Consider the following 134,854-nt stretch of genomic DNA (forward strand, 5'->3'; position numbering starts at 1 on the left):
AGAGTTCGGCAAAGACCATAATCATACCAATAATTGTGTTCATCGGACTTTATTTGATACATGATCGGCACACGTGAAAATTAAAGAAAACCAAAACTGAGTCCAAAAACACACTGAATCAAAACCCAGTTTTAATTTTTTTGCGATTTTCACATGTTTTCCGATCATGTATCAAATAAAGTCCAATGAACACAATTTTTTGAGAGATTAAGGTCCTCGCCGAACTATACAAAGTGAATGGAGCCGAACATCCAAATGTGATTGGAAAATGGCCAGAAAATGAGAAATGGACCGGAAGGGATACCATGAGGCTTGGTATCCCCAGTATACCTAAAAGTTTCTCCGTGGAATGGAGCCTTGCTTGACTTGCATTTAATGATGAGATAGTAATTGTAGTTCCGTCAACACATGGTAGTTTCTAAAGTTTAGTAAATGGAGGTTTGCTTGGTAGTAAATTATTTGGTGGTCCTGGAGCGCACTATCACATGGTGCCCCAGCACTTTCTCTATTACATATTTACGCAAGATTCATACAATAAGTCTCGAGCCTTACATGAATACGTGGTGAAGAAGGGGAACATGTAACGATGTCTTTGAAGCCGCTCAATAACTTTCCAGTGTTTTGAGGTACCAGGTTTCTAGTGAGATATCAACTTATAATTTTCTACCTAAGATTATCATTTACAGGTGTTTTAAAATTAAAAAAAAAAATTATCCAGTGGGGGCACGGTCCACTGGTCTCAAGCTCCCTCCGCCCTGGCCGAATGTCACCGAATCCTGAATCCTTAAGCCTTCGAAAATCCTTTCGAACTCCACAAAAGAATGTCGCACAAATGTTGAATATGTTGAAGTAGGAAAAAGAAAAGCCACTCAATACAATACACATTGATTCTATTCCACTCCTAAAACAGACACTCTAAAAAATAATACTCCCTCCGTCCCAAATTGTTTGTCCGGTCCGCAAAACGATAACTTAAAAATAATGCAATTTTTTTAAGAAAAAATTTAATTTTTTTTCACAAATTAAAAGAACTCATTGATATCTAGTAAGTTGTTAAAAAACTTTTGAATTTTTCTAGCAAAAATTGTATTATTTTTAAAATTTCGTTTTGCGGAGCGGACAAACATTTTGGGACAGAGGGAGTAAAAATAAAGTAGAACTTGATACAATAGAATCCGATAACGGTGTTTTTTGGCATGAAATTTCCAACATAGAGTGAACTCGGCCTTTGTAGCTAACAATCTCCCCCTTTGGCACTTCCATGACTAAACACAATTACAAGATAACTTATCCCCTAACAGAATGTGCCGCCCACTTCCTGTAAAGCTGCGAAACAAGAACACTAACACGCACAAACTGTTATAACCAATAAACCTCTACCCTTTTTGTCACGGAATGACAAAGGTTGAGGTAGTGTCCAATAGAAGGGGGAAAAATGAGCATTTTAAGCAGGGATAGCCAATATTAAGAGTAGTATAAACAAAACAATTCTGTCACTATGACTAACATCCCAAAAACAGCTAGAACAGACGAGGACATACCAAACACAACTACTAGCAAAATAATAAACCAATAAAGCAAAATAACATAGGGCACGCCGGGACTGAAAAATCACGTAAAATGGACCATAAAGGCAATAAAAAATGTAGCACACCAAAAAGAGGTTGAAGTTTAAGAAGCAAGAGGACATGAATATGAACAAGGATAACAGTAAACGTACAAACATCCTCTTTAATCACACATCATGGATACATTGTGAACCAAGTTAAGTATGGGACAAGACGCTATGACATAGGGGTGTGTGTGCGACACGTCAAAGGCCATCGAGATTATCATATACAAGCCTAGATTTCTCCTGTAACCATAGACTGTCAAAAAGTCTCCCCCTCGTGAAGTCAAACCGCGTAATCAACGATACGAATTGCATCCTAAAAAAATATACTAACTCCCCCTCAACCAATTTACTCCTTAATAGATAGTTTTTATGAACCGTGACTAATATATTCACTTTTACCCCACTGCTGTTTGACGCGAACATTCAGCTTGGACAGAGCCGAATGGATCCGGTTACTCAGTGGACGCTCGAATAAACATTTCATCTCAACCACAACAAATGTATATTTTTCTTTTTGATTCTTTTGCATAGCCTTAGCCGACCCCAATTGATTGGGACATAAGGCTCGCTTTAGTTTGGTATTCTTTTGCATAGCCTGATGTATAAAACACCGTATCCCACATCAAATTGCTAAATGGTCAATCGCCGAGGGAGTACAAAAGACAAATTAGCAAGGGTACATGAGAAGTAACAAGCCTCAATATTCAATCTTTCTAACTTTAACGTGTAGTTGTGGAGATCACATAGTCATGAGCCATGTGACACCTATCTCCCAAATGCATCACACGAGCCAAAATCAAACAAGATGTGCATGCATTAAAAACACCCATATCTCAAGGCATGCACCATGTAAAAAAAATTATTTATTTATTTAGTTTGAAGGATTTGAAAATATTTGAATGTTTTTAAATTTTCATTTGAGCAAACAAAAAAACAATGAAAATTCATAGAAAAATAAAAGCATATGTGACAAAGTAAGAAAAGCACAAATCTAAATAAATCACTTAACCCATAGCCCTAGGTACAATATAATCAATGTGGACCAACCTAGACTATGGACCCAAGACCAAGCCTCAGAAGGCAAGGTCGATTCCTTTAGATGATCCCATGTGACCTTGTCATCTAGAGAGTTGGTAGATAAATCCGCTCGATGTCTCAAGTCCGACTTCCTCACCCAAATAGGTCTTGTTTTAACTTGAACTACTTTACTCAGTTTGGCAGACATAGGTTTTGGTGTCATGCTCCTAGCTGTCATGTTTCTAGTGTTATCATATTTAGTGTACCTAGCCCAAGATTTTTTAATATGTCCACGTTAAGTGTTCTAAAAGGCGGCCGCCTAGGCCGATTAGTCCCCACCTAGGCGCTAGGCGGTGGTCTGACGCCCAGATTAGACAGTTGGTGCCTTGGCACCCCTTTTCTGCCCGACTAGCACCTAGCAATTTTTAGAACACACATTTAGAACAACTTTATTGTGAATGACATTGCCTAGCAAAAAAAAAAAAAATTGTAAACGACATTATTACGGTTGACATGATCACAAGCAATAAGAGAATATCCGTGTAATTGGAGACACTTTGGTCTAATGTCGCCCTTGAAATTACAGTAGTGACATGTAGGAACAAACTTAACCACATTAGCTTTCTTGATATCAATAGGCTTCTTAGCAACGTTTATAATTTTAGATTTAGAGCATCTCCAACTGGCTCTCTACTTGAGACCTTTTGGCTATACTAGCTACCGAAAATTCATTTTGAGTGATCCAAGCGGCTCTTTACTTCACTAGCCTCTTTGCCTTTTATAATTTTCACTAGCTACTTGTAGCTAGAGAAGGGGACTCTCTCCTTTACTTTCTCTCTCATAATATTTTCATTTTTGCCACTCAATTGTATAGGAGATGTTCAAAAAAAAATTAGTGTTTATTTGGATCGAGAGTAGGGTTGGAATACATGGATGAAAAAGTGAATAGGCAAAATAAATATTGTACTTTTTTGTGTACTTTTTGCTAGATAAACTGATAAAGTAAAGAGTAGGGTTGGAGATGCTCTTAGACTTATAAATAAAAGGGTTGGAGATGCTCTTAGAACTTACATCTTTAGTGTTTCACCATATGCACTTTACCTCCAAGATGATTTGACGTTGAAGCTTCATGAAATCCTAGTCGACCTTTGAACATCAAGAATGTAACATCAAGAATGTCGTCTAACTTCTTGGAACCTGCATTTAAATGCTCAAAAATATCATTAGCATTTTTCAGTTCAGTGGATAATTGTTTCATTTTACCTTCATTAACCACGAGTTGCTCTTCAAGCTTTCTAACTTTCTCTTGAAGCTTTACCATATCTTGTTTGAGTTGATCTCTTTTTTGAGTGGCGCATCTCTTTTTTGAGTGGCACAATCTAGTTTTTCTGATAGCTCCCTTGCTGTGGATAAAGCTTGGGTCAAATCAACAACAATTGCGTCATTCTGAGTTGCTTGCTTGATGTTCTGCTTGGTGAGTTTTAGGCTTTCTTGATACAACTTGTCATAAGCCTCCTTTAACTTATCAAAATCCACGATCTCTCTTCAAATCACTATCAGACATCTCACTTTCCTCATGTTTCGCTGTGAAAGCTAAGAAGTTCTTCGGTTCTTCCCATTATTCTCATCCCTGTCACTACCCGACTTGCCACTATCTGAATCATCATCTCATGTCTTCACATTGTAAACTTTTTGTTTCATCCTTTTATTAGCACAATCTTGAGCAAGATGCCCGTAACCATGACACTCGTAGTGCTTAGGCCAGGAGGCCAGAGGGTGGTCCTTTTACTCCTTTTCGCTCTTTCCCATTAGGAGATTCAAATTTTCTTTATTCTTTTTAGTGTTGACGATGTGGTTGAGTTTTGCATAGAACTCGTCAAAGGTCTCATCCTCCTCCATACGAAGCATTTCAAACTGGATTGTGACTCTTTGTTACTTCCCTTGCTTCACCGTTTCTGTCCCTTTGTGTGTTGTAACCAAAATATCTCGTGCCTCCTTTGTTAGTTTAGATGTCGAAATCCAATGAAACTTCTTTGTGTGAACGTACGTGAACAATACATTTAATGCCTGACTATTAGCTGCTCTCTCAATTTTTCAAGCTCCTGAGTAGTTTGCAGTTGTGCACTAAGTTTTGGAATGGCGACTTCATCTATTGTTTCAGTTGGAGGTATGTATTTTACCTCACATGCATTCCAAACATCCTCATCGATGGCCTTTAAAAAGGCCTCCATTTTTGCCTTCCAATGGTCAAAATTTCTTCCATCAAATATCAGAGGACGATTAGAACTCAATTCCGTAGCAAATAAAGGATCCGCTTAAAAACCCAATGATTCCAATAAAAGTGAAGTCGAACTTGATACAATGGAATCTGATAACGGATTGTTTTGGCATGAAATTGACAACATAGAGTAAACTTGGCCTTTGGAGCTAACAATCTACTTAGGGTATAAATCTAATCCTAATACATTTAATTTCCTCTTGATTTGAACAGAGTTCTAGAAGACTTACCATTGATGGCCACATGAGCTTACCTATCAAAGCAGACTACGGCCTTTACGCTCAAATTCTTGAGCGGCCTGTTTCAATTACTATTGCTGTCACCGATGAGTTCGAGGATTATGAGGGTGGAATCTATTGGAGTAGTTTTGCTTCTACCTCTACAGACCACGAGGTTGTGGTTCTTGGATGGGATGCTGAAATGGATGGGACCAGACATTGGATATGTCAAAATTCATGGGGCGAGGGATTTGGCGAAGGAGGTTTTGTGCGGATCGCGAGGACTGGGCATTCATGGTGGGGTTCTCGTTCGATCATGAGTGCTCCATGCTATAAATAGGTAATAATGCATCTCCTTTTGCTATAGATAAACTGTTATAGCTTTTAAAGCACTTAAGTGCGGTTTTAAAATGTTTTTGAACCAGTTGATCCTTTTCTACAATGTGGTGCTGCATTACCATTTTAGAAATCGTATTTTTTGTTCAGATTCATAGGGTATCAGGATACGTATCCGTATTTCCCATACGTCCATGTATTCGGCCGATATAAGACAGTATCAGCTAATGTACTGGAATATCGATATCGTAAGTCCAAAATCCTTACATGCTGGTTTTTCAGCTAATATGCTACTTTATCGAGAACCCTGGTTTTGACTTCATAGGGCAGTCATGTGGGTTGCTGTAGATGACCGAAATCTTGTGGATTCTGTTGCTTATCATCATAGCTGGAGTGAAGCAATGAGGGGACAGTTACTGATAATAGAATGTCCTCACTAGATTTTGAACATTTCTTTTTTCAGTGTCTCGCTGATGGGAGCTTCACTGTCCATAGCATAAAAATGATGTCCTGAAAACAGATATAGTTCGTTCATAGTTCATCGGATTTTGTTCCTTGGCAGCAACATCATATTCTTGAGTTGCCACTTGATTTGGGCCTCCTATTCTGGAGGGACTCTGTTGGTACTGAAATTGCTTGCTGCTGTTGTTTTTAATGCTACTACTGACAATAGTGGTGGTGGTGTTTTGATGTCTACTACATGGATGATTGATCATAGATGTCCAGCTTATACTTCTGCTGCTGCATTTTGCTTTTCTTGACTGTTTGGGTTTGGTGATCTCTGGCCAGACCAGGCCTTGACCTGCACGTGATGTTTGTGCTTCTGAAGTTCTTTGGCTAGGCTTAATCTAGTTTTTATTTTATTTTATTTTGGGCAACTGTTTGCCCTGCCCTGTTAATGGGGCCCTTTCTTCCCGTTCAACTTTTTGTTGGATGTTTGCTTTTTCTTTTGTTTTGGATCTTTCACCTTGCTACATGTATCAATATCATGTTGGGGATGTTTTTCTTTCCTTTTTGCTTTCCTCGATAAAATTCTTTTTCCCGATAAAAAAAACAATTGTGCACTTATAAAAGTGTGATGGTTTATTCTTAGCAGTTCAAGTGATTTTATAAGCAGAACCAATTTTTACGTGAACAACCAATTTATTTGTGGCAATTGAATTTTTCTTTCCTTGGCGAAAGTCAGTATTGTTAGAGTAGTTAGCTTTACACCTTGGAGGAGGAGTTGAACTCATGACCTCCTTTCTCCTCTGGCACTAAGTGCACTCCCGATGCCGTTGGGCCAAGGCTTCTTGGTGTGGCAATTGAATTTGATGGAATTTGATACTCAATCTACGAAACACAAACAGAATTTATTGCTGTTTCCTTATTCCACATTGTGCTTTTGCTTGACAGGCACAAGTTTCACATATTGAAGAAATTACAGTTGATGGTCATGCAATGAGTTCCCGTGCCAAAGAAGCTCAAAGCCAGTTTGACTTTAATCAGTGCTTACATGAATTGGTTTTACATGGAGACTGGATACATGGGCAACAAGTATATCACTTGGATTTCCTCCAAATGTAGTTCTCTGTTATATAGCAAGAACATTGAACTATGTAAGCTTCATTTACTACCCTTGTTTGTTCAAGTTTCTGGTGATTTCAAATTTTAGCACTCTACACTTGGTTTTACATTGTTTTGACTACCCTTGTTTGTTCAAGTTTCTGGTGATTTCAAATTTTAGCACTCTAGACTTGGTTTTACATTGTTTTGTTCGGGAGATACGGCACTGTAGCATCATACTGACATTGACGATGCATTGTGAGTGATATGAGCATGGAACTGGGAAATATTGTGGAAGACAATACGAGGAAAGGAATACCAACTCCCCTTAGAAATGACATCTTCTCTACATTTAAGTCGGAAGTTGATTTGTCGTTGGTTAAGGGGAAAACTTACCCTTTTGGAACAAGTTATATAATTTCGGAACTGGTTCAATACGTGAATAAAACTGTATTCCGGTGCTATCATTTGGATATGATATATCATGGTAAAACCAAGAAGCTGAAAGTTCCAGAGTAGTATATCATTGCTTCTCAACATTTGTTGTCGTTGAGATCTAGGACTTTGAAGGGTTGCTCACTGATTTAGCAGTAAATGACTAATCTGAGAAAGTACTAGTAGCCTCAATAACTTTTTCTAGCTGTAAGTTTAAAGATCTTCTTAATTACTTTGAGTTCACCATTGAAGTTTTTTTTTTTTTTTTTTTAATTTTATTTTGGGCACTTTAACCATAAAAACAAGGGATTTTCGAAATCTATCTAGAAATACAGAAAAAGTTGGATCCAAGTGGACCGATATCATACCCTTTGCACTGCATGTTTTCCAAATGAACCGTGAATGATCATTTGAAGAGAATCACATTCAAATGCCCTTACGTATCCTTGAGTCGAGATATCAAATGAGTATCAGATACCTGCAACGGCCGGTCACCATTTATCTCCCCAGGTTTCGCCACGTCACTTCATTTATTGGTCTAGCAATGCCAGTAAGCCATTTATTTTTACATTCCTTTACACATCCTCTTTCACAAGTAATAGTGGACCCCACCATTCTTAGTTGTGAGATCTTTCATTACTTGTGAAGGTACATCAGTTGTCTTCCCTTTTTTATCTTGTTTCACTTGAATAGTTGACTTGATGCCCCACTGGTACATGTCTCGGTCCAACTTAAGGGGTCATCATTTGGCCCGAAGGCCCGCGGCCGGCCCGGCCCATCGGGCTTTTACCCTGCCCGAGCCCGTGAAACGGGCTGGCCGGCCCGGCCCATAGTTTGTAATGGGCGGGCTCGGGCCTTTAAGTTTTTACTCGGCCCGCCTGTAGGCCCGGCCCGGTAGCCCGCCCGTGGTACCCGTCCAAAAGTCCGCCCACGGGCCCGCCCATTAGCCCCAACTCCCACAGAATCCTTTCTTTTTTCCCTTTCCCAAGGAAATTTAAGCCTGCCCGGTTTTTGGCCCGCTAGCCCGTCAATTGGGCTAGCCCGCGGGCCAGGTTTGGGCTTCAATTTATAGTAGGTAGCCCGGCCCGCCCGGCCCGAAAAAAGAAAAAGCCCAATAGGCCCGGTCCGTGGGCGGGCTTGGGTAGTACATTGGCGGGCTGGGCCGGCCCGGGCAGGCCCGATGATGACCCTTAGTCCAACTCCTAGATTACAATTGGCCTAGGCGCTAGCTAGCCGGACGCCTAGACCCTGCCTAGGCTCTAGGTGGCTGACTAGCTGGCCGCTAGGCACTAGGCGCCCCTCTTCCTCCTGCCTAGCACTTAGGTACCTATTTGCAAACCTGTAACACATGAGATATGTAGCAGAAAATATTTTACATCTAACAGAAGTACAATAGTCTTGTTTAGCTATTCTGTTGGTAGATTTCTGAAGCAATCCTAAGTGGGGATGAGTTTTCTCCAGAAGCATTCGTTCTACTATATGGCTATTACCTTATTTTAGAATAGGTTTTCTAGTTTAGCTTTGTTTGAGTAGATTTATGAACCATTCCTTAGACAAGAAGAGTTCTCCCCAGCGGAAGCAGATCTGCATATATTCATCAGCTCCTAAGAGTGTTGTCATTGCCGAGCAAAAAAAAAAGAGAAAGAGTTATGTCATGCTTTCAGTTGATTTTTAACTAAAAGAAAATGTCAGGGCTACCTTGTTTCACTGAGAGAATGGAGAACAGAATCAGATGCATCAATTTGTTGGTTTTGTGTCATTTTATGAGGCTTTGCAGAGCTGTGTTAAGAATTGAATTTGTCAATAAACAAACCATGATCTCAATGTCTATGCATATGTAGTCTCGAGTACAGCTCCTGCTTTGTATGTTGATTCCCCAAAAGGGGAATTTTGTGCCTGATTAAGTGGCCTTATAGGGCTATGTTTAGGACTATGGATTTTGTAAGCAATTCAAGGAAGAACATATGGGTGAATGAAAATATGCTAAACTTGTTTCATTGGCTCCTTGCCTCTGACAAAATGCATGGAAGGGAAGGGAAGGGAAACTGGGATTCACTTCACATTTGTTTTGATTGTTTGCTATTGAAATTCCATTTGTGAAAAAAGGGGATAATCCTTCTTCTGTTTGCTAACTTCAACGGGCATCTAAATTAGTTGAGGCGCATGTACGCCAACCGTATTTTCCACGTTTTCTTCCGTTTTCTTTGTCAGAATAGTTAATCACTGGCGACTCCCAGTGTGTTGTGATATGGCCCCATGATTTCAATGACTAAGCATAATACATATAGGGCTCCTTGGCCAAACTATGTGGTGGCTTTTTGTCACGGCGTTTTTTGGGTTTGTTTTCTCTTACTCCACTTTTTACTAATTCGGGTCAAATTTTTATAAATTCGTTTTTCTCATTGTCCTGTATGGAATTTTTTCAAAGTTGGGGTATACAGTATTTTGTACTTTTCGATTCTTCTCATTGAGCCAAACGATGTGATGTAAAAATTTGACCCGAATCTAGTAAAAAATAAAAGAACGACTAAAAAGATCGTGCCAAAAAGTCACCAAAATTTTTGGCCAAATGAGCCCTACTGGTTTTGTGTGAAACTGTTCATTTTGAAACCATCATACTAAATCCAAAAAGGTTTGTAAAAAGAGGATATGGGTCAAAATTCCAACTTTGACCGTAAATTGAGTTGAACTCAAATAAGTACTTATATCTTAAACGAAAAATCTATGAGTACCGACCATTGGGGGAGAGAAAACGTACCGACGGCCGCCGGCGGGCCGTCTCCGGCCACCGGACGGCCGATCCGAGCCGTTCAAAAATTCTAAAAAATAAAACCGAGGGGGTCAACGCGGGAATCAAGGGCATCCGAGGTGTTTAGGGTGCTTGATCAAAGCACCCTTTTTTCGTGTATATATGTACACACACATATATACACGAAAAAAGGGTGCTTTGATCAAGCACCCTAAACACCTCGGATGCCCTTGATTCTCGCGTAGACCCCCTCGGTTTTATTTTTTAGAATTTTTGAACGGCTCGGATCGGCCGTCCGGTGGCCGGAGACGGCCCGCCGGCGGCCGTCGGTACGTTTTCCCTCCCCGTGGTCGGTACATATAGCAACACTCTTAAATAAGAACCTTAGCGGAACAGAGCCGAGTCAAGGGCTTCAAAAATCTACTACACCATGGCAAGGATTGAGAAATGAAAATTCTCGATGCCCTCCCATGCAAGACATCATCTGAAACAACCACCAAACTCCTAGGATCGAGGATCGAATCCAGCATGTGACTCAAAAACTATTTTGAACACTACCCAATAAATGTAATCTTCGTTGAAAGTTATTTACTTCCCTGTCATACACTATCCTCTGCTTATTGGGAGTGAATTCTCACACGTTAACCTTCATATCATCTGATTAACAGCAAAATGCCTTCAATTGGTGATGTAAGAGGCATCATTCCTTCTTTACCTTGTTTGGAGTTCCTTGGGTGTTCCCATATTGCTGGCATATGTTCAGACTAATGGTTGGAAGTGGCCTCAGTGAACTTTGTACAGGAAACACTCGACTTAGGATAAGTAACATTACCCTTAAAAGAAAAACAAGTATGTACAAAATATGAAAAAAGTCTCGTCTTGGTGTCACTGGCTTGATTATATGATGATTAGTGGCACTATGATAAGATAGAACCACACCTGACCAGGTTGCATCTTACCTTCTCACATTTCAGTAAATCAATGACATTTCTCAAAGTTTCAGGTTCTGCAGTAGAAGCAGCACTTTTGCCACTTGCAGTGATGTAGCTTTTCCATTTAGAGAGCCATGAAGAGGGCAACAAGTAATATCATTGAAGGGGAGAAAGTGCAATACTTTTCCCTAAAGCTAATCTCTCATGGCTCTGGCATTGATTCACCTTGAACTCCCTGCAGCATGAACAATGAAGTCAAGCAATTGTGAAAAAACATATTAGCTAGACAACTGAAAACCTTCAAATGACCTCTGAGAGTCCTTCTCACACGCCAATTCTGAGAGTTCCACACAGCATTGGGCACATGGTGCAGAGTCTGAAGGAAAAGTTGAACGACCCAAGGGATCATCAGGCTTTACTTTACTGGCAGTGTCATAGAAAAAAAGCCATAGATTTTCAGGAACAAGCACCCGCTTAGCACCAGTAGCTTGCTCAGGCATAAGTTCCCCATGAGGACACATAATTAAAGCTGTTGGTCCTGTATCAGCTTCGCATGGAGACTCCATGCTTTTTCTTCGTATCCATTGTTGCAACCTACAGGTTGGAACTGATCAGTGGCGGTACAAAACCCACCAAACTACACGAGCTGAGTGCAACATTTAACATGGAAAAAGGTGACCGCTTGAACTGTTACATTGAAGTAGTCACTATGAAATTTGCTTCAATACACCACGCTGACACATGCAATGAGAGAGGAGGGAGGGGAAAGAGACGTGAAATTATTTTGCGCCAATCAAGATAAGAAAGAATGAGGAAACCAGACACTTTTCAATTCCCTTACTGATATGGGAAGACACAAAGTAATGATCACTTGGGAAAAATTTGTCCTTGGATTAGACAACTCATGACTAGATACAAAATTCTGACAAGGAGTGATGCAGCAAAGACTAGGCATTGAATCTCAGAGAGAAGGTGGAATAATAATACATTAACATACCAAGTTCTTGAGACACAGTACAACGGTCCATCTAGACACTTCCCTGCAAGTGATGCCTCTGCTAGTTCTTTCATCGATGTTCTTCTATCCCTATAGCTATCAGCACTGACCATGTTGCGTGCCACTTCGAGAAGACAATAAACACAGTAATCATCCTTGGCCAATTTTGGGCCCCCTTCATACTAGATTTACAAGAAAATAGCATCAGAACCATCACCACAACATTAAGTTGCAGAATAAAAGGGTTTAGGGGGGAAAAAACAACTAAAACCATAGGGAATAATTGACAATCTAGAACAAGCAAAATGAACTGATAAAAGGTAAACCTAAAAATACACAATTTTGCCTGTCATGTCAAACTTTGAACACATGATTATCTTGCTCTTACGAAGCTTTGCTCTGGGTTTAATTGGGACCCCCGCAAATGGGTGGTGCCATGGGGGGATTGGTCTCCAAGATTAGTTGAGGTGCACATAAGTTCGACCGGACACTTGAGTTATATGGTGTTTGGGAGCCAATTATCTTTAAATTTTGGATTTGAATAGTTGATTTTAAAAAAGTGTTCGGATGTCATGGGCAGACTCACTCTCTGTCTCATTTTGTTTGCTTTCTACAGTAGACTGTCATTTGACCTCTAAAATTAAACTACTCCTCGAACTAATTTTTTTTCTTGTTTGCACCGTTCAAAAGATCTAGATGAGTAATTTTGAGCGAGAAAAAAATTGAAAACTTTTTCTTGAAAGCTTTTTTTTCCGGAGATTAAAATGGCACGACTTTTTGTATGTGTGAAGCAAGTAAAATGAGTTGGACGGAGTAGAAGAATAGTGTTTGGAAGTTTAAGTTTGAAAATAGATTTTATATGTATTTTGATCATGTTTTTAGTCTTGAAGAAGTGTTTGGATGTATGTCCAGTAATAGAAGTGGTAATAATTAAGATTAAATGGATGAATATTTTTGTACTAGTACAACTCAAAGAATGAAGAACACGAAATGGGCATCTAAAATAGATTCTATATTCGGAATGGAAAGTGTGTGGGTGTGTATTGGGTGTGATATTAGAATTATTGATCAATATTGACCCTTCAATACCAATATTAAAGTGTCACGTAATACATTTCATAAAATTGCTTTCCTTTATAATATAAACTAGCGGATATCTGTGCGTCTTAACTTAAATAAGTTATTGGTTCTGCCCAATTGCTCTACGCGATAATTGCAATCACCACATATCGTCAGTTTCATTTTGATGGAGTTTATATATTTGCCTATTCAATCATAAAAGGCAATAGTTACATAGAGATACATTACCTAGTATCTAAACAGTGAGGGTAGAGAGCTATAGATTCATTAAAAGAATATTTTCTGTGTCTTTTATAATTAATGATCCAATGACTACGAAGTTAACAGAAAGTGATTTAATGGTTGTAAAATTTGCTTTTGTTTATATAAAAAATTGGCCTAGGGTCCATTATACCACGTTTCAAACCCACTAAGTCCATTGATCAAGTTTCAAACCCACTAAGTCCACTAATAGATAATCCCTCCGTCCCTTTTTAAGTGTCCTACTTCGTAACTCCAACTTATTAAAAAGACATCATCATTACACCTTTCACATCAACTTTTTCCTTCACTTTCCCTACTTACCCATCATCATTACACTTTTACTCACTAACTTTTCAAAATAAAATTTACTTTTAGGGACAAAATAGACAATACACCAACTTTTACCCCCCTAACTTTACAAAATGGACACTTATTAAGGGACAGCCTAAAATGGAATACTGGACACAAAAAAAGGGACGGAGGGAATATTTGATAAGGCATAAAGTCCGTTTCATTTAAAAGAGAAATAATCCCTGACTGATTTACCCTTCCATTCAAATCCCTTGTTTTTAGCCCATTATCCCCCCCATTATCCCCTGCCGTTTGAATCCACTTTTTTTACGTTACAATAGAGAGTCAGAGAGAAATAGCGTGAAATCAGGAAGATAGTGTTTGATCTTGAGATCATCTACTATTACTCATTCGTTTATCTCGATTCTTATTCTGGTGTTGGTGATCTTCTGTTCCTTCTCCGGTGTTCGTGAATATTTTCTTTTCCCAGACGATTCATTCCAAGAAATCCAGGCCCTAGTCTCGTCTCCCTCCCTCTCTGGTAACTCTATCTCTCTATTGATTTGTTGCTTTTGATTTCGTTTCTGACATTGATTTTGGTGTATTTGAAGTTGTTATTTTACATATGAGAATTGCAAGTTATAACTGTATAAGAGTCGTATCTGACATTGTACATAACGTTACTGTTGTTATATAACGTTATATAACGTTAATATTCTCCTTTTCAGATTCGCTGTATATAACGTTATTGCATTTATATTACGTTATATTTTGTGTTTGTAACGTTGTATGATTTTTTATATATAACCACGTTTTCAGTTTTTTGAATTGAATGTTATAACTGGATAAGAGTCGTATCTGACATTGTACATAACGTTACTGTTGTTATATAACGTTATATAACAACAGTATTATCCTTTTCAGATTCGCTATATATAATGTTATTGTATTTATATAACGTTATATTTTGTGTTTGTAATGTTGAATGGTTTTTGATATATAACCACGTTTTTCAGTTTTTTGATTTTTTCGTTTTGTTGTGTGTTGTTATGTGCAGTTGTCATGGATTCAACAATCATGTTTCTTTGTAAGTATGGGTTGCAGATTCTTCCGGTGAGGTTATCGGGTGGTGGTAGGTTGAAGGATGTCTTAAGCAGTATTCGTAATAGGTGGGAAAATCTGTCTGTTGGTGGGTTTTCTGTTTCATATGCCTATGAGGATGGATATTATGCTCTTCATAATGAATCTGATTTTGAGAACATGCTTTTCTTGTTTAGTAATTGTGATCGCATAAACGCAAAGGTTGATGAGAATAAACATAGTACCAGGTTATGAGGTGGTTGATGATGAGTTAGAATATGTGGATAGAATGGACCCCGCGGAAAAGTATTGTAAACGTGCTGAGCCTAGGTATTTGACTGAAGCTTGGGCTCATTTGATAGAGGGTGTTGGACAGGAATTTCCCTTAGGTGTGAAGGAGTTCAGGCAGGATCAGGCTAAATTTGCGATTGAGAATGGATTTATGTACCGTTTGGTGAAAAATGACAATATTAGGGTGACAGCTGTTTGTGTTATTGTAGGGTGTGGATGGTACGTGTATGCTATTTTAAATAGAACCAATTGAGTATTTCATATTACAAAGTGTCATAATGAGCATAATTGTGGTTCAACGTACCGAACCAATAAGCATAAGCGTGTGTCATCCCGTTTGGTTGCGAATGAGATAGCTGGGATTGTTGAGAAGAAACCCAAGACTTCACCTATCGACATGATGGATATGTTTACGGACAAGTATGGTCTTGATCTGTGCTATCATAGTGCTTGGTTAGGTGTTGAAAAGGCAAGAGGGGATTATATGGAGATTATGAAGGTTCATTCGATAGGCTTCGGTGGTACGTTGAAGCTGCAAGGGCTATGAATCCGGGGAGCGTTTTGAGGCTTGAATCTGATCCTGTAACCAAGGAGTTTTCGCGACTGTTTGTGTCGTTTGACGCTTGTATCAAGGGATTCAACTACTGTCGGCCTTTTTTGTGTCTTGATGCAACCCATCTGAAAGGTAGATTCAAAGGATCACTCCTTGCCGCAACAGGGAAAGATGCAAATCAATGTATGTTTGTGTTGGTTCTTTATATGTTTACCTTATATATTAGATTTCATTTGTATAGTTTTGAATATGTAACATTGTATGTTTTATTATGCGAAGCTACACATGACAAAAGTTTGCATAGGATGTAATATTTTATCATTCATGTGCAGGTCTATTCCCTGTAGCTTCTGCAATTTGTGATGCTGAAAATGAAGCTAATTGGACTTGGTTTCTTGGCCTTCTAAAGAGTACAATGTCCACTCGTCCTATTACCTTTATTACTGATCGTAATGCAGGTCTTGTCAACAACATTTCTGTTATGTTCCCCGGTTGTCATCATGCATACTGTCTCTATCACATACAGTTCAACTTGAAGGATCACTTTCCGGGACGGTTTAGAAAAGGTTTTCGGAACAGGCTCGTTGAATTGTTCAACAAATGTGCATATGCTTCATCGGTGTCGGTTTACAAAGCTGCTGAGGAAGATTTTTACCAATTTGGTGGAGATAAAGCTAGGACCTTTATTGCGAGTATCCCCAAAGAGCATTGGAGTAACGCGTATTTCAAAGGTCAACGGTATGGTGAGATGAGCTCTAGTGCTCTGGAGTCGTTTAATAATTGGATTCTTAAAGCTCGGGAAATGCCTATATTTTATTTAGTTGATGAGCTTCGTCGCAAAATTATGAGGCAAATGGCTGCAAGGAGAGTAAAGTCGATGAAATGGAATTCAGTGATTTGTCCGAAGATGGATAAGAAGTTAGCTCACTTTATCAAGAAAGGAAGGTCGTGGAGGATCATTATGTCAAAGGGTGGTTTGTACGAGGTACGCTGTCGTATCTGTTGAGGAAAGGACCTGCTCTTGTGGTAATTGGCAATCTACCGGTTTCATGTGTAGGCATGCTGCAACGGTTATTATAAAAGCTTCTGGAGGGGAAGGAAATTTGGTGGACCATATGGATCCGTTATACCTTGTTGATGCGTATCGGCGTATATATGAAGAACCCATATATCCAGTTGTAGAGAGTGACATTCCCGATTTTACGAAAGAAGGTGACCGGGTTATAAACCCTCCACGGAATAGGCGGCCAGCGGGTAGGCCCAAAGTTAAACGCATTCGTTCAAGGGGTGAAGAGTCATATACCAGACCTAATAAATGTGGGAGGTGCCACAAGGCCACAAAGTACAATCGAAGAACATGCAAAGAGCCAAGCGATATATGATGCAAAGAGGTCAAATATGAGAATAAAGGAGAGATTAGGATGGAGAATAGAATAAAGTTGGGGGTTTGTTTTTTTTTCATTTTTTTCATTATTCATGCTTAAATATTGAAATTGTTTCTTTTGGATTATGGATAAATAAAGAGTTTAATATTTGTAGACATGAGTTGTGAACATTTTAAGATATTAAAGTTATATAACATTATATAAAGTTATCCCTTCTCCTTTACAGGTGCACATCAGTTCTGTACAGTTTGATAAAGTTATGTTATATAACGTTATATATCATTTTATATTCTGCTTTCCTGGAACATTATATATATCGTTGATGTACTTATATAACAGCAAAGTATATAACCATATGTATCTTATATACAGAGGGAATAACATATATTTGTTGATTTTTGTTATAGCTATTAAACCAATTAAATTAGATTAATGAAATGGTCCGCGCAGTGGCCTGATTGATCACAATTTATATCCAACATTGATATAACCATATATACTCGCAATCAAAATCCTAACATTAACTGCTGAATAATTTATATAACCATATATACATATGGAACACCATATATTCGTAGAATTTGGTTATAACAATTAAACCAATTAAATTAGTTTATTGAAATTGTCCGCGCAGCGGCCTAATTGGTCCGAATATATATTCAACATTGATATAACCATATGTACTCGCAATCATAACCCTAACGTTACTTGGCCAAACAATTTACATAACCATATATATACGAATAGAAGCATAAACTGGACTGATCAGATATTGATATAACGATATATACTTGCTACCAAAACCTTAACTTAACATAACCAAATCAGTTATATAAGCATATAAACTGGACTGCTCAAACAAAAGCATAAATCATTCAGAAATTTTTCCGAATAATTTGTTTGAACAAGGAATCAAAGTAGTTAACAAACAATGATCGAAAAATCACCTAATTGGTCCGAATATATATCCAGCATTGATATAACCATATGTACTCGCAATCAAAACCCTAACTAAAATTAGCAAAAACAATGATATAACCATATATACGAAGGGTAACATACCTAGTGTATCGATTGCGGCGTATGATCTGACGGCAATATGAGGGCGAATCACGGCGACTAGAACGAATGCGTCACGACGACTAGAACGGGTGAATCACGGCAACTAGAACGGGCGAATATCGGGCGACGAATGGAGAATAAGTTCCGACTAGAACTATGGCGTCGAACGGAGTAGAATAACGTACGACTGAAAAAATGGTGATGAACGGCGACGAAGAAGGCCGTTGGCGATGTATGGTTTTTCTGGAAATGTCTGTATCGTCGTTCTGAGAAGGGGGGGAAAGGGGGGGAAAGGGGGGGAGTGGGGGTTGGTTTTGTAATGGATGTTAGAGTTTTTTTCGGGATATGTTCAATTTTGAAATGGCCGTCTTTGAAATGGATGAAAAAACGGGGCAAATTGTTTTTAAAAAATAGGGGTATATTAGACTAAATAGGGCTATTATATCCTTACTAATAGGTTAGTGGACTTAGGGGGTTTTAGAATTTAGAAATGGACTTAGTGGGTTTGAAAAGTGCTATAATGGACTTATGAAAAATTCTCCCTTGTTTATATGCCACATTTCAATAGAAATCGCTCTGTTTGATAATATAAATATTTATTGATGTTTGAAAAAGGGGTATATTTTGGCAGATAGTTACGCCTTGTTCGGAACTTGAGGAAAAAGAAAAGAAAGAAAAGAAAAATATAATGAAAGTATAAGAAAACTGTATTGTGCCTAGTTTTTTATTTTATTATTTTTTTGTTTTCTTCAAACCAAATAAGTAAAAATTATTTTATTTTTCACGTTCCCTACAAAGGTTTTTTTTTCTCCAACAAAATATGGAGTATGTATTTTAAAATTTTTATTTTGGACCGGGTTAATTACTTATTGCCCCATTTATCTATACACATTTTTCACTTTACCCCCTCCTACTATAGAACACTACAACCTACCCCATTTATCTTTCAGTTCCTAACACATAAGGCCTGCCGTTAGTCTGGGATCCAAAAAATCGTCAGAGGGGTGATCTGTAAAAAAGAAAAAAATTAAGTGCACTTAATTTTTCATAGGTAGTTTATATATTAAAAAATATGGTTAAAAAATTAAGTGTTTTAATTTTTAATCCGTTTGAACCATGCAAAGATCTTATTTCTATGATCATTTTATTCTAAAGAGTCATAATTAATTTTTGACTCTAGAACTCTCTTTAATTAGTCCTAAGAAAGTAATAGAACCAAATATCTCTTAGAATTAACTAACGAGAGCCCTAGAGCAAAAATTAATTGTGATCCTTCAGGATAAAATGATCAGAGAAATAAGATCTTCACACCGATTCAAACGGATTGAAAATTCGAGCACTTAATCTTTTCTTTTTTTTATAGATCATGTGACATGCGCATGCCCCTTCCACGATATTTTGGATCCCAGACTAACGACAGGCCTTATGTGTTAGGAATTAGAAGATAAATGAGGCAGATTGTAGCGTTCTATAGTAGGAGGGGGTAAAGTAGAAAATGTGTATAAACTAAGGGGGCAACAAGTAATTAACCCTTTTGGACCAGACAGATATCTATCGTGGGACTGAGGTAGTACTAGTACTAGGTATATATCGGCGAAAAGCTCCTCTCTCAGCTAGGGCTCCGGCGATCCCAAATGGCGGCTCGTTATCTGCTTATCAAAGCTGGAAAATTGACCCTTTCTTCTTCTCATCCCCTCCTCGCTGTTAAACGTACTTCTTCTCTCTCTACTTCTTCTCTCCTTCGCCCATTGATTCCCGCATCCTCCTCCGCCGACATCCCCTGCTTCTCCCTGGCGGCAGAAACTGTTGCTCGGCCGTCTCTCAGCCCTGATCATGATCCCCGTCGCATGGAATTCCCTGATAGGTCAGATTTCGAGCTCTGGCGAGCTAATGGGTTAGATTTCGAGCACTGGCAAGTTTGTCTCGGGGGGTTTGACAGCGGGATTACCAGAGGTGAGATCGTTGATACCTGCGTCGGAAAAGCGGTTACCAGAGATGACATCATTGATACCTACGTCAAAACCCTTGCTATGGTCGTCGGAAGGTTAAGTTCTTCCCCCCCTTTTTTTTTTGTTGTTATGAGTAAATATCGAAGTATTTATTATTTTTTTTTTTCAGAATTCCAAATCTTTTTTTTTTTGGGTATGAAGTTATATATTCATTCTCCTCTCGAAACACCCACCCACACCCCCCCCCCCCCCCCCCCCCCCCCCCAATTTTGTTGTGATTCAAATATGGGCAAACTGCAAAGTCATGCCATTTACTAGATTTCACTACTTATTAGTGGTGAAATATAGTCATCTGGAACAAACTTGTTGATAGCCTTTGAACGTATATAGTTTAAGCAACAACTTGCCTTGATTTCCTAGTAACCTTTTGTTGGTTTTTATTATGGTTAATTATGTTTCCAGTGAGGAAGAAGCGAGAATGAAAATCTATTCAGTTTGGACAAGAATGTTTTTAGCGTTTGGAGTCCTCGCAAGTGAAGAACTTGCAGACAAAATAAAAGGCATGTCAGGCAATTGCTTCTTGGTTTTTGCCCTTACTCTTCAACATAAAAGTTGTTAGCATTACTCTTCCGTATAAAAGTTCTAAGCATTTGTTGTATGTAATCTTTACAGAATTGCCTAGAGTCATACTTGTGACCCCTGATTCTTACATGTTTCCTGAGACCAAGGACTATGGAGGTATGAAATATTGTACTGTCATATTTGTGTCCTGTATTTGATGTCATTGCGTTGTTTTAACATAGCAAATGTTTGAGGTTTTTCCCGCGCTGATCTCAGTGGCATAACAAGGAATATGCGTCAATGGGGCACTATAAAGAAAAAATTCACTCAATGGCATGGGAGGCGGTGGTAAAAAGGAAGAATATTAATTGAACATGTAACCTTGGCAGAAGGGAATTGCAAAAAAAGATTCATCTAGCTGGCCCCAATAGATTGAGCCATTGAGGCATTAGACTTAGCTTGGTATTGTAAGAAATAATCAGACAGCGATTGTACAACATTGCTTTCGAACGTACCACCACCACCATTTTCATTAACAGTGATCTTATCCCCCGCCTTTTAGTATTTCATTTACTTATCTTTGGTGTTTGAGACCAAACAAATCAAGTAATTTTGAAAAGGTTCTTAAAAGAACATTATCTTATCTAAATGTGCCGTGTATCTTTACACGGCACTTATATTCTGTTTTCGTGGAGACTGGAGGTGTCCTGTATTTATAGTCATTGTGTTGTGTTAGCATAGGAAAATGCTTGATTTTTTTTTCCTTAGCTGATCTTGTGAATTGTATTTGCTTGTTTACTATATCTTGTATTCTTTGCAAATTGTGTGAGTGTGTGACTTTAGTGTTGTATTGATTGTGGTGGCAGGGGAACCTTTCATCAATGGACAGGCCCTACCGTTTGACACTAAATATTATCTCCCGTTTAGTCAACGAAGTCGGCCCCGATACAAGAAATCAAGAAACCTTGAAGTGCCTCCTAATAGCACAAAAGGAATGCAGTCGGAGGGGAACAAAGTGGAACAGGATGAAGCGGAAAGTTGAAGACCATAGGAATTCTTATATTTAATGGTTTGAGAGAGAGATTCTTGGGGAGTGGGAATTGGGCTTTATTTTGTTATGTATTAAAGATAAATGACCATTACTCTTTTTAATTTTTGTTTGTTTGCTTGCTTTGTTTATATGACTTGTGAATATTAATTAATTTGAATTTATCTTACTCATACTTCTAATTTTTAATTCGTAAGTGTCTTCCTTGCATAGAACTGGAACAATGCTAGCTGCACTTATGTGAATGTTGTTTGTTGTATCAGAAATCCTAGCCGTACCGACCAATTTCAAACCGAAACCGTACCGACGGCCGCTCCGGGCTGTCTCCGGCCACCGGACGGCCGATCCGAGCCGTTCAAAAATTCTAAAAAAAAAAACCGAGTGGCCCTACGCGGGAATAAACGGCATCCGATGTGTGTAGGGTGGTTAGATCGAGTATCCTATTTTTCGTGTATACTCGTTTATATATGTATACGCGAAAAATAGGGTACTCGATCTAACCACCCTACATACATCGGATGCCGTTTATTCTCGCGTAAGGCCCCTCGGTTTTTTTTTTTAGAATTTTTGAACGGCTCGGATCGGTCGTCCGGTGGCCGGAGACAGCCCGGAGCGGCCGTCGGTACGGTTTCGGTTTGAAATTGGTCGGTACGGCTAGCACTTCTCTTGTTGTATTGAATTTCTATTCTATTACTGTCTTTTTGTATTTAAGTTGACTTTTTGGTGTAGATTTGAAACGGCCATTACTAGATTCAACAGCGGGGGCAATCTCTGGTTCTATATTATATTGTGTACGGTAACATTTCTGCTGGACATTACTAAGATCCGATTCCAGGTACTTTTTCAAATGCTATCTAGGACAGAATCTCAATTCTTAATTGACTTTTGCCTAAATTACAGTTCACTGGCTTTGATTACACCTTGTCCATTTGCCTAGATTTGTTACACGTCCCACGGTCCCGTGGAGATAATCTAGGATTGCACTTTGAGATCTAATTTATTGATGAAAGAAATATAGCTTAACTTGCAGAAATTGAAGTCGGTAAACCATCCGGAAAAAAAAGAGTATTGAAGTTGGTAAAACAAAGGAGAGGACAAGAAGTCCAACAGAATCACCGGATGGATGGAAAGAAAGACGAAAGAGGGAAGCTAGACGAAGTCTCAATCTAGAAATAAAAGAAGTGGGATTCTGTTAATGAATGCCAAAAGATCGATGACAAATGATGCATTTTATTCCACGCGTCGTCGTCATTTTGAAATATTTTTTTGTCTTATGCTCCAGCCAAATAACCCAAGCGAGTGTTGTGAAAAATTTCAGGACTCTCTCACTTTCATGTTGTACCTAAGAAGCCTAAAATCAATCAAGGTCTTTTGTGCATAATTAGCCGGTGCTACCCTACCAATATTGTAAATCAGGACAACCATCAACCGGCACCATAGGAATGAAGCCAAGGGATAGGAACGCTGTAGGAACAAAATTTCATAGCGCTCTAACTTCTAAGAAGTTTGAAGTCGTGACATGAGCTAATAGCAAGCGCTATGTGCCCCAAATGTTGTGGTTCAGGTTTGAGTCATGGGTATCAGTCTCCCTACATGCAAACCGCAGACACACAAACAAAACAAGAAAAGAAAAGTACATCAAGTAAAAGTTAGGCAAACATCTCTCAGATACCCAATTGTAGGTGGAAGTGAAATGTGTCACAAGTGAATCAAACAATGGACTGGTCCTATCACCATGTGGTTTAGAGTGCGTATTCACATCACAATACAGGCGATGATGCTTCTCATAATCAGCATATCGGCTAAGTGATAAAATGACCATGAAACATGGAAGTATGAGTCTATGATCGATCACTAAAGACCAAGTCATATAAACTACAATATCAAGACCAGTCTTCCATCAATTTCAGGGATAACCGATGAAAACGAATCCTACTTACCAATATTTGGCTAGCATTATGTAGGAAGTTAACTTGGTGTGTCACAAGTAAAATGGTCTTATCTTTGAGAACTCCTCTCACACATTCCTGCAAATAGTGAAAGTTAGAACTCATGCAGCACTAAAACATTAAAGGAGCATTTAGATTTTAGATCTCTTATTCCGTCTCAGGTAAACAATATGTTGGAAAAATCATCAGAGTCCAGCATGATTTAGTGTTGTATTATCCTGCCTTGGGGTCGATATGATCACTCTTATCCCAGAAGGATTTAATCGTCTATGCTTCAGTTCCTATAATCATTATAGTTGTAGCACAAGACAGATATGAGATGTGGACATCTCAACAGTATCACCTAAAGAAAGAGCATTGCGAATGCCCGTAATATCAACTATGACAATGTAGAATTCAGTGTAACCTTGAAGATTTCTGATCCAGTATGAGCATCAACAGCGCTGAATATATCGTCAAGAAGATAGATATCACAGTCCTGTAGCAAGTTGTACCCTCTGCTTCTGGCCTTCACTAAGATTGATTCCGCGTTCTCCAATCTCGGTCTGGTCACCATGCTCCATTATTTCCAAATCCTTCTCCAGACAACAAACTCTAATGACTTCATTTTATCTTTCCTTGTCCATTGGTGAACCAAACAATATGTTTTCTTGGATAGTTGCATTTTGTATCCATGATGTTTGCGCCACATTGGCAGTAGTTCCACAAACTCTGACCCGTAGAGGGAAAAAAAAAGAAAAAGAAAATTCAAGAAAATATTAACAGATCAAGGATAAAGTAGTCAGACTTTTCTCCTTGTATAAATCAAACTATTCTAATAGAGAGAAGAACAGCAAGTCTATCTCCACCTTTTAACCTTTGGACTAAATGTCTTTGTGTTTGGTGCTTCTGCCTACAGCTAATGTGGTAAAAAGTAGTAGTAGCTTAAATAAGCTGAAAAAAAGAGAGCAAATATTCTAAAAGCAGAAGTAGGGATGCTGTTGCCTTCCGCTTAGAGAATATTAACTTTCGGCATTAAGTACACTGCAACAAAATATACTGCTTAAAGTTGCTACTTTGATGGTATACACCATTACATGTATAAACCAATATCAGGAGTAAAAGGGACAAACTAATGCAACCAATTTAGTCGTAGATGACTGAAAACAACATATAACGACTTTCTTCATGTAAAATACCTTAACCACTGTATAAAGTTAACTAGGATTGCAACAAAAAGTTTATGCTGCCATTGAATCTTGATGATGCGAATCTACCAAAAATATGCAAAATTTGGTCTGAGATAATTTCAAGAAGCGGAAGGATTCAAACCTTTCCTGACTTCTTGTGAAGCTCGCCAAGAATTGAAGCCAATAAGGAAGACCCAGACCCAACAGTTCCAACAATTGCAGCAAGCTCCCCTTTCTTGATCTCTAGATTCAAACCTTTCAAAACAGCATCTTCCCCCTCATCATCCCATGAAAAATACCCATCTCTCACCTCCACCGCGACCCTACCATCACAACCATCCTCTCTCTCCACAGCTCTCTCATCCAACTCCCTGCTTATCAAAAACCCCTCCAACCTTTCTAACGAGATCAACGCTTGAGTAACTGATATGAGAGCCTGTGGGAATGTCCGAACGGGGTCCTGTATAGTTCTAAGAACAGTTACTGTTGTGAAAACTCTTCCTGGATCAAGAGTGTCTCCCAAGACAATCGCTACCCCGAAAACAAGAGCTACCATTATAACAGGCATACTCCATAGCACAATCATGGTCCAGGACATTGAGTAGGTAAACTTGCTAAGCCACCCGTATTCCTTTTCGCGACAAGATTGTATTCTTTTGTTAAAATGTTCCTCCAACGCTTGGAATTTGATTACCCTCATATTGCTCAGCATTTCATTAGTGGCCTTGAGCCTATAATCACGACTCGTCATCACAAAGTACTGGAACGTGTTGTTTTTGCGCATTCACATGAGACTAAAGATCATAACTGCGATTATGAGACCAATGCTGCAAACATGGATAGGCCCATGTAGAATAAAGAGGGGCTAAGGCAACACCGAGTTGAAATGGCATTTAGCCATAGTGAATGCAACTGTACCATTAAATCAGAGAGCTGTTGAGCATCGACCGCCATGTAATTCACTATCTGTCCAACCCCATGAGCTTGTCACGATGAGCAAGATAATCTTAGACCCTTCTTGTATAAGGCGGTAATGACAGTGCACCGGATTAGCATTCCTAGTTTTTGTGAGTGGAAATCCAAATGGTGGGAACTAAGGACTTCAACTATTTTTGCAACTAGAAGGATCAAAAACCAGATAGTATCCTTCATAGGGGCTGCTTCCCTTCCCAGATGTGAAATTTACAAATTCATCGATTAGAACCGGACCCATGTACATAACAGACAACCGGACAATGGCAAGAAAACCAATGAAAACAATCTGCTTCCCGAAGCAATGGAGCAAAGTGGTTCAACGTGGATTTTTGAAATTCTCTTCTGGTTTAGGCCAATTTGTTTCGAAAACCTCTGCCATTATTTCAGCATGATGATCGGGTGAAAGTGAAGGAACATCATCCACTTTCAGAGTGGATTTGTATCCCTTACTTAATAAAGGACTCATCCAATGCCAAGTAACTTTAAAGAACGAAGAAGCAGTAGCGTAGCCACTCACACTAGGATTTATCAAAGAAGTCCCATTTACTTGTGGCCTTGAGTTTGTATCTATTTCTGGTTCTCTAACTACAAACCCAGATGATCCTTGAACGGCAATGACAAAAAGGAATGCAGACGTTGGAAGCACAACAAAGAAAACTATATCATCAGTTTTCATGACGCTGTCGAAATTGCCACCAACCGTAATAAAATGAGTGACACCTGAAGCAGTGAGCAAAGATACAAGTACAAAGTTGGCCACCCAATAGATCCTAAGGGACATAGGATGAGTAACAGCTTCAAATTTCTTCTCATGTGCAATAAGGACCAAAATCGCGACATGGGTTATTGCTTGGACTAACCAAAATAGAGCTTCTGTAAGCTGCCATGGAGATTCAGTACCTCGAATAAAAGCTAAAATGCATAGCACCGTGTAACATGTTGCTAATAGAAATGTAAGAACTAGAGAGAGGTTGAACCAGGTGGTGGCTCTGAAATGGGATTTATTGCTTTCAGTAGGGGCTTGTTTATTGAGGAATTGGAAGTGCTTTTGGAAAAGAATCTAGCGTATAGCTTTCGGATCGAAAATACGAAAAGGGTCAACAAAAATATTACATCAATGGCTGAAAAGAGAAGTCTTTGGGGACATGGAGATAGGAAGATGAACCCCAGCCATTGGATTGTAGCTGAAACACTATCCGAGGATTGAATGATTGAGGTTGAACATTCAGGAGAGGTGAGCCAAGAAACAGATGACATAGTTATATATATTTGAAACTGGTTTCTCATGCACTAACTAGCCTCCTGGAAAAGAAGAACGAGAATTAGATATGGATTTAACTAAATCAAACCAAACCGAGCCTTGTGTCCCAATCACTTGGGGTCGGTAGATATGAATTTAACCACAGGCCTGAAATCATCACAGAGGAATATGAACAAACACCATTGCAGCAATCTGTAATTCATATGTGCTAAAACCAAACCAAACCAAATCAAGAAAGGAAGAACAGGTCACAAAATCCAAAACCCATTTCAGATAAGTTGAGGAAAACATGGATTCAATGAGATGAACATGCAGATTGAGCAAATTAATAGAACATCAAATGGGTTGAAAGTTGAAATCAAGGTTTGAAGCAGAGTGTTAGCAGTTTACCATGAAAATCATAATTCAGTGACGTACAAATCAAATTTAAAGAATTACCAAAAAAAAATAAAAATAAACATATAGTACAGCAATAGAGGAAGGAGAGAAGAACTTCTATTTTGATCAGTATTCTACATGGAGTGATCCAAATTCATTGATAATTCATTGATCAGCAACAAAATAGTTGAGAGAGAGAAATATTTGCATACACTAGGTGGTTAGAGTGAGAAGAGATCACTCTCTCCTCTTACTGAACCATGGCCACAAAACTTGATTCAAAGAGAGGGAAGTTTGGACCACGGTGTGCTCTAGAAAGGCTTGACTATTGTTCACTGGCTTCGTATTAACTCCAACTAAAGTCACATAATGCGCTTGCACGAGCGAGTATAAACGAGTTTTTCAATAGCATCCTAACTGCAAAAACGAGAATCGAGAGAGATTGGTGCGAATTCCACTACTAGTGTTGGTCAAGAGAGCGTTGCGGACCGCAACACAGACACCCGAATACAAATACGTCTCGAGTCATTTGAGGGAACCATTTGATATAATGACATGGATCGTGAGCACAATTATATCTGAATCTGTTCGTCCGAAATTTATTTTACTAGGACTAAACATGCAGACATGTCAGATGTTATATGTGTCATCATTGCTATTTTAATACAGCTAGTGTTTTTACTCCCCACCCCATGTTGCCGAAACTAGTCAATGAAGTACAAAACGACAAATCAATTAAAGATTCTTCACAACTGCTGGACTCAGTGGCACAAACCCTGATAACTGGACAATCTGGTTGGAGGTAAAGCCCTAACCACTTACGATGATTCCTTCGTATCCGTCAGTGCAGTGCCTCCCTTTTTCAGCATTCTGTATTACAGTTTGCAATATCTACTAACGTTTTAGTGTAGTTACGTCCAATATTGACCTTTCATAACCAATAATGGTCTTGCCGCTGCTCAAAACGTGGTTTGTAACAAAATAACCGATACTTACGACCAATATTGACTTTTTGTAGCCAACAACGGTCTTTTCCTCTGCTCAAAATGTGGTTTCGTAGCAAAATGTGATATGGGAACCTAGTTTTGATGTGATGGGGTCTTCCAGCATATGTTTACTGAACTCAATTCTCCAGTCTTTTGGATGGTGAATCAGTTTAATGATTATGGTTTATAATCAGCATTCCAATACTTAATGTTGTTCAATATGCATGCCAAGCTATTCTTTGTCCAAGTCTTATTTTCGAAACACTACTGTCCGGTAGGTCGAAATCCCTTAATGCCACCACCGCCTTGTAATTATCAAGCGCGGAGTCATAACAAAGTCTAGCAACAACCCTAGAAATCCCGTAGAACCCGTCCTCGTCATTCCAGCCATAAGAAAGCACTTTGTTGGCATTATTGCAGGATCTAGTTGATGGATTCCGCATGAACAAGTCATCCGCATCTATAGTACTCAAAAGCACCAACCCGTTGCAAGAACCCATGATTTTTGGCATCATCACATACGGGTTTTCGTCTGTCAATGGTTTAGGTAAAATCCAATTCCTTTGCCAATGCTTTATTAGCATCTATCAAGTAAGTGGACGAACAACTGTTTCTTGAAAAATAATCAAAGACCATCATGACCATAACTAGCACTCTTTTCGATGTCAGATTTGAATTTGGGATCAGATATTAAACAACGCCAAGACTTGGAAACGCACCCGAAGTGAAGAAGAGACTTAACTGGTAGTCTCGAGAGTACGTGAACTAAGATGGGTTCCGGAACGCTAGGGAGTTTTTGTGTTTCTGATTTTGCTGCTGCTTTTTTTTGTTCTGTTTCGATTTCTGGTTCCTGTTTTCTTTTTGGCGACATATCTTCCTTGTGATTGGCAATGACAAAGTAGATGATGCTACGGTGTCTCCGGTCATTTTGGAGACACCGTAATTTTTGGCATAATTTTACCATTATGAACATAATTAAAACTCATTACAAGCACAACAGAACTCAAACAAAGTATAGTCAAGGAATATCTAAAAAACCAACCAAGGTATAACCAAACCCAACCAAGGCATAACAAACAAGTTATATCTTGCTATGGTCCTGTTATGCTTGTATTAGGTTTTGGTTATGTTCATAATGATTTTGTTATGCCAAAAGTTACGGTGTTTCCAAAATGACTGCGGACACCGAAGTCATCCTCAACAAAGTAAGTTCGGATATGGTTTTGGATGCTATGGTGTCTACCCTCTATTTGAAGACACTGTAATTTTGGCATAACCGGATCATTACAAGCATAACAAAAATCAGTGATATGTATAACCAAGACCTTACATAGCATCCCAAACCATATGGTCCGGTTATACATATCACTGGTTTTGGTTATGCTTGTAATGGTCCGGTTATGCCAAAATTACGGTGTCCCCGGTCATTTTGGGGACACCGTAACTTTTAGCATAACAAAATCATTATGAGTATAACCAAAACCAATTACAAGCATAATAAAAACATAACAAGGCATAACTTGTTTGTTATGTCTTGGTTGGGTTTTGTTATGCCTTGGTTGGTTTTTTGGATATTCTTTGGTTATGTCTTGTTTGGATTTTGTTATGCTTGTAATAAGTTTTAGTTATGCTCATAATGATGAAGTTATACGAAAAATTACGGTGTCCCAAAATGACCGGAGATACCGTAGCATCATTTTTTTCCCTATGGTTTTTCGTGAATAAGAAAAGAAATTTGGTTGCTAAGTTACACATAAGGAACATGCAAAAAAACTGCGATTGTTATCGATTTTTATTTCTCTTTAACAATTTAAGGGGTCAAGGCTAAGTTACATAATCCTTCAGTAGCACCTAGCGCTCTCGATCCTCTCATTGCACTCCTACTCTTAATCATCGCTTTCGCGAATTCTAATAGTTATGCATGTTTTTGGAAGTTGCTTTTATGCTTGCACACCGAGTCACCGACTGTCGCTCACCCTCAAGAAGCAAATTATGTGACTAATCCCGTTTCACTAAGGGAAATAAATAATAAGTGCTTATTTTTTTGAATTAAAGATGAAGACGATTAAATCGTGAAAGAGCCCTTCGATATTATTATAGACTCTATTCTGTGGAATTTTTCAAGCATTGTAATTTTACAAAAATCAAGTTGACCAGAATCAATAACCACATGACCGAATAATTCTTACCTTTTCAAAAACTAAATGTACTGAAGGTGTACACTAGACTGTGTGGAACCCAACTTGAAGCTTCACACAAATAATCCGAGTCAAAATCCAAATATAAGTGTGAATAAATTCAATATTACGAGTCAAAATCCCAATATAAGTGAATAAATTTGATATTCCGTAGGCATGGTACGAATTTGAAAGTGGAACAATCTTTTGGTTTGGATCAGATCTGGGAATGCTCATTCCTCTAACTCCAAATCACTCTATTTCATTTTGGTTAGTCTGGTTACATCATATGGGCCACATTTTGTCACTTCACTGCAAGAGTTTTTTCTCAAAAATTTCGTGTATTCTTTGGTGTATCTGGCTGGCACGAAACAAGGCTGTTTTTTAGTCTATTTTTCCATCCCTCTCTCAAGTTCTCACTCATGCAAACCACCTCACTCAATCCATCAACCAAGCCTTTGCATCTCTTAAACCTTCCATATTTTTATCTCCACTCACCATCTTTAGAGAACTTTCTCCTAGAACTTCTAATCCTTCACATTCTGAAAATGCATACTTTTCATGTTACTCCATGTTTATGCAATTGTGATGATCCGGTTTTGGATATTTTTTGTGCCTATGCTTATAATATGTAGTGTAACAAATTTGGCATGGGTATAACCTTTAAGGTTCAGTCCAGGGCTGTGGGCTCTATTTTCAGAAGTTCTTCCTCTCCAAAAGATTACGCCTCTATTCTCCCTTTAATTGAGGCTGTGAGTTGGGCTTTAAATAGAAATATTTTGCATATTTACATTCATACTAATGATTCTTCACTTTTTTACTATCTGAGAAGCATTAAGGAGTTTCCAGCCATTGCAGCTCCATTGTTTTTTTATTTCTACTTTCTTGTGCAGTCTGTTCATTTATGCAGCTTATCCCTATGTGACCATAGCAGATTACATCAAACATATATTTTTGGCAAAGTTTGCGGCATTTTCCAGGATCCATTCAGAAGTGGACACTTTCTATCCTTTTGATACTGAATGAGATATCAATCGTTCTTTTGCTTTGGAAGATTTTACCTTTGGATATGCTTGATGTATTCTTTTTATTTTTTGTTTCTTTTAGCCTTGTGCTTTGGGTTGTAATGAACCATAGAATGTAATGACTCTTTTATCTATAAAGCTCTTCTTTATTGTCAAAAAAAAAAAACAAAGATTTTCAAAATTCAAAAATAAAAACGGACACAAATCTCCACCACAATTTCAAACACAACTGCGGCATCCTTCGATTCACATACACAACTCTCAATCATAATTTCGGTGTCTAAGTTAAAAGATGGGGATCATTTTCATCTGGGGCTTTATAAGATATATATACATGACATAAGAATCATGAAAGTATTCATAAAAAGAAAGGGATGGCTCGGATTCACTATTAATGTAAATTCAAGCTGATTATGAATCTGAGCTGTCCATTCTCTTTCATGTTTTCTTTTTTATGTATCCTAGCATTTTTCTTTTTTCTTTGTGAAAGTCTAGGTACACCGCATGAAAATGCGGTGACCGTCCACTGCGCACCTATTGGGGCCCACTCCAAGCCCCAAAAATATACAAAAGAATATTTATAAATTTTAAAATAATATTTCATGAGACCCCGTAAAAAATTAGCTCTAATGAGTATCGGTAGATATGTTTTTTGGAATTCGTAGGGACGAAACTGTTTAGTTTTATAGTTTCGTCCCTACAAATTCAAAAAATATATCTACTGATATCCGTTGGAACCGACAGAATCCCATGAAATTTTATTTTAAAATTCATAAATATTTTTATGTATTTATTTTATACGTGCGGTGAACGGTTACCGCGAATCCATGCGGAGACTTAGTGCTGCTCTTTTTCTTTTCATCTCCGCCTCTCCCACGTGCTACACTCTTCTAAGAGTGCAATTTTATTTACACTCCTTAAAAGATGGTGAACATTATCCTCTCTCTCATTGGTTCAAATGGCATGGATCCTACCATAAAGTGATGTCATATTTACCATGCAATACACTTTTTGGTAAGCATGACATCATTTTCTGGTAGATACCACATTATTTTAACCAATAGGAAAAAAGATAATGTTCACGTGGAAGGTAAACAAAACTCAACTGCTCTCTAACCCCTGCACCATTTAAACAACCCAAAACAAAATATCACAAACCCGGGTGATCAAAAAAAAAATCACAAGCCCTAATCAACCAATCACTCAACAACCATGGAGGAAGATTCCGATTACTCCCGACAACCTTCCCTTCCCGACGCAATTCTCCTCGACATCCTCTCCCGCCTCCCCGTCAAATCCCTCCACCGCTTCAAATCTGTCTCCACCCAATTCCGCCACTGGATCTCCGCCGACCCCCACTTCCTTAAACTCCACGCCCTCCACTCCGCCGACACGCGCCACCGCCGCAGGCGCCGCGTGGCCGTCCTCGTGTCCCGCAAGCCCCCCGCCTCCGTCGCCCTCCGCTCCGTCGACGCCGACACCCTCTCCGACCCCTCCGTCGTCGAGCTCTGCAACGACTTCAAGTACTCGTACCCGTCCGCGAGGATATGGAATTCCTGCAACGGGTTGGTGTTGATTTCCATTTCGGACAAGACTTTCTTTGTCTGGAACCCGTCTACTAGAGAAAAAGAACACGTGCGTTCTATTCCCACCTTCTCTCTTCGCGCGTCTACTAGGTACTGTCTTTTAGGGCTTGGTTTTGATAAGATTACCGATGCGTATAAGGTGATCGCGGCTTACCAGACAGATGACACTGGTGATAGCTGTTTCATGTCGTGCTCATCATTGGATGGCACGAGGGTTAGTAGTAATAAACAGAGGGTACGGAGGATTGGTGATTTTCCTTATAGGATTTGTAAGGATATGCCGGGGAGTAATGTGGGTGGAGATCTTTTCTGGATGGTGGTTGGAAAGACGGGTGATCCAGCGATTATTGGTTTCGATTTTGGAGCAGAGGAGTTTGTTGAGATGACCCAACTGCGTTGGGAACCGGGTGTTTTGAAGTACGGGTTGGGGGTTTTGGGGGGATCGCTTTGCGTGGCTTGCCATGGAGAAGGCAGTGTTGAGGTGTTGGGGTTGAAGAAGGGTGGCGCGGTGGAGTCGTGGGAGAAGTTGTTTGTGGTTCCTTACAACGCGGGGGATCTGCAGTTTAAGACGTTGACACCGTTGTGTTTCACGGGAGATGGTGAGGTGATGATGGAGATCGATAGGAAGAGATTAGTGGTGTATAATATTGAAGAGAAAACGTGTAGGTTGTTGTCCTATCTTCCTCACGAGGACAAAGAAGAACTTCGGGAGATAACGCGAAGTGGGCAGGGTTTGAGGTTGAATGGAAGTGGGTTCAAAGTAGTGGTGTATGTTGAGAGTCTAGTCTCACCGAGTAGTTCCTCTAAGTCAATCCAGAATCTTTTGTCAACGGGTAAGTGAGCATCTTGTGTTATTTCTCCTCTCTTTTAGTCATTTGTCGATTCATATGCTAGTTTTTTCGGTATAAGTGATGGATTTTTCTAGTTCTACTTCCATGGGTTGATGAAGACTAGAAAAATCCATCACTTATAAGTAGCAAATATTTTTCAAATAAGTAGCAAATATTCTGGTATTGTTCTGATCGCGATACGTTTTTTTGAATATGTCAGTACGTGAATGGCCAAATAGGGAGCTTGTGAGTTAAGTTTGCTACGGTAGTAATCTCAAGGATGTCATCTGTCCTACTAATAATTAGAGCGACTAAGACAAATTAATCCTGGGTAATGTAGTGTTTTTTGTATCCTTACAGCCCATGGAAATAGATTGATGGGCAAAAAGTCTATAATTTAGTATTTGTAGGCACATAATGTGATCTCAGGCTTCCATCCACAAGTAATTGGCAATTTGGCATAACTTTTTTATGCAACATGATGATAACAAAAGTATTTCTATGGGTATATTTTGTGTAAAAAAGCATGCGATACATGAAGGAACTGCATTCTGTTTCCAGATACGTAAATTAGCTCTCTTTTGCCCTGTTATATCTAGTTTTCGCAAGACTTGGACTCTTGGTTACGAATCGTCCCCCTTGTGAAGGAGTAGATTTCTGACTCATAGTATCATGGTGAGTCCTGAAATTTCCAAATGATCCCTGGGCACTGATATCTTGTAGGGTTTAATGTATCCTTACAGCCCATAGAAATTGTTTTGATGAACAAAAGACTGAAATTTGGGTTCTATGTTTGGCACATAATCTGATCTTAGGCTTCCTATAGTTATAGCAACACAGTGGCAGCAAAAATATTTCTATGGGTATATCTATGTATACAAGTATGGAATACTAGGAGGAACAGAGTCAGTTTCTTGATTTGTTCGCTAGCTCTTTTTCCCTGTTATATGTGATTTATGCGAGTCTGTGACTCGGTTATGAGATCGTCGAACCTATGAAGGAGAAGATTTCCAAAACGTAGTATCATGGTGAGTCCACGAATTTTCAATTAGACAGACTGATCATGTATGGTGTTGCAAAGTTTTTTGGAACAAAGTTGTATTGGATGTCTTGTATGAAAGGCAAGGGGGTAGCACTTTTCTTTGTTTCAGAGACTTCATTACGATGTCCTGATCCGGAGAAAAAGATTCCCCTCTAATTGTCCTCCTGTATCCACAAGTACTATGGACTAAATGATTTGAATTTTGTTAGGTGCCTGGAAGGGCTTTGATTAGGGAAGTTTTACTACCGGTTGTGATGTGTGTATTCTGTTTTTCTCCATTTGTTTGTCAATTATGCTTACTAGCGTTATATGAGAATGATGGTCCTTTTCCTTGTTAGGGAAGGGTATCAGAGCTAATTCATTTGTTCTACTGTTATCAAGCACATTGTGGATCACCAAACCCATCCAATCTGTCAAAATTAATCTTGGGTTGGTGCCAGCTTGTTCTTCTCCAGTATAAAAAATACCATCCAAAAGAGCTAACAATATAATCTGTGTCTTTCATGGGGCTTGCTGATCAGATTCTTGAGCAACTTGCATCTTTTAGACAATTTATGCTTTCTCTACATGGCTTGGTTCTTGTATTGCCTTCAGATTTTCCTTTGTGTATTGTTGCGTGATAAATATGCAATGCAACTTTCGTCTTTTTTGCTTATCCGGTTTCAAGTGTAAGCGATTGTTTTAGGGTAAAGTTTGAACTCATTCTTATGTGGTTGTAATCTTGTAGTCCAGCAGAAACTTAGATTGGGGTGAATTCATCGGCAAAGGAATGCCAATCGAGAATTGGTGGCCATCCATGGATGACATAAGTATGGATTTACACCATAAGTTGGAGAGGGCAAAGAAATGGGAGATTTTGAAGGCGGCAAAAAGAAGAGAGGAAGATCATCTAGATTAGGCTAACATAGACGCAGTATTTTCTTTTCTAATTTCTAATGCCCGCAATTCTGGTCTATTGGTATCTTCGAATTGCTCTTGTGAGTGAAGATGTTGAATCTTTCTGGTAATAGTGGTTGGCTATTCAGGTTGTTTATAGCCCTAAATTCTGATAGATGGCAGATTAGCCATGTTGTTCCCTTCTTTTTTTCCCGCACGATAAGCCAGGTTGAAGGAAATGGTAATTGGTTAATAAAACAGGTATGGCTACAAATATGATTCCCATGTTTCTTTCTATATTGTCTAATATAATTGATCTCTAGATGTTTTAACTGCTATCTGTTTGTTCAGTACTGTTGTTTTTAGAAGACAAGGCAAGATTTGATGTCATGTGAATGGTCATATTGCTCTCTACAAGATTCCGGATCAGTCAGTCCGATAGCCCCTATACGAGTTATCAAAAAAACCAACAAACAGGCGTTGTCTATATGGCGACATTTTCCCACCATTTTTTTTCCAGTAATTGATGTGCAAAAGCTATCTCGTGAACTTCTCGAGTTCTCAAATACTTCAAATAATCTTGACATTAGGTAGGCTGGGGAGTGGAGAGGTTGCACAAAATGTGGCCCTATGAAAGTCTATTAAAAAATAAGAACCTTGGCAAAACGGGATTTTGAAGGGAGTTGAATCGCAAAAATTGTCAGTCAAATTGTTTAGTTCAAGTTAAGGAGATGTTTTCCTCCCTTGCACATTTGTTGAGTTCATGCTGGGAAAAAGAATGTGCCGCCTTCATCTGAATTGTTGTAACATAGGAGAGGTGGTGCATTTACAACGTTTATTCGTTCCGATTTTGTTATGCTGTTTCTAGTGATTGCCTCCTTGAAAATTACGTGGCGAAAAGCTCCCTTACTATCATATTTTTTTCTTAGCGGTATAATATGGGTTCTACATTTGGAGTAACCTAAATTGTATTGTGATATTCTAAACCATTAGGATGTTAGTGGACGATGGGATTGATTCTATAAAATTAGTTGAAATGCGTGCAAATTAGACCATACACCTGATTCATAGTATTAACTATCGGGATGTTCTTACATTAGTATTCAGTCAGTACATTATCGATTATGGAAAATTGAGTAGGGAGTGTTGAAAATTCGGTGAAATAGAAAACACATGACGCAAAGCTTTTTACATGGTTCCTAAATGAGAATAAATTATCTCCACCTGAGGAGGAGGAGAAGTCCCCTTTTCCTCCAAACTAATCCCCCGGCGCCACATCATTAATAGTGCCAAACCAAACATGGGTTAACTCTTCTACTCTTCTGGTAAAAACTTAACCCTTGAAAGGTTTCAAAAATTACCCACATGCCACAACACCCCATTATATCTCACTGATTAAAAAGTGAAATGTGCGACTAAACAAATACTCCCTCCGTCCATAAAAAATTTGTATTGTACTCCCTTCGTTTCCAAAAAGATGCTTTTGTTTTGCAAACTAAGCCTCTAAAAAGATGCGTTTGTTTCGCTAAATAATTCAATTTTTTTTTACAAATCAATAGATATTAATGAGTTCTTTCACATTGTAAAAAAAAAAAATTAATTCCGAAAAAATCGCATGTTTTTAAAGGTTTAAGTTTGTGGGCTGGACATTTATTTATGAACGGACGGAGTATTTGTTTAGTCGTTCCACTTTTTAATCAGTAAGATATTATGGGGTGTTGTGGCATATGGGTAATTTTTTAAACCTTGGTTAAGTTTTTACCGGAGGAGTAAGAGCATCTCCAACCCATACTCCATTTCTTCATTTTGGAGGAAAAACATTCTCCAACCCATCCTCTAAAACTCTCCTCCATTTGGGAGGATGAACTTTGATTCTCTAAATATAGAGGATGAAGGAAAAAATAGAGGATCTCCTCCAAATATGTGTTGGAGTTGAGAAATAGAGTGTTAGGTTGGAATTGAGACAAATAGTACAATCCTCTAAATCTACTTTTCAAATAAAATAGATTAATTTGATCATTTCAAATAGAGATTTAGAGGGTGTTGGATTGGAGATGCTCTAAAAGAGTTAACCCATGTTTAGACACCACACGTGATTTTAATTTGGTTTGACACTGATGATGACATGGCGCCAGGGATTGGTTTGGAGGAAAAGGGGGCTTCTCCTCCTCAGACGGAGATAATTTATTGAGAAAAAATTCTTACCACCTTAGGTGGAAACCATGGGATTTCTACCACGCATTGCGAGCCTTACTGTGCATTTTTTCAGTAATTTGAACCGTTCATCTTGCAGGGCCTGCATAGTAGTATATTCACACACAAAAAATCATATTTATTGGATATTAATAGGTATATTAAAAATTAAATCTTCGTTTATAAAATAGATGGCTATGGATAATTGAACTTTAAACTTATCTACCGTCGATTTTTTAAACCAAATTTCAATTTTTTATATACCTATCCATGTCCGATAAAACTGATTTTTTGTAAAGATGTATTACTTTGCAAACCCTATAAGATAAATGGTTCAAATTACTATAATATACGACCAGCCCACAATTGATGGTGGTGGAAAACTTGGGGTATATACCTTTTTGCCCCTTGAATGTTGGGTTCCGTTTCCATCCCCGCCACTCGGCAAAACGCTGAAATCGGAGGAGTACCGAACAAGGGTGGTGCAGCTGGCTCCAAAACACACACACTCTCTCTCTCTCTCTCAAAAGCTAGTACAATATAATCTCTGTCTTTCATGGGGTTGGTGATAAGATACTTGAGCAACTTGCATCGGTCTTAGCTCTAGAATTTTTGGTCATATGTAAAGTCTTGTTGCTTTATTTTGTGGCTTTTTTCTGGGCAAATAGGAGGTTGTTAGGTTGTGCCTCGATCTCTCTTTTGTAATGTTGAATCTCTCTCACGGTTTTTTAGTTGGCTTGCTTTATAAAATGGTTTAATTACCCAAAAAAAAACCCTTGCATCAGTCTTAGACTATTTATGCTTTCTTTACACTGCTTGCTTCTTTTATTGCCTTCCAAAATTTTCTCTGATGAGTTAGCCCACTGCAGCGTTGTCTCATCTGTTTTTCCGGTTTTAAGTGTAAGCGATGTTTTAGTCTGAAGTTAGAACTTATTCATGACTTGGTTGTGATCTTGTAGTCCAGAAGCAGTTTAGATTGGGGTGAATTCATCGGCAAAAAGGAATCCCAATCCAGATTTGTTGGCCATCCATGGATGACAGCAATATACGTCCATAGCATCTGTTGGATTCTGCAAAGAAATGGGAGATTTCTTATGCAGCAAGAAGAAGAGAGGAGGATCGTCTAGATTAGCCGAACTTAGACTCAGTATTTTCTTTTCTAATTTCTAATGCCCGTAATTCCGGTCTATTGGCATCTTCGAATTGCTCTTGAACCTACTTATCGTGTTAGTGAAAAATGTGAATCCTTGTCGTAATAGTGGTTGGTGGACCGATTTGGGTTGTTTCTAGCCCTTGATTCTGATATACAGCAGATTAGCCATGTTGTTCCCAGTATTCTTTTCCTGCAGGAAATGGTAAATTGCTATGAACGGTTAATTTTGCTACAAAATGCGACGCCGATGTTACTTTGATTCCCATATTTCTTTGTTCTTTTTGAATGGTCATCTCCAACATTGACTTTAAATTTGAGGATATCAAATTCTTTTTTAAAACTTACGTGACAATTTGACATGTTAGAGTTTGACATCTTCAATGTACCCACTCCCAGTCAACATGTCAAATTTATTATTTTAAGAAGTTTTTGAATAAAGTAATTGAAGAAATTTTTGACATCACATGTCAAATTTGACATGACAGAGGAGATGCCAAATGACACATAAGCATTGACATTTAGGTTGGAATTACTTCACATGTCAATTCTTTCACTTGGCATGCCATTTGACATCCTTGGTTGGAGATGATGGGGGGGATGGTGTTGTGCGGGTGGTGCGTAACACGGTGCTATGCATCATTTGAGCCATCCGTTCGGCGATCCAACAGTCCAGATCTCATCTCGGTACTATCATATTTTTTCTTAGTGGTATAATATGGGTTTCACATTTGGAATAACATAAATTGTATTATATTCTAAACTATTGGGATGTTAGTAGATGGTGAGATTGATTCAATAGAATTAGTCGAAGTGCGTACAAATTAGTTCAAACACCTAATTCATAGTTTTAACCATCAGGATGTTCTTGCATTAGTATTCTACATTGCCATAAAAGTATCGATTATGGAAAATTAAAGTCGGTAGTTTTGAAAAATGGTTAAAGCAACAAACACACAACGCATGAAGAACAATCAAGAAAAGAAACAGAAAATGCATGACACAAAGATTTTTACATGATTCCTAAATTCTGTAGTTACGTACATTCACACAGCTCGCGGTATCTTTTACCAATATCAAATAAAGAATGAAATACGTACAAGTTACATAAATTGCATATAACAAGTATTTGTGATGAGTATAAATTCTTTGCACCTAAGGAGAAACCACCACCGATTGTGGGTCATAACTGCGTTCATTACAGTAATATGAATTTTTCAGTTTGTGGATCCCACCGATAGGTACATCAAAAATTATATTATGGTTTATAAATAGACAGTCATAGACACTTTAGCTAAACTTATTGACAGTCCATTTTAAATTAAACTCATTTATGTTATAGAGTTTACATCATCCGTTATGTAATCCCCTATTCTCGATTCAGAGACGCTCGCCCCTGATTTCCTGCGACCTGACCGGTTAGGTAGAATCCCAAGTTAAGGTTGTGAATATCGTTCATAGGCCACTAAGTACCATCTTTTCATAAAACCGGCACCTTTCCCCTCTAATTTTGTTTTGGTTCGAATATTAGCCTGTATCGTTGGCCATAAATAATTCTTTTGTACTAGATAACTAGTACTCCAATTATACTCCCTCCGTCCCAAAATGATTGTTCGTTCCGCAAAACGGAGTGATAAAAATAATGCAATTTTTTCAAGAAAAAATTCAAACTTTTTTCACAAATTAAAAATACTCATTGATATCTAGTAAGTTGTTAAAAATTTTTTGATTTTTTCTTGCAAAAATTGTATTATTTTTAACATCTCGTTTTGCGGATCGAACAAACATTTTGGGACGGAGTAAGTACTATTTTTAGTATATTTTGTGAATGTTCCAGTAGGAGTAGAACGCACTGAATATTCAACGAAGAGCAAATGAGAAATCGAACAGTTGGGGGTATGTCGAAAAAAGTGAGGTGCCATTAGAATTTTAAACCGACTCTGGTCGAATGGACAACAAACCCAGGTACTCTGCATGCATTTTACTCTCTCTCTCTCTCTCTCTCTCTCTCTCTCTCTCCTCACTGACTGGAAATGGGACGGGATTTGCCCCATATTCCCCCTGAGCTCATCTTCAACATACTCTCAAGGCTATCCGTCAAGTCTCTGTGCTGTTTCAAATCGGTTTCCAAGCCATGGCACGCTCTTATCACCGACCGCCAATTCGTCAAATCTCACCTCAATCGCCAATCTACCAAAGACAACAAAACCCAGAAGCTAATACTGGCCTGTCAATATTCTCGCAATGTCTACTCCCTTGATTTCCAGGCACCTGACCCCGCCATAACCGAGCTCCAATTACCCTATAAGCCTATCGTTACAATTCTGGGTTCACTTAATGGTATCTTACTTATACGCACTGGTAGAACCTTACGGCTGTGGAACCCATCAATTAGAATGTTCCAGAAATTTACCCCACCTGATTTCCCAAGTGGGTCTACAATCTATGGGCTTAGTTATGATTCTGCTAGTGATGATTTCAAGGTGGTTATGGCTATCAGGCCTTCAAGAAAAAATGCCAAGACAGTTGTTCATGTATTTTCTGCTAGACTTAGTTCATGGAATAGGATTGGAGACTTTGGTTACCAGATCCATGGTCGGACGTCGGGTACTGTTTTGAATGGGGCACCACATTCGGTTGTAGAACGACTGGGTGCGGAGATGGGTGCTGTGATTGTTTATTTTGATGCTACTGAGGAGAAATTCAAGGAGGTTCCCTCACCTGATTGTGAAGGTGCGAATATACTTGTTAGTTCGTGCGGTGTTGGTTTGGGGGTTTTGGGTGGATCGCTTTGTGTGGTTAAGAGGCATTACGAGGGTCATGCTTCTTGTCATGCCGATGTTTGGGTGATGAAGGAATATGGGGTGAAGGAATCTTGGTCCAAGTTGTTTGTTGTACCAATTGAATCAGGAGAGTTCTCTTCCTACCGCTGTATGCCGTTGTATTATGCAAATGATGGAGAGGTTGTAATGGTGTTGGATTCGGAGAAGTTAGTCAGCTACAATCCGGAAGAAAATAGTTATCAGACAATTTCGATTGCTGAGGTTCGCCTTGATCAGTTTGATGTGGCTTTATATGTGGAGAGTCTTGCTTCACCTCATGGTGGGAATGAGATGAAAGGGCAACCCTAATCATGTGGAAATGGAAGTGAAGGTAATTCAAATGGTTCGATCTGATGTTTTCCTTGTTCTTTCTCTTTGCATATGTGTTTTTGGTACTTTTTTTATGTGTCTAAGTCCAGTACTTTATATTCAATTAACAATAAATCTCGTGGTTATTACATTTGAGTACTGAAGAAAAATTAGATTCATTGTCTAAATTTGATATTGATTTGGAGTAGAGGTGTTTGTTGAAAACTTGAAATGATACAACCAACTTTCCTAATGGGGTATTTCAAAATAAGGTTTGGGGGTTTTGAGTGGATCCTTCCACATTGTTTGTCATGTAGTATACATTGTTGAGGTGTTGGGATTGGAAAGATGTGGCATGATAGAATTGTGAGCTAGATTGTCCGTCGTCCCTTATGACGCAGGGAGTCTGCAGTTTAGGACATGAACGTGTTCGTGTTTTACAAATGATGATGGAGATAGATAGGAAGAGACTAGTGTATAATCTTCAAGGAAAAACCTATAGAAATGAAAGAAAGGAAAGGAAAAGAAAAAGGGAGGAAAATGAGAGGAAAATAGGAGGGAAAATTTACTATTCACTGAACTTAAAACTTTTATTTTCTTCTCTCTTTCTCTTCCAACCGAACAATGAAAGAGAAATTTTTTTAATTTTCTTTTCTTTTCTTTTGCCTTTCCATAAGTTCCAAACAGAGCCGTAGGTTTCTATCCCATCTTCCTCAGGATGTAAGAAAGTTCGTGGGAGACACTGCAAAGTAGGAAGGGTTTTAAGTTCAACGAAAATTGGATTATGTGGTGGCGTACGTGTACGTTAGAGTCTAGCCTCCCCTAATATTGCCTCAAAAAGGTGCAGGTTAATCATGATGGATTTGCTCGTTTTACATGGAGGATAGACAATGAGTTTTTGAGCTTGAAAATTATAAGCAAACATTTTTGTGCTATTCTGATATTGGAATGTCCATTGGACTTTGAGTATAAGTGGATAACCAATTAGTCAGCTTTTGTCTTAAGTTCTGTCAGTCAGCGATATCTCATCTTTCCTATAACTTATAGCATCATCAGGACGAATGAGTTCATTGTAGTATCTTGTACAGCTCAGCGTATGTTTACAGCCCATATAACTTGGACGAATTGAAAAAGGAGTTAATTAAGGTTCTAAACTTCATATAATCTGGTCTCAGGCTGCCTATTGACAAGCAATGTAAATTTTGTAGATCTTTTCATGCAATATCATTGTAAAACAGTATCTCTTAGCTTATATTCTATCTGCACTAGTACAGAACACTTGGAAGAAACACATAAATATTGGTGTTCAGTTTCTCGTTTTGTTCATTTAGCTCTCTTTCTTCCTGTTTTATTCATTTTTTGTGAATCTACGACACTTGGTTGTGAGATTCCTTCTCTACAAAGTCAAATATTTCTAATATCTAGTATCAGGGGTGAGTCCAGCATTTTTCAAGCAGACAGACTGATGAAATAACACAAGTCCATGTCTAGTGTTGCAAAGAGAGTATCCCTTTTTTGGAAAAAATTCTGTATCAGCTATTGCATCTTTGTATTATTGTTGATGGGGAATCACATTTCCTTACTGCAATTCAACATCATTTATAATGTTCTGTTCCAGAAAGACACTACCTATTAATTATTCTCGTGTATCAACAACTACTGGACTAATCCAAGTGAAGTTTGGTAGTTTCATGTATGGGCAATGTGGTTCGGTACTAGGGTATGGGTTATTTTGTCTCTTAATTTGTGGTTTCAGTTACCAATATTGATGTTATGGAGAATGATGATCCTTGTCTATGTTAGTGAAGGGAATCCGAGTGCAATTCATTTGCTTTTCTGTGATCAAGCACAATGTAGGTTGCCAAACCCTTCTAATCTATCAAAATAATCTTGGGTTGGTTGCTGCTAATTTCTCCTCCATCATAGGAAGAATTCATACAAAACATTCTCTGATTGCTCTGTCATTGATCGCTCTAATGATTTCAAGTGCTCCTTTCACGAGGCTATGGTATTCCTGTAATGAGTTGGTTTTTATTAGCATTTTGGACGAGACTATCTTTGTTTGGAACCCATCTACTGGAACCCATAACTTGCGCGTTGTATTTCTAATTTCCCTTACCGCCGATCAGTACTTTCTTTCAGGGCTTGGTTTTGATAGAATGTCCGATGAGTACAAGGCGAGTGGGGCATACCAGAAATTTAGCAGCGGCGATGACTGTTTGATGCTTTGCTCGTCATTGTTAGGCACAAGCAATAATAGACAGATGATAACAAAAATTGATTTCTCTTATCAAGTTGTGGAAGGATAAACCAAGGACTGATGTGGATGGAGATCTGTAAATGATGGTTAATCGCCAGTCGAACGTTGTTCCTGTGATTGTTTAATTCGATTTTGCAGCAGAGATGATTGTTGAAAAGACACAACCAAGTCATTATTGGGAATCTGGTATTTTGCCGTACTGTTTGGAGGTTTGAGTGGATCCCTTTGTGTTTTTTCCCATATAGAAGACAATTTTGAGGTTTTGGGGTTGAAGAAGCGTGGTGTGATAGAATCGTGGTCTAGATTGTTTGTCATTCCTTATGACACAAGGTGTGTGCAGTTTAAGAGGTTGACGCCTTTGTGTTCTGCAAAGGATGGTGAAGTGATGATGGAGATAGATAGAAATAGATTTGTGGAGTGAAGAAAAAAACACATGGGTTGCTGTCCCATCTTCCTCAGGAGGACAAAGAAGATTGTCGGGAGACACCGCAAAGTAAGCGGGGTTTAAAGTTGAATGGAAGTGGGTTCAAAGTGGTGGTCTATGTTGAGAGTCTAGCCTCCCCTAATAGCGCCTCTAAGTCAATCGTGAATCCTTGGTCAACGGGTAAGTGAGAGCATGTTATGTCATCTCCCCCTTCTTTTTCTGTCATTTGCCGATGCATATGCTAGGTTTTTGGGGCTTAATTGATGCATTTGGTTGGTTTTACTTCCATGTATTGACTCACACTTATTTTGAGATAAAAATAGAAGCAGAATCTTTGGTGTTATTCTGATTCTCAAAATGTTAATTTGATTTGGATAATAAGTGAATAACCAATTTGGCAGCTTATATGTTAAGCAGAGCATCAAGACAAGTGAGTGCTGGCCTTATATTTTGTAGAGTTTATTGTATCCTTACAGCCCACAGAAAGTGGATTGATGGACAAAAGACTTTAATTTGGGTTCTATGTTGGCACATAATCTGGTCTCAGCCTTCCTATTCTCCATAGCTACATAGTGGAATCAAAAATATTTTATGGCTCTATCTAGGTATACAAAGAAAAGGCTTATCCCCAAGAGATACTCTCCTAGAGGATAAACCTTTGGGAGAGTATCCCTTGGTTTTGCTGCACACAGTGGCCCCACATACCGTGCAGTGGTTAAATCCAGAGTATGCAGCTGCCAGGAATCGAACCTTAGTTCCCAGCCTTGGTATGTTTCAACCTCAACTGAGCAGCCCCATCCTTGACCAACTGCACTACACCCCTGGGGGCAGTCTATCTAGGTATACAAGTATACAATATTTGGAGGAAACACAGTCAGTTTCAAGATATGTACATTGGCTCTCTCTTTCCTTGTTATGTTTGATTTATGCAAGTCTGTGACACTTGGTTATGGTAATCGTATCCCTTATGACGAGAAGATTTCCTATACATAGTATCGTGGTGAGTCCAGAACTGTTCGGTTAGATGGACTGATAAGATAACAGCTCCCATGTTTGGTGTGGCAAAGCATTTACTTCCTCTTTTGGTTGCAAGTGGAAAAAAGGTTGTTGGTACAAACATTGTACTCGACTTGTTGAATTAAAGGCGAGGGTATCATGTTTCTTCATTTCAGAAATGAGACTTTATTTTGGATGGTCCGATTGGAAATATTGTATTCCTTGCCAACTACCCTATTGTATCCACAAGTACCATGGAATAGGTGATTTGAAGTTTGGTAGTTGCCTGGCAGGGCTATGATTAGAGAAGTTTTACTACAAGTTGCGATGTGTGTGTGTTGTTTTCTCTGTTTGTTTTTCCATTTCTTTGTCATGTGTTCTAGCATTATCCAGCACATTGTTAATCATCAAACCCATCCAATCTATCAAAGTTAATCTTGGCTGGTGCCTGCTTGCTCTCCTCCAGTATATATAGACCACCCCAAAAAAGCTAGTACAATATAATCTTTCATTGGGCTCGGTGATAAGATACTTCAGCGACTTGCATCGGTCTTAGACTATTTATGCTTTCTTTACACTGCTTGCTTCTTTTATTGCCTTCCAAAATTTTCTCTGATGAGTTGTGTTCCATTGTTCATTGTCGCATGGTAAATGCCCACTGCAGCGTTGTCTAATCTGCTTTTCCGGTTTTAAGTGTAAGCGATGTTTTAGCCATAAGTTAGAACTTACTCTGACTTGGTTGTGATCTTGTAGTCCAGAAGCAGTTTAGATAGGGGTGAATTCATCGGCAAAAAGGAATCCCAATCCAGATTTGTTGGCCATCCATGGATGACAGCAATATACGTTCATGGCATCTGTTGGATTCTGCAAAGAAATGGGAGATTTCTAAGGCTTCAAGAAGAAGAGAGGAAGATCATCTAGATTAGGCGAACTTAGACGCAGTATTTTCCCGTAATTCTGGTCTATTGGCATCTTCGAATTGCTCTTGAACCTACTTATCGCGTTAGTGAAAAATGGGAATCTTTGTCGTAATAGTGGTTGCCAGACCGATTCAGGTCGTTTCTAGCCCTTAATTCTGATATATTACAGCAGATTAGCCATGTTGTTCCCAGTATTCTTTTCCTGCAGGAAATAATAAATTGCTATGAACGGTTAATTTTGCTACAAAATGCGACGCCGATGTTTCTTTGCATGAGGTCTGATAGAATTGTTCTCTATAAACGGTTCATTTGATTCCCATCTTTCTTTGTTCTTTCTACATGGTCTAGGCGCATCTCCAACATTTACTTCAAATCTGAGGATGTCAAATTTTTTTAAAGCTTACGTGATAATTTGACGTGTTAGAGTTGGACAACTTCAATGTACCCACTCCCAATGAACATGTCAAATTTATTAATCTAGGAAGTTTTCGAATAAAGTAATTGAAGAAATTTTTTGATATCACATGTCAAATTTGACATGGGAGAGGGGATGTCAAATGACACGTTAGCAATTGACATTTGGGTTGGAATTACTTTACATGTCAATTCTTTCACTTGGCATGCCATGTCAGATTTGACATCTTTGGTTGGAGATGTTGTGAGATGGTGCTGTGCGGGAGCCGTCCGTTAGACAATCCAACGGTCTAGATCTTATCTCGGCACCGAGTAGCATTTGAGCTGTTCATTGCCGAGATGAAATCTGAACCGTTTGATCGTTGAACGCATTTTACTGCTCTCAAGATGTTCTTTACTGTTGTTCAAGGCAAGGCAAGCTAATGTTGTATAAATGGTCATGCCAAGTGATCTGAGACTCCGGATCAGTTGCCAAGTAATAAAAAAAACACACGGGCTAGATTGTTTGTCGTTCCTTATGACACGGGGAGTGTGCAGTTTAAGAGGTTGACACCTTTGTGTTCTACGAAGGATGATAGTGATGATGGAGATAGATAGAAATAGATTTGTGGTGTGAAGAAAAACACACATGGGTTGCTGTCCCATCTTCCTCAGGACGAAGAAGATTGTTGGGACTCGGGAGACACCGCGAAGTAAGCAGGGTTTAAGGTTGAATGGAAGTGGGTTCAAAGTGCTGGTGTTTGCCTAGAGTCTAGCCTCTAAGTCAATGTGAATCTTTGGTCAACAGGTAAGTGAGAGCATGTTGTGTCATTTCCCCCTTCTTTCTCATTCATTTGTTGATGCATATGCTAGGTTTTTTGGGCTTGAGTGATGGATTTTGCTGGTTTTACTTGCATTGACTCACACTTATTTTGAGATAAAAATTAGAAGCAAAATCTTTGGTGTTATTCTGATCCTCAAAATGTTAATTTGATTTTGATAATAAGTGAATGGACAATTAGGCAGCTTATATGTTTAGCGTTCAACTTAGCTAAGTGAGTAGCCTGTCATCTTTCCTACTAGTGAGCCCTGGCATTATATCTTGTAGGGTTTATTGTATCCTTACAGCCCACATAAATTGGATTGATGGACAAAAGACTTTAATTTGAATTTTATGTTTGGCACATAATCTGGTCTCAGCCTTCCTATTTTCCGAGCTACATAGTGGAATCAAAAATATTTTACGGCTCTATCTAGGTATACAAGTACACAATACTTGGAGGAAACACAGTTGGTTTCAAGATATGTACATTGGCCCTCTCTTTCCCTGTTATGTTTGATTTATGCAAGTTTGTGACACTTGGTTACGGTGATCGTATCCCTTATGAAGGAGAAGTTACGGTGATCGTATGCCTTATGAAGGAGAAGATTTCTGACACAGTGTATCACAGTGAGTCCAGAAATGTTCGATTAGATGGACTCATAAGATAACAGCTTCCATGTTTGGTGTGGCAATGCATTTACTTCCTCTTTTGGTTGCAAGCAGAAAAAAGGTTTTTGGTACAAACATTGCACTCGGCTTGTGTTGGATTAAAGGCGAGGGCTTTCACGTTTCTTCATTTCAGAAATGAGACATTATTTACGGTGGTCTGATTGGAAAAATTGTATTCCCTACCAATTACAGGCTTGTATCCACAAGTACTTACGTGATTTGAATTTAGGTAGTTGCCTGAAAGGGCTATGATCAGAGAAATTTTACTACGGGTTGCGATGTGTGTTGTTTTTATCCCTTTGTTTTTCAGTTACGCTTACTTGTATTATAGGAGAAAGATGGTCCTTGTCTTTGTCAGGGAAGGGTATCAAAGTGCTACTTCATGTGTTCTAGTGTTATCCAGCGCATTGCGATTCGTCAAACCCATACCACCCAAAACGAACTACATTATAATCTCTTTCTTTGATGGGGCTTGGTGATCAGATTCTTGACCAACTTGCATCTGTTTTAGACTATTTATGCTTTCTTGACACTGCTTGGTTCTTTTATTGCCTTCAAATTTTCCTCTGATGGGTTGATTTCCTTCGTGTATTGTTGCATGATAGATATGCAATGCAACTTTTGTCTTCTCTGCTTTTCCGGTTTTGAGTTTAGCCTAAAGTTTGAACTCGTTCTTATGTGGTTGTGATCTTGTAGTCCAGCGGCAACTTAGATTGGGGTGAATCCATTGGCAAAGGAATCCCAATCAAAAATTGGTGGGCATGGATGACAACACCAGTTGGAGAGTATTTCTGCAGAGAAATGGGAGATTTCGATGGCAACAGAAAGAAGTTAGGAAGATCATCTAGAGTAGGCTAACTTAGACACGTATTTTCTTTTCTAACTTCTCATGCCTGTAATTTTGGTCTGTTGGTATCTTCGAATTGCTCTCAAATCTACTTATCCTGCTAGTAAAGATGTTGAATCTTTCTAGTAACAGTGATTGCGTAGTCAGGTTGGTTCTAGGCCCAAACTATGATAGACAGCCGATTAGCCTTGTTGGTCCCCATATTTTGTTCTGCTCTATAAGCAGGGTTGAAGGAAATGGTAATTGGCTAGTAAAACAGGTAATTTGGCTGCAAATGTGGTTCCGATGGTTCTTTCAACTTGGTCTTATGTAATTGATCTCTTGATGGTTTAACTGCTATCCATATGTTCAGAACTGTTGTTTTTAGAAGGCAAGGCAAGTTTTATATGGTGAGCTTTATGAGACTCCAGATCAGTCGGTCCATTAGGCTCGATGCCAAGTTATAAAAAACACACGGGCGTCCCTCATTTGTTTTTTTTCTTTTTGTTTTTTTGTTTTTTTGGGTGAAAATTGTCACTGGTTTGTAAGGTTCAAGTAAAAGAGATGTTTCCCTCCATTGCACATTTGTTGAGTTCATCTTGATAAAAAAGAATATGCCTTCTTCATTTGAATTGTTTATCTCCGAATCCATACGAGAATTGAATTCGGTCCGTGACTCTGACACATAACGAAAATTTTAGATGGTGAGATTTGATTTTTTTTTTTATTGCTCTCAGTCTTATGCCTCCTTGAAAAATATGTGGCAAAAGGCTCCCTTATTTCGTGTTAAATGTGTGTTTTTTTTAGTGGTATAACGTGGGTTTCACACCTGGAACAACCTGTTTTTTCAGTTTCTTTTTTTAGAGAAGAAACTACTTAATTTACATACTGATCTCATAAACTACTGGCATGTTAGTGGCATAACATGGGTTTCACACCTGTTAGTGAATGGTGAGATTTGGGTTTTATTACTTTCTCTCTGATAAGAAGAAAAAAAAGATATGCTAAACAACCTATATCTTGCATTCTTCATCAGTATTCTATGAAAATTGGTTGGAGTGCATATAAACTGGTTCGTGCATCTGATTTATATGAACTGTCAGATGTTCTTGTATTAGCATTAATTTGGTCAGTACTTGTTTTTTTTGGCCGAAGTTAGTATTGTTATACTCCTATTAACACCTTGATGAAAAATTGAATCTCTAACTTTCTTTCTCCTGGCACTTGAGTGCACATCCTGATACCCTTTTGACCAAAGACCTGTTGGCAATCTAGTCAGTATCTTGCCGGCCATTAAAATGTCGAATATGAAAAAAGTATGTGGTGTTGAGAGATCAATTAAACTGACAAACATGTACACCATGCATGGAGAATAATCAAGAATAATAAAAAATAAAAAATGCAGAGATCTTTGCATAGTTTTCAACTGTGTAGTCGAATACATACACGACTCATGTTGGGATAAATTTTCCGATTCCACCCGCAACGAAAAGCGTAACGAAATTAAACGCGCACAAAAAGAGAATACATAATATTTACATGGATCGGTCCAAATGCCTACTTTACGGGGAGGGAGAGAGAGAGAGAGAGAGAGAGAGAGAGAGAGAGAGAGAGAGAGAGAGAGAGATATTCCACTATGAAAAATAGAAAATTTACGATGTATGGTGAAAAATCCTCCTCGAGCTCCCAACACCATGACTCACACAATATTTTTCACTTACCCTCACATCTCTATTTTTTCCTCATATCTACTCTTCTTCTCACGTCATGACCGGTGTCACTGGTAGCCCTCAAAGGGTCTCTTTAACTCACATGGCACGCAAGTTGAGTGGAGTAGTGCAGTTGGTATCTACCTTATACTTCTATGCACATGGACAGAATTCGATTTCCTTAAGTACTCATTCCCTTTCTAAGTCCCATAAAATAGAATAGATTAAAATTAATTAATGAAAAAAAAAAAAAAAAAAAACCACACACGGCACACCCTAGCACCGGCACTAGCACAAGATTCAAGAAACTCTTCCACTGCCAAGAACTCTCTAGATCTAAGCTCAAAAAATGCTTTATGGGACTTGGAAAATTGCACCACTCAAAAGCCAATTAATACCTCGACCGAACCATCCACACTTCGTATGCAAATTTTAAAGTCATTAAAAATCCACAACTAAAGCCATTAACCAGCATTTTCTTTTCTTCTTTTTTTCTTTTTCCAACAGCTTTTTCTATTTTCCCACATAGCAAAAAACCAACAACTCACACCAATTTCTACTTGTAATTAATGAAGAATGAAGTACAAGTTACGTCGATCGGGTATAACAAGCATTTATAACTAGGGAACGATGTAATTGAAGACACGTGAAAACTAAAACATGCATTAATAATTGTATATATTTAGCATAATTATGTAAGTGTCCTAGTATATTTAGCATACACACTTATTTATATATACATATATATATTCAAAAATAAAATGTAAAATTACTTCTATGCTTCAACTTTCGTTGTCAGGTTTATTTATGATTATAGATTTATAAATTGTTTTTTTATTCGAAACTTTTATCTATTGATTCTCTTTATTTTTAAGCATCGTGGATAAATATCTTAAAAGAAAGTAGTTAATAAAATACTCTCGATCATCCTAAGACTTATAAATTTTGGTAAACACTCCAAAAATTGTGTGTAAGATTGTGTGCTCAGTTTTTGAATCTTTTTGTGACAAAGTATGCATTATACTCTAAGTAGTACTTTTAATAGTCAGTAGTTAATGTTTTGATTTAGCATTACATTATTGTGGTTGATTAGGGAAAAAAAATTCACGATTATAATTAATAAGACGCCTACACTAGGCTAAATTTCTTCATTTATCCATACTAGATCAAAACTTACACGATCGATTATCCTAATATCTCAATCTACGTTTTAGGAGCACTTCTCCTTAATCCTCCACGACTTTACCGGACAAGTAGAACTCCAAGTTGTTAGCGAAGCCCAAATCAAATCCAATAAAGCTTTACAAATCGAATCGGTTGCGGTATGTGGACCGCCCACTTTCTTTTCATACACACTTTTATAGAAAAGTTTCATGTATCTATCAATCCTGAAAAAAAAAGAAGGTGCCATCACCCAGTTTTAAACATGCTCTACAGAAAGGACACGAACACACAGACACAGACAAACACACGCCCTCTACAGTTTTCCCTCCTCTCTCTCTCTCTCTCTCTGACTGGAAATGGAACGGGTTTTGCCCCATCTTCCTCACGAACTCATCTTCAACGTACTCTCAAGGCTACCCGTCAAGTCTCTATGCCGTTTCAAAAGGGTTTCCAAGCCATGGCTCGCTCTAATCACCGACCCCCACTTCATCAAATCTCACCTCAATCATCAATCCACGAAAGACAACAAAACCCAGAAGCTAATACTCGCCCTGGAGTCCTCTCGGACTCGTTTCTCTCCCCGTGTCTACTCCGTTGATTACCAAGCACCGGACCCCACTGTATTCGAGCTCGAACTACCCAATAGCCGGCCTGTGGTTAAAATTCTGGGTTCACTTAATGGTATCTTACTCATACGCACTGGTAAATACTTGCGCCTATGGAACCCATCAATTAAAATGTTCCGGAAAATTTCACCACCTATGGAAGCAGAAGGGGATGAGATGTATGGGCTTGGTTATGACTCTGTTAGTGATGATTTCAAGGTTGTGACGGTTTTCCCTTCTGGTTATGCCGGTGGCGCCCCTGGTGTTGTTCATGTGTTTAGTTCTAAGCTAAGTTCATGGAAGAGTATTGGGTTTTTCGATTACTGTATCAGGCATGATCGCTCGGGGATTGTTGTGAATGGGGCGCCTCATTGGATTGTACATCGCTTGGGTTCGGGGATGGGTTATGTGATTGTTTATTTTGATGCTACAGAGGAGAAATTCAAGGAAGTGCCCTCACCTGATTGTGAAGGTGAGGATATGCTTGATGGCAAGAGGGTTCATCATTTGGGGGTTTTGGGTGGATGGCTTTGTATGGTGAAGTACCATCGAAAGAATCGTGCCGGTGTTTGGGTGATGAAGGAATACGGCGTGAAGGAATCTTGGACCAAGTTGTTTGTTCTACCAAATGAACCGGGGAAGTTTATGCCGTTGTGTTATGCAAGTGATGGAGAGGTTGTAATGGTGTTGGATTCGGAGAAGTTAGTCTCTTACGATCTGAAAGAATGTAGTTATAAGACGATTGATATTGCTCTATATAAACCATATCACATGACGTTTGATGTGGCTTTGTATATGGAGAGTCTTTATGCACCTCATGGTGGGATGGGACACCCTAATCAGATGTGGAAATTGGAAAAGGAAGTGAGGTAATTCAAATGGTTCAATCTGACATTTTCCTTATTCTTTCTCTTTGCATATGTAGTTTGAAACTTTTGTATGTGTCTATGTGAGGTACTTTAGTATTTATATCCAATTAACAATAAATCTCGAAGTTAGAACATTTCATTACTCAGGGAAGAATAGGTTGGTTGTTTATTATAAATGTTATTTAGATTTTGGAGAAGAGGTGTTTGTCAAAATGACTCAACCAGCTTACAACTCTGAGTCGGGTATTTCAAACTTTGGGTTTTGAGTGGATCCCTTCGCGTTGTTTGTGATATAGAATACAATACAATGTTGGTTTTGAAAGGTACGGCGCGATAGAATCATGAGCTAGATTGTTCACGGTTCCTTATGACGAGGGGAGCCTGCAGTTTAAGTCCTTGACGCCTTTGATAATTAAGTGATGACGGAGATACACAGGAATAGATTAGTGGCGTAAAATCTTACAGGGAAAACCGCGTGGATAGTTGTCCCATCTTCCTCAGGAGGTCAAAGAAACTTGGTGGAGATAGTGCAAAGTAGGCAGTGTTTGACATTGAATGACAAAGGGTTTACTGTTGTGGTGTATGTTGAGAGTCTAGTGTTCCCTAACAGTGACTCTATGGGTACAGGCAATCGTGAATCTTTCATCTAGGGGTAAGTGAGAGCATTTCTCTTTTCTCTTGCAGTCTTTTGCTGATTTATATGCTAGATTTGTGGGCTTAAGTGATGGATGTGCTAATTTCACCTACATGGATTGACTATGACTTACTTAAGCAAGAAAAGTTATAATCTAACATTTAGTGCTTGTTTGATATGAAAATGAGCATTTGAGTTTGAGCATAAGTGAATGACCAATTCATCAGGTTATGTGTTATCTTGACTAAGTCACTGATATTTCCTCTTCCTATTAACTTATAGTCATGACAAGTGACATCGTTGCAGTATCTTTTAGTGCCCGTTTTGTCATATAAGTTCAACTAATTGGCAAAAGGAGTTAAAATTAGGCTCTATAATCTGGTCTCCGGCTTCCTATTTACAAGTAACTGGAAATCAGGTATGTCCTTTAATGCAAAAGTTGTAAAACTACATCTCTATTCTTGTATCTATCTGCAGTGCACAAGTACAGAGCACTCGGAGGAAACACATGAATACTGGTGTTCAGTCTCTTGATTCGTTCATCTAGCTCTCTTTTTTCATGTTTTATTCAATGTCTGCGAGTCTAGGACACTTGGTTGTGAGATTGTCTCCTCTATGAAGATGACGATTTACAATACATATATAGTATCAGGGGTGAGTCCCGCATTTTGTTCAAGCAGACAGACCGATTTTGTTGCGTAGAGTGTATCCTCTTTTTAGACAAATTTTGTATTGGGCTATTGCATGTTTGAATTATAGATGAGGGGTAATCACATTTCACATTTGTATTCAGTCATCAGTTATAAGTTCTGATCCAGAAAGACAGATTCCCTACTAATTGTCCTCCTGTTTCAACAACTCATGGAGTCATGGACTAATAGGAGTGAAGTTTGGTAGTTTCATTGCATGTATGGGGGGGCTATGATAAGAGATGTTTTAGCTCAGGTAACATTGTTGCACGTGGGTATTTGTCTCTTTGTTTTTCAAGTACCATTTTTAATGTCATAGGAGAACTATGATCCTTGTCTGTGTCAGGGAAGGATACCATAGAGCTACTTCCTTTGGTTTTCCGTGATCAACCATGACGTAGTTGTCAAACCCTTCAAATCTGTCACATGTAACCTTGGGCCGGTGCTGCTAATTTCCCTTCCGTTGTAGAAAGAAAGCCCCCCCAAAAGTAGTACAATATATTCTATGTTTCTCACGGAACTCGGTGATAAGAATCTTGAGTAACATTCATCCTTTTTAGATGATTTATGTTGTGCTAACACTGCTTGGTATTTTCTCTTCAGCTTGATATTATTCCTTCATTTAGTGTTGTATGAAGTATGAAATATAATTCCGGTCTCTCTCTCTCTCTCTCTCTCTCTCTCTCTCTCTCTCTCTCTCTCTCTCTCTCTCCTTTAATTTGTTTTTTGCGTTTTAACTTTCAGGGATTGTTTTCGCCTTTTGTTTGATCTCATTTTTATATGCTTTTGATATTTTGCTCCAGCATCAACTTAAATTTGGGTGAATCATCCACACGAAGGAATCCCAAACCATAATTCATGATCACAGCAATGGGTGATGACAATCTGGTTTCATTTCCTCACTTGGACGATTTCTGTAAAAAGATACGGAGTAAGAGATTTTGGCTTGGCGGTAACTAGAAGAGTGGGAGGGGTAGATCATATAGAATAGGCTAACTTGGACATGTGCTACTTTTGTTTTGTAACATTTCTGCCCATAATTCTGGTCTGTTGGTATCTTTGAAGTACTCTTGTATCTTGATGAATTGTGCCCTTAATGGAGTGTTGAATTGTTCTGGTCTATTATGATCCTGTATATTTCTTCGGAACTGTATGCAAAGCTTAAGGGAAATGGTAAATAGCAATAAACAGGAAATTTTGCTACAAATGTTTGAGCAAAATTAAATTAGTGTGTCGTGAGATTCTGAAATAGACATTTCCTTCTTTGCAATGATCAGTAAACGATGAGCAAACGCGGTCTAATAGGACACGTTTTATAGTCATTTGGAATTTGGAAGGAGAGAGTACGTGAAACGAGGTGTAAGAAAACTGGACAGATCCCCTATGAGGATTTCTCTATAAGGAGATCGCGTGAGGCTTCTGTTGTGGAGCTGCCATCTCATTAAATGAAGAGATTCAAATCCACACGGTTGGCAGGCTCTTTTAAATCCAGACGAGGTCGTTTAGAAGTAAAGCCAGACGATGTCGTTTAGGAGTAGAATTCCCAACAGAGTGATGGCCATCGTTACCTGCTTGTCTGAGACCAAGCAAAAAGGATGAGCAGTTTCTTGGAAAAACTGTTTTTGGAAGTAACGACACATCACAAAGACAAGAATTCAGCACAAAATTATGGTGCAATATATCACAAAGACAAGAATTCAGCACAAAATTATGGTGCAATATATCAGCAATCCGATCCCTAGCTCGCATCGAGGCAACAGACCTCACTTCATTTTCAGGCAAAGTCTCATCATTGGTGGATCCATTGCTTTCATTCCTCATCTCGATCACAAATGTTGTGTGCAACAGACAAGAAGCTGTCAAGCACCAAGAACCACAGGCAAGTCTTGGAGTTCCACCTCCGTTTATCTTTTGCAAGCAGCGCCACCTCTTGTTCAGCGCCAAACGCCAAATGCAACGGCGACCCCTTGGAAACGGGTATGGCTAAGGGTCATCATTTAGCCCGGAGGCCCGCGACCCGCCCCACTCATCGGGCTTTTACCCTGCCCAAGCCAGTGAAATGGGCGGGCTAGCCCAGCCTGTAGTTTGTAATGGGCGGGCTTGGGCACACGGGCTTGGTGGGCCCGAAATCCCACAAAATCCTTTTTTTTTTTTTTTCCCTTGGTTTAGTTTTTGCCCAAGGAAATTTAAGCCCGCCCGTCAATTGGGCCTGGGCTTCAATTTATGGTAGGTAGCCTAGCCCGCCCGGCCCGAAAAAGAAAAAGCCCGGTCGGCCTGGCCCGTGGGCGGGCTTGGGTAGTGACTTAGCGGGCCGGCCGGCCCAGCCCAATGATGACCCTTAGGTATGGCTAATCAGAGTATCGTGTCCATTTTTTTGTAATGATCGGGTTCAGTTTGTTGCATAAGAAGTCGAACGTGGATTTGCTCAGTAAATTATGAGAGAAGCTCATTCCAAGTCTACAACAAATTCAGTCTTGACAAAACGATTTTGTCTCAATATTTCCTCGGCATACGTTACCTTTTCCACTGTGTAGAGTAAATCTGCTGTTTAGCGCAACTCATTAGAAGAAAAATTGTAGAGGTAAAAAGTGGATATAGTATTATAGTTACATGTGCAATACCTTAATTTGTTCCAGAAGGAAGAAGTGATCTCAATGCTTGAAAGCTCTCATTAACTTTCTCTCTCCTTATTCTCTCAATGCTTGCACTCGTCGTTGAATTCTCATCAAATTCAAGCTTCTAAAGTGAAGAATCTCTGAATTCTTTACAAACAGAAACAAAACTTCAAGAACAAGAGAGAAAAATGTAAGAGGAGAGAGAGAGAAGAGAATCTTTCATTTCATTTTGAATTGTGTCTTACAACTGATCAGACCTTCAGCATTTATAGATCTTGATTAATAGCTAATTACATTCACTAAACCACCACTAAACACAACAAACTCTAACTAATTTTCCACTAACACGCTGACGTGGAAAGCGGAACTTGAGTGGGAACCACGTGAGCTGATACATCAGTAGTGAAGCTGAGCCTTGGCTCAGAAGCTGAGGTAGAGTCTATGATGGAGTCAATTGAGCTTGAAGTAGCAGCAGCTGAGCTGAGTTCAGAACCCTTTACACCCCCCTGCAAGCTCATGGGAGGATCACCTACCATGAGATTGGACTTGTGAACTTGAAATCTAGAAACAGAGAGGGGCTTTGTAAAGATATCTGCTATTTGAGCCTCAGAACAAACATGAGACAAATTAATATGTTTATGGAGCACTTGTTCACGGATAAAATGGTAATCAATCTCTATGTGCTTTGTCCTGGCATGAAACACAGGATTAGAAGCCAATGCCATAGCAGATTTGTTGTCACAAAACAAGACAGGAGGAGAAGACAAAGGTATATGCAGTTCAGAAAACAACTGAATCAACCAAATCAGATCATTAGCGGTTTGTGCCATGGCCCTATACTTGGCTTTAGTGGATGATCGAGCTACGGTGTGCTATTTCTTGGCACACCAAGACACAAGATTAGATCCCATGAACACACCAAAACCAGTAGTGGACCTCCTGTCAATAGGATCTCCTGCCCAGTCAGCATCAGCATAGGCTGTAAGAGATAAAGGACCGGAAACAAAGTGCAGGCCCTGATTCACTGTACCTTTTATGTACCTTAGGATCCTTTCGACAGCTATAAAATCACTCAACTTTGGGGAATGCATATGCTGACAAGCAACATTCACAGAATAAGAAATTTCTGGTCTAGTTAAGGTCAAGTACTGTAAAGACCCCACAAGAGTTCGATATAAATGGACATCAACAAATAGAGAATCAGGATTAGGCAAACCAGGTTTGACAGAAGTAGGTGAATCACTAGGCTTGCAGTCAACCATCCCAGCTTTATGTAAGAGCTCAGTTGCATATTTGGCTTGAGATACAAACAAACCAGAAGAAGTAGAATGCACTTCAAGACCCAGAAAGTAATTGAGAGAACCTAAGTCTTTCATGACAAACTTTTTGCTGAGAAGACTTATGAGACCAATGATGTAATTGGAATCACTACCTGTAATTACTATATCATCCACATAAACTAACACAATAGTAATGTGACTGCCTTGAAACAAGATGAAAAGAGAAGTATCTGCCTTACTGGAACAGAAGCCTAGCTCAACTAGGTAGCTGGAAAACATAGCATACCAAGCCCGTGGAGCTTGTCTCAGTCCATAAAGAGCCTTAGAGAGCTTACACACATAATTAGAATGTACGTGATTGCTAGTTTCTTGATATTTGGCTTTCTAACTCCAGCTGATCCAAATCTCTTGAATGAACTTGGCTTTTGGCTTGTGCCAGCTAGCTTCTATGATCTATCGTTGTTGTTTCTTTGGTTTGGACTGAAGGAAATTTAAAAGTGGGGATTTGGGTGAAGGATTGTTTGGCTAAGTAGTCGGATTATAAGGGCTTGTGCTTCTTCTGTGATCCGAACATCTAGCCTTTGATTTGGGGAGAGACTCTCCTCTTGGTGATCATTTGCATCTTCTTTCGTAGTCAAAAGTTGTACTTTTTCTTCCAAATGTTTAGCTCTCTTATCAAGCTCATCAACTTGTGCTTTCAAAGAAACTAAGTAGTCCGTTGTGCTAGCAAGCAGAGACACCTTATCTTTCTAGACAAATCCACAACAAAAATTCCATCAGTGTTTTGTGTTTCCATAAAAGATGACGGCTTAAAAAGAAAATTTAGACATATAATGATATGAGTCAAAATGTGATAGCAGTTTTAGTATGGTATAGAGCACAAAATTCCATATCATTCTGTATAATACCTTTGTTCCCGGAGGAAGAAGTGATTTCAATGCCTGAAAGCTGTCGAAAAGTTTCTGTGCCCTTGTTCTCTCAGATATCATGTGGTGCAATCGAGTTCTTGACATGGCTCGGCTTCCTTGCTTTTGTCCTTGGATTCTGGTCAAACTCAAGAATCTAAAGAATGTGATTGCTCGTTTCTGGGCATTCGGCTTTCTAGCTCCAGCTGTAATGTTCATGATTGAAGGGCCCAAAGCAGGTTTAAATCTCTTGAATGCACTTGGCTTTTGGCTTGTGCCGGCTCCTGTCATTATTGCTTCTTTGGTTTCAAGTGAAGGAAATTGAGAAGTACTGGGGATTTGGGTAAATGCTTGTTTGGCTTGGTACAGAGGACTGAGTAACGAGGTTGAAGATGATGAAGGCCGGGGTTGGTCCGTCAGACGTGGGAGCTCTATTGGTGGTGCTAATTGTTGAGAGAAATCGTCCGGGAACATGTTCCTCGCCTCCATTTTGAAGTTAACCTGTGAAATCGAAGTTACATACAGAATGATCAGTCTCACATGTGACATGATAAACCACATATGCATGGACCAGGGGCGGCTCTACGTGGTTTCTAGAGGGTTTAGTCTCTTCGCATTTTTTTTCCTATGGTAATAATTTCAATTTTTTTTTTATCTTAATGATAATGAAGTTTTCTTCTGCCGAATAAAAAAATGGTGAAATTACACGAACACCCCCTCATTTATTCGGTTTAGACACGGACACCTCCTAACCTTTAAAAACGTTCATGCACACCCCCTCATCTTCTACCGTTACCCAAGGAGCACCCTTCCGTTTGAGTACCGTTTGTTGCAAGGCACATGTCAATACTTTTGCCAAATTTTAGACAAAAATGCCCTTTAACGGCAAGATATACCCAGTTGTCTTTCATACCTCATTCCTCATTCTCACTTTATATCAGAGATTCTCTCTCTCTCTCTCTCTCTCTCTCTCTCTCTCTCTCTCTCTCTCTCTCTCTCTCTCTCTCTCTCTCTCTCTCTCTCTCTCTCTCTCCTACGGCAGCCATGGAAGGTGGCAAGTGGCAACAATAGCTATAGTAGCCACCATAGCCACACCAACAACAGATCTAATAGCTGCAGTTAGAGCTACAACTCCAACCAAACCCAAAATTGGGTTGATTCCTACTGCCGTTGTGGAGAAAAAGCCCCCTTGAGGACTTCAAATACAAAATGGATGACAAGCAAATGCAAAACAACAAGAGCCCCAATTTTTAAAGGTTATCGAAATCACCACTGTACAACACCTTTCAAAAAAACCCTACTATTCCTAAACAAAAACCCTAATGTATTCATATATCATATAATATGAACATATACATCTACATTTGCGCCATTTAATAAGAAAATCTATGATTTTTTTACATATAAAACATACCTTCCAAAGTAGGGTTTGCCACGATCTACAGCTTTTCTACAGTGTACACGATCCGATATTCTTCGAAACTTAGGTTTTCTTCACAATCTAGGGTTAGCCATGATCTACAATGCAAGTTGAAGAGGGAGAGGAAGAGAGACAGAGGCGCCATGATCGAGTAGGGTGGAGAGAATTTTCTGATCAAGTGAATTGTGGCGTATGCTTGTTGCTCCATTTCATAACAAAGGGTATATTTGACATTTTGTACATTCCATTAACGGCGTTGAGGTTTTTTTTTTCCTTTCAGTAGATGAGGGGGTGTGTATGGGCGTTTTTAAAGGTTAAGGGGTGTTCATGTCCAAACCAGATAGATGAGGGGGTGACCGTGTAATTTCACCAAGGGTATATTTGACATTTTGTTCATTCTGTTAACGGCGTTAAGGTTTGTTTTCCTTTTCAGTAGATGAGGGGGTATGTATGGGCATTTTTAAAGGTTAGGGGGTGTTCGTGTCCAAACCAGATGGATGAGGGGGTGTCCGTGTAATTTCACCTAAAAAAAATTACGTACCTTATGGCCTGTATGCATGGTGAAATGGAAAGATGACAAACAGAAACATGATTCATTACGTACGGAGAAAAATTATGTGTCCCCCATTTATATTTATATATGTCTCCGCAGGGTTAAAGTAGTTTTTAGCTGGTTTTTGCTTGTTCTTTTTGTACGAGAAGAAGTCCAAAATAAAATTAGTTAAGTGAACAAAATTAGCAAAACAGAAGAGCCAATGAAAAGTGCTATAATATACCATACCTCAATTCTCAATCTCAACCTCACAATATCGATAGGATTAATTGAATCTACCACTGGGGCATCTACTTCCACGGACAATAAGCTCGCGTTTTCAACTTGTCTCATAAACTCCAGTATTCTCGTCACCGAATCCATCACATTGCATTCTCCTCTCAAAACCACTTGCAGCCCGATCACTCGGGCTTGTGATGTTGATTCTGCTTCGTGTGTGATCCGGACATCTAGCCTTTGATCTGGGAAGAGACTGATCACTTCTTGATGATCATGATCATCTGCTGCTTCTTTTTTTGTAGCCAGAAGTTGTACTTTCTCTTCCAAATCTCTACTTGTTTTAGTAAGCTCTTCAACTTGTGCTTTTAAAGAAGCTAAGTAGTCCGTTGTGGTAGCAAGCACAGATGCCTCATCTTTCTAGACAAATCGAAAACAAAAATTTCATTAGTGTTTGTGTTTCGATATAAAATAGAACATGACTACTCAGAAAGAAAGTTTATTCATACTGTGATATGAGCCAAATGCGATAACATTTTAGTATGATATTGAGCACAAAATGCCACAATATTATTTGGTATATTATCTCGGTTGAGTACTATACACATGGATTGTGGAAGGATCTTGCAAGGATGGACCCAAGAATCTAGCTTAGTGGGGCACCTTACTAATCATAATTGTGAAAATTATTATTTTTAGTCCACAACAATAAGATCATGCTTAATTTAGATAATCAATAAAATTCACAATGCATATTTTTTATGAAAAGATCCGAAAATGAGCACACAATCTTAGACAAAACTTTCAGAGTATGTTTTACATTAATGTCATCGACAGGCTTTTAAAATGATTGAAATGGTTTTATTATTGACTTTATTTTAAAATATTTTTCCACGACGGTTAAAATAAAGAGAACCAAGAAATAAGACACCAACTAGACAAACAATTTATGAACAAATAAATATAAATCAACTAAACAACGAAAATTGGAGCTTAAACTCAATTCTACAACATTTTTATTTGTGAGGTATATATAAGTTGTGTATGCTAAATGTACTGGTTTCACAGTACGGGTAGGGGTTGCGGTAAGAGGATGAGGGATTGGGAGAGGCTGCCCGTGCTTGGCAGCGGGGTCAAGCCGCCATCAGGTCATTCATCTCATTTCAGATCTGTGTGCATTCATATCCAATCTCAGCCATTCGTGTCGAATGAACCGCCGGATGCCGCTCAGCACCCACTTGGCACTGGTGCTTGGCAAGGAGGAGGAGAGGGTTGCTGGGTATGGAGGGGAGGAAGAGATGTAGACCCCTGCTTTTTGCCCTCCTTCTCTCTCCAGTAGACGAAATGAACACCCACTTGGCACGGGTGCTTGGTAAGGAGGAGAGGGTTGCTGGGTGTGGAGGGGAGGAAGAGTTGTAGGCCCCTGTTTTTTGCCCTCTTTCTCTCTCCAGCAGACCCAAAATACCCCTCGAACATGCTCGCGTCACGTGGACTGCACAGTGCACATGTGCAACAGAGGTTTGACATTGGAACTCATCAAGAACTAGGAGTACAAGGTTAGCATTGTTCAAATTCGAAGTATCAAGACTATAGTGGAATTCGCTTCGAACCCGAAGGGATATTTGAAAATTTTACCCTTAAAGACGAAACAATTTTTTCTCAATATTTCGTCGGCATAGACTATCTTGTTGCATTAATTCCATGAAAAAATTTGTAGTGATGACAACAAATTTTAGCGCAAGTCTTAAAAATAAAAATTTGCAGAAGTGGGAAGTGGATATAGTTATACTATGTGCAGAGAAAAACTTATTATTTACGGAGCCTCCGTAAATAAGATTTATGACGCTCAATCTAGCGCATTCAAAAGTGTTTTGGACGATTCGGATTAAAAACAAACTGTTACCGGTCAAAATTTAAAAACGTATCTCAATCATTGATTGCCGGAACAGACGGTTGTAATTGCGTACAGCCGTGAATGAGTTGGAATAAGTTTCTCTCCTATGTGTGATACCTTTGTTCCCAGAGGAAGAAGTGATTGCAGTGCTTGAAAGCTCTTAATAAGCTTCTCTCTCCTGTTTCTCCAAGATATCATGTGGTGCAACTGAGTGCTTGACATGGGTCGGCTTCGTTGCGCTCGTTCTTGATTCGTCACCAAATTCAAGTTTCTAAAGAACGTGATCGCTCTTTCCTGGTTGTTTGGCTTTCTAACCAAATTCATGGTTGAAGGGGGGCCTAAAGCCGAGCTGCTAAATCTCTTGAATGAACTCCGGCTGTAATGTTCGTGGTATAGAGGATCAACTACTGGTGAGGTTGATAAGGACCCCAATGCATGCTCAAAGCGAGGCGGCTCGAGTTCGTTGAGGAAGAAGTCGAACGTGGATTCGCTCATTTTGGAAGCGTCGCGATGGATCCCCGGGGACGCGGGGTTGAATTGGTTTGACCCGACGGAAGCGTTAGATTCCGACCCGTTTGGACTCGGAGGCCATTTGGCTAGTGTTTGGTCGTCCTCCTGATCCCAACAATCGGGAAGATATCCGGGCTCGTTCATTTCGTCAAACGAGACGAAGGAGGAGAGGATGTCTTTGAACGGCGACGCTTCGGAGCCTTCGGTGTCGTCGCCGCGATCAATCTTTGGGCGCTTGTTGAGGGTTGCTTCGGTGTCGTCGCCGCGATCAATCTTTGGGCGCTTGTTGAGGGTTGTGGTGTTTTTGTCGTGGCAGTCTGGGTCTTGGAATAAGGTGAAGAAATTGGGGAAGGAGGTGGTCTCGCGGTTGAGATTTGGACAAGAGGAGGCTTTCATTTTTGGGTTGTTTTTTGGAAATGTTTTTGATCGGAAGATGGAGTTTTAAATTGGAGTGTGAAACTAGGTGCAAAATGAAATGGAGTACGAGAGAGAGAAAAGTTTCGTCAATTAAGAATTGGGACTTGATAAGATACACGACATAGAAAACATGAAATGGAGAGTAAAGTTTTGTTGATTAGGGGTTGAGACTTGATAAGATACATGACATAAAAAACGTGAAACGGGGAGAGAGAGAGAGAGAGAGTAAAGTTTCGTTGATTAGGGGTCTAAGCAAGAGGACAACCTTTGATCTTGTGGAACTGGAAATTGGCAGGAAAGTAGTGAAAACAGAGGGTAAAGAAAGTCAATAATGCTACCCACCCAGAAAAAGTTTGCTCTTTTTTCTTTTCTTTTTTCGGGTTCGGGCCACCACAACCCTTATTAATTTTTCTCTGTCATCTCTTTGAGGCAGGGGAAAGGAAACACCCGAGTCAATTCGCGTACCGGGCAGCTTTGGCTTGAATTTCGCAAGGAGTGAGCAACTTCCGGCGGAATGTCCAGGAAATTAAAGCTGGCAGAGGCGGGACAGAGCAACGTCAAAGGTCCTCGCGGGCTTCTCCGCTGAGTCGTAAGAGCCCAGCCAAATTCGTTCGCGGGAGTTGGGTAGACGGATCTCGGAAACGATTTCCCCCACTTCCTCTTCCTCACGCCCTTTACCACAACTAGTCGCTTTCTCTCGCCTCCCTGCGTAGGCATGTTGTCGAGTGCATATAGGTCAAAGTCAAAATTTCATGAACTAACCAATCAAGTGCTGCCAAGTGGTCAAGGTCAACAATTATGTTGATGAATCAATCAAAAAGTGTCACGGAAATGATAGACAATTTTTTGAGAGGTCAAACGCTCTTAAAAAGTCAAAAAAAAAAAAAACAAAGAAATCAAATTAGGACGGAGGGAGTATTATTATTATTATTATATTTGATCGGATTTGATAAAATAATAACTGTGTTATTTTGACATTCGTAATGTTTTTAATATGTAATTAGATTTCAATTAGTTTTATTATACAAAATCTTTAAAATCATAAATGATAAAATGTAAGATATAAGTATATTTTTGAAAGACACAAATTTTGACAATTGGACAAACAAATTAGAACGGAGGGAGTATCTCTTTATATATAAATATCTTTCGTAAACTTATGTTCTTCATTTGTATATAAATAAACAACATACGTTTTTTATAACCATTTTGCATGCTCCTTCTCTATATGCTTTTGATCATTTAGTCCAACAGCAACTTCAAATCGGGTATTTCGAAATATGGGTTGGAGGTTTTGAGCAGTGGCATAGCCAGGAATATACATCACTGGGGGCATTATAAGAACAAAATCTCTGACGATAGCCATCTTCCGACGACATCCCACTGACTAATGACTTGATGGTTGTTGGTGATGCAGCGTGATTTTTGTGTTGGTTGTTACATCATGTTACAAAGGAGAGTTTTCAAGTTTTAGAGTACTATTTTGTTCACCCATACACTTAAACACTACGAGAACATGTGTGTATTACTCACTGTTCATACTGGGTGAAAATTACTCACTCTTCAATAAATTCACCGAATCTTTAGTTTGATATGATTGCAGACATTGATTTTGTTGAGCTTATTTGTGTAACAATTCAAACAAGTCATTTGTATTTTAACAAGTATTTAATCTAATAACATGTGCCTTGCTTTAAATATTGGGTGAACTCAAACTACCAATTTCAAAAAAAGAAAAAAGAAAAAAGGGTGCAGTGGGGGCGGGTGCCCCTAGTGGCCATAGAGTGGCTCCGCCACCGGTTTTGAGTGGGTCCCTTTGCGTTGTTCACCGTGGAGGATACATACAATAATGAGGTGTTAGGATTGAAAGGGTTTGGCATGATAGAATTGTGCGCTAGATTGTTAGTCGTTCCTTATGACGTTGGGAGTCCGCGCACCGTGACGCTTTTATGTTTTACTAAGAATGGTGAAATGATGAAGGGGATAGACAGGAAAAGACTAGTGGTGTATAAAATATAATCTTGAAGGAACAACCCATAGGTTCATGTCCCATCTTCATTAGGAGGTCAAAGAACTTGGTGGGGGACACCGTGAAGTAGGCAGGGATTAAAGTTGAATGAAAATGGGTTTAGAGTGGCAGTGAATGTATAAATCTTTCATCTTGGGGTAAGTGAGAGCATCTTATTTCATTTTTCCTTTCTCTTTCATTCTTTTGCTAATTTGTATGCTAAGTTTGTTTGCTTAACCGAGAATTTGCTAGTTTTACCGTCATGGATTGCCAATGACTTATTTGTTCTAGAAAATAAGCGAACATTTTAGTGCTATTATGATATGAAAGGACCATTAATTTGAGTTTAAGTGAATGATAAATTCGTCAGCTTATGTGTTAACTTAACTAGTAAGTCACCAATATTTCATCTTTGCTATAATATATAGAGTCAAGACGAATGAGTTGGTTGCAATATCTTGTAGTGCTCATCCCATCCTTGCAGCCTAATTGGCAAAATGAGTTAATTTAGGTTCTATAGCTCTCAAATAATCTGGTCTCAGTGGCATATTGACAAGTTACTGGAAATTTGGTATATCCTTTCATGCAATGTGGTTATATAACTGTATCTCCATGCTTATATCTACATGCACAAGTATATAACCCTTGGAGGAAACTCATAAATATTGGTCTTCAGTTTCTCAATTTGTTCATTTGGTCTTCTTTTTTTTCTTGTTTTATTCAATTTCTATGCGTCTGTGATGCTTGGTCGTGGGATTGTCTCCTCTACAAATACATACATTTCTAATACCTAGTATCATGGTTGAGTACAACATTTTTTTCATGTAGAAAGAAGATGAAATATCACGCATCCATGTTTAGTTTTGCAAAGAGTTTATCCTGTCTATTTCGACAAATTTTGTATTGGGTTATTGCATGTTTGGATTAAAGATGAGGGTGTAGCACATTTCTTCATTAGAATTCCAAATATCATTTGTAATGTTCTGATCCAGAAAGACAGATTCCTTGATCCCTAATAATTATCCTCGTGTATTAACAACTACTATGGAGTCATAGACTAATACGTGTGAAGTTTGGAGGTTGCATTGGATGTATGGGCTACGATGAGGGTAGTATTAGCCCAGGTTGCGACGTGGTTGGGGGTGTGTTATTTGTCACTTCATTTGTTTTTCAGTTACCACTATCAATGTTATAGGAGAACAATGATCATTGTTTATTTAAGTGAAGGGTACCAGACTGCCATTCATTTTTCTTTCACTTGGTGACCAGAATCTTGAGCAACTTTCATAAGTTTTAGACGATTTATGCTTTCTTCATTTATTATTGCATGAAATATATGCAATGTAACTTCGTTCTCTGTCTTTTTTCATTTTTCATTTTTTAGGTTTCAACTGCCAATGGTTGTTTTAACCTTAAGTTTGATCTCATTCTTTATATGCCTGTGATATTGCAGTCCCACAACTTAGATTGGGGTCAATCATGGGCAAGAAGAAATCCCAAACTAAAATTGGTGACCATTCAGCAATGGATGAGAACAATTTGGTTTCACTTCATCACTTGGACTTCATATTCTCCGCAAAGAGGTGGGTGATTTTGAGGGCAGTTACTAGAAGAGAGGAGAGGAAGATCATGTAGAATAGGCAAACTTGTACCACATGATACTTGTTTCCTACTTTTCTGGCCATGGTTTTGGTCTTTTGGTATCTGTGAAGTGTGAACTACTCTTGAATCTGGATTATTGTTTTGTCAATGGCATATAACGAGTCACACAAACGTTTGTGTTTAGCCATGTTGATCTGGACTGTGATCAGAATCAAGGAGCATTGGACAAGGTTTTTCAATTGATTTATGCTTAATTTTTCATCTTTTGTGATAAATCCATCATGGATTTTTTTTTTTTATAACTTTTTTGCTAGTTTATCATAATTTGCGTTTAACTTTTGACCAATTCCAAATATGTACGATAGATTGCAGCCTATGGTGATGGAATGATGTTTCAACTCCTCTAAGATAAATTTTAATAAATTTAATATATATATTTTTTGAATTATATTTTGGGGTATAATTTTTTGTCAATCTTATTGTTTTAGAATTTGCATTTCGTTTGAAAGTTTGTTTCGGGTTTTAGTGAAGAGAAAATTTGAGAGAGAAGATTATGAATTAACTTGAAGGAAAATGATTTTTGCACTTTCCTTTTATCCATTATGCACTACCCTTCTATTCACATGAGGATCATCTTTTCCTCCTTATTGACATGAAGGTAAAGATTACCTTTCATGAGTGGAAAGCTTAATCTCATGAAGAGCTTAATTAGAATGTATGGGCAATTTGGTAATTTACATAAATAAAGACCAAAGAAAGCGCATGTGAATAAAATAGGAGTGCAAAAATTATTTTTTCTTATTTAAAAGATAAGTCTCCCTAAAATGAGTAGGACTAGAGCTCCTTTATAAACGCTAGGGCTCAGCTTGGCCAAAAAAATAAGCCGGATTATTGGCTCTTTTTGGATTATTTGGCTTGTTGGGTACAGAGTGGTTTGGCTAAAAAAAAACTAGTCATGTGACGAATTCTTTTAAGCCCGAATGGGTAGGATTGTTGCACTTCGATGAGGCAATAATCTCCCTTAGGAATACTCCATCCGCCTCATAATGTTTGTCCGATCCGCTAAACGAAAACGTAAAAATAATATAATTTTTACAAGTAAAATTCAAATTTTCCCAACAATTTATTAGATATCAATAAGTTTTTTTAATTTGTGAAAAGAATTTAAAATTTTTTCTCAAAAGAAATGTATTATTTTTGAGTCTTCGTTTTGAGAACCGAACAAATTGGTAATAGGGTCTTTTTTTTTGCCAAACCAGGCCTCGATATACTAGTGTCATGTATGACTACTATTTATACTGTTTTTTTCCTCGTTGAAGGTTTCCTGTAGAATTAAGAACCCTTCGCAAAGTCTTTCCAACTCTCTCTCTCTCTCTCTCTCCGCGAAGAAAAACGACCGTGAACTCGTGAAGTGCAGAGGGGACTCCCACCCTGTTTCTGCGCACACGCCTCCTCACAACGCCACCCCAAAGAAAACCCAGAAAACACTCTCCACTGACTAGCAAATGGAACGATGGGATTTGCCCAATCTTCCACACGAGATCGTCTACGACATCCTCTCAAGGCTACCCGTCAAGCCTCTGTGCCGCTTCAAATCGGTTTCCAAGCCATGGCTCGCTCTAATCACCGACCCCCAATTCATCAAATCTCACCTCCATCAATCCATGAAAAGCAACTCGAACCAGAAGCTGATGATCATCCCTCCTCGATGCTCCCACACTTTTGAATCTTTCTATGCCCTAGACTACCAAGCACCCGATCATTCCGTAGCCGACCTCAAAATGCTCTGTAAGAATTCTCGTGTTGTTGACATTCGGGGCTCATTCAATGGAGTCTTACTCTTAGATCTTCTTGATGGTTTATGTTTATGGAACCCATCAGTTAGAATGTATCAGAAATTTTCACGACCTAAGGGTACCTGCGCTTTTAGAAAGTATGCGCTTGGTTATGACTCTATTAATGATGATTTCAAGGTTGTTGCGGCTGTTTGCCTCATAAATCATGCCCTTACCAATGTTCATGTGTTTAGTTCTAAACTAAGCTCATGGAAGAGCATTGGAGACTTTGGTTACTCTAGTTATCTTCAAGGGCCGGGGAGTGTTCTGAATGGGGCACCGCATTGGTTTCTGTGTGGCAACACCGATATGTATTCCAATATTGTTTGCTTTGATGTTATGGAAGAGAAATTGAAGGAGGTGCCCAAGCCTATATGTGAAGTTAATAATTTTGTTAGTTTGGGGGCTTTGGGTGGATGGCTATGTGTTGTTGACAACCGTCTTGAGAGTCATTCCGATGTTTGGGTGATGAAGGAATACGGCGTGAAAGAATCTTGGACCAAGTTGTTTGTTGTACCCAATGTGCCACTAAATGTGGCAGGAGAGTTCTTTTTCCACTACTTTGACCTGCTGTGTTTCACCAAGGATGGAGAGGTTGTAATGAGGTTGAAGTTAGAGACAGAGGAGTTAGTGAAGTTTGTGATCTACAATCCAAAAAAGAAAACTTACAAGAGGATGATTGGGATGCCTCAAGATTGGAAGCGGTTTGATGTTGCTGTATATGTGGAGAGTCTTGTTTCACCTCATGGCTGCAACAGCACTAGAAGGCACTGCTAATCAAAATGGAAATGGAAGAAAAAGTGGTAATACAAATTATCAAACCATTATTTTTCTTATTCTTTCATTTTGCATATGTATTTTGGAACTTGTGTATAAATACTCTTTTGTTGGTGCATGCTCGTTCTCCTCAGTGTAGACATAATATCTTTTTTTTTTTTCCCCTTGTGGAGCTTGGTGTTCAGAATCTTGAGCAAGCTGCTTCTGTTTTGGAGAACTTATGCTTTCTTCACACTGCTTGGTCTTTGAGAGCCTTCAATTTTTTTAATTGTGCTGTGTTTTATTCTTCATTTAGTGTTGTGGCCTGCAGGAAATTATGGAACATGTTTTGGCCTTTATTTTTAGGTTTTAATTATAACCGAGTATTTTAGCCTTAAGTTTACAATTACTTTGTATTTTTATTTCAGTCCAGTGGACCACTAATCCCGAGACTAGTAACCTTTGTTGATGACTACGATCAACAAAGGTAGCTTTGTTAGTAATATTGATGAAAAAAGGCTATAACTGTACTAACTTTGTTTTCGGCGGATGAATATGTCACCTTTGATCGTGTTTTCAATGAAGAAAGTTCTTATTGTCATTTATGATGGAATTTTTCATTGTGCAAAGTTCTTATTGTCATTTACGATGGAATTTTTCATTCTGCCCCGCTAATAACGGCTAAGATACCTGCTACTTCATTTGGTTTTTTGTAGTCAATATAGCACAATGTAGGTTGCTCCCTTTCAATAGATAAAATGTATTCTTGTGTTGGTGCCGTGACTGTTAATTTCTTCTCCAGTATAGAAAGAATGCCCCAACAAATGTACAGTATATTCTAGTTTCTCAGGGAACTTGGTGATCAGAATCTTGAGAAACTTTCATCTGATTTGGACGATTTACGCTTTCTTCCAACTGCTTGGTATTTTCGTTTCTTTAATTTCTCCTCAGCTGGGTTTTGTTCCTTCACTTAGTACTGCATTGAAATATGCAATATAATTTCGGACACTCTCATTCTTATATACTTGTAATTTTGCAGTCCCGCAGCAACTTAGATTGGGTTGAATCATTGGCACGAAGGAATCCCGGACCAAAATTAGCGACCATTCAGCAATGGATGATAGCAATTTGGCTTCACTTCATCACTTGGACTTAATATTCTCCACAAAGAGGTGGGCAAAGAGAGGAAGATCATGCAGAATAGGCAAACTTGGACGCATGATGTGCGATTTCTAACTTTTCTGGCCATAGTCTTGGTCTTGTGGTATATCTTTGAACTACTATTGTGGTATATCTTTGAACTACTATTGAATCCGGATTATTGTTTCGTTAATGGCATACAATGAATCGGACAGCCACTTCTCTTTAGACAAATGACTGGTTGGCACGTGATCCGATAATGATTATGGCGCCCGGGTGTCTTCCTGTATGATCTAATCTATGTGCTCTCTATGTGTTCTTCTTGGTTGTTCTTAGAAGGAAAGGTTAATTACTGTGTCATGAGACTCTGAAATCGGCATTGTCCTTCTTCGCTTTCGTTAGTTGATGTTTCTAATTTGTGATCTCTCTGAAGTTCACGAAAGGTTTTTCTAGTTTCTAGATTCGGTAGGAGTTGAATGAAGAAGAAGAAGCAACAACAAATGCAAAGGTAAGAACTCAACCAAGTTCTCGAATTACATGAGAATGTGACCATGAATGGGAAATGATGATCAATGGGGGGTCAGGTTACCAACTGATTATGGGAGTAGCTCTCGTTTTCTTCTGAACTTTTGTGATAAATTTACCATACGTTCGGCTTGAGCTCGGCTACTCAAGTTCTCATTCGGCTCAAGTTCTAGGTCAAGTGTTTTGCTAAAAACTTGACAAACGAATTTGAACATTCTAAAATTAGGTTTGGTTCGACTCTGCTCATTTACACTCCTATTCATGAGTGAAGAGCTTAGCTAAAATGTAAGGGCAATTTTGTGCTTTTTACATTAACAAAGACAGGAAAGTGCACGTTAATAAAAAAAGTGCAAAATCATCTTTCTTATCTAAGAGAGAACAAAAAAATAATACTATAGACTACTAAGGGGCATTCTTTTGGCCTTAACTTAAAATGAGAATTTTGTTCTTATTTGAATTTTTTTTAACATTTGTTAGTTTTGCGCCAAATTTTTGTCGGCTATTGATTTGTTTCGACGATAGTCAGAAAAATAAAATTTCTTTATTTTTACCCAAGTATGGAAAAATAACTATTTTTAGCGCAAAAAGTCACTTTTTTCTTGTTTAGTTTAAGAGGAATTTAGAAGGAAAATAACAAAAGAAAGAATAATTTTCCTTCACACTTTCATGTTCTTTTATTTTTTTTTCCCTTTTCCTTTTCTAAGTTCCAAACAGGCCCTAAAGGTTTCCTCAAGATCGGAAAAGGATCGGGATCCTCTCCGGTCCTATAAAGGGACCGATCATTCCTGTTCAGCCCATTTTCAGGTATTAATGTGTTTTCAAAACGCATTTATTTATAAAATATGAGTTTTTATCCAGAACTGCAATATTTTTTAAACCTGTTTTTAGAGATAAATGCATTTCAAAAAAGGTTAAGCGGTACCCGATAAATATAAATTTGGTGTGTCTAATGTTCTAGACGAGATCTAAAATATAAATATTCCCGATCATCAAATTGGACCCGGGAACAGGCTGAACGCTTGGACAGGGCCGTCCAGTTAAAGGGACGGGAAAGGATCAATCCTTCTGAACCCGTTCCCCGCCCTCTCTCTCTCTCTCTTTCTCCGACTCTGATACTTGCTAGTTGCTTGCCTCCCTCTCTCCTACCTCACAACGCTGCCCGGAGAAAACCCTAGAAAACACTCTCTCTACTCTACTAGAAAAATGGAACTGGGTTTGCCCAATCTTCCCTTTGAGATCGTCTACGACATACTCTCAAGGCTACCCGTCAAGTCTCTGTGCCGCTTCAAGTCGGTTTCCAAGCCATGGCTCGCTCTCATCATCGACCCCAACTTCATCAAATCTCACCTCCATCAATCCGTGAAAAACAACACGAACCAAAAGCTAATCATCCTTCCTAAGTGGGGATCTTGCTATTCCATGGACTATCAAGCACCCGATCACACTAACAAGATTTAGAGAGAGAAGCTAAACTTGTGTTTTATTTCTTTAATTCTCAGTACAAAATGAATTACATCAGATCTACACTTATATACAACTTGAGAAAGAATCTTTTTGACTAACAACCTAACTAATTCTGCACGACCTCCACTAACTGCACGACCTTAACTAACTAATTGAGTGGGATTAATTGAGTGGGATAGGGCTGTGGAGCTGAGGCTGAGTTCTGGCTTGAACTAACTTCATTTGGCTTAACGGCTTCAATAGCTGATGCAGCTGCTGTACTTAACACACCCCCGCAAACGGAGGCAGGAAGAATTGATAGCCTCAGTTTGGAAGCAAGCCATTGAAAACGAGATATGGTCAAAGGTTTGGTAAACACATCTGCAATTTGTAGAGTGGAAGGAATATACTTTACCACTAATTGTTTCTGAAGAACTTTCTCACAGACAAAATGAAAGTCAACTTCCACATGTTTCGTACAAGCATGAAACACAGGGTTTGAAGCAAGAGAAATAGCTGAGTTATTATCACACCAGAGAATAGGAATAGATTCAGGAACAGAAACATGTAAATCATGAAGAAGATGCATTAACCAGATCATTTCAGCAGTAGTATTAGCCAGAGCTTTGTACTCTGCCTCTGTAGAAGATCGTGCCACAGTAGCTTGTTTCTTGGCTGACCAAGAGACAAGATTAGAGCCCAGATATACACAGTATCCACCGGTGGACCTTCTATCAACAGCACTGCCTGCCCAATCCGCATCAGAATATGCTGAAAGTTGGAATGAACTCTTGGTAAAAGCCAGTCCAAGATGTAATGTGCCTTTGATGTACTGTAGGATACGTTTGACAGAAGTAAAATGACTAGTCAAAGGATTATGCATATTCTGACAAACAGCATTCACTGCATAAGAGATCTCTGGTCGTGTGAGAGTAAGATATTGTAAGGACCCCACAAGTGTTCTATAGAATTCTGGATAAGGAAATGGTGAGTCAGTTGTATCACTACAACTGGTAAGAGAAGAAGGAGAGGCACAAGGTCTGCAATCTGTCATTCCTGCCTTCTTGAGAAGATCCAGAGCATATTTGGTCTGAGATAACATCAAACCTTCAGGAATGGAGACAACTTCTATACCCAGAAAATAATGCAGAGGACCAAGATCTTTGAGGGCAAACGTGGTACCCAAACCAGTATTGATAGTATCCACTAGGTGAGGGTTATTACCAGTGATCAAGATATCATCAACATAGACCAAGACATAGACCAAATCTGTTCCTTGAGAGAGAATGAACAAAGATGAATCAGCACGACTATTATGAAAGCCCTGATTAATAAGACTTTTAGATAACATATCATACCACGCTCGAGGGGCCTGTTTAAGAGCGTACAAAGCTTTGTGTAACTTGCAAACATGATGAGGAAACTGAGAGTTAACATAGCCTTGGGGTTGTTTGAGATACACTTGTTCCTGTATAGTACCATGAAGGAAAGCATTTGAAACATCCAGTTGCTTGACAGACCAATCATGAGAAACAGCCAACGATAAAACAAGACGAATGGTTTGTTGCTTGACAACAGGACTGAAAGTCTCAGTGTAATCTATACCTTTAGTTTGCTGAAAGCCTTGAGCAACTAACCGAGCTTTGTACCTAGCGATATCGCCATCAGAATTTCTTTTGATTCTAAATATCCACTTACTACCAATAACAGGAGCATTTGGAGGTAGAGGAACTAAAGATCATGTTCCTTGTTGAAGAAGAGCAGAATATTCCTCTGACATGGCAGTTTGCCACTCAGAAAAGTTAACAGCCTCTTTGAAAGAAGAAGGCTCAGTAGTAGGAACTGAGCTAACTAGTAAAGTAAATGGTTTCTTAGGAACAACAATACCATTTTTGGACCTAGTTAACATAGGATGAGGAGGGAGAGAAGGAGGAGGAAGGGACACTGAGGAAGAGGAAGGAGGAGATGTAGAAACTATAGGGACAGAAGAAGAAATGTGAGCAGGCGAAGTACACAGAGAGGGCTGAGAAAGATCAGGAACAGGAATGAAGGAAGAGGGTATAACTGGACAAGGAATAACAGGAGAAGAAGAGTGAAACTTAAAAGAAGAAATAGGAGAAGAAACTGACTGTGAAGGAGGTGGAGCTGAGGAAGAACTGAGCTGAGGATAAGGGAAATCAGTTTCAAGAAATTTAACATGTCTTGAAATGTAAACCCTGTTAGTGCTAAGGTCTAAACACCTATAGCCTTTCGTAGAAGCACAGTAGCCTAGAAAAATGCATGGTGTTGACCTAGACTCCAATTTGTTGGAAGTAAATGGTCGTAACCAAGGAAAACAACAACAACCAAAAGGCTTGAGAAGATGGTAATCAGGAACTTTGTTATAAAGAACATGAAAAGGAACTTGAAAATGAATAGAGGAGTTTGGTAGACGATTAATGAGGTAAAGAGCAGTGGTAATAGCTTCTAACCAAAAGGTAATAGGAAGATGAGCTTGTTGGAGTAATGCGATAGCAGTTTCAATAATATGACAGTGTTTTCGTTCTGCCACCCCATTTTGTTCTGGGGTGTGAGGACACGTAGTCTCATGAAGAATGCCAAAAGTAGCAAAGAAAGCAGACATCAACTTATTAAGAAATTCACCACCTCTATCAGTTCTAATAGTTTTAACTGTCATAGAGAAATGATTGGCGACAAAGGTTTTGAAAGCTTGGATATGAGAAGCAACATCAGACTTAGCATGTAAAGGAAATAACCAGCAATATTTGGTGAAATCATCTACAACAAGGAGATAATATCTGTATCCAGAAAAGGAGACCACTGGGGATGGTCCCCATACATCCATGTGAAGCAACTCAAAGGGTGAAGTAGTGTGGGATGTGGATAGAGAAAATGGAAGTTTGTGGCTCTTGGCCTTATTACAAGAGTAACACTCCAAAGGACTAACAGATGGAATGGAAAGATTGTACTTATTGGATAGTATTTGAAGCATGCCAGTATGTGGATGACCTAATCTGTTGTGCCAAAGAGATGCTGAGGAGTGCATGCTAACAAAAGCAGTAGCAGACTTAGAGATAGGAAGAAGGGGGTAAAGCCCCTGGTGGCATTTCCCTTGATGAAGAACTTTGTGACTGGTTTTGTCCTGAATAATATAGCCACAAGAGTCAAAAGTGACAGGACAGTCATTGTCCAAGGCAAACTGATAGACATAAAGGAGATTGTGGGAAATAAGAGGAACATGTAGAATATTGGATAAAGAAAAACTAGAAGAGGGAGTAGAAAGAAGACCTGTGCCCGAGTGAGAAACAGGAATAGTTTGCCCATTTCCAACAGTAACAGTTTCAGTTCCAGAACCCCCATGAGACACCTGAATTTGAGTAGCATCATTGGTAACGTGTGAAGTTGCACCTGAATCAAAATACCAAGGGGGAGAGGATCCGTAGCCTGAGATACCGGATGGTGGATAAAAACCATTCATATTCAAAGCATAATCACCTAAACCCTGAGCTTGTTGAGAAGGGACCCCATAGTAACCCATGCAATCAGGTGTAACAAGTAAAGCTTGAGCATTAGAAGAGAACTGCGAACCAGTAGGAGGAAAATTCTGACCATGTGGAGGAAAATTCTGACCAAAAGACCTGCCCATATGACCAAAACTTGATGGTCTATAATTCAGATTCTGTCTATAATAACATGCAGAAGCCTGGTGATTATCCCTTCCACAGATTTGGCAACTTGTCGGGGTTGATGGAAAACTAGCAGGTGGAGTAGTAAAACCAAAAGGAAATCCAGAATTATTAGAGTTGCCTGGATACCCTAGATAATTCGAAAAACCAGAATAGGGCTTGGAAAATTGCTGTGGAGCAAACTGAGTTCCTTTGAACCTGTTCATATTTCTATTAAAACGTGGGCCATTGTATTGGGGAGAAGCAAAAGTAGGAAGAAATTGCTGGGAGGGAAGAATAGGATTAGGAAATTGAAAAGGAACAGAAGGTGTAGGTAAAATGCCAGATGTAGAGGAGGAAGGTATATTGATGGAGGTAGATGGAGATGGTGTATGATGTTGAGCCACAAGTATTGAAGAAATAGGAGTAATTTCTGGTGTAAGATGCAGTTCTTCTGCCATTAGCAAAGAAGAAAGACTACTAAAAGTCATATCATCAATTCGTGTACGTATAGTCTGCTTGAGAGAATCATAACCTGTTTTCAGACCATTGAGAGCATGGAAGATAAGTTCTTCATCGTCCATTTGCGTGCCAGATGCAGCCAATTTTTGAATAATTCCCTTGATATAATCAAGGTATTGCTCCATAGTACCAGTTTTGTTCAAACTGTACAATTTTCGCTTAAGATCATGAATGTGTGAGCGTGATAACAAACTGAATTTCTCCTCAAGTTTAGTCCACAATTGACAGGTTTGATCAGATCCAACCACATGAGGTAGAACAGGCGGAGTTAGGGTTGCAATTAGACAAGATAGCAACATGCGATCAATCGTAGTCCAATTAGTAAATTCAGGATTAGGAGTTTTCACTCCAGATGCATCAACTAAAAAAGGAGAAGGTTTCTCACACAATCCATCAGCAAAGTGAAACAAAGCAGTCGCCTTCAAGGCATTCTCAACTTGAGTCTTCCAAGCAAAGTAATTGGAGGAATCGAGTTTAAGAGTGATGAATGACTGGAAATTAGCAATCAAGAAGGAGAGAGAAGGAGGGAGATACGTAACAGAGGTTGAAGATTGTGCAGATCCGGAAGATTGAACTGCCATTGTTGACGTCATGATGCAATTTGTAGCACTGTGAAGATAGACGAAGGTAGGAGAAAAGATTATGCTGCTGGAGACGAAGAACGGGGTGCGGAAGACGAAGGACTTGTTGCTGTAGACTCACGCCATTAATGGCTCTGATACCATAACAAGATTTAGAGAGAGAAGCTAAACTTGTGTTTTATTTCTTAAATTCTCAGTACAAAATGAATTACATCAGATCTACACTTATATACAACTTGAGAAAGAATCTTTTTGACTAACAACCTAACTAATTCTGCACGACCTCCACTAACTGCACGACCTTAACTAACTAATTGAGTGGGATAGGGCTGTGGAGCTGAGGCTGAGTTCTGGCTTGAACTAACTTCATTTGGCTTAACGGCTTCAATAGCTGATGCAGCTGCTGTACTTAACACACACCTTAGCCGAGCTCGAAATGCCCTGTAAGTCTGGTGTTCAGATTCTGGGCTCATGCAATGGAGTCTTACTCTTAGATAGTGGTGCTGAATTATGGTTATGGAACCCATCGATTAGAAGTTATAAGAAATTTTCACGACCTAAGTGCCCAGATACCCTTTATTGTGTAATCTCTGGTCCTGGTTATGACGCTATTGGTGATGATTTCAAGGTTGTGGCGGTTTTTTTCGGTTTACGTAATGCCTCTATCAATATTCATGTGTTTAGTTCTAAACTAAGCTCATGGAAGAGCATTGGAGACTTTGGTTACTCTCCTTATCTTCATGTGCCGGGGACTGTTCTGAATGGGGCACTACATTGGTTTGCCGATGTATATGGATCCGGATCCTCACATAGAGGATCCCAATCGGATTTATATTTCCATATTGTTTATTTTGATTTTATGGAGGAGAAATTCAAGGAGGTGCCCAAGCCTATTTATGAAGTTGAGTTCCTTGAGAATGAAAACTGTTATTTGGGGGTTTTGGGTGGATGGCTTTGTGTGGTTGACACAGATCGGGAGAGTCATTGTGATGTTTGGGTGATGAAGGAATATGGTGTGAAAGAATCTTGGACCAAGTTGTTTGTTGTACCAAATGTGGCAGGGGGCGAGTTCTTTTTCCAATACTTTGAGCTGTTGTGTTTCACGAAGGATGGAGAGGTCATAATGAGGTTGGATTCGGAGAAGTTAGTGATCTACGACCCGAAACAAAATACATACAAGAGGATTGGGATCCCTCAGAATTGCAGGCCGTTTGATGTTGCTTTATATGTGGAGAGTCTTGTTTTCACCTCATGGCTGCAATGATACTAGAAGGTATTGCTAATCAGGTGGAAGTGGAAGAAAAAGTGGTAAGTCAAATTATGAGACAATTATTATCATTATTCTTTCTTTTTGCAGATGTATTTTGGAACTTGTGTGAATACTCTTTTGTTGGTGCTTGCTCGTTCTTCTTTGTGTAAATGTACTACGAAATAAATTATGATATCTAGTGTTTTCTCGTTGAGCTTGGTTGTCTGAATCTTGAGCAACTTGCCTCTGTTTTAGGGAACTTATGCTTTCTTCACACTGCTTTGTCTTTGAGAGCCTTCAATTTTTCCTGTGCTGAGTTTTATTCTTCATTTAGGGTTGTAGCCTGCAGGAAATTATGGAACATATTTTGGTCTTTATTTCTAGGTTTTAATTGTAATCGAATATTTTAGCATTAAGTATAAACTCATTCTTATACCCTTTTTTGATATCTCGGTATTTGATTCCAGTCCAATGGACCAACTAATCCATAGGCTAATCCCACTGTCCAAGGACTGGCCCAACAAATGAATGGATAGCACAGATGTTGGAGTCGAACCCCAGGCCGAAGGCATCCAATTGCGAGGCGACTACCACTACGCCTACCCTTAGGGTGGAAACTCATTCCTATATGCTTGTGATCTCATGGTCCAACAAGCTTAGATTTGGCTGAATCATTGTCATGAAGGAATCCCAAACCAAAATTGTTTGCCTTTCACCTACCGAGGAGAAATGATACGTCTCATTGGATCACAAGGGGGTTATACCGTTATAGGTTATTCCATCTCATGGTAGATTGGGAATTTATGGGCCGGGACAGAAGTTTTATGCGAAAAGATAGGAAATTAGAACAGCAGTAAATGGAAAAGAGGAAGATGATAAATGATCACTTGCAATATTTCTCTGTTCTTTCTCGTTGCATATGTAGATCGAAACTTGTGTATATATGCATGTTCTTGTCCCGGACCTTATGGGCAAGAAGGAATTCCAAACAAATTCAGCGATGGATGATAGCAATTCGGTTTCACTCCATCACTTGGACTTAATATTTTCCGCAAAGAGGTGGGCAATTTTGAGGGCAGTAACTAGAAGAGAGGAAGATCATGTAGCATGGGAAAACTTGGACCGCATGATACTTGTTTTCTAACTTTTCTGGTCATGGTTTTGGTCTTTTGGTATCTTTAAACTGCTCTTGAATCTGGATTGTTGTTTTGTCAAATGACATATAATAAATTGCACAGCCATTTCTGTTTGGACAAGTGACTGGTTAGCACGTGTTCCGATAATCGCTTGCCCTAAATTCTGGTGGAAAGAAGACTAGCCATGTTGATTCCAATTTATCTATTCAGATCTGGATTGAGATCAGAATCAAGGAGCATTGGACAAGGTTTTTCAATTGATTTGTGCCAAACTGAGTACTCTAATGAAACCACATGAACATCGAATGCAATTCAAACCTCCGTTAATCATAAAACCATAATACATAAAATTCTCTGTTGGATTCCCACAGTCAACTCTTGTCGAACCCCTATCCAGTAATTTACTAAAGGTGGACTAACAAAGTTGAGAATATGACTTTAAATTTTAATTTGTCCTCGATTGAATGCAACACTAAGAAAGTGAAAATGCACAATTTTTTATTGGAACTGGAATACTCGAGCGGAACTGCGGGGAATATCATTTCGATAACGAGTCTAATGAGATGAAAACTATAAGTTTGCGTAGTACTATTAGTTTCACGCACGATTCGATTGCCCGTGCTTGAAGGTACTCTCAGTTTGATTCGATGTCAATTTTGACAAACCACTCCATTATATTGTCCGAAATAACAATCTGAACAGAACCCTTCTTCATTTCTCAATGGTCAATGCAACACGGATATTTTCAATGATATCACACGGAGATTGAAACGATAAATAAAAAGGGTGAAGGAAAAAAAGTAACATGATTAGAGTCCATGAAAAGGAATGGAACGATTCAAATTGATGGACACTTACATGGACCGCCCAAGTCCTTATCATAGACACTTACATGGACATGTTTCATTAACCATAACATTTTCGAAAAAGCAACTGGAGCTTAAGAAAGTATAGATCATAGTTTGTCCCATGCTATCGTACATCGGTTAAACCCAAAAACATAATTTTGTTACACCATAAACAATAGTAGTACTCGACATATAAAATATATAGAAAAAGAGACTTAAATGCATTTGATTCCCGGAGCAATTAAATAATCATCCTATTTAGAGGTAGCACGTATTCAGAATGAATTAGAGTAATAATTGTAGTCTTTACATTTTTTCTTTAGGAAAGAAGTGGACTCCAAAGGACCAGAAGTACTGCTAATTTAATTGAGTTAATGTATTGTTCATTTTATGTGGTGTTTTCACTAATCTAAAAATTGTAGAGAAAGAATTTTTTTTATCTTTATTCAAAAAAATGTTTGTTAATTTTGCAGTAAATTTTTATGGATTATTGGTTCGTGTCGATGAGAGGAATTATAATAATAAAATATTATCACATTTACCCAACATCTATTGAAAATATTCAAAGAAAAAAAAACAGCCTTTTAAACTTTTCTTGAATATTTCCAAAAAATATGTAAATGACATACTTTTTTACGGATCTTGCTAGGGACACCGCCCAAATGGTGTCTAGATTTTGCTCCGACCGCCATGCGGGCCTACATAAGGTCCCGCACGGATGATCCGAGTGGTTCAATAATTTTAGAAAAATAAACCGAATAGGTTCGGGAAAAATCAGCTCAATCTGATATGTGTAGGTATTCGATCCAATTTTCTCATTTTTGAAAAATCGAAAAAAATGGAAAGGTTGGATAAAAAATGGAAAGATTGGATCGAACACATAAACATATTGGATTGAGCTGATTTTTTTGAGGGCCCATTTTGTTTTAAAATTATTGAACGACTCGGATCATTCGTGCCGGAATAGGTGTGGGTCCACATGGTGATCGGTGCAAAATCTGGACACCTTTGGACGGTTTCTCTATCTTTACCACTTTTTTACTTTTCTAATTCATCCCGTCACCAATAATTCGTTAAAATTTGGTACAAAATTAACAATTGTGATTTTTCCTGGTACAGGCAAGAAGAGGGAGGAAAAAAACCGATCCTTCGATTCCCCCATGGGTGAGAGCAATTGGTTGAGAATGAGCTGAACAATAATCCCAGAGATGGCAATGAGTGAGGGGAAAGAGAAACCGAAAAAATCGGAGTATATGGACAATTTGAATCAAACCTTTTGTTTGTTCCGTTTTGGGATCTGGGAAAACAAACCCCACTAACCCTCTGCTCTGCATATGTAGTACTGTACTGTGTTTCTTTTGCCCGTTTCCTTCCTACTACCGTCTACCCGAAAGAAGTAGAAAAATGGAACTGGGTTTGCCCAATCTTCCCTATGAGATCGTCTTCGACATACTCTCCAGGCTACCCGTCAAGTCTCTTTGCTGCTTCAAATCGGTTTCCAAGACATGGCTCGCTCAAATCACCGACCCCCAATTCGTCAAATCACACCTCAATCAATCCATGAAATACAACTCAAACCACAAGCTAATCATCGCTCCTGAGTGGGGTCACAGTTCTGAATCTTTCTATTCCATAGACTACCCAGCACCCGATCACCCCGTCGCGGAGCTCGAAATGCCCTGTAAGTCTGGTGTTGAAATTTGTGGCTCTTTGAATGGAGTCATACTCTTAGATATTGATGATGAGTCTGGTGTTAAAATTTGTGGCTCATTGAATGGAGTCATACTCTTAGATATTGATGATGAACTATGTCTATGGAACCCATCAGTTAGAATATACCAGAAATTTTCACAACCTAAGCGCCCGGATGCCCGCAGTGATATAATCTATGGGCTTGGTTATGACTCTGTTAGTGATGATTTCAAGGTTGTTGCGGCTTTTTTCCCTGTAAGTGAGGACACTAGTGTTGTTCATGTGTTTAGTTCTAAACTAAGATCGTGGAAGAGAATTGGAGTCTTCCCTTACTGTATTTATCTTTTTGGGCCGGGGTGTGTACTAAATGGGGCACCGCATTGGTTTGCGTCTGGCATCACCAATATGTATCTCCATATTGTTTGTTTTGATGTTACGGAGGAGAAATTCAAGGAGGTGCCCAAGCCTATTGATGAAATTGAGGATGATCGTTTTATTTTGGGGGTTTTGGGTGGATGGCTTTGTGTGGTTCACCAAAGTTGGGGGAGTCATTCTGATGTTTGGGTGATGAAGGAATACGACGTGAAAGAATCTTGGACCAAGTTGTTTGTTGTACCAAATGTGGCAGGGGGAGAGTTCTATTCCCAACACTTAGAGCCATTGTGCTTCACGAAGGGTGGAGAGGTCATAATGAAGTGGGATTTGGAGAAGTTAGTGATCTACAACCCGAAACAAAATACATACAAGATGATTGGGATCCCTTACGATTGCAAGCAGTTTGATGTTACTTTATATGTGGAGAGTCTTGTTTCACCTCATGGCTGGAACGACACTAGAAGGTACTGCTAATTGGATGGATATAGAAGAAAAAGTGGTAATTCAAATTATGAAACCAAAAATTTATTTTCATTATTCTTTGTTTTTTCATATGTATTTTGAAGCTTGTGTATAAATACTCTTCTATTGGTGCATGCTCGATGTCTATATGCGTGTGATCACTTAGTCCAACAACTTCAAATCGGGCATGTCGAAATATGGTTTGGTGGTTTTGAGTGGACCCCTTCGCATTGTTCATTGTGGAGGATACAAGGATGAGGTGTTAGGATTGAGAAGGCATGCCGCGATAGAATTGTGAGCTAGATTGTTAGTCGTTCCTCATGACGCCGGGAGTCTGCTGACTCTTGCACACCTTGACGCCTTTGTGTTTTACTAAGGACGATGAAATGATGATGGAGATAGACAGGAAGAGACTGGTGGTGTATAATCTTGAAGGAATAATGCATAGGTTGTTGTCCCATCTTCATTAGGAGGTCAAAGAACTTGGTGGGGGGAAACCGTGAAGTAGGCAGGGATTGAAGTTGAATGAAAATGGGTTTTCGAGTGGCAGTGTATGTTGTGTTTCAATCGTTAGTGAGAGCATAGTATTTCATTTCTCCTTTCTCTTTCAGTATTTTTTTTTTTTTGGTAGCTGAAAATTTGCTAGTTTTACCACCATAGAATGACTTAATGATATTTTGATATGAAATGATAATTTGAGTTTGAGTACAAGTGAATGTTAGATTTGTCAGCTTATGTGTTAACTAAGTCACCATTATTTCATCTTTCCTAGAAGTGATAGAGTCAGGACAAATGAGTTCGTTGCAATATCTTGTAGACTGTAGTGCTCATCCTTTCCTTGTAGCCCAAATAAGTTGGACTAATAGGCAAAATGAGTTAATTAGGTTCTATAGTTCTCAAATAATCTGGTCTCAGTAGCATATGGACAAGTAGTATCTGGAAATTTTGTATATGCTTTCATGCAAATTGCAATGTAGTTGTAAAATTGTATCTCCATGCTTATATCTATCTGCACAAGTATAGAACACTTGGAGGAACTCATAAATATTGGTCTTCAGTTTCTCGGTTTGTTCATTTGCTCTCTTTTTTCGTGTTTTATGCAATTTCTATGCGTCTGTGACGCTTGGTCGTGAGATTGTCTCCTCTACGAAGATAAAGATTTATAATGCCTTATATCATGGGCGTCCAACATTTTTCAAGCAGAAAGAATGACAAAATATCACGCATACGCATCCATGTTTAGTATTGCGAAGAGTTTATCCAGTCTGTTTTGACCAATTTCGTATTGGGCTTTTGCATGTTTGTATAACAGTTGAGGGGTGACACATTTCTTCATTAGAATTCAAATGTCATTCGAAATGTTCTGATCCAGAAAGATAGATTCATTAATCCTTAATAATTACCCCTGCATGTTAACAACTATTAATCTACTATTGAGTCGTAGACTAGTGGGAGTGAGGTTTGGTGGTTGCATTGCATATATATGGGCTACGATAAGGGAAGTATTAGCCCGGGTTGAAACTTGGTTGGGTGTGTGTTATTTGTCTCTTCGTTTGTTTTTCAGTTACCAACTTACCACTATCAATGTTATAGGAGAACGATGATTCTTGTCTATTTGAGTTAAGGGTATAGACTGCTCCTTCGTTTGTTTTCTGTGATAAACCATTGAAAACCAATGAAGGGTTGGTGGCTTCTAATTTCTTCTTTATCGAAGGATTGCTCAAAAAACATATGTTATAGTCTTTGCTTCTCATGAAACTTGGTAATTAGAATCTTGAGCAACTTTCATTGGTTATAGACAATTTATGCTTACTTCACACTTTTATTTTTAGTTTCTTTAATTTCTCCTTCATTTACTTTTGCATGAAAAATTTGCAATGTAACTTCATTCTGTCTCTTTTTTCATTTTTCATATTTTAGGTTTCAACTGTCAGTGGTTGTTTTAACCTTAAGTTTTGATCTCATTATACGCTTGTGATATTGCAGTCCTGTGGTGAATCTCACTGGTGCGAAGGAATCGTGAACCAAAATTGGTGACCATTCAGCAATGGACGATAACAATTTGGTTTCACTTCATCACTTAAAGAGGTGGGCGATTTTGAGGGCAGTAACTAGAAGAGAGGAAGATCATGTAGAATAGGTAAACTTGGACACATTATAGACTTGTTTTCTAACTTTTCTGGCCATAGTTTTGGTCTTTGGGTGTCTTTGAACTACTATTGAATCCAGACTATTGTTTTGTTGATGGTATATAATGAATCGCATAGCCGTTTCTCTTTAGACAAATGATTGGTTGGCACGTGTTCCGATAATGATTTGCTACAAATATGATGCCCGAGTGTCTTCCTGTATGGTCTAATCTATGTGCTCTCTCTGTGTTCTTCTCGGCTGTTCTTAGAAGGAAAGGCTAATCATCGTGTCATGAAACTCTGAATCGACATTGTTCCGCTATCACTTTCATTTGTTGATGTGCAAAGGGTTTTTCTAGTCTTCACATTCGGCCGGAGGTGAATGGAGATGATGCTACAAAAATGCAACGGAGAACTCAACCAAGTTCCAGAATTTCATAAGAATATGCCTTCTTGCCTTAGTTGGCCCTCTCATTATGGTTTACCATACGATTATTGGAGAATTATTGAAGTGCTCTCATTGTCGGTGTGAACGAATTCTTTTTTTTTTTTTCAAGCGGTATACGTCAGCAGGGGATAGGGGTAGTTAATAGGGGATCCAAACACTGTCCATGGCCCTGAACCATAAACGTTCCTGATGGAGCTTGAACCCTGGCTTCTTTCGAAGGTAGGACCAGGAAATACCATTAGACTAGAAGCGCTATGGCATGTGAATCAAATCATCTTCTATGTTTTCTTCAACTTTTTTTTTATATATTTACAAAATATGGTTTTTTGATTACTTCATAATTAATTAATTCTAATCCTTGCATAGATGTGGATTTTCCTGAGAATATTAGGATAAATTTATTTGTCTGATTTGCTATTATTAGATTTTAATCTCAGATTTGGTTGGATTGAGATCAAAATCAAGGAGCATTGGACAAGGTTTTTCAATTGATTTATGCTAAATTTGTCATCTTTTGTGGTAAATTCATCTTTCTCTCTCTTATTATCATTATTATTTTTTTTGCTTATTTATCATAATTTGTGTTTAGCTTTTGACCATAAATTTATCATAGTTGTGAAGAATTATATTTTTGGTGTAAATTTTTTGCCAGTTTTATTGTTCTAGAATTTGCGTTTTGTTTGAGAATTTTTTTTTATAGAGTTTAGTGAAGAGAAAATTGGAGAGAAACAATTAGGATAGAGGAGATTTAAAAAAGCAGGAAAGAGAAGATTTGATTTAATTTTCAGAGAAATGATTTTGCACTGCCTTTTTTTCTGCATGCACTAATTTTTTTTCCTCCTTATTCACGTGAAGGTACAAGTTTACCCCCTTCATGAGTGAAGAGCTTAGCCTTTGTTTGGAAGTTCGGGAAAGTGAGGGAAAAGAAAATGGAAGAAAATTCTATTATTCACAAAACTTGAATTCTTTATTTTCTCTCCTCTTTCTTTCCAATCCAAACATTGGAAGGAAATCTTTCTAACTTTTCTTTCTTTTCTTTCACTTTTTCCAAGTTCCGAACAAAGCTTAATTAAAATATAGGGGTGATTTTGTAATTTCAATACATAAAAGCCAAAAAATAAAAACCCAACCAGTTCGGTCCAGTTTGGACACATTGTGGGCCCTTCTCGGACCCACAACAATGATCAGAGGGCCGGTGTGTGTTCTCAATGGGGCACCGCATTGGTTAGTACGTGGAGCCGGTGATAAGTATTTTTATATTGTCTGTTTTGATGTTACGGAGGAGAAATTCAAAGAGCTGTCCAAGCCTATTTGCGAAGTTGAGGATGATCAATTTATATTTTGGCGGTTTTGGGTGGTTGACCCCCGTATCGAGAGTCATTTCGATGTTTGGGTGATGAAGGAATATAGTGTGAAAGAATCTTGGACCAAATTGTTTGTTGTACCAAATGTGCCAGGAGAGTTCTTTTTCGACTACTTTGTCATGTTGTGTTTCATTTAAGGATGGAGAGGAGGTAACTATGTTACAATTCACTGGGTTATTGAAGTTAGTGGTCTACAACGTGAAACAAAAAACACTTTAAGACGATTGAGGTCCCTCACGATTGCAAGGAGTTTGACATTACTTTATATGTGGAGAGTCTTGTTTCACCTAATGGCGCGCTGCAATAATACGAGAAGGTACAACTAATCAGAGATGGAAATGGATGAAAAAGTGGTAATAATTCAAATTATGAAAACCATTATTTTCATTATTCTTTCTTTTTCAATCCTCACCTCTCAATCTTCTCGCAATGTATACTCGATTTGTTGATTACAAAGCTGCCAATTGCCAACCTCGAATTACACCATAATTAAATTGTCAAATTGTAGTTTCACTTAATGGTATATATCTTGCTCATAGGCACTGGTCGAACCTTACAGCTAGCTCGAATGTTCCAGAAACTTTCACTACCTAAAAATCGATCGAGGACCTTAATTATGATTTTAAGGTTAAAATGGTTAGGACTATTAGTCCTTCAAGGAAAAAAAATCCATTTTGCTGTTCATGTTTTTTCTTCTAATTAAACTTATAGATAATGGAGTAGGATTGGAGACTTTGGTTACCCCGATTACTGTAATGGCTCGGGTACCAGTTTTAATGGGCCGGGCACCACATTGGGTTGTAGGTTATTCGGGGATGGGCATTGTGATTGTTTATTTTGATGCTACGGAGGAGAATTCAAGGAGGTGGCCCAACCTGATTGTGAAGTAGAGGTTGGTTGGTTGGTTGCTGATTTCGAGTGGATGCCTTTGTGTGGTTAAGTTCCATGGAGTGATGGAAGGAGTCCTTTTCAGGTCCGGTATCCCGGATTTTGGTTAAACTCCAGACATCTTTCACAGCCATTGAATTGTGTTTTCAATGGTCCGAATCTGCATCTAATTTATGACCAGTCACAATTAATTTTTCTCCGAAAAAGTTTCATTAAAAGCTGGACCATTGAAAACACAATCCTACGGCTGTGGGAGAAGTCCGGATTTTAACCAAATTCCGGGATACCGAACCTGAAAAGGACTACAACCCCAAAGTAGTTCCACATTTTTTTATTAGTTGTGCATTTTCTTGATATGACTTCCGCATTCTTTTAATAACCAATTTTTTTGAAGTGTGTACAATACACTTCTTCGCTCCAATATTTTGTACATCATCCAAGATCTCCAATTCTACATGTAGTTCTGAAATTCTCTGCCATCCTTGTCACTTTTTACATGTTTCGTCATTCTATTGTTTGCGGTCCGGACATACATTTATTTAAGGACGGAGGTAGTAGTACGGAGTAGGCCTATATTTTTTTTTGTCTCCGCAATTTGAATAAGCCTTCCCCCGGATGCTACTGTGCAGGAAGGTGTGCACCATCTGAGCCGTCCGTTTGCCAATTCAACGGCTCGGATCTCATCTTTGCACCATGAAGCATCTGAGCCGTAAATGGCTGAGATGAGATCTGAGCCGTTTCTTTTTCATTGCAGTCAATGGAAGAGCCTCGTTACTACAACGGAAGAGCCTTAATACAAATTGACCCATCGGCATATGGAAGACGAAGATTAAACGGATCTCTTCTAAGAAAAATTTCCTCGTCTCTCCCTCTCTCTTCTCTCACAACGCCATAGAAAGTAGACTAGAAACCTCTATAAGAAAATGGAACAATGGGGTTTGCCCAATCTTCCACATGAGGTCGTCTACGACATACTCTCAAGGCTACCCGTCAAGTCTCTGTGCCGTTTCAAGTCGGTTTCCAAGCCATGGCTTGCTCTAATCAACGACCCCCACTTCATCAAATCACACCTCCATCAATCCATGCAAAGAAACACAAACCAGAAGCTAATCGTCGTTCCTTAGTATAACCGGGGTCATGAGAGTCCTAAATCTTTCTATTCCATGGACTACCAAGCACCCGATCCCACCATAGCCAAGCTCGAAATGCCTTGGAAGTCTTGTGATGTTGACATTTGGGGCTCTTTCAATGGGGTCTTACTCGTAAGTATTGATGAGGAGTTACGTTTATGGAACCCATCGATTGGAATGTATCAGAAAATTTCACCACCTGGGCGTTCCAGCTTTTCGATAGTGTATGGGCTTGCTTATGACTCTATTAACGATGATTTCAAGGTTGTCGGGGTTGTTAAACGTGATGTCCTTAGCATGCCACCCTATGGCTCTAGCACTGTTCATGTGTTTAGTTCTAAACTAAGCTCATGGAAAAGCATTGGAGACTTTGATCACCCTTGTGGTCTTTATAATGGGACGTCGAGGAGTGTTCTGAATGGGTCACCGCATTGGGTTACATATGGCATCCCCCATATCGATGGGTATAATTTCCATATTGTTTGTTTTGATGTTATGGAAGAGAAATTCAAGGACGTGCCCATGCCTATGTATGAAGTTGGGTGTAGTTTCTTTAAATTAGGAGTTTTGGATGGATGCCTCTGTGCGGTTGACTGCCGTCATCCCGCGAGTCCTTTCGATATTTGGGTGATGAAGGAATACGGCGTGAAAGAATCTTGGGCCAAGTTATTTGTTGTGCCAAATGTGACAGGAGCGTTGTTTTCCGAATACTATAAGCTGTTGTGTTTCGCAAAGGATGGCGAGGTTGTACTGAGGTTGCAGTTAGAGAAAAAGAAGAAGTTGGAGGAGTCTTTGAAGCTAGTGATCTACAATCCAAAACAAAAAACCAAGAGGATTGGGATGCCTCAAGATTGGAACCTGTTTGCTGTTACTGTATATGTGGAGAGTCTTGTTTCACCTCATGGCTGCAACAGCACTAGAAGGCACTGCTAATCAGATGGAAATGGAAGAAAAAGTTGTACTGTAATTCAAATTATCGAACCATTGTTTTTCGTTATTCACTCTCTTTTTTTTTTTTTTTTCTTGCATATGTATTATGCAACTTGTGTGTAAATAAATTAATACTCTAGCATTTGTACTTGTTGCATGCTTGTTTTCCTTCCGTGTAAATTTATTTCAAAATAAACTATAATAGTATCTAGTATTCTCTCAAGCTCGGGGGTGGGTGTGTTCCGAATGAAAAATGCCCGTATAGACTGACCCAACCGACCCCAGACCAAAGGCATCCGGTTGTCAGGCGACTACCAGTGCGCCGACCCTTGGGGTTGAAACTCATTCTTATGTGCCTGTGATCTTGTGGTCCAACAAGCTTAGATTTGTCTGAATCATTGTCACAAAGCAGTCCCGAACCAAAATTATTCGCCTTTCACCTATGGATGAGAAACAATATGTCTCATTCAATCACAAAGGGGTTATACCATCTCATGGTAGGTCGGGTTGTATATGAGCATATATAGTTCCAGTACTTTGTATTCACTCACCTTAAGGTTCTAAATAGGAATAGAGACAGGACTGAATTACGGTTGGTTTCACTCACCTTGTCCCCTAGCTCCTTGTTGGGTTTTGCCCACGTGGTAATGGGTTTTGTAAAGAAAAGAAATAAAAATGGATGGTTGGTTGGCTGGCTATGCATTTATTGGCTTAAGTCTCTCTACTCATTGGAAGTGGGTATTGCGGGCAGTGCATGTTTCGGATCTCAAAGGGGATTTGTGATGCTTGAAATTGCAAGAGTCAAGTGTGTAGATCCTTCTCTCTTGTTTTCTATTTAAATGAGGCAGTGCATGTGTGCTGAGATAAGTGTGTGAGCTAAGGCAAAGAGCACAAAGAAAAGTGAATACTTTGTGTGTAAGTGTGAGAGCCGAGAGGGTTGTAACAGTGAGGAAAGGAGTGTGGAAAAAAATACCAAGTGACAGTATTTGTATCTCACCATTGTACTCTTCATTGTTATAGTGGATTTCTCTCTCTCTCTCTCTCTCTCTCTCTCTCTCTCTCTCCCGTGGAATAGGCATTGAGGCCGAACGACGTATATTCTTGTGTTCTTTTGTGTGAGTGTTTTTTTTTTCATTACGCTTCCGTACATTGCGCGGGTGGGATCGTATATTTCCCAACACTTCTAACATGTAATCGTTCTCTATCCCTACCCCCAATCCCGCACCAAACAATGAGAACCTTTCTTAACTGGGTTTTGTTCTTCATTGTTTAATTATTTTTACTTTTTTTTTTTTTTTGAGAGAGAGAGAGAGAGAGAGCAACCGATAGGAGTGAGAGTCAGAGACAGTACATATGGAATAAATTGGTTGAAGGCAAGTTATGTAAGGCAGAATGAGAATTGAAAATAATTTAATAAATAGCATTATTTAGTTTTCTTATTTTATGTTTTAGTAATTTTGTTAAGGAGTATAATTTAGGAATAAGTGTTCTAGAGTATTCAATTTTCTAATTATAGTTTACTTAGTTTTCTATTTTACGTTTTCTACAAGAATTAGGGCTCAATTAATATTAGAGTTTTCTACCTATTTAATACGGTAAGTTGTAAGCCTTCGGGCTGGGGGAGTTTTTGATAATTATTAAATAAAAAGTGTCTAGAGAGTATTTCTCTATCGTTTGTGGTTTTCTTGTTGCATGATTGTTTTTGTAGTCATACGCTTCGCTATAAATTTTTCAAGGTATATTGGGGACAATATATTCCATGGGGCAAATTTACAAGAATGCTCCAAAATATGTACTACTCCCTCTGAGAATTTTGACTTGAGTGGGGTCAGTGAACCCCCCTTGCCTCCATTTGGGTCAACCCTTGCATGGAACTATATGGTACGAATGGATTTGGATGAAGAATGAGAAGCATATTTTTTTTGTGGCCGGTAAGACTGCTTGTAGTGTATATATAATAGGTATATTTTGGGCTCATTTGTTATGTAACTTTATGATATCAAACTATAAGTTACATACTTTTGGGTTGAATTTAAGAATACGAATACAACCCCAAAATAGTTCAACATTTTTTATTAGTTGTGGATTTTTTGGATATGAACTCCACATTCTTTTAATAACCAAATTTTTTGATGTGTGTACCATAGACTTTTCCGCTGGAAGATTACTTACATCATCCAAGATCTCCAATTCTACACGTAGTTCTCGAATTCTCCGCCATCCTTTTCACTTTTTTATATGTTACATCATTCTATTATTTAGGGATGAAGGGAATAGTATATCCTATGCTTCTCAAGAAACTTGGTAATTAGGATCTTGGGCAACGTAACTTTCATTGCTTTTAGACAATTTATGCTTTCTTCACACTTTCATTTTAGTTTCTTTAATTTCTCCTTCGTTTACTATTACATGAAAAATAAGCAATGTAACTTCGTTCTGTCTCTTTTTCCATTTTTCATTTTTTAGGTTTCAACTGTCAGTCCTTAAGTTTGATCTCATTATTTTCTCTCCTCTTTCTTTCCAATCCAAACATTTGGAAGGAAATCTTTCTAACTTTTCTTTCTTCTCTCACTTTTTCCTAGATCCGAACAAGGCTTAATTAAAATATGGGGGTGATTTTGTAATTTCAATACAGAAAGGCCAAAAAAAAAAGTGTAGAATATTAAAAAAAAATGTAGAATATTTTTTTTTTTGCCCAAAGGTCCTAACCTACCCACCCAACCAGGTCGCTCCAGTTTGGACCCGTTGTGGGCCCTTCCTGGGCCCGCAACAATTATCGGAACCGTTCATTTTGTAGATCGAGCTCGTCGAGAACATTAGCCACACCAAAAATCACGTTGATCGGATATCGTTTGATATGTTTTTGAAATGTATTAAGTTTGGGGAAAAAAGTATGCAACACTGGATTACAACCCATTCGACACAATTATCCGTAGATAAATGCATTTCGATATCATATCAAACGATATCCGATCAACGTGATTTTTGGCATGGCTAATGTTCTCAACGCGTGAGTTCTAAAAAATGAACGGTTCCGATAATTGTTGGAGCCAATTTATGATCGGTCACAATTAATTTTTCCCCAGGAAAAATTTCATTAAAATTTGGACCATTAAAAACACAATCCAACTGCTGTGGAAGAAGTCCGGATTTTAACCAAAATCCGGGATACTGGCCTGAATAGGATTACAACCCCAAAATAGTTTCACATTTTTTTATTAGTTGCGCATTATCTTGATATGACTTCCGCATTCTTTTAATAACCAAAGTTACCATAGACTTCTCCGCTTCAATATTATGTACATCATCCAAGATATCTAATTCTATACGTGGTTCCGAAATTCTCCGCCATCCTTGTCACTTTTTACATGTTACGTCATTCTATTGTTTGCGGTCCGGACATACATTTATTTAAGGACGAAGGAAGTAGTTCAGAGTAATTATGCTTTTTATTGTTTGTGGTTTTTTTGATTGTTTGTGGTTTTCTTGTTGCATGATTGTTTCTGTAGTCATACGCTTCCTTATAAAATTTTCAAGGTATTGGGGACAAAATATTCCATGGGGCAAATTTACAAGAATACTCCAAAATATGTACTACTCCCTCTGAGAATTTTGACTTGAGTGGGGTCAGTGAACCCCCCTTGCCTCCATTTGGGTCAACCCCTGCATGGAACTATACAGTACGAACGAATTTGGATGAAGAATGAGAAGCATATTTTTTTTGTGGCTGGTAAGACTGCTTATAGTGTATATATAATAGGTATATTTTGGGCTCATTTGTTACGTAACTTTATGATATCAGACTATAAGTTACGTATTTTTGGGTTGAATTTAAGAAAACGAATACAACCCCAAAATAGTTCCACATTTTTTATTAGTTGTGGATTTTTTGGATATGAACTCCGCATTCTTTTAATAACCAAATTTTTTGATGTGTGTACCATAGACTTTTCCGCTGGAAGATACATCATCCAAGATCTCCAATTCTACACGTAGTTCTCGAATTCTCCGCCATCCTTGTCACTTTTTTATATGTTACATCATTCTATTATTTAGGGACGAAGGGAATAGTATATCCTATGCTTCTCAAGAAACTTGGTAATTAGGATCTTGGGCAACGTAACTTTCATTGCTTTTAGACAATTTATGCTTTCTTCACACTTTCATTTTAGTTTCTTTAATTTCTCCTTCGTTTACTATTGCATGAAAAATAAGCAATGTAACTTCGTTCTGTCTCTTTTTCCATTTTTCATTTTTTAGGTTTCAACTGTCAGTCCTTAAGTTTGATCTCATTATTTTCCCTCCTCTTTCTTTCCAATCCAAACATTTGGAAGGAAATCTTTCTATCTTTTCTTTCTTTTCTCACTTTTTCCAAGATCCGAACAAGGCTTAATTAAAATATGGGGGTGATTTTGTAATTTCAATATAGAAAGGCCAAAAAAAAAAATGTAGAATATATTTTTTTTTTGCCCAAGGGTCCTAACCAGTTACCCACCCAACCAGGTCGCTCCAGTTTGGACCCGTTGTGGGCCCTTCCTGGGCCCGCAACAATTATCGAAACCGTTCATTTTTTAGAGATCGTCGAGAACATTAGCCACACCAAAAATCACGTTGATCGGATATCGTTTGATATGTTTTCGAAATGTATTAAGTTTGGGGGGAAAAAGTATGCAACACTGGATTACAACCCATTTGACACAATTATCCGTAGATAAATGCATTTCGATATCATATCAAACGATATCCGATCAACGTAATTTTTGGCATGGCTAATGTTCTCAACGCGCGAGCTCTAAAAAATGAACGGTTCCGATAATTGTTGCAGCCAATTTATGATCAGTCACAATTAATTTTTCCCCGGAAAAATTTCATTAAAATTTGGACCATTTAAAACACAATCCAACTGCTGTGAAAGAAGTCCGAATTTTAACCAAAATCCGGGATACTAACCTTAAAAGGACTACGACCCCAAAATAGTTTCACATTTTTTTATTAGTTGCGCATTTTCTTGATATGACTTCCGCATTCTTTTAATAACCAAATTTACCATAGACTTCTCCGCTTCAATATTATGTACATCATCCAAGATATCTAATTCTATACGTGGTTCCGGAATTCTCCGCCATCCTTGTCACTTTTTACATGTTACGTCATTCTATTGTTTGCGGTCTGGACATACATTTATTTAAGGACGGTGGAAGTAGTTCAGAGTAATTATGCTTTCTATTGTTTGAGGTTTTCTTGATTGTTTGTGGTTTTCTTGTTGCATGATTGTTTCTGTAGTCATACGCTTCCCTATAAAATTTTCAAGGTATTGGGGACAAAATATTCCATGGGGCAAATTTACAAGAATACTCCAAAATATGTACAACTCCCTCTGGAAATTTTTACTTGAGTGGGGTCAGTGAATCCCCCTTGCCTCCATTTGGGTCAGCCCCTGCATGGAACTATACGTTGCGAATGGATTTGGATGAAGAATGAGAAGCATATTTTTTTGTGGCTGGTACGACTGGTTATAGTGTATATATAATACGTATATTTTGGGTTCATTTGTTATGTATTAGTTACATATTGTTGGGTTGAATTTAAGAATACGAATACACCCCCAAAATAGTTCCACATTTTTTATAAGTTGTGGATTTTCTTGATATGAACTCCGCATTCTTTTAATAACCAAATTTTTTGATGTGCCAGGAGAGTTCTTTTTCGACGACTTTGTCATGTTGTGTTTCATTTAAGGATGGAGAGGAGGTAACTATGTTACAATTCACTGGGTTATTGAAGTTAGTGGTCTACAACGTGAAACAAAAAACACTTTAAGACGATTGAGGTCCCTCACGATTGCAAGGAGTTTGACATTACTTTATATGTGGAGAGTCTTGTTTCACCTCATGGCGCGCTGCAATGATACGAGAAGGTACAGCTAATCAGATGGAAATGGGAGAAAAAGTGGTAATAATTCAAATTATGAAAACCATTATTTTCATTATTCTTTATTTTTCAATCCTCACCTCTCAATCTTCTCGCGATGTATACTCTGTTGATTACAAAGCTGCCAATTGCCAACCTCGAATTACACCATAATTAAATTGTCAAATTGTAGTTTCACTTAATGGTATATATCTTGCTCATAGGCACTGGTCGAACCTTAGAGCTAGCTGGAATGTTCCAGAAACTTTCACTACCTAAAAATCGAGGACCTTAATTATGATTTTAAGGTTAAAATGGTTAGGACTATTAGTCCTTCAAGGAAAAAAAATCCATTTTTCTGTTCATGTTTTTTCTTCTAATTAAACTTATAGATAATGGAGTAGGATTGGAGACTTTGGTTACCCCGATTACTGTAATGGCTCGGTTACCAGTTTTAATGCGCCGGGCACCACACTGGGTTGTAGGTTATTCGGGGATGGGTATTGTGATTGTTTATTTTGATGCTACGGAGGAGAATTCAAGGAGGTGACCCAACCTGATTGTGAAGTAGAGGTTGGTTGGTTGGTTGGTTGCTGATTTCGCGTGGATGCCTTTGTGTGGTTAAGTTCCATGGAGTGATGGAGGGAGTCCTTTTCAGGTCCGGTATCTCGGATTTTGGTTAAAATCCAGACATCTTTCACAGCCATTGAATTGTGTTTTCAATGGTTCGAATCTGCATCTAATTTCTGACCAGTCACAATTAACTTTTCTCCGAAAAAGTTTCATTAAAACTGGACCAATGAAAACACAATTCTATGGCTGTGGGAGAAGTCCGGATTTTAACCAAATTCCGGGATACCGAACCTGAAAAGGACTACAACCCCAAAGTAGTTCCACATTTTTTTATTAGTTGTGCATTTTCTTGATATGACTTCCGCATTCTTTTAATAACCAAATTTTTTGACGTGTTTACAATATACTTCTCCGCTCCAATATTTTGTACATCATCCAAGATCTCCAATTCTACACGTAGTTCTTGAATTCTCTGCCATCCTTGTCATTTTTTACATGTTTCGTCATTCTATTGTTTGCGGTCCGGACATACATTTATTTAAGGACGGAGGTAGTAGTACGGAGTAGGCCTATATTTATTTTTTGTCTCCGCAATTTGAATAAGCCTTCCCGCGGATGCTACTGTGCGGGAAGGTGTGCACCATCTGAGCCGTCCGTTCGCCAATCCAACGGCTCGGATCTCATCTTTGCACCATGAAGCATTTGAGCCGTACATGGCTGAGATGAGATCTGAGCTGTTTCTTTTTCATTGCAGTCTATGGAAGAGCCTCGTTACTACAACGGAAGAGCCTTAATACAACGTCATTGACCCATCGGCATATGGAAGACGAAGATTAAACGGATCTCTTCTAAGAAAAATTTCCTTGTCTCTCCCTCTCTCTTCTCTCACAACGCCATAGAAAGTAGACTAGAAACCTCTATAAGAAAATGGAACAATGGGGTTTGCCCGATCTTCCACATAAGGTCATCTACAACATACTCTCAAGGCTACCTGTCAAGTCTCTGTGCCGTTTTAAGTCGGTTTCCAAGCCATGGCTTGCTCTAATCAACGACCCCCACTTCATCAAATCACACCTCCATCAATCCATGCAAAGCAACACAAACCAGAAGCTAATCGTCGTTCCTCAGTATAACCGGGGTCATAAGAGTCCTATATCTTTCTATTCCATGGACTACCAAGCACCCGATCCCACCATAGCCAAGCTCGAAATGCCCTGGAAGTATTGTGATGTTGACATTTGGGGCTCTTTCAATGGGGTCTTACTCGTAGGTATTGATGAGGAGTTACGTTTATGGAACCCATCGATTGGAATGTATCAGAAAATTTCACCACTTAGGAGTTCCAGCTGCTTTCAGACAGTGTATGGGCTTGCTTACGACTCTATTAACGATGATTTCAAAGTTGTCGGGGTTGTTAAACGTGATGTCCCTAGCATGCCACCCCCTGTTCATGTGTTTAGTTCTAAACTAAGCTCATGGAAAAGCATTGGAGACTTTGATTACCATTGTGGTCTTTATAATGGGACGCCGAGGTGTGTTCTGAATGGGTCACCGCATTGGGTTACGTCTAGCTACCCCCATAAAGATAGGCATAATTTCCATATTGTTTGTTTTGATGTTATGGAAGAGAAATTCAAGGACGTGCCCATGCCTACGTATGAAGTTGGGTGTGATTTCTTTAACTTAGGAGTTTTGGATGGATGCCTCTGTGTGGTTGACTGCCGTCATCATTTCGATATTTGGGTGATGAAGGAATACGGCGTGAAAGAATCTTGGGCCAAGTTATTTGTTGTACCAAATGTGCCGCGAAATGTGCCAGGAGCGTTGTTTTCCGAATACTATCAGCTGCTGTGTTTCGCAAAGGATGGCGAGGTTGTACTGAGGTTGCAGTTAGAGAAAAAGAAGAAGTTGGAGGAGTCTTTGAAGCTAGTGATCTACAATCCAAAACAAAAAACCAAGAGGATTGGGATGCCTCAAGATTGGCAGCTGTTTGGTGTTACTGTATATGTGGAGAGTCTTGTTTCACCTCATGGCTGCAACAGCACTAGAAGGCACTGCTAATCAGATGGAAATGGAAGAAAAAGTTGTACTGTAATTCAAATTATCGAACCATTGTTTTTCGTTATTCACTCTTTTTCTTTTTCTTGCATATGTATTATGTAACTTGTGTGTAAATAAATTAATACTCTAGCTTTTGTACTTTTTGCATGCTTGTTTTCCTTCCGTGTAAATATATTTCAAAATAAACTATAATAGTATCTAGTATTCTCTCAAGCTCGGGGGTGGGTGTGTTCCGAATGAAAAATGCCCGTGTAGACTGACCCAACCGACCCCAGACCAAAGGCATCCGGTTGTCAGGCGACTACTAGTGCGCCGACCCTTGGGGTTGAAACTCATTCTTATGTGCTTGTGATCTTGTGGTCCAACAAGCTTAGATTTGTCTGAATCATTGTCACAAAGCAGTCCCGAACCAAAATTATTCGCCTTTCACCTACGGATGAGAAACAATATGTCTCATTCAATCACAAAGGGGTTTTACCATCTCATAATTGGTAGGTCGGGTTATATATGAGCATATATAGTTCCAGTACTTTGTATTCACTCACCTTAAGGTTCTAAATAGGAATAGAGACAGGACTGAATTAGGGTTGGTTTCACTCACCTTGTCCCCTAGCTCCTTGTTGGGTTTTGCCCACGTGGTAATGGGTTTTGTAAAGAAAAGAAATAAAAATGGATGGTTGGTTGGCTGGCTATGCATTTATTGGCTTAAGTCTCTCTACTCATTGGAAGTGGGTATTGCGGGCAGTGCATGTTTCGGATCTCAAAGGGGATTTGTGATGCTTGAAATTTCAAGAGTCAAGTGTGTAGATCCTTCTCTTGTTTTCTATTTAAATGAGGCAGTGCATGTGTGCGGAGATAAGTGTGTGAGCTAAGGCAAAGAGCACAAAGAAAAGTGAATACTTTGTGTGTGAAAGTGTGAAAGCCGAGAGGGTTGAAAGGGGTTGTAACAGTGAGGAAAGGAGTGTGGAAAAAAATACCAAGTGACAGTATTTGTATCTCACCATTGTACTCTTCATTGTTATAGTGGATTTCTCTCTCTCTATCTCTCCCGTGGAATAGGCATTGAGGCTGAATCACGTATATTCTTGTGTTCTTTTGTGTGAGTGTTTTTTTTTTCATTACGCTTCCGTACGTTGCACGGGTGGGATCGTATATTTCCCAACACTTCTAACATGTAATCGTTCTCTATCCCTACCCCCAATCCCGCACCAAACAATGAGAACCTTCCTTTACTGGATTTTGTTCTTCAATGTTTAATTTTTTTTACTTTTTTTTTTTTTGAGAGAGAAAGAGCAACCGATAGGAGTGAGAGTCAGAGACAGTACATATGGAATAAATTGGTTGAAGGCAAGTTATGTAATGCAGAATGAGAATTGAAAATAATTTAATAAATAGCATTATTTAGTTTTCTTATTTTATGTTTTAGTAATTTTGTTAAGGAGTATAATTTAGGAATAAGTGTTCTAGAGTATTCAGTTTTCTAATTATAGTTTACTTAGTTTTCTATTTTGCATTTTCTACAAGAATTAGGGCTCAATTAGTATTAGAGTTTTCTACCTATTTAATACAGTAAGTTGTAAGCCTTTGGGTTGGGGGAGTTTTTGATAATTATTTTAAATAAAAAGAGTCTAGAGAGTTTTTCTCTATCGTTTGTGGTTTTCTTGTTGCATGATTGTTTTTGTAGTCATATGCTTCGCTATAAATTTTTCAAGGTATATTGGGGACAATATATTCCATGGGGCAAATTTACAAGAATACTCCAAAATATGTACTACTCCCTCTGAGAATTTTGACTTGAGTGGGGTCAGTGAACCCCCCTTGCCTCCATTTGGGTCAACCCCTGCATGGAACTATACGGTACGAATGGATTTGGATGAAGAATAAGAAGCACATTTTTTTGTGGCTGGTAAGACTGCTTATAGTGTATACATAATAGGTATATTTATTTTGGGCTCATTTGTTATGTAACTTTATGATATTAGACTATAAGTTACGTATTTTTGGGTTGAATTTAAGAATACAAATACAACCCCAAAATAGTTCCACATTTTTTATTAGTTGTGGATTTTTTTGATATTAACTCCACATTCTTTTAATAACCAAATTTTTTGATGTGTGTACCATAGATTTTTCCGCTGGAAGATTACTTACATCATCCAAGATCTCCAATTCTACACGTAGTTCTCGAATTCTCCGCCATCCTTGTCACTTTTTTATATGTTACATCATTCTATTATTTAGGGACGAAGGGAATAGTATATCCTATGCTTCTCAAGAAACTTGGTAATTAGGATGTTGGGCAACTTTCATTGCTTTTAGACAATTTATGCTTTCTTCACACTTTCATTTTAGTTTCTTTATTTTCTCCTTCGTTTACTATTGCATGAAAAATAAGCAATGTAACTTCATTCTGTCTCTTTTTCCATTTTTCATTTTTTAGGTTTCAACTGTCAGTCCTTAAGTCTGATCTCATTATTTTCTCTCCTCTTTCTTTCCAATCCAAACATTTGGAAGGAAATCTTTCTAACTTTTCTTTCTTTTCTCATTTTTCCAAGATCCGAACAAGGCTTAATTAAAATATGGGGGTGGTTTTGTAATTTCAATACAGAAAGGCCAAAAAAAAAAAAATGTAGAATATTTTTTTTTTTGCCCAAGGGTCCTACCCAGTTACCCACCCAACCAGGTGGCTCCAGTTTGGACCCGTTGTGGGCCCTTCCTAGGCCCGTAACAATTATCGGAACCGTTTATTTTTTAGAGCTCGTCGAGAACATTAGCCACACCAAAAATCACGTTGATCGGATATCATTTGATATGTTTTCGAAATGTATTAAGTTTTGGGGAAAAAGTATGCAACATTGGATTACAACCCATTCGACACAATTATCCATAGATAAATGCATTTCGATATCATATCAAACGATATCTGATCAACGTGATTTTTGGCATGGCTAATGTTCTCAACGCGCGAGCTCTAAAAAATGAACGGTTCCGATAATTGTTGCAGCCATTTTATGATCAGTCACAATTAACTTTTCTCCGAAAAAATTTCATTAAAATTTGGACCATTGAAAACACAATCTAACTACTGTGGAAGAAGTCCGAATTTTAACCAAAATCCGGGATACTGACCTGAAAAGGACTACAACCCCAAAATAGTTTCACATTTTTTATTAGTTGCGCATTTTCTTGATATGACTTCCGCATTCTTTTAATAACCAAATTTACCATAGACTTCTCCGCTTCAATATTGTGTACATCATCCAAGATATCTAATTCTATATGTGGTTCCGGAATTCTCAACCATCCTTGTCACTTTTTACATGTTACGTCATTCTATTGTTTGCAGTCCGGACATACATTTGTTTAAGGACGGAGGAAGTAGTTCAGAGTAATTATGCTTTCTATTGTTTGTGGTTTTCTTGTTGCATGATTGTTTCTGTAGTCATATGCTTCCCTATAAATTTTTCAAGGTATTGGGGACAAAATATTCCATGGGGCAAATTTAAAAGAATACTCCAAAATATGTACTACTTCCTCCGAAAATTTTTACTTGAGTGGGGTCAGTGAATCCCCCTTGCCTCCATTTGGGTCAGCCCCTACATGGAACTATACGGTGCGAATGGATTTGGATGAAGAATGAGAAACATATTTTTTGTGGCTGGTACAAGTGCTTATAGTGTATATATAATACGTATATTTTGGGTTCATTTGTTATGTATTAGTTACATATTGTTGGGTTCAATTTAAGAATACGAATACAACCCCAAAATAGTTCCACATTTTTTATTAGTTGTGGATTTTCTTGATATGAACTCCGCATTCTTTTAATTACCAAATTTTTTGATGTGTATACCATAGACTTCTCCACTGGAAGATTACTTACATCATCCAAGATCTCCAATTCTACACGTAGTTCTCGAATTCTCCGCCATCCTTGTCACTTTTTATGTGTTACGTCATTCTATTATTTAGGGACGAAGGGAGTAGTACGGAGTATGGTGTAGCATCTGAGCCGTTCATTGTCGAAATAAGATCCAAGCCGTTGGATGGTGTTGTGCACCACCCGCACAACACCATCCTGTTTCTTTTTTTTGTTGCAGTCTATGGAAGAGCCTTAAATCTTAATACAACATCATTGACCCATTGGCATATTGAAGACGAAGATTAAACGGATCTCTTTCTTCGAAGAAAACTAGATGCATTGCGACGTGCAAGGAACGTTTCTCATGCCCGTTGTAGAGATCGATTTTGATTGTTTTTAAAATTATAAATGTGGATGAGTGTAGCAAAAGTTGTATGTATAAGTTTGATCAAGTGTTTATCATAAGTAGTTATCTGCAAAAGTTTTTTGCTACACATAGTAGCTGTGATTTAAACTTTTGCTATACATAGTAGCTGTGATTTATGACTAACTGCATGACTTTGGCTACAAGTTTATCTATACAATTGCAAAAGGCCTATCATTAAAATAGAGTTTGTTCAAGTTAGACAAAGCAAAAGTCTTTGGATTGCAAGTTCTTCATGCCAAAAGGTTAATGTTTAAAGCTGATGGAAGAAGCCTGCCCAATGATGCGCTCCTAGCCCATCCCTGTCAAATAATTAGACTTGTAAGCAAGTGGGTAGGAGTATTGTTGGCTACGAGAATGTCCATGATGAAATCCCAGCCAACTGAGTGAAAAGCCTATAAAATTAACTTGTCCATATGCAAAAATGGTACAATTGAAATCCTCCAAAACTTCATTAACAATTGGAACAACTGCTTGATCATAAAGATCCCTTTGCTGAGCTGAAGGGCCAAAAACCTACCAGTAGCGCAAATTAACGTCAGTATATAACTTGAAAGTAATGCAACATGTATAAAAAAAGGTAAATCACTATCAAGGTACAACCCGGCTCTATGTAGATTTTCAAACCAACAATCTCCCCAAGTCATTAAAAGTTTTAAGACCTAACACCTCAGATTATTTGACCTACCCTAGTCTTGCGTAACTATATTTAGCTCTCTAAGTTCCAATTCTACCAACTAAAACAGGTTTACATAAGTTGTTGCTTTGGTGGAATTTAACCCTGATACTCATTAAGTTGGAAAAAAATAAACAAAAAAGACAGAAATGCTAATTTTGCGGCGCACAAAAATGCCAAATTTAGCAAACTAACAGATAAAAAGTTGAAGAGACTTCAATAGAATGATGCTTCTTTGGAGCAAGGCTATTAGATTGACACTCCAACACGTATCAAACATAGATAACTAAAATGGAGTGTTTGATATCTCATAGGGACAAGCACAAAAAAACTCCTTTGAATCCATTTTGTTTCTGTCAACTCTAAAGAGCCAACGCAGATAAGGCAACAAATACTCTAAGTAAAAAAGAAGAACAAGAAGAAGAAACTTGGAAAGCTACCCCCACCCCACCACCGTATCAGTTTTTCTTTTTGAGCAAAGGACCACAACATTGATGAAGGCTCCACCAAATAGGCTCAAAACTTAGAAAGCCACCCCCACCCCACCACTCATCGATGAAGGCTCCACCTAATAGGCTATCCCATCTCATGGGCTACGACAACAAAAAAAATAAAAATGTTGGTTTCCACCAAAAACTGATCTATAAGTACCTAATCTCCTTGCCCTGTTATTTATATAAGGGCTTTATTCACAAATTGAAATCAAACTGCATGCAAATCACGGCAAAATTTATAAAGGATCAACCATTAGGGCTTGCCGTCAAATGGGCTGTAAAATCACAACAAGGATATTGATTTTCACCTAGAATTGGTTTTTTCCCACACAATTTTTACTCTTTCATTGTATGAGTTTCCAATACTCTTGTCGATTGCGATGCTGTCTTTCACGTTGGGTGTTGGGAAAAAGCAATTTCTTCATACTACAAATAGAAAATAGGCTTTCGAGGGGTCTTATGAAAATCATGGAACTCCTCTATAACCTCAATACACACAGACTATGATGCACACTTCCAGTAAGACAAACAAACAAAAATTAAATCCTCATAAAAACTCAGAGAATCTTGTTTTCTAAGTCAAATGTACACAAGCTAAACCTATACCGATTACACACACAGAACTCACTAAATCGAACAGAATTAAAAGCCCATTAAGACCGAATACCTTATCAAACATGAAAACCCTATCGATGTGTTTCCTGGCAATGTTTTGAGAGACTGCTACTTCTCTCTGGTATCCAGGCAATGTTTTGAGAGACTGCTACTTCTCTCTGGTATCCAGGCAATGTTTTGAGAGACTGCTACTTCTCTCTGGTACCCATAGTCGTTGCCTATAAACTCTTTACTTTCGAGAAGGAAGCTATTTCATGATTGTATATAGGCTGACCTTCATCAAAGCACATTCTCAATTCCAGTTTATCAGTAAATTGTGTTGTTTCCAGTCATATTTTATGTGCAGCTAATGCAGTCACAGAGAAAAAGGACAGTAAATGTAAGAAACCATCATTTTTGAGTTGCATGAGACAAACCTTGTATAATCGTTCAGCACAAACATTTTGTCGATGAAGTCATCTCTGCAAAGTGAACACAATATAATTGAAGAACAAAAGTCACCACAAATAACTGCATCAACCCACCAAGATACACAAATAACAAAAGTCACTCTATTTTACAAAACCGAATAGACTGGAAACACCCTATAATATTACAAAACTGAATTTGCATTACGAGACACGCATGTGCAAAACATCTGGTAGATTTTATCTGAATCTGCTAGATTAACTAATAAACCAATCGATAATGAGAAGAGGGCACATGAGATAATACCTTAACATGCACAAATCAAAAACCACAGTTTCACAGAAAATTTAAAATTTAACAAACAAACCATTCCCATTGTAGCCTAATTTCAGCAGATTTACAGTAACCAAAATCAATAAGAAAGGAAATAATCATACAACCCAAATCAAGTTAAAAAACTTACCAAAAACGTAGAAGGAAAAGTGCAAATCTGGAACGGAATTCACTCTGTGATAAACTCTGCAAAAATAAAATTAGGAAGAGAGAGAGAGAGAGGGAGATGATTTGAGATCAGTGAAAGACATGCAGAACCTGTGCAACTGATATAGTGCAAGTGACTTATCGACATAGCGATATGTGTGTTGGCTGGAAATTTGGACTGTGCTGGAATAGAGTCGTCGCTCGCCGGTGTCCGTCATCGTCCTCATCGTCCGCCGTCGCCCTCAAATCTGGTGAGAAAGAGAGAGAGAGAGAGAGAGAGAGAGAGAGAGAGAGAGAGAGAGAGAGAGAGAGAAGGGCGAAGGGAGAACAGAGAGAACAGAAGCTCAGCGGTCACCACACATGAGTAAACTCTGTTATTCCCTTCACTGGTTTCACCCCATCACGCCACGTACCTTGCGAAGTTGAAGAAAAAAAGAGTGGGAGGCAGAAGAAAAGAAGGGGGAGGCGGAGCTAATGAAGTAATATGGAACCAAAAATGAAAAGACGAAATGACCCTGATCCAGAAAACTAGTGCCTTCCCAATCACAGGGGCAAAATCGTCCAAATTGGAAAAATTGTCTAGCGTTTCAATTGGAAAAGTGATTCTTCTGAAGGAGAGTTTAGAAATTCCTTGTCTCCTCTCTCTTCTCTCACAACGCCATAGATAGCAGAAACCCCTATAAGAAAATGGAACGATGGGATTTGCCCAATCTTCCACATGAGGTTGTCTACGACATACTCTCAAGACTACCCGTCAAGTCTCTGTGCCGTTTCAAGTCGGTTTCCAAGCCATGGCTCGCTCTAATCACCGAGCCCCACTTCATCAAATCTCACCTCCATCAATCCATGAAAAACAACACGAACCAGAGACTAATCGTCGCTCCTCAATACTGTGGTTCTAAATCTTTCTATTCCATGGACTACCAAGCACCCGATCCCACCGTAGCCGAGCTCGAAATGCCCTGGAAGTCTGCTTGTGTTGAAATTTGGGGCTCTTTCAATGGAGTCTTACTCGTAGATATTGATGGGGAGTTATGTTTATGGAACCCATCAATTAGAATGTATCAGAAAATTTCACGACCTAAGTTTACCCGTTGTTCGATAATGTATGCGCTTGGTTATGACTGTATTAATGATGATTTCAAGGTTGCTGCGGCTGTTCCCCCTACAAGTGATGTCCCTTGTACTGTTCGTGTGTTCAGTTCTAAACTAAGCTCATGGAAGAGAATTAGAGACTTTGGTTACTCTTGTCGTCTTTATGGGCGAGGGAGTGTTCTCAATGGGGCACCGCATTGGTTTGCGTGTGGAAGCACCACTATCGAAGCACGTTATTTCCGTATTGCTTGTTTTGATGTTATGGAAGAGAAATTCAAAGAGGTGCCCACGCCTATGTGTGAAGTTGAGAGTAATGTCTTTAAGGTAGGTGTTTTGGATGGATGCCTCTGCGCAGTTGATAGCCGTCTCGAGAGTCATTTAAATGTTTGGGTGATGAAGGAATACGGCGTGGAAGAATCTTGGACCAAGTTGTTTGTTGTATCAAATGTGTCAGGAGAGTCGTTTTTCAAATACTGTGCGCTGCTTTGTTTCACAAAGGATGGAGAGTTTGTATTGAGGTTGAACTTAGGGGCGTCGGTGAAGTTAGTGATCTACAATCCAAAACAAAAAACTTACAAGAGGATTGGGATGCCTCAGAATTGGAAGGGGTTTGATGCTGATTTATACGTGGAGAGTCTTGTTTCAACTTTGGGCAGCAACAGCACTATAAGGTACTGATGATAGGATGGAAATGGAAGAAAAAGTTGGTAATTCAAATTACCAAACCATTGTTTTTGTCTTTCTTTCATTTTGTATATGTATTACACAACTTGTGTGTAAATAGTAAATACTCTTTTGTACTTGGTGCATGCTCGTTCTCCTAATCAGTGTAAATGTACTTCAAAATAAACTAGAGTAAATTACACTAAGCCCCCTCAACTAATTCGCATTTTTACTTAACCCCCTTAGACTACAAAATTCGACATTGTGCACCCTCTAACTATCCAGAGTTGACACTTAACACCCTTTTGTTAGGTCTCCATAGGAAAAATGCACCGACGGCCGTCTCCGGCCACCGAACAGCCGATCCGAGCCGTCCAAAAATTTAAATAAAAAAAACCGAGTAGGCTCACGCGGGAATCAACGGCATCTGACGGCCGTCAGTGCGTTTTTCCTACGGAGACCTAACAAAATGGTGTTAAGTGTCAACTCTGGATAGTTAGAGGGTGCACAATGTCGGGTTTTGTAGTCTAAGGGGGTTAAGTGAAAATATGGGTTAGTTGAGGGGGGCTTAGTGTAATTTACTCAATAAACTATTGTATCTGGTATTTTCTCATCGAGCTTGGTGGTCATAATGTTGATCAGCAACTTTCTTCTGTTTTGAACACTGGTAATCATAGATGTATTCCATAGATTGGAGATGCATCTATAGTTCCAAGATTGTAATCTACGGAATATTGGTAACCACACAGATTGGAGATACTCCATTTAAAATTTGTGACAATTCCAATTACACTTCATAAAAGTAGTTAGTTTACTCATGTATTTATTGGACATGCTCCAAATGTTAGATGGATCGATCGAAGTTCCAATTACATTCAAAGTTCTATGTTTGTATTGCGTTCAACACTTTGAGGACTTTTTTTCTTAAAGAATGAGTCAATTGATTGGATCGACCACATATAAATATTGGATTTAGCTGATTTTTTATTGGGTCCCACAATTTTTTTTGTACATTTAATGAACGGCTCGATTCATCTGTCTGGGACCTGGATTAAGTCTCACACCGTGATATGTGCTCAACCCGCCCTGATACATTTTCCCAATTTTACATACTCGTGTGCACATATAACGGTGTGAGACTTTTTTTGGCTCAGTAAAAGAATTTTATTATTTTTTGAAAAGGTACAAAGATTAATAAGACAAGGGCATGCGAAGAAAAAATTACTAAAACTACCCGAAACCCAAACGTTAACAAGAGACCAACCAAGAAATGGGACAAGCCCAAAAAACGAGGTGGGTCGGGTTATGTGTGGAAGAGGATTTCCTGCTAAACCCGACTCACGAAGGCACAAACCTACTCCTTCTCCGCTTTCTTCTCGCTTCTCTCTCTCTCTCTCCTCCCACAACGCCCCAAGGAGAAAAGCCCCCCAAACTCTCTCACTAGAAATTGGTGGTGGTTTTGCCTGATCTTCCCAGTGAGATCGTCTACGACATGCTCTCAAGACTACCCATCAAGTCTCTGTGCCATTTCAAATCGGTTTCCAAGCCATGGCTCGCCCTCATCACCTACCCCGAATTCGTCAAGTCACACCTCCATCATCAATCCACAAACAACTACAACATGAACCAGAAGTTAATCCTTCACTCTGCCACTTCTCCCTCCATCTATTCCATAGATTACTAGTTACACCCATTTTTGGGCAAAATTCAGAAAATCAATTTATGGTTAGAAGAAGGCCTTGAATGAAAGTCTCAGGCGCTAAAAAGCCTCATGATCGGTCACCCATGAAATCGGGCCGATTTGAACGCCACTGATCGAGTTGAGTTTTAAAAGGCCTGGGCAAAATTATGCCTAAGATTTCGTTATCACAAGCCCAAGCCCAAGATTGGCCGAAGACTTTGGTTGACCCACTAGATCTGAGTGTTTTATCTAGGCCTAGGCCAGTTCTTAGAAATAATAAGGCCTTCTAAGTGGGCCTAAATCAGTTAAAGCCCAAGTTTTCTTTCCAAACTTGGGCTCGCATGGCTTACAAAGAGAAGAGGCCTATGATACTCCTCAAGTTCAGGCCCAAGTAATAGATGGGCCTACTTCTTAAAGAAAACGTCACCTATGGCCTTCAGTTGGCAGGGAAAAGGTCTCAAGCTGCTCACAAGTAGCTCAAAGGCCTAGAATGTTCTTGTTGGGCAGATCTAGGTAAACTGCTTACAAGCAGCTCAAGGTCTGAGTCTTTACTATCCTTTAGCATGAAGCAAGGCTTGGGCCACGTGGCAACCATGCATGGAGACATCCCAAGCAGCTCACAAGCAGCTTAGGCCTGGACAAGCAGCTCAAAGGCCTCTATCTAACATCACATAAGCTGCTCACAAGCAGCTCATCCAGGCCTGCGTTTTTAGACTTGGTGGGCCCGAATATCCCTTTTTTATAAACATCCATGCTCACAAGCAGCTTAAAGGCCTCAAGCTACTCACAAGTAGCTCAAAGGCCTAGAATATTCTTATTTGGCAGATTTAGGTAAGTTGCTTACAAGCAGCTCAAGGTCTGAACTGGTGGGACCCTATTCTTCAGCATGATGCAAGGCCAGGGACAGGTGGCGTACATGCAGCCCTTGGAGCTGTTGGTGAATGACTCATGCAGACCTAAGCAAGCTGCACACAAGCAGCTCACTCAGGTCTGGTTAATCTTTTGTTTCTCGATTCTTCTTTCATAGGAAATCAAAATTAGAGGATTTAAGGGCCCACAAAAGATAGAGAACCAATAAAATGGTAGGAAGGCCTGGAGAAGTATTGGTCTTGGTCTTCAGCAGTGGTGGGCCCAGAGGATGTCCAATCAAGCAGTAGCTTGAGTGTTGAAGCAGCTCAAAGGCCTGGATGTTGAAATTCCTTTTGCTCTTTTACAAAGTTTTATGCAGAAAATGAGGATTTTTCAGGCTTTGGCCATTTTCTTGGAGTGAAGAGCACGTTTTGGTCAAAAAACTACCCCTCATTGGAGCATTTCGAAGCTGCTCAAGCCTAAGCCTCTGCTAGAAGGCCACATGGCAGCCATGCATGAAGGCCTGTGGAAGCAGCTCAAGGCCTGGAAGCATTGCTTATAAATACCAGAATTGAAGGCCTTGGCAATGGTCCCCGACCATCAAGCCCCCGGCTTATGCACCTACATTTTCATTTCTTTCAAGCATTACTTCAATTATCTTTACTTTCCCGCAAAGCATTTTATCTTTCAGCCCAATCTAGCCCAGCCTAGATTTTATTTCCTTTCATTTCATTGTACCTAAACTTCGTTAAACCGTTAATGAAGTTCATTTACCTTATCGTTCAGTCCTGTTTTCTTTTTCTTTCCATTTTTCACACAGTTAGGAAATACTAAGTCCTTATCCCGACAAGGCAAACCACGAACCACATACGGCCTCAACCCTTAGGTCGTACGCAATCGCTCAATACGAAGTCAGATCTGAGGCATTCAGGCCTTAGCACGAATTTGGACTGCAATCCAGTCCTAGTATGAGGCATCCAGGCCTTGATACGAATTTGGACTGCAATCCAGTCCTGGCACGCCTGCATCAGGCCTAGAACTGCCCTACTCGCTGTTCCTAGGCCAATTTTTACATTTTTCGGAAGAAACAATTACCAAGCACCCTATCACACCGTAACCGAGCTTAAAAGTCCCTTTCCCCGTAGGAGTTATATTAAAATTCTGGGTTCATTCAATGGCATCGTACTCTTACGAAGGGATAATGCTGAACTATGTTTATGGAACCCATCGGCCAAAATGTACCAGAAATTCTCACCACCGGAGGGTGAAAATAGCTCTGTAAAGTATGGGCTTTGTCATGACTCCGTTAGTGATGATTTCAAGGTTGTTGGGGTTAATTCGCGTTTAAGTGATGGCCGTTCTGCTGTCCATATGTTTACTTCTAAACTGAGTTCGTGGAAGAGGATTGGAGACTTTGGTTACTTCATCATTGAAGCTTTGCCGAGGGCGGTTCTGAATGGGGCACCGCAGTGGTTTGCGGGTGGTGACCGTGACATGGATATACCTAGCAATTTCATTAAGGCGATTGTTTGTTTTGATGTTGCGGAGGAGAAATTCAAGGAGGTGCCCATGCCTAAATTTTTTGAAGGTGGGAGTATTTATTTTGATTTGGGGGTTTTGGGTGGATGGCTTTCTGGGGTTCACAACAGTTGGGAGAGTCATTCCAATGTTTGGGTGATGAAGGAATATGGCGTGAAAGAATCTTGGATCAAGCTTTTTGTTGAACCAAATGTGTCAGGAGAGTTCTATTTTAGCTACATTAGGGTGTTGTGTTACAGAAAGGATGGAGAGATCGTAATGAAGTTGGATTCGGAGAAGTTAGTGATCTACAACCCGAAACAGAACAGATACAAGCGGATTGAGATCCCTCCGGATTGCAAGTGGTTTGATGCGGCTTTTTATATGGAGAGTCTTGTTTCACCTCGTGTCTGCAATGGAATAGCTAGAATGCACCGCTAATTAGACGAAAATGGAAGAGAAAGAGATAATTCAACGATTCTATTCGTTTATTTTCCTCATTCTTTTTCTTTGCATATGAGTAGTTCGAAACAATGTATGTCAGCATAGTTCCAGTACTTTATATTCGCTTGAATATGTTGGCTATACATCTTTTAGGATTGAATTGAGAGATGGGCCACTTTGCAACAAGTATTTTTATAGTTACAATACAAGTACAAGCTTTCCCTTTTGCATCATTATTAACTTGGAACTCGTAAAATTTTGAGGAAGAACAAAAATTACCAAGAGACATGGAAGGCATACCTGCCAATTACAAAAAGTTTCCGACTACAAACGAATTAGGGACACAAACTAATTACTAAATAACGCTATGGCCGGCTGCATGACGCGAGACTCTGAGACTGAAAGGTTTTGTTTTTTTCAATGGAAGACTGAAAGGTTCTTTTGAGGTTTTAACTGCAAGTGATTGTTTGAGGGTTAAGTGAATACTCATTCTCGATCTTGAAGGCCAGCAGCAGAATGGGGATTTTGACATACATTGATGTTGGAGAATCTCTTAGTTTACCACTCTTTATTTTATCCTTTTGAAAAGAACTTTTGGGAATCAAATTTGATTATATTACGTATTGGTAGAGTTGACCCGCTGAAACTAATACGAGAACGCTATGCTGTATCACCGCATTCTACGTGTATAGCATTTTTTTAGTTACGATATGAAAGCGTGTACCATGATGGAACTATTATAATTAAGGTACGAATGATTTTGAATGAAGGATGATAAGCATATTTTTGTGTGGCTGTTACGAGTGCTTATAGAGTACAATACGTATATTTTGGGCCCATTTGTTACGTACCTTTAGGATATCAGTTACGTACTTTTGCGTTGAATTGACATATAGGAATACAACCCCAAAATAGTTCCACATTTTTTATTAGTTGCTCATTTTCTTGATATGACTTATGCATTCATTTAATAACCAAATTTTTTGACGTGTGTACCATCGACTTCTCTGATCTAATATTATGTACATCATCCAAGATCTCCAATTCTACACGTAGTTCTCGAATTCTCCCCCATCCTTGTCACTTTTTACATGTTAACGTCATTCTATTGTTTGCAGTCCAGACAGACATTCATTTATTTAGGGACGGAGGAAGTAGTACGGAGTAGGCCTATATTTTTTTTTTGTCTTCACTGAAGAAGCCTTCCCATGGATGCTTCTGTGTGGGGTGTTGTGTGCACTATCCAAGCCATCCATTCAACAATCCAACGGCTCAGATCTCATCTCGATCAGCACCATGTAGCAGCATCCGAGCCGTTTCTTTTTCGTTGCAATCTATGGAAAGAGATTAAATTTTTTACACCGCCGGTGTAAACATTTGTTTCCTCCCAATCACTTATATTTCGCCACGTCGTCATGTTTTATTGATTGGTACCATTGTTTTGCAACGTGTTGCAATATAATTGATTTAGAGGAAACAAATGTTTACACCAACGGTGTAAAGAATTTATTCTCCTGTGAAAAAGCCTCGTTACTGCAACGGAAGAGCCTTTTTTTTTTTTGAACTGCTACAACAGAAGAGCCTTACGTCATTGACCCATTGGCATATTGAAGACGAAGATTAAACGGATCTCTTTCTTCTGAGAAAAACTTCCTTGTCTCTCCCTCTCTCTTCTCTCACAACGCCATAGCAAGTAGAAACCCCTATAAGAAAATGGAACAATGGGGTTTGCCCGATCTTCCACATGAGGTCGTCTACGACATACTCTCAAGGCTACCCGTCGTGTCTCTGTTCCGTTTCAATCAGGTTTCCAAGCCATGGCTCGCTCTAATCGACGACCCCCACTTCATCAAATCACACCTCCATCAATCCATGCAAAGCAACACAAACCAGATGCTAATCGTCGCTCCTCAGTATAACTGGGGTCATGAGAGTTCTAAATCTGTCTATTCCATGGACTACCAAGCACCCGATCCCACCATAGCTAGCCATGCTTGAAATGCCCTGGAAGTCTTGTGGTGCTGACATTTGGGGCTCTTTCAATGGGGTCTTACTCGTAAGTACTATTAATGATGAGGAGTTACGTTTATGGAACCCATCGATTGGTATCAGAAAATTTCACCACCTGGGCGTTCCAGCAGTTCGATAATGTATGCGCTTGGTTATGACACTATTAACGATGATTTCAAGGATGTCGGGGTTGTTCCCCCTATACTTGATGTCCTTAGCATGCCACCCTGTTACTATGATGGCCCTAGCACTGTTCATGTGTTTAGTTCTAAACTAAGCTCGTGGAAGAGCATTGGAGACTTTGATTACCGTTGTGGTCTTTATTATGGGACATCGAGGAGTGTTTTGAATGGGTCACCGCATTGGGTTGCATGTGGCATCACCGATATCGATGGGTATTATTTCCGTATTGTTTGTTTTGATGTTATGGACGAGAAATTCAAGGACGTGCCCACGCCTATGTATGAAGTTGGGTGTATTCTTTACAGTAGGAGTTTTGGATGGATGCCTGTGTGCGGTTGACCGCCGTGGTCCCGAGAGTCATTTCGATGTTTGGGTGATGAAGGAATGCGACATGAAAGAATCTTGGACCAAGTTGTTTGTTGTACCAAATGTGCCGCCAAATATGCCAGGAGCATTGTTTTTCGAATACTGTGAGCTGCTATGTTTCACAAAGGATGGCGAGGTTGTACTGAGGTTGAAGGTAGAGGCATCAGTGCCGTCCAAAGAGAAGAAGTTGTAGGAGTCTTTGGAGCTAGTGATCTACAATCCAAAACAAAAAACCAAGAGGTTTGGGATGCCTCAGGATTGGATGGGGTATGATGCTGCTTTATACATGGAGAGTCTTGTTTCACCTCTTAGCTGCAACAGTACTGGCTAGAAGGCACTGCTAATCAGATGGAAATGGAAGAAAAAGTTGTACTGTAATTCAAATTATTGAACCATTGTTTTTCATTATTCACTCATTTTACATATGTATTATGCAACTTGTGTGTAAATAAATACTCTAGCTTTTGTGCTTGGTGCATGCTTGTTTTCCTTCCGTGTAAATATATTTCAAAATAAACTATAATAGTATCTGGTATTCTCTCAAGCTCGGGGGTGTGTTCCGAATGAAAAATGCCCGTATAGACTGACCCATCCAATTCCAGACCAAAGACATCCAGTTGTCAGGCGACTACCAGTACTGCGCCGACCCTTGGGGTTGAAACTCATTCTTATATGCATGCTTGCGATCTCAAGGTCCAACAAGCTTAGATTTGTCTGAATCAATGTCACAAAACAGTCCCGAACCAAAATTATTCGCCTTTCACCACCGGATGAGAAACAATATGTCTCATTCAATCATAAAGGGGTTATAGGTTATACTATCTCATGGTAGGTGGGGTTATATATGAGCATATATATAGTTCCAGTACTTTGTATTCACTCACCTTAAGGTTCTAAATAGGAATAGAGACATGACTGAATTAGGGTTGGTTTCACTCACCTTGTCCCTTAGCTCCTAAGATGTAATCGTTCTCTATCCCTGCCCCCAATCCCGCACCAAACAATGAGAACCTCCCTTTACTGGGTTTTGTTCTTCATTGTTTAATTTTTTTTACTTTCTTTTTTTTTTTTTGAGAGAGAGAGAGAGCAACCGATAGGAGTGAGAGTCAGAGATAGTAGATATGGAATAAATTGGTTGAATGCAAGTTATGTGTTGCAGAATGGGAATTGAAAATAATTTAATAAGTAGCATTATTTAGCTTTCTTATTTTATATTTTAGTAATTTTGTTAGGGAGTATAATTTTAGGAATAAGTGTTCTAGAGCATTTAGTTTTCCAATTATTATTTATTTAGTTTTCTATTTTATGTTTTCTAGAAGAATTAGGGCTCAATTAGGGTTAGAGTTTTCTACCTATTTAATACTGTAAGTTGTAAGCCTTCGGGCTAGGGGAGTTTCTGATGATTATTGAATAAAAAGAGTCTGAAGAGTGTTTCTCTATCGTTTGTGGTTTTCTTGTTGCATGATTGTTTCTGTAGTCATACGCTTCCCTGTAAAATTTTCAAGGTATTGGGGACAAGATATTCCGTGGGGCAAATTTACAAGAATACTCCAAAATATGTATTACACTCTCTGAGAATTTTGACTTCAGTGGAGTCAGTGAACCCCCCATCCTCCATTTGGGTCAGCCCCTGCATGGAATTATACGGTACGAATGGATTTGGATGAAGAATGAGAAGCATATTTTTTTTTGGCCGGTATGACTGCTTATAGTGTATATATTATACGTATATTTTGGGCTCATTTGTTATGTAGCTTTATGATATCAGTTACATATTTTTGGGTTGAATTTAAGAATACGAATGCAACCCCAAAATAGTTCCACAATTTTTATTAGTTTTGGATTTTCTTGATATGAACTCCGCATTCTTTTAATAACCAAATTTTTTGATGTGTGTACCATAGACTTCTCCGCTCGAAAATTACTTACATCATCCGAGATCTCCAATTCTACAAGTAGTTCTCGAATTCTCCGCCACCCTTGTCACTTTTTATATATTACGTCATTCTATTATTTAGGGACAGCAATTGCCTAGGTGAGTTTGGTAGGTAAAATTACCCTCTTGTCCTTCCTAAAAAAATATTATTTAGGGACGAAGGGAGTAGTACGGAGTACAGTGAAACATCCAAGCCATTCGTTACCGAGATGAGATCCGAGCCGTTGGATTGCCGTTGGATGGTGTTGTGCACCACCCACACAACACCATCCTCTTTTTCCTTTTTTTTCGTTTTAGAGTATGGAAGAGCCTTAAATCTTAGTACAATGTCATTGACCCATTGGCATATGGAAGACGAAGATTAAACGAATCTCTTCTAAGAAAAATTTCCTTGTCTCCCTCTCTCTTCTCTCACAACGCCATAGAAAGTAGACTAGAAACTCCTATAAGAAAATGGAACAGTGGGGTTTGCCTGATCTTCCACATGAGATCATCTACGACATACTCTCAAGACTACCCATCAAGTCTCTGTGCCGTTTCAAGTCGATTTCCAAGCCATGGCTCGCTCTAATCACCGACCCCCACTTCATCAAATCTCACCTCCATCAATCCATGAAAAGCAACACGAACCAGAAGCTAATAGTCGCTCCTCAGTATAAGTGGTGTCAGATTTCTAAATCTTCCTATTCCATGGACTACCAAGCACCCGATCCCACCCCAGCCGAGCTCGAAATGCCCTCGAAGTCTGGTATTGTTGAAATTTGGGGCTCTTTCAATGGAGTCTTACTCGTAGATATTGATGAGGAGTTATGTTTATGGAACCCATCAATTAGAATGTATCAGAAAATTTCACGACCTAAGTATACCCGTAGTTCGATAAAGTATGCGCTTGGTTATGACTCTATTAACGATGATTTCAAGGTTGTTGCGGCTGTTACCCCTACAAGTTATATCCATAGTGTTGTTCGTGTGTTCAGTTCTAAACTAAGCTCATGGAAGAGCATTGGAGACTTTGGTTACTCTTGTCGTCTTTATGGGCAAGGGAGTGTTCTGAATGGGGCACCGCATTGGTTTGCGCGTGGAAGCACCGATATCGATGTGTGTTATTTCCGTATTGCTTGTTTTGATGTTATGGAAGAAAAATTCAAGGAGGTGCCCACGCCTATATATGAAGTCGAGAGTCATTTCTTTAAAGTAGGTATTTTGGATGGATGCCTCTGTGCGGTTGACAGCCGTCTCGAGAGTCATTTAGATGTTTGGGTGATGAAGGAATACGGCGTGAAAGAATCTTGGACCAAGTTGTTTGTTGTATCAAATGTGGCACCAAATGTACCAGGAGAGTCGTTTTTCGAATACTGTGAGCTGCTGTGTTTCACAAAGGATGGAGAGTTTGTATTGAGGTTGAAGTTAGGGGCGTCGGTGAAGTTAGCGATCTACAATCCAAAACGAAAAACTTTCAAGAGGATTGGGATGCCTCAGAATTGGAAGGGGTTTGATGTTGATTTATATGTGGAGAGTCTTGTTTCACCTCTGGGCTGCAACAACCCTAGAAGGTACTGATAATAAGACGAAAATGGAAGAAAAAGTTGGTAATTCAAATTACCAAACCATTGTTTTCGTTTTTCTTTCATTTTGCATATGTATGTATTACGCAACTTGTGTGTAAATACTCTTTTGTTGGTGCAAGCTCGTTCTCCTGATCAGTGTAAATGTACTTCAAAAAAAACTATAGTATCTGGTATTTTCTCGTCGAGCTTGGTGGTCATAATCTTGAGCAACTTTCTTCTGTTTTGGAGAACCTATGCTTTCATCACACTACTTGATCTTTATGGAATATGTTTTGGCCTTTATTTTTAGGCTTTAATTATAACTGAATAAAAAAAACGATAAGTTTAAACTCGTTCTTACATTTTTTCGATAACTCTGTATTTGATTGTTGTCCAGTGGACTGTCTAATCCGGAGGCTAATTCCACTGTCCACTGGCTTTGTCGGGGGGGGGGGGTGGGGGGTGGGGGGTTTGGGCGATTTTTTCTTTTTGCTTCTCTCAAATTGAGGAAATAATCACCTTGTTTGGTTCAAATTTTTGAAAGTTATTTTTAATGTAATGAGTGGAGAGAGATAGAGAGAAAAAAGTATTGAGAAAAATGAGATGAGATGAGAGTTGAACTAAACAAGATAATTAATGTGTCTTGGCTTGAACAATTTGGATGCATTTGTAAGAGATGACAAAATTCGAGTCCTTTGCAAGAGTTCACGACATTAAGGCTCTCTTTGTTTGACCGTCAAACATTTTTGCCAAAAATATTTTATCCATTTTCAGGTGTTTTGTTGCAAAAACTTTTGTAAAATATTTTCCTCAATAAATCATTTTACCTTATAAGGTGTAAAATGACTTGCCCAAAAAATCCCGCAAGTTGTTTTCCCAGGTGATTGGCGTGTGAAGTTTTGGACCTTTTAGGACATAATCAGTAGGCTTCCGAGTGAATAGCAGTGGTGCTAGCTTGGTCGGGTATTTTCCTATCCTAAAAAGTTATCATGGTATTCTTTCGTTCCACACCAAATGCATGCGAGACATTTTCGTCACAACCTAATTTTGGAAATCAGCCAAACAACATAAAATAAACAAACTTGTAAAGATTTTATAGTAAAATGTTTTACATGAAAAATATTTTCCTTGTAAAATATTTTACACCGCAACAAACAGAGCCTAAAGCTAGATTTGGAGCATCTCCAATCCATGAGTAAACTTATATGAGTGAAAGTTCCAATTACACTTTGGAATCTACGTATTCCATAGATTGGAGATGCTCCAGGATTGGAGATGCATCTATAGTTCCAAGATTGTAATCTACGGAATACTGGTAACCACAGTCCACAGATTGGAAATGCTCCATTTATAATTTGTGAAAATTCCAATTACTTTGTAAGAGTTTACTCATGTATTGGAGATGCTCCAAATGTAGATGGATCGAAGTTCCAATTACATTTTGTGAAAGTTCTACGTTTGTATTGCGTTCAACACTCCGAGGACTTTTTATCTTAAAGAATGAGTCAATTGATTGGATCAAGTATATATAAATATCGGATTTAGCTGATTTTTTATTGGGTCTCTCAATTCTTTTTTTACATTTAATGAACGGCTTGATTCATCTGTCTGAGACCTGGATTAAGTTCCACACCGTGATATGTGCTCGGCCCACCGTGATACATTTTCCCAATACTCATGTGCACATATAACGGTGTGAGACTTTTTTTTTTTGGCTCAGTAAAAGAATTTTAATATTTTTTGAAAAGATATAAAGATTAATAGGACAAGAACATGCGAAGGAAAATTTATTAATTTAAAACTATTCGAGATCCAAACGTTGGAAATAGACCAATCAAAAGATGGGCCAAGCCCAAAAAAAGAGGTGGGTCGGGTTATATGTGGAAGAGGATTTCCTGCTAAAACCGACTCACGATTCACGAAGGCACAAACCTACGAGCTGTGCTACGTGCACAGCAAGCTGTGCACAGCGGTTTTTTTCTCCTGCCTCAGGTCGCGCAAGGATGATCGGAGCCGCTCATTTTATTCAAAATATGTCGTTTAAGGTCTCTGTAAAAAGGCCTAAATTCTGAAGTGATTTTGGGTGTTTTGTTAACGCCTCTAATGATATCGAACGAAGCTCATTTTTTACAGAGACCTTAAACGACATATTTTGAATAAAATTAGCGGTTTCGATCATCTTTGCGAGACCCGAGGCGGGAGAAAAAGACCGCTGTGCACAGCTGCTGTGCACGAATCATTTCTGCAAACGTACTCCTTCCCCGCTTTCTTCCCGCTTCCCCCTCTCTCTCTCTCCCACAATGCCCCAAGGAGAAAAGCCCCCAAAATTCTCTCACTAGAAATCGGTGTGGGTTTGCCTGATGTTCCTGGTGAGATCGTCTACGACATACTCTCAAGACTACCCGTCAAGTTTATGTGCCGTTTCAAATCGGTTTCCAAGTCATGGCTCCCTCTGATCACCGAACCTGAATTCGTCAAGTCACACCTCCATCATCAATCCACAAACGACAAAAACATGAACCAGAAGTTAATCCTTCGCTCTGCCACTTCTCCCTAGCTCCATCTATTCCATAGATTACCAAGCACCCGATCACACCGTAACCAAGCTTAAAAGTCCCTTTCCCCATAGGTATTATGTTAAAATTCTGGGTTCATTCAATGGCATCGTATTCTTAGGAATGGGTAATGCTGAACTACGTTTATGGAACCCATCGGTAAAAATGTACCAGAAATTCTCACCACCGGAGGGTGAAAATGGGTCTCTAAAAGTATGGGCATTGTCATGACCGTTAGTGATGATTTCAAGGTTGTTGGGGTTAATTCGCGTCGTTTAAGTGATGGCCGTTCTGCTGTCCATGTGTTTACTTCTAAACTGAGTTCGTGGAAGAGGATTGGAGACTTTGGTTACTTCATCATTAAAGCTTTGCCGAGGGCGGTTCTGAATGGGGCACCGTATTGGTTTGCGGGTGGTGAAACAGATATACGTATTGGTTGAGTTGACCCGCTGAAACTAATACGAGAACGCTATGGTGTATCACAGCATTCTACGTGTATAGCATTTTTTTAGTTACGATATGAAAGCGTGTACCATGATGGAACTATTATAAGGTACGAATGATTTTGGATGAAGGATGATAAGCATATTTTTATGCGGCTGTTACGAGTGCTTATAGAGTACAATACGTATATTTTGGGCCCATTTGTTACGTACCTTTAGGATATCAGTTACGTACTTTTGCGTTGAATTGACATATAGGAATACAACCCCAAAATAGTTCCACATTTTTTATTAGTTGCTCATTTTCTTGATATGACTTATGCATTCATTTAATAACCAAATTTTTTGACGTGTGTACCATCGACTTCTCTGATCTAATATTATGTACATCATCCAAGATCTCCAATTCTACACGTAGTTCTCGAATTCTCCGCCATCCTTGTCACTTTTTACATGTTAACTTCATTCTATTGTTTGCGGTCCGGATAGACATTCATTTGTTTAGGGACGGAGGAAGTAGTACGGAGTAGGCCTATATTTTTTTTTGTCTTCGCTGAATAAGGCTTCCCATGGATGCTGCTGTATGGGGTGCTGTGTGCACTATCCAAGCCATCCGTTCAACAATCCAACGGCTCAAATCTCATCTCGATCAGCACCATGTAGCAGCATCCGAGCCGTTTCTTTTTCGTTGCAATCTATGGAAAGAGATTAAATTTTTTACACCGTCGGTGTAAACATTTGTTTCCTCCAAATCAATTATATTTCGCCACGTCGTCATGTTTTATTGATTGGTACCATTGTTTTGCAACGTGTTGCAATATAATTGATTTAGAGGAAACAAATATTTACACCAACGGTGTAAAGAATTTATTCTCCTGTGAAAAAGCCTCGTTACTACAACGGAAGAGCCTTTTTTTTTTTTTTTTTGAACAGCTACAACAGAAGAGCCTTAATACATCATTGACCCATTGGCATATTGAAGATGAAGATTAAACGGATCTCTTTCTTCTAAGAAAAACTTCCTTGTCTCTCCCTCTCTCTTCTCTCACAACGCCATAGCAAGTAGAAACCCCTATAAGAAAATGGAACAATGGGGTTTGCCCGATCTTCCACATGAGGTCGTCTACGACATACTCTCAAGGCTACCTGTCAAGTCTCTGTTCCGTTTCAATCCGATTTCCAAGCCATGGCTCGCTCTAATCGACGACCCCCGCTTCATCAAATCACACCTCCATCAATCCATGCAAAGCAACACAAACCAGATGCTAATCGTCGCTCCTCAGTATAACTGGGGTCATGAGAGTTCTAAATCTGTCTATTCCATGGACTACCAAGCACCCGATCCCACCATAGCTAGCCAAGCTTGAAATGCCCTGGAAGTCTTGTGGTGCTGACATTTGGGGCTCTTTCAATGGGGTCTTACTCGTAAGTATTGATGAGGAGTTACGTTTATGGAACCCATCGATTGGAATATATCAGAAAATTTCACCACCTGGGCGTTCCAGCAGTTCGATAATGTATGCGCTTGGTTATGACTCTATTAACGATGATTTCAAGGATGTCGGGGTTGTTCCCCCTATACTTGATGTCCTTAGCATGCCACCCTGTTACTATGATGGCCCTAGCACTGTTCATGTGTTTAGTTCTAACTTCTAAACTAAGCTCGTGGAAGAGCATTGGAGACTTTGATTACCGTTGTGGTCTTTATTATGGGACGTCGAGGAGTGTTCTGAATGGGTCACCGCATTGGGTTGCGCATGGCATCACCGATATCGATGGATATTATTTCCGAATTGTTTGCTTTGATGTTGTGGACGAGAAATTCAAGGACGTGCCCACGCCTATGTATGAAGTTGGGTGTAATTTCTTTACGGTAGGAGTTTTGGATGGATGCCTTTGTGCGATTGACCGCCGTGGTCCCGAGAGTCATTTCGATGTTTGGGTGATGAAGGAATACGGCGTGAAAGAATCTTGGACCAAGTTGTTTGTTGTACCAAATGTGCCGCCAAATATGCCAGGAGTGTTGTTTTTCGAATACTGTGAGCTACTGTGTTTCACAAAGGATGGCGAGGTTGTACTGAGGTTGAAGGTAGAGGCATCGGTGCCGTCCAAAGAGAAGAAGTTGGAGGAGTCTTTGAAGCTAGTGATCTACAATCCAAAACAAAAAAACAAGAGGTTTGGGATGCCTCAGGATTGGAAGGGGTTTGATGTTGCTTTATATGCGGAGAGTCTTGTTTCACCTCCTTACTGCAACAGCACTAGAAGTTGCACTGCTAATTGTTGGGATACACCCAAGTGGTGTGGGTGTGTGTTGTAGGGGATAAAACCCCTTGGTCCCCTTTCCCTTTTGTATTGACTGCCTTTGGCAGTGTGTGGTGTGTGTGTGCTGAGACAGAGAGGGTGAGGGAGAGTTGAGCGGTGAGGGCTCCTCCTTCGGGAGAAGCGGTGCTCCTCGGAGAAGCCCGGAGAGACTATCGGAGAGCACTTGAGTGAGGGAGAGGGAGAGGGAGAGGGAGAGGAGTGGGGAAGCCGGCTTGTGGCTATCTCGGTGAGGTTTTTCATACTTGTATATGTGATTTATACATAGTAAAGTTTTCCTTGGATATCTCTTATTTGTGCTTGGTTTATTTTCGTGCTTGTGTTTGGAGTTATGAATCGGGGTCGGGGTCTCAACCCAACACTAATCAAATGGAAATGGAAGCAAAAGTTGTACTGTAATTCAAATTATCCAACCATTGTTTTCCGTTACACTCTTTTTTTTTTCATATGTATTATGGAACTTTTGTGTAAATAAATTAATATTCTACCTTTTGTACTTGGTGCATGCTTGTTTTCCTTCCGTGTAAATATATATCAAAATAAACTATAATAGTATCTAGTATTCTCTCAAGCTCGGGGGTGTGTTCCGAATGAAAAATGCCCTTATAGATTGACCCAATCAACCCCATACCAAAGGCATCCAGATGTCAGATGACTACCACTGCGCCAACCACCCATGAGGTTCGAAACTCATTCTTATGTGCTTGCGATCTCGTGGTCCAACGAGCTTAGATCTGTCTGAATCATTGTCACAAAGAAGTCCCTGTAACGCTCCGAAAATTCGGAGACATAAAAAAAATAATGAAAAAATTATTTCCACTAAAGAAATTCATAGTTTTACTGCGTCACCATTCCAAAAGCAAATGTCATTATTTTACAACCATTTCGAATAAATCAAAATATTACAATTTCCAAATAAACTTAAAAGCTTCCAAAATAAAGTCGACTTAAATTAATCAGAGCGACTATGCGCACGGAAACCAAGGTTTTCAACTTCTTTCTCAATAGGATTGAACTCGATCGAATCGTACGACACTTCTGCTCCTTCTTCGCTACCTGGCATTCGAGTTACTAGGGCAACGTAGTACCGTGAGCGATGATACTCAGTAGCCAAAACCCACCCGAACCCATAACTTATAAACAATAGGATAATATAATTGAAAAGAATTGACATAACATAAAAAGAGAAAATAATTAATTATTTTATTACTATTCTTCAACCTATGTGAAATCTCGGATCTTATCCACAGATCCATTCCTATCCTTAACCTCCGGCGTAAGGCATTGGTGTGGTCTGACTTCCCTTTTCCAGATCCGGATGAAAGATACCTACGTTATGTACTCGGGTAACCCATTCGCGACCATAAGTTCGGATAAAACTTTACCGGCAATGCTCAAGCGCCGTCTAGCCCGGGTTGAACTTCACAGGCAACACTCAAGCACCGTCTAGCCCGGGATGTGACGCAAGCACAATGCCACCCTTATGTCCCGTCCCAACATCCGAGAGCCGACCACCACCATGCCGTACCTAGGGTTCGTAAATCCATACTTTCAACAGATCACCACCAATCATTCATCAACAATACATCACCACGGGTTTCAAACCAGGATTGCCCAGAATCCAAGATGACATCCTCTCACATTATCCATTTTCCATTAAACCTACTTTCACGTCTAATATGTTAAGTCCGCACATTGCAACCAACCCCGGAAACCTATTTGTCCAATCTATCAATTCAACAACATTTCACACAATCCACATTTTCACAATACAGGCTAACATGCTAATAATGTTTAATTGAACGATAAAATAAATTTTACTATAGAACTAATCATGCCATAAAAATAATCATGCCATAAAATTAATTACTCGGTACACTACCATACGATGAAGTTAATCATTTGGTACGCTATTCATGCGATAACTAATTATGCAATAAAATTTAGATTGAACCGAAACTAATTAACTTTGAGGGCTAACATTGTGAGATTTTAATACTCAAGGGTTGGATTTATAAGCTAAACGAACTTGGGGGACCAAACTATAATTAATCCAAACAAATTTCAAAATCCAGTGGCTACCATTTTTGGGAAAAACGGTGGGTTTCGCCGATGGCATCAGAATCGAAAACTATGTCGTACCCAAGCACAATGCCACCCTTATGTCCTGTCCCAACATCCGAGAGCCGACCACCACCATGCCGTACTCAGGGTTCGTAAATCCATACTTTCAACAGATCACCACCAATCATTCATCAACAATACATCACCAGGGGTTTCAAACCAGGATTGCCCAGAATCCAAGATCACATCCTCTCACATTATCCATTTTCCATTAAACCTATTTTGTCACGCCCTCGATTTTTAACATAAATAACAATACCATTTTAAATACAAATCCTCGTAATAATACATACGATATCTCAAATTACAATACAATTCCCGAATCTCACAAATCTGTCAAACTGATACAGTATTCCAAACTAGAGAAAATAGTACAATGATGTTCGATTTACGAAGAAAGACAAGTACTTTAGAAAATAACTTTAGTTTGTGATGTCTGCATGCACTCCATACTCTCCATGACTGTGCTCCTGCGGTGTATCTGAAAATGATAGGTTGAGCTACACTAGCCCAGTAGAGAAATCTATACTTAAGCTATGCGAAAATGCGAGAGAACATGCACCAAGAGTGAGTGAAGTTCAATAAGCGAACACAAGAAAGCAAGGTTTACCACAACAAACAAGCGGGCTACAACCATAGGGTTCTAGACGTCTTATAAATATTCCTAACTGTTCACACATCAAACTAGCAACATTAATAAATTCGCATCTGTATACCTCAATCAATAATCAATCCTCAATCATCTCATCGCCTCTCGTATGATACCACAATCTTTCTCACTTCCACCTCATTCATCATCAAACCCCTTCGCTATGAAACTTTCCCTTTTGATTTCAAAAAAAAGGTAAAGTATTACAAAACTAGATCAAGCTCCGTTGATTCGAGCTTGAATACCGGAGTCCGTTGACTTGTGCCCAAATACTGGAAACCGTTGATTCGCTCAAGAATATCGGAGGATTTTTTTTAGCAAAATCCTTTTCCTTTCAAAAAAAATGATTAAAAGCCAATCTTTCATCATTTTTCCAATAATCACACATTATTCAACATTTCATCATTTACGGTCTTCGCATGTATCGCTCGTAGTCCGGTCATATCACCAAGTAGTGATACCCATTCATTTGGATGGTCCGGTCATATCACCGATTGGTCATGGTGATACCCGTTCATTTGCACTATCCACAATATCAAACAATCATTCATTGTCCCATTTTCATTACAAACAAAGTACCATATCGTACATCGATAAATACACAAGTCCACGCCATACCTCTGGATATGTTCCCGCATCCCACACAACATATTAACCACAAATAGTCTCTACTAAACCCAGTTTGCTAATTCCTAAGCTTAAATTCCATAGAACGAATACTCAAGAAATTTAGAGAAACCAATGAGACGAATCGCAAGAATACAAAACGACAAGCCGAAAATGAAACAATCATCTAGTTCACCATCACATTCAAAGTGTCCCGTGTTTCATAGTTAATAAGTCTTTTGTTCCAAGTGCACATTCTGGACATTTGGGACCCCGTTCATCCCCTGCTAGTCATCACACCAATAGGCGGACCCGTTCATTCACTACCGGTCATCACACCAATAGGTGGACCCGTTCATTCCGAGTATTTAGGACCCCGTTCATCCCCTGCCGGTCATCACACCAATAGGCAGACTCATTCATTCACTACCGGTCATCGCACCAATAGGTGGAGCCGTTCATTTCGGGTATTTAGGACCCCGTTCATCCCTTGCCGGTCACCACGCCAATTGACGGGCCCGTTCAAGTTTCCTTCAGCTATTTCATTACTCATGTCATCGATTCTTATTACATCACGATGTCACAAAGTTCACAACTTGCATTCGGTGTTGGTGTGCTCCATTTCAATCATATTTCTCACATAGTGTCTTAAGTTCTCGGTTCGGCATTTGGCAATTGTATACATCAAGCTATCGTCATACTTCCCGTTAAATATAAATTAACGTCCTTGAACTCATAAAGATACATACCATCACTTATGGAAACGAACCACGACATTAGAATGTGAAAACAAGAGTTTTTACAAAAATCTGCAGTGGCTACGGGTAGGACCAAAAATCGATTACGGGTAGCGGAACAAATGTTCAGTTTCTGATCAGTGGCTACGGGTAGGACCAAAAACGGACTACGGGTAGCGCCTGGAAATTTCAGCGCGATACACAGATTTCAAGGGCCAACAATACACTTCAAAACAACAATCAAACATGAGATTTAGGTACAAATTCAACTCATCAACGCATAGAACAAGTAAGAAATCCCTACCTCAAGGGTTTTGAGCAAAACCTGACCTTTTGACCAAGTCAACCAAGCTCCCACGAGATTCGATCATGAATTTTCTTGGATATTGGGAAAGTCCGTGCTTCGTATAGCAACTTTAATTCTCGGACCTTGTCCGGAATCACACCCTAGGTAAATAAAATCGAAGAGAGAAAAGAGGAGGGAGTTTTTCGGAGGAGAGAGAGAGAGAGAGAGAGAGAGAGAGAGAGAGAGAGAGAGAGAGAGAGAGAGAGAGAGAGAGAGAGAGAGCCGAGAGTGAGAAAGAGCCGAGAGTGAGAAAGAGAGGGAATGGAATATTTCTCCTCCTGGAGAAATAATAAAGGTGGGGGAGTAATCCCCTACTTCTCACACCACACATTCACATGTGCACCTTTCGCACAATCACCCTTATATCATTCCACAAATACGCCACACCAAATATCCGTATCGTCTATCTCGACGTGCCGTACGATAACAAAAGAAAAATAGAACCTCAAAATAATGGGTCTCTACATATTTTCACGTCTAATATGTTAAATCCGCACATTGCAACCAACCCCGGAAACCTATTTGTCCAATCTATCAATTCAACAACATTTCATGCAATCCACATTTTCACAATACAAGCTAACATGCTAATAATGTTTAATCGAACGATAAAATAAATTTTACTATAGAACTAATCATGCCATAAAAATAATCATGTGATAAAATTAATTACTCGGTACACTACCATACGATGAAGTTAATCATTTGGTACACTATTCATGCGATAACTAATTATGCAATAAAGTTTAGATTGAACCGAAACTAATTAACTTTGAGGGCTAACATTATGAGATTTTAATACTCAAGGGTTGGATTTATAAGCTAAACGAACTCAAGGGACCAAACTGTAATTAATCCAAGAAAATTTCAAAATCCAGTGGCTACCATTTTCGGGAGAAACAGTGGGTTTCGCCGGTGGCATCGGAATCGGAAACTAATTAACCTCGGGGCTTAATATTAATTTTTACTACTCAAGAGTTAGATTTATGAGCTCTTAAATCATGAGGGGTTAAACTGTAATTTATCCAAAAGAAATTTCAAAAGAACAGGAGCAAAAAACAGTCGGTCAAAAACAGGGGAGCCTGTTCCAGCCAGGTTTCGACCGGCGTCGTTGGGTTCGAATACAATCATGCCATCCACAAAAATTAATATAAACACGACATATACGTAGGGAGGTGAGTTCCGAACTACCTCTTATCCGACAAACGGTTTTTCGGAGAGGTTCGGTGACGGGCCGGAGCGGCGGCGGAGCTCGGTTGTGCTGATACGGACTGATTTTCAATGTGTTTTCTGGAGCAGTTCAGGAACTGACATGCAGCAGGTTTCGGGGGCGGGAACGGGCTATTTTTGCGGCTGTTTGGGACTGGCTTTGGGAGCAGATTTTCCGGGCTGTTTCGGAGCCGATCCGAGGAGGGTACGGGGTTGCTTCGGAGCTGATTTCTGGACTGAAATGGGGCTGGTTTTGTGACTGGTTTGGTGGTGGTTAATGGGTGTTTGAATGGTGGAATGATGGATGAAGATGGTGGCTCCGGCGGTGGAGGTGTGGGAGGAGTGGAGCTACGGTGGTGATGGAGACGGTGATGCTCGGAGAAGATGGAGGAGCTCGGGCCATAGTTTTAAATTGCGGTATCGGTCGCCGTCGCGGTATCGGTCGCAGTATATCGGTATCGGGACATATCGGTGATACGTCGTGGGAATCGGGTGTCGCGGTCGTGAATTTTTAAAAATCATCAGCAACATGTATAAAACTTGAAAAATATACTGTTGCCCCAAACATTGGCTTAAATTATCACATTTTAATTAGTTTAAGACATGTAATAGCCCATTCTCTTCATGTGAAATATCCGATAATTTATCAAAACTCGCAAGTCAATAAGATTTTACAAATATGAGAAAAATGCAACATTATAAGTTTCGATATAATTGACATAAATAGCAAAAATAAGATGAAGACATTAAAATAAACACACCATAGAGGTTTTACATTACATAATCGCTAGTCACAACTAGTTTCAAGCTCATAGCTTTTAAGTCAAACATAATTTTGCTAATACAACTTCAATGCCAGAATGAATGACGTGGAGGTACCGATACGTACATGAATGACGTGGAAGCAAATATATACATATGTGTGGAAGGAGCTCTGTTTTTTGATTTTTTCTGTTTTTTTTTTTTAGCTCTGTTTTTTGGTTTTTTCTGTCTTTTGTTTTTTCTTTCAGAACCGATACGTACCGGCCGTAACGGCTGTATCGGCCGTACCGGTCCAAAAATCGGTTACAGACCGATACGTATCGGGAACCGGCCGATACGCCTGTGAATTTCAATCTCACCGATATATCGGCCTATATCCGAACCGGGAGTCGAAAATTCCGGTACGAACCGGCCGATACGGTACTATTTAGAACTATGAGCTCGGCTCTCTCTCTCTCTCTCTGTGCCGAAGTGGGTGTAAGTTGGTGTTGATACAAAGAAGAAAAGAAAGAAAGAAGAGTTAATATAGGGGAGGAGTATAAATCTCTTGGGTAATATAGTATAGGTTGAATGCTTTTGTTTGAGAGTTAAAGGAAGGTTTCTTGGGCGGTTGTCGACTTCTTATTGGTTAGAGAAAAGGAGGTGACAAAAATGGTTAAACATGGGGAAGTTAGATGGAAGATGTTTAAAAGGGTATTATGTTTGCTTCAGATAGTTTAGGATTGTTAGGGAATTTGGATGGGTAGTTCGGTGGAACAATTGAGTGGAAAAAGGCCACGTATAAGGAAACAATGTGGCTGGGACAAATTAGTTTTTTGGTTAGGAAAAATTATCTAGTGCAACCAAAGTACACACAAGAAAAATTATTCGCTGAGCACGCGCGCACACGCGATTGATTACAGAATAAAATTGGTGTGATGACATAAATAATTTTTCGCATTAAATAAAATACGAGCATGAATAACATTTTTGATTTGATGATTATTATTATTTATTAAAAATACCGGGTCTTTACAGTCCCAAACCAAAATTATTCGCCTTTCACCTACGGATGAGAAACAATATGTCTCATTCAATCACAAAGGGGTTATATAGGTTATACTATCTCATGGTAGGTCGGGTTGTATATGAGCATATATAGTTCCAGTACTTTGTATTCACTCACCTTATAAGGTTCTAAATAGGAATAGAGACAGGACTGAATTAGGGTTGGTTTCACTCACCTTGTCCCCTAGCTCCTAACATGTAATCGCGCGTTCTCTATCCCTGCCCCCAATCCCTCACCAAAACAATGAGAACTTTCCTTTACTGCGTTTTGTTCTTCACTGTTTAATTTTTTTTATCATTTTTTTTTTTTTGGAGAGAGAGAGCAACCTATAGGAGTGAGAGTCAGAGATAGTACATATGGAATAAATTGGTTGATGGCAAGTTATGTGATGCAGAATGGGAATTGAAAATAATTTAATAAATAGCATTATTTAGTTTTCTTATTTTATGTTTTAGTAATTTTGTTATGGAGTATAATTTTAGGAATAAGTGTTCTAGAGTATTCAGTTTTCCAATTATAGTTTATTTAGTTTTCTATTTTATGTTTTCTACAAGAATTAGGGCTCAATTAGGGTTAGAGTTTTCCACCTATTTAATACAGTAAGTTGTAAGCCTTCGGGCTGGGGCAGTTTTTGATGATTAATTATTGAATAAAAAGAGTCTAGAGAGTGTTTCTCTATCGTTTGTGATTTTCTTGTTGCATGATTGTTTCTGTAGTCATATGATTCCCAAAATATGTACTACTCCCTCTGAGAATTTTGACTTGAGTGGGGTCAGTGAACCCCCCTTGCCTCCATTTGGGTCAGCTCCTGCATGGAACTATATGGTACGAATGGATTTGGATGATGAATGAGAAGCATTTTTTTTGTGGCCGGTATGTATAATAAGTGGTTTTTTCTCGTCGAGCTTGGTGGTCAAAATCTTGAGCAACTTTCTTCTGTTTTGGAGAACTTATGCTTTCATCACACTACTTGGTCTTTATGGAACATGTTTTGGCCTTTATTTTTAGGTTTTAATTATAACTGAATATTTTAGCGATAAGTTTAAACTTGTTCTTACTCCCTCCGTCCCTTATTTAGAGTTCAGTATTTCATTTTGGGATGTCCCTTAATAAGTGATCATTTTATAAGGTTAGTGGGTAAAAGTTGATGCATTGTCTATTTTGTCTCTAAAAGTAGATTCTATTTTGAAAAGTTAGTGAGTAAAAGTCATGTAATAATGATGGGTAAGTAGAAAAAATGGAGGAAAAAGTTAATGTGAAAGGTATAATGATGATTTCTTTTTAATAAGTTGGAATTACGAAGTAAGACACTTAAAAATGAACGGAGAGAGTACTTTTTTTTTATAACTCTATATTTGATTGTTGTCCAATGGACCGTCTAATCTGGAGGCTAATCCCACTATCCACTGGTTTTGTCTATGGGGTGTGTGTGGTTTTCTTTTTGCTTCTCTCAAATTGTGAAAATAATGTGCCTTGGCTTGAACACTTTGGATGCATTTGTAAGAGAGGACAAAATTTGCGTATTTTGTAAGAGTTCACGACATTAAAGCTAGATTTGGAGCATCTCAAATCCATGAGTAAACTTATATGAGTGAAAGTTCCAATTACACTACGAAATCTACGAAATATTGGTAACCATAGAATCATAGATGTATAGCTAGGTATCTAGGTTACCAATATTCCGTAGATTGAAGATGCTCCAAGATTGGAGATTCATCTATAGTTTCAAGATTGTAATCTACGGAATACTGGTAACCACATATTGGAGATGCTCCAATTACACGGTAAAAATGAATTCCAAAGCACAACACTTCCAAGACAAAACACTCTACTGCAACTGTCCACAATTTGATATTTTCAGTTTTGCTTTGGTCTGTCAGTGTTCTAGAATTGTTAGAGCATGAAATTGTTTTCGCTTGTTCTATGGACCATAGTTTTAAATCGCGGTATCGGTCGCCGTCGCGGTATCGGTCGCGGTATATCGGTATCGGGACATATCGGTGATACGTCGCGGGAATCGGGTGTCGCGGTCGTGAATTTTTAAAAATCATCAGCAACATGTATAAAACTTGAAAAATATACTTTTGCCCTAAACATTGGCTTAAATTATCACATTTTAATTAATTTAAGACATGTAATAGCCCATTCTCTTCATGTGAAACATCCGATAATTTATCAAAACTCGCAAGTCAATAAGATTTTACAAATATGAGAAAAATGCAACATTATAAGTTTCGATATAATTGACATAAATAGCAAAAATAAGATGAAGACATTAAAATAAACACACCATAGAGGTTTTACATTACATAATCGCTAGCCACAACTAGTTTCAAGCTCATAGCTTTT

The 134,854-nt window shown here is 39.0% G+C and overlaps 12 protein-coding genes, 1 long non-coding RNA gene and 1 pseudogene across 24 annotated transcripts in view; 10 read left to right on the forward strand and 4 right to left on the reverse strand.

Annotated features, from left to right (window-relative positions):
• The window catches only part of LOC131324021 (thiol protease SEN102-like), a 12,795-nt gene extending 5,586 nt beyond the window's left edge, over positions 1-7,209 (forward strand). Inside the window, exons 6-7 of the mRNA XM_058355851.1 lie at positions 5,124-5,468; positions 6,860-7,209. Of these exons, the coding sequence (XP_058211834.1) occupies positions 5,124-5,468 (345 nt within the window). The 3' untranslated portion in view covers positions 6,860-7,209. The remainder of the gene's footprint in view (positions 1-5,123; positions 5,469-6,859) is intronic.
• A 3,580-nt stretch (positions 7,210-10,789) lies between these two features.
• LOC131322658 (ubiquitin carboxyl-terminal hydrolase 26-like) lies at positions 10,790-12,300 on the reverse strand. Of its 3 annotated transcripts, none has more exons than XR_009198913.1 (4): positions 12,123-12,300; positions 11,435-11,719; positions 11,153-11,360; positions 10,790-10,984 (listed from the first exon to the last, which is right to left on the reverse strand). XR_009198913.1 is itself a non-coding variant. In XM_058354064.1 (3 exons), exons 1-3 carry the CDS (start codon positions 12,233-12,235, stop codon positions 11,282-11,284), a joined length of 477 nt encoding a protein of 158 aa, XP_058210047.1. In that variant the 5' UTR covers positions 12,236-12,300; the 3' UTR covers positions 10,790-11,281. The 3 variants fall into 3 exon arrangements, 1 of the variants encoding a protein (XP_058210047.1); XR_009198912.1 differs by having other exon boundaries at positions 10,790-11,026; XM_058354064.1 differs by having other exon boundaries at positions 10,790-11,360.
• A 3,211-nt stretch (positions 12,301-15,511) lies between these two features.
• Positions 15,512-16,666, forward strand: LOC131324022 (uncharacterized). Its single transcript, XM_058355852.1, has 2 exons — positions 15,512-15,843; positions 15,993-16,666. Exons 1-2 carry the CDS (start codon positions 15,651-15,653, stop codon positions 16,664-16,666), a joined length of 867 nt encoding a protein of 288 aa, XP_058211835.1. The 5' UTR covers positions 15,512-15,650.
• A 43-nt stretch (positions 16,667-16,709) lies between these two features.
• Positions 16,710-17,042, forward strand: LOC131324023 (uncharacterized). The gene has a single exon (XM_058355853.1). The coding sequence runs from the start codon at positions 16,710-16,712 to the stop codon at positions 17,040-17,042; it is 333 nt and encodes a 110-aa protein (XP_058211836.1).
• Positions 17,043-19,682: 2,640 nt separating this feature from the next.
• Positions 19,683-21,854, forward strand: LOC131323499 (multiple organellar RNA editing factor 8, chloroplastic/mitochondrial-like). The gene is made up of 4 exons (XM_058355326.1): positions 19,683-20,151; positions 20,519-20,616; positions 20,729-20,794; positions 21,484-21,854. The coding sequence occupies exons 1-4, from the start codon at positions 19,742-19,744 to the stop codon at positions 21,657-21,659; spliced, it is 750 nt and encodes a 249-aa protein (XP_058211309.1). The 5' UTR covers positions 19,683-19,741; the 3' UTR covers positions 21,660-21,854.
• Positions 21,855-23,195: 1,341 nt separating this feature from the next.
• On the reverse strand, positions 23,196-27,741 carry LOC131322442 (ABC transporter C family member 14-like; annotated as a pseudogene).
• A 4,982-nt stretch (positions 27,742-32,723) lies between these two features.
• LOC131324869 (F-box protein CPR1-like) lies at positions 32,724-87,309 on the forward strand. 5 transcript variants are annotated; one of them, XR_009199470.1, is made up of 3 exons: positions 32,724-34,004; positions 72,425-72,557; positions 87,112-87,309. XR_009199470.1 is itself a non-coding variant. In XM_058357042.1 (2 exons), exons 1-2 carry the CDS (start codon positions 32,798-32,800, stop codon positions 72,448-72,450), a joined length of 1,233 nt encoding a protein of 410 aa, XP_058213025.1. In that variant the 5' UTR covers positions 32,724-32,797; the 3' UTR covers positions 72,451-72,753. The 5 variants fall into 5 exon arrangements, 4 of the variants coding, with proteins under 4 accessions (XP_058213025.1, XP_058213026.1, XP_058213024.1 ...); XM_058357042.1 differs by lacking the exon at positions 87,112-87,309 and having other exon boundaries at positions 72,425-72,753; XM_058357043.1 differs by lacking the exons at positions 72,425-72,557; positions 87,112-87,309 and adding an exon at positions 49,575-50,098.
• Positions 41,139-47,016, forward strand: LOC131324872 (F-box/kelch-repeat protein At3g06240-like). Its single transcript, XM_058357052.1, has 2 exons — positions 41,139-42,415; positions 46,835-47,016. Exon 1 carries the CDS (start codon positions 41,296-41,298, stop codon positions 42,391-42,393), a length of 1,098 nt encoding a protein of 365 aa, XP_058213035.1. The 5' UTR covers positions 41,139-41,295; the 3' UTR covers positions 42,394-42,415; positions 46,835-47,016.
• LOC131324867 (uncharacterized) lies at positions 58,189-65,849 on the reverse strand. Its single transcript, XM_058357039.1, has 4 exons — positions 64,375-65,849; positions 62,376-62,783; positions 60,178-60,675; positions 58,189-60,018 (listed from the first exon to the last, which is right to left on the reverse strand). The coding sequence occupies exons 1-4, from the start codon at positions 65,161-65,163 to the stop codon at positions 59,761-59,763; spliced, it is 1,953 nt and encodes a 650-aa protein (XP_058213022.1). The 5' UTR covers positions 65,164-65,849; the 3' UTR covers positions 58,189-59,760.
• On the forward strand, positions 79,685-119,913 carry LOC131324874 (F-box protein CPR1-like). The gene is made up of 2 exons (XM_058357053.1): positions 79,685-79,761; positions 118,954-119,913. The coding sequence occupies exons 1-2, from the start codon at positions 79,698-79,700 to the stop codon at positions 119,718-119,720; spliced, it is 831 nt and encodes a 276-aa protein (XP_058213036.1). The 5' UTR covers positions 79,685-79,697; the 3' UTR covers positions 119,721-119,913.
• LOC131324870 (F-box/kelch-repeat protein At3g06240-like) lies at positions 83,615-98,451 on the forward strand. Of its 5 annotated transcripts, none has more exons than XM_058357046.1 (2): positions 83,615-85,025; positions 98,308-98,451. In XM_058357046.1, exons 1-2 carry the CDS (start codon positions 83,899-83,901, stop codon positions 98,342-98,344), a joined length of 1,164 nt encoding a protein of 387 aa, XP_058213029.1. In that variant the 5' UTR covers positions 83,615-83,898; the 3' UTR covers positions 98,345-98,451. The 5 variants fall into 5 exon arrangements, with proteins under 5 accessions (XP_058213029.1, XP_058213032.1, XP_058213031.1 ...); XM_058357049.1 differs by lacking the exon at positions 98,308-98,451 and adding an exon at positions 97,830-97,850; XM_058357048.1 differs by lacking the exon at positions 98,308-98,451 and adding an exon at positions 89,769-89,851 and having other exon boundaries at positions 83,615-85,060.
• LOC131324871 (F-box protein CPR1-like) lies at positions 97,129-100,594 on the forward strand. 2 transcript variants are annotated; one of them, XM_058357051.1, is made up of 3 exons: positions 97,129-97,415; positions 97,607-97,864; positions 99,150-100,594. In XM_058357051.1, the coding sequence occupies exon 3, from the start codon at positions 99,323-99,325 to the stop codon at positions 100,454-100,456; it is 1,134 nt and encodes a 377-aa protein (XP_058213034.1). In that variant the 5' UTR covers positions 97,129-97,415; positions 97,607-97,864; positions 99,150-99,322; the 3' UTR covers positions 100,457-100,594. The 2 variants fall into 2 exon arrangements, with proteins under 2 accessions (XP_058213034.1, XP_058213033.1); XM_058357050.1 differs by having other exon boundaries at positions 97,607-97,829.
• Positions 104,943-107,682, reverse strand: LOC131324875 (uncharacterized). The gene is made up of 4 exons (XR_009199473.1): positions 107,562-107,682; positions 107,399-107,454; positions 106,944-106,988; positions 104,943-105,258 (listed from the first exon to the last, which is right to left on the reverse strand). It is a non-coding gene; the product is annotated as an uncharacterized LOC131324875 (long non-coding RNA).
• A 4,311-nt stretch (positions 119,914-124,224) lies between the features above and the next one.
• On the forward strand, positions 124,225-125,022 carry LOC131324025 (F-box/kelch-repeat protein At3g06240-like). Its single transcript, XM_058355854.1, has one exon. It carries the CDS (start codon positions 124,225-124,227, stop codon positions 125,020-125,022), a length of 798 nt encoding a protein of 265 aa, XP_058211837.1.
• The last annotated feature ends 9,832 nt before the right edge of the window (positions 125,023-134,854 follow it).

This window comes from Rhododendron vialii, chromosome 4a (assembly GCF_030253575.1).
Source record: "Rhododendron vialii isolate Sample 1 chromosome 4a, ASM3025357v1".
Taxonomy (NCBI): Eukaryota; Viridiplantae; Streptophyta; class Magnoliopsida; order Ericales; family Ericaceae; genus Rhododendron; species Rhododendron vialii.

Coding starts and splice junctions, on each gene's coding strand:
- LOC131322658 (XM_058354064.1), bottom strand. CDS start 12,235: ATGGTCAGTGCTGATAGCTATAGGGATAGAAGAACATCGATGAAAGAA. Junction 11,720..12,122: donor TACTGTGTCTCAAGAACTTG/GTATGTTAATGT, acceptor TCCAACCTGTAG/GTTGCAACAATGGATACGAA. Junction 11,361..11,434: donor TGTGAGAAGGACTCTCAGAG/GTCATTTGAAGG, acceptor TTCATGCTGCAG/GGAGTTCAAGGTGAATCAAT.
- LOC131324022 (XM_058355852.1), top strand. CDS start 15,651: ATGAATCCGGGGAGCGTTTTGAGGCTTGAATCTGATCCTGTAACCAAG. Junction 15,844..15,992: donor AGGGAAAGATGCAAATCAAT/GTATGTTTGTGT, acceptor ATTCATGTGCAG/GTCTATTCCCTGTAGCTTCT.
- LOC131324023 (XM_058355853.1), top strand. CDS start 16,710: ATGTGTAGGCATGCTGCAACGGTTATTATAAAAGCTTCTGGAGGGGAA.
- LOC131323499 (XM_058355326.1), top strand. CDS start 19,742: ATGGCGGCTCGTTATCTGCTTATCAAAGCTGGAAAATTGACCCTTTCT. Junction 20,617..20,728: donor ACTTGCAGACAAAATAAAAG/GCATGTCAGGCA, acceptor TAATCTTTACAG/AATTGCCTAGAGTCATACTT. Junction 20,795..21,483: donor TGAGACCAAGGACTATGGAG/GTATGAAATATT, acceptor TTGTGGTGGCAG/GGGAACCTTTCATCAATGGA.
- LOC131324869 (XM_058357042.1), top strand. CDS start 32,798: ATGGAGGAAGATTCCGATTACTCCCGACAACCTTCCCTTCCCGACGCA. Junction 34,005..72,424: donor CCAGAATCTTTTGTCAACGG/GTAAGTGAGCAT, acceptor GTAATTTTGCAG/TCCCGCAGCAACTTAGATTG.
- LOC131324872 (XM_058357052.1), top strand. CDS start 41,296: ATGGGACGGGATTTGCCCCATATTCCCCCTGAGCTCATCTTCAACATA.
- LOC131324867 (XM_058357039.1), bottom strand. CDS start 65,163: ATGAAAGCCTCCTCTTGTCCAAATCTCAACCGCGAGACCACCTCCTTC. Junction 62,784..64,374: donor TTCTTCCTCTGGGAACAAAG/GTATCACACATA, acceptor CGATTTGTCTAG/AAAGATGAGGCATCTGTGCT. Junction 60,019..60,177: donor TTCTTCCTCCGGGAACAAAG/GTATTATACAGA, acceptor GGATTTGTCTAG/AAAGATAAGGTGTCTCTGCT.
- LOC131324874 (XM_058357053.1), top strand. CDS start 79,698: ATGCCCTGTAAGTCTGGTGTTCAGATTCTGGGCTCATGCAATGGAGTC. Junction 79,762..118,953: donor AGTCTTACTCTTAGATAGTG/GTGCTGAATTAT, acceptor TCTTACTCGTAG/ATATTGATGAGGAGTTATGT.
- LOC131324870 (XM_058357046.1), top strand. CDS start 83,899: ATGGAACTGGGTTTGCCCAATCTTCCCTATGAGATCGTCTTCGACATA. Junction 85,026..98,307: donor GGCTGGAACGACACTAGAAG/GTACTGCTAATT, acceptor ACTGGGTTGTAG/GTTATTCGGGGATGGGTATT.
- LOC131324871 (XM_058357051.1), top strand. CDS start 99,323: ATGGAACAATGGGGTTTGCCCGATCTTCCACATAAGGTCATCTACAAC.
- LOC131324025 (XM_058355854.1), top strand. CDS start 124,225: ATGCGCTTGGTTATGACTCTATTAACGATGATTTCAAGGATGTCGGGG.